Source organism: Glycine soja, chromosome 18 (assembly GCF_004193775.1).
Source record: "Glycine soja cultivar W05 chromosome 18, ASM419377v2, whole genome shotgun sequence".
In the NCBI taxonomy this organism is placed as follows: domain Eukaryota; kingdom Viridiplantae; phylum Streptophyta; class Magnoliopsida; order Fabales; family Fabaceae; genus Glycine; species Glycine soja.
The window spans coordinates 46,023,024-46,167,202 of NC_041019.1; the positions used below are offsets into that span (position 1 = coordinate 46,023,024).

General features: G+C 32.2%; 3 protein-coding genes, 2 long non-coding RNA genes and 2 pseudogenes across 8 annotated transcripts; 2 read left to right on the forward strand and 5 right to left on the reverse strand.

Moving 5' to 3' along the window:
• Positions 1–5,934: 5,934 nt before the first annotated feature.
• LOC114394907 (18.1 kDa class I heat shock protein-like) lies at positions 5,935–6,874 on the reverse strand. The gene has a single exon (XM_028356591.1). The coding sequence runs from the start codon at positions 6,779–6,781 to the stop codon at positions 6,266–6,268; it is 516 nt and encodes a 171-aa protein (XP_028212392.1). The 5' UTR covers positions 6,782–6,874; the 3' UTR covers positions 5,935–6,265.
• Positions 6,875–22,632: 15,758 nt separating this feature from the next.
• On the reverse strand, positions 22,633–25,475 carry LOC114397313. Its single transcript, XM_028359383.1, has 2 exons — positions 25,388–25,475; positions 22,633–23,162 (listed from the first exon to the last, which is right to left on the reverse strand). Exons 1-2 carry the CDS (start codon positions 25,473–25,475, stop codon positions 22,633–22,635), a joined length of 618 nt encoding a protein of 205 aa, XP_028215184.1.
• A 5,706-nt stretch (positions 25,476–31,181) lies between these two features.
• On the reverse strand, positions 31,182–34,330 carry LOC114394934. Its single transcript, XR_003662882.1, has 2 exons — positions 34,190–34,330; positions 31,182–31,701 (listed from the first exon to the last, which is right to left on the reverse strand). It is a non-coding gene; the product is annotated as an uncharacterized LOC114394934 (long non-coding RNA).
• A 3,206-nt stretch (positions 34,331–37,536) lies between these two features.
• On the forward strand, positions 37,537–58,734 carry LOC114395980. 4 transcript variants are annotated; one of them, XR_003663173.1, is made up of 11 exons: positions 37,537–37,779; positions 37,869–38,035; positions 38,807–38,856; positions 39,513–39,802; positions 39,890–40,012; positions 40,219–40,328; positions 40,853–40,930; positions 41,807–41,987; positions 42,651–42,751; positions 42,873–43,111; positions 58,359–58,730. It is a non-coding gene; the product is annotated as an uncharacterized LOC114395980 (long non-coding RNA). The 4 variants fall into 4 exon arrangements; XR_003663172.1 differs by having other exon boundaries at positions 40,219–40,930; positions 58,349–58,734; XR_003663171.1 differs by having other exon boundaries at positions 40,219–40,930; positions 58,359–58,734.
• A 37,848-nt stretch (positions 58,735–96,582) lies between these two features.
• Positions 96,583–101,751, forward strand: LOC114394601. Its single transcript, XM_028356234.1, has 3 exons — positions 96,583–97,018; positions 98,166–100,859; positions 100,951–101,751. The coding sequence occupies exons 2-3, from the start codon at positions 98,304–98,306 to the stop codon at positions 101,224–101,226; spliced, it is 2,832 nt and encodes a 943-aa protein (XP_028212035.1). The 5' UTR covers positions 96,583–97,018; positions 98,166–98,303; the 3' UTR covers positions 101,227–101,751.
• A 17,863-nt stretch (positions 101,752–119,614) lies between these two features.
• Positions 119,615–124,161, reverse strand: LOC114397314 (annotated as a pseudogene).
• Positions 124,162–138,412: 14,251 nt separating this feature from the next.
• Positions 138,413–144,179, reverse strand: part of LOC114394826 — a 6,089-nt pseudogene continuing 322 nt past the window's right edge.

Consider the following 144,179-nt stretch of genomic DNA (forward strand, 5'->3'; position numbering starts at 1 on the left):
CTTTCTTCAGCTGTCTCTGGAGCTTGAATAACAGATAGCTTTGTATGATGGCCAAGTGGTGTGCTGACAGGTTTACTTTGATGCATCCTAAACCTTTCCACCACTTTCTTGAGGTAATTGCTTTAAGACAAGAATAGTTCACCCTTTGCTCTATCCCTATGAATATCAATCTCGAGTATCCTTCTAGCTGATCCTGGATTTTTCATCTCAAATTCTGTGTTCAAACTTTCCTTGAGTTGTCTAATCTCTTCCTTGTTAGCACTTGCTATGAGGATGTCATCCACATACAAGAGAAGGTAGAGAACACACACTTTCTTCCTTTTCAGGATATATACACAGTTGTCATACCTATTTTTGATGAAACTATACCAGCTGATCAAGAACTCATCAAACTTCAGATACCACATTCAAGGGCTTTGCTTCAGTCCATACAAAGATTTTTTTAACAAACACACCTTGTTCTCTCCTTCTTCAAAACCTCCAGGTTGGTTCGTGTAAATGTTTTCCTTCAGATTTCCATGAAGAAATGAAGTTTTAACATCAAGCTATTCAAGTTCCAAGTCATACTGATTGACTAGGCTTAGTATGATTCTTATTGAACAATGCTTCACAACTGGTGAAAAAATTTCATTGTAATCAATTCCTTCAACCTGTGTAAAGCCTTTTGCTACAAGTCTTTCCTTGTATCTAGGCCTTTCTATTCCTAGAATACCTTCTTTCTTCTAGAAAATCCACTTATATCCAACATCCTTCTGCTTCTTAAGTTGATCCACAAGTATCCAGGTCTTGTTCTTTCTTAAGGATTCCATTTCTTCATTCATTGCCTGAAGCCACAGCTGATGTCTTCACTTTCAATTGCTTCCCTCACGGTCTTTGGTTCTGAATTTTGAATCTCCTCAACATCATTCAATGCATAGCAGATAATGTTAGCATGACCATACCTTTTTGTAGGCTTTATAACCCTTTTAGCTCTATCTCTAACCATTTGATAATTGGTCAAGTCATGCTGAGTAGCCAAATCTTCATTATCACCAATTATTGCTTGATCAATGTGATCAACAGTATCTTCACTGCCATGATCTGATGTCTCTACAGGCTCCACCTCAAATTGAGTACTCTCAATACTTGATTTGTTGTCCTTCTGATCCTTACTTAGCATTGTCATTCTGCTCTCATCAAAGGTAACATCCCTGCTGATAATGCACTTTGACTCACCGGGTTCTAATTTTCACAGCTTGTATCCTTTAACTCCTTCAGGATAGCCAATGAACACACACTTTACAGCCCTTGCATCAAGCTTTCCTTGTTTAACATGAGCATAGGCCAGTGATCCAAACACCTTCAATTGTGAGTAATCAGGGGGTTCACCACTCCAAGCTTCCATTGGTGACTTGAAGTTTAAAGCTTATGATGGACATCTGTTGATCACATAGGCTGTTGTGTTTGTAGCTTTTCCCTAAAAGGTCTTTGGCAATCCTGCACTCAACAACATGCACCTCACTATTTCCAAAATGGTCTTATTCATTCTTTCTGCTAGTCATTCTGCTATGGTGTGTGAAGGACTATTTTGTGTCTTTTGATACCTATTTTCTTGCAAATTAAACTCATTGAATTGCTCTAAAACAAACTCTAGGCCATTGTCAGTCCTTAACACTTTTAGTTTTGTACCAAGTTGATTTCCAATAAGAGTATGCCGCTCTCTGAATTTTTGAAAAACTTCTGACTTATTTTTCAAAACATACAACCATACTCTTCTTGATAAATCATCTATGATGGTGAGAAAGTATAAGCTTCCACCATGAGTTTTCACTCTAGATGGTCCCCATAAATCATCATGCACATACTTAAAAGGCCTAGATGAAACATGAATACCAATGCCAAAACTTATTCTATGTGATTTACCAAGTACACAATGATCACAAAATTCAAGTTTATCTAGTTTATCACCACCTAACAGATTTTGTTTCTCAAGTTCATGTAATCCATTTTCACTAACATGACTAAACCTTAGATGCCAAAGTTTAGTTTTGTTAATCAAAGTATTACTAGCTACAGATGCATGTCCAATAATAGTGGAACCTTCATTACTTTTATTCTTGTTACCCTTAGCTATGACTAAAGATCCATTTGAAATCTTAAGAACACCATTCAAAGTTCTAGTAGAATATCCTAGATCATCAAACATGTTTATGGAAATAAGGTTTCTTTTGAGTTCAGGAATGTACCTTATATCTTTTAGTAGGTAATCTCTGTTATTAAACATTTCAGTCTCACAGTTCCAATGCCTTGTACCTTGCAAGGATAGTTGTCTCCTAGTAATTATAGTTCCTGCTGTCTTTAATTCCAGAGTTTCAAAATAGTCCTTCCTCGGGCAGTTGTGATATGAGCATCCAGAATCTATAATCCATTCTGTTTGTGTTTTGGTATTTGATACTACTAAAACACTTGCACTCTCATAACCATCAGAGGCTTCAACTATGTCAGCAGAGTCCATGGATCCTTTCTTAATCCTGTCTAGGCGGTCTTTCTTGAAATGACCAGTCTTGTGACAATTAAAGCATTTGAACTTTGTTTTCTTGCCATTCTTTGAATCCCTTGACTTTGATATGGATTTCTTTCCTTTTGGTCCCTTCTTTTCACTCCTTCCCCTTGAAACATTCAGGCTTTCACCATTATCCTTAGATTTGGAGTCTTGCTGTTTTTGCATCTCCTTGGTCCTTATTGAGGTCTGAACTTCTTCTAGGGTAATGTCTTGATCTTTGCCATAAAGAATTGCATCCTTGAAATGTTCGAAGGATTTTGGTAAGGAATTCAGAAGCAAAAAAGCTTTACCCTCCTCTTTAAGCTTTACTTCAATATTTTCCAAATCATCAAGGATCTTGTTAAAATCAGCCAATTGATCAGTGACTGTTCTTGATTCTGTCATCTTGAAGGTGTACAGTTGTTGTTTTAGGCATAGCTGATTTGCAAGGGACTTTGTCATATACAAGGACTCCAGTTTCAACCACATTGAGGCTACTGTTTTCTCCCTTGCAACTTCTCTTAAAGCTTTATCTCCGAGACATAGAATGATTGCACTTATGGCTCTATCAATCATTTCTGATTTCTCCTTTGAGCTTAGAGATTTAGACATCCTTTCTTCTCCTTTAAGAGCTTCTGCACAGCCATGTTGAATCAAGATTGCTTCCATCTTGATTCCCCATAACCCGAAATCGTTTTCCCCTGAGAACTTCTCAATGCCATACTTTGTTGTTCCCATCTTTCTTGATCTTGATGCCCCACGGTGGGTGCCACTTGTTGGTTCTTCTAGTCTATTAGACTTGCATTAGATCAAAAAAGAAAAACAAGAACAAGCACAACAAAAAGAAACAAGGATCTATACCAGATTTTATGTGGTTCAACAGTGTGCCTACATCCATGAGAAATGACAACTCATCATCATCACATTGATCATGAAATTCAAGTTCAATACAAGCAGTAACTAACTTTGATCTCTCTCGATTTCTTTCTAACAAAATCTCTCTTAATCTCCTAGCTCTCTATCTCTTTTGAACTTTCTGAATTTTTCTTGCAAAAACTTTGTTTCTCTATAACATGATCAAGAATATATAAACACTAGTTGTTAGCTCTAGGAACAAAGATTTTCCTTTGGCACCAAGACACCCATTCAGTTATGACAACTGAATTCAATTATAATAACTGAATTCAGTTATGTCATCAACAAATGAATCCTTCACTTTTGTGGCTTTGGTGATTTTTGAGTCACATACCACATACTAACTTAAGGATTCAATTCTTTACCTAAACTTTTGGCTCAATCAATTACCTTTCTCATTATAATAACCATTAAGGATTCAATTCTTTACCTAAACTTTTGGCTCAATCAATTACCTTTCTCATTATAATAACCATTGCATGCAAAATTGGGATTTTAGGAGAAAAAAACCGTCTGATTGATTGTAAGAGAGAAGAGAGCTTATAACTCTTCAAGTCTCAAAGCTAATTGCGTACAGTTTAGAAATAATTTTATAAGCACTTAGTATGAAGTGATGGAGTGGGATGATATGCAATTTAGTATTCGGGAATTGGTTACTTAATTTCGAGATAAGCACCAGGTATTAAGTAAAACGTCGAAAGTTTAGCATAACATAATATTCCTTCACCATTCTGCCTTTCATCTTTTAAAAGTTTAGAGAATCGTTTGATAAAATTAAACAATCCCCTAATGTGTTTAAGATGATGTTAGTGAGTAAAAGTGAGTGCTTACATTCAAACAACTCAAATAATGAACGAGTATAAACGCAAGGTTATGTTAAATATATTACTATTATAAACTTAATTATTAATTTAGTCATCAAATTATATTAAAAAATTTAATTTGATCCTCAAATTTTAAAAATTTTCAATTTAGTTTTCAAACTATTTTAAAACGAACTAAGTTGATTTTTTTGTGTAATTAAGTTAACACCGATAGGATAATAAATTCCAGAAACTTTTATTTACGAACAACAGGGACAGTTTTTAACCATCACTGTATTTATTATTATTTACAAAATAAAATGATTCTCATTTTTTGTTCTCCTCCACTTTCAGCTACCTTTGGCAATGAAGTAGCCATTGTTCTTCTTATCAACCTTCAAGGGACTCCATAATTGGAATCATTCAACCTTCTTCACATCTCCTCCAACCAAAGCAACACAATCAAATAAGTGGAACCCAAGTGAAATCCATGCAAGTCCAACTTCACCTCCGAAGAGTCCCAAAACTTCACCTCCTGCGCAACCACCACGCCGCCGCGTCACCACCCAGGCCCCATCGCTAGCGCCCGAGCCCCACACCTCACCTACCACACCAACTCCATCACCAACACCTTAACCCACCCAAACAGCACCCTGCGCCAACACTGCACTGCTGCACCACCATCGTTCTGTCATGCCACCATCGCACTCTGCAAAACCCTTCCGAGGCAAAGTGGAGTGCCGAACGGAAAGTAAAGAAGAAAAAATGACAATCGTTTTATTTTTTAAAACTAATAATAAATATAGTGACAATTAAAAACTGCTATTATTTGTAAACGAAAACTAGGCATCAGCTTAATTTGATGGAAAGAACCAAATTGGTCCATTTTAAAGTAATTTAGAAATTTAATTGAATCTTTTAAAAACTTAAAAATCAAATTAAATCTTTTAATATAATTTGAGACTAAATTGATAATTAAGTCACTATTTTATATATATATATATATATATATATATATATATATATATATATATATATATATATATACGTAGTAGTAATTAATATGGGATTGTATTAGTAGTAATTAATACACAATTACTTATATTAGCAGGTTAATTTGTTTATGTCATGATTTTTTATATTTTACACTCAGTGTTTCTTTTTAGTAATTGATGTCATTTTATTCATCCCAAGCTGGAGTGCGAACTAGACACATCCTACAGCTTGAGAGCGTATTAGTATTACCACATTACATATTAATACATGTTAATTAGCGGATATTGGCTATATATATATGGTTTCTTTACCAACTACTTTGGATACAAAATTAACCATATCGTACCATTTCTATAAAAGCTCTTGTAACAACCTGTAAATTAACAGTGAACACACCTTTACTCCTTCAATCAATTTTAAACTTTCACTTTTCTCAATTTTCTCTCCGCTCGATCATGTTTTCCAACAAGTGGTACTAAAAATATTGATTGTTTTTAGTTACTAAAATCAACCATTTTCCGAATCATATTTATTTATTGAAAACTTCGTCAGCACTTTAGCCTAATTAAGCTTATTCTCTAGACAGTAGACACCAATCTTAATTTTGACCTTTGAAACCGAAGTTGAAGGAAAAAAAAAAATGGATCTGTGACCATGCATGCAGTAGATTTTCTTTCGATGATTCCCACGAGAAAGAAATCCATTTAAGACAGAATTTCCATTATATATAATACTACATATATATGTATATTAATTCCCTCAATACACCAAAGCAGTGTCAATTAATTAGTTTGCCTCTGCAAATTTCATATTGGGAACTGTTTGTTATAAGGGTAATCCCTCAAACTAATTATTGATCTAATACATGGAATATATATAGTTGAAACTTGAAAGGAGGCAAAAGTCTAGACTTGGACGCATAACTTTTGTTACTATTATTTATTTATCTAGACAACCGTGTTTCTTATGCAAAGATAGCGGTTAGCTAGGTTTCAATTCTTTCATTTCATGAGACACACAACAACAACACTCACGGACGAGAAGAGATGTTAATGTTTCTAACACGGTTATTGACCCCTCTGTGGTGTTTAGGAACCGTGATAGTGAGCACCCCGTTATCCATATAGGCCTTAACATGATCCACCATGGAATTCTCAGGCAAAGTGAGGCGCTGAACGAACTGTCCACTGGAGAGCTCGACGCGGTGCCAGCCTCCCCTCTGCTCCTCCTTCTCGACGCTCTTCCCGCACACGATGCAGAGCACCCGGTCGTCGTCGACCTCCACGCGCACGTCGTTGCGCTTGTAGCCCGGGAGGTGCGCATTGTAAACGTGCGCCTCCGGGGTCTCCTTCCACTCTATGAGGGCGGTGTTGAGCACCGGCGAGGAGTCACTGGGGAAGGACATGAAGGGGGGTGGGTGGTGGGGCTGGGAAACTCCCAGAGGGTGGTGATGGTCCTGGGCCTGGTAGTGGTCCCACGTGGGTTGGTGGGGTGGCGGGTCGTTTCTTCTGCGGCCGAAGAAGCCACCGGAGGAAAGGAGGGACATTTTTTTTTGTGTGGGTGTGTGTCGGGTTGAGTTAGTGTTGGTGAAGTTGTTGTGATGGTGGTGAAGAATTAGATGCTATTTGTGGGCTAGGTGCATGAAGAAGCACTTATTTATAGGTAGGGATTGTTTTTGGGTGATCCCATGCATGTATCTTTTGGCAAAGTGTAATAGTATTAGGAAGGATCTAGTTTAGTGGTTGATCAAGATGCCTGCTTGTTATAAATTCTATATTGTTTTGTCTTTAATTTCATTAAATAAAAATGTCGATTATTTCTCATAATCTTTTGGTAAAGTGAAAAATAAATTTTCATTATTAATATTTATTTAAAAGGTTTATTTTCTAATAGATATTATTTTGTATATAAATTTGTAATTGGATCCTTGGTTAGGAAGAAATTAATAGGTAGTGTCGGATTGTAAGCTGCTTATGATTTCGATCAATCTTTTAAGTAACATGTATTTAAGATTTTAAATTTTAAGAGAAAAAATTTAATAATACTTGATTATTTAAGTGTTATGGAGATATTGATCGGTATCATGGACCAGGTATAATTTAGGACCACCTAACAATTTCTTTAAGTCAATGTTGAAGTTAAAGTTTAATTTTGAAGATCCAAGATTATAAATGTCAATAATCAATTTTACATACCACAAAAAAATCAGGAATAATAAAAATTGATATTTACATAATTTGATATTTTTAGGCACAAGTACAATTAATTATGTTTCAATCTCATTGAGTCTCTGTATCTATACTATCATTACATGTGTGTGTTGATTTAAATAATTTGTGGCTTGATTATTTTTTTCTTAGGTTAGAGATCAACAGATGTCCTCCAACTCATCGAATCAAAGACTAATCATGCTTGTGATGTGTGATTCTACTTGTCTAAGAAAATTTTGCATAATAAAAAAATCAAACATGAGTTCTCTCATTAAATATATTGATCATCCACGTATGAATCCAATTTGATCTTAAACCTTTGTGTTAATCTTATGAGTCATTAGTGGGTTGATTTGGTTTAGAAGGTTATCTTAAATCAATAAATAAATTCCAATATAGCTGACAAAAATATTGTTTTTTCTGTAAAAAAAAATCCAATAATAATAATAACATTAAAAAATACATATAAAATCTTTATAAAATTTCTTGTTTATTTAGTTTGTTACATATTTTATTTTATTTATAACATAACAAGAGAAATTAAAAATTTTATTATATAAAATATAATTATAAAATATTTGTTTAATTAGAAGGAATGACATTAATTCTAGTATAAGTAAGGATGAGGGGTTAGGTTTGAGCCCGTCCAAGAACATCTCTAGGAAAATATTACATTTATGCAAGACTATGAATATTCTTGTACAGAATTCAGATCATTATTAAAGTTATGTTTCATAAAACTAGATGAAAATTTATTATTTTAAAAAAAAAAACTAGCTAAAAAGTTAGTTGAAAATTAAAAAAATAGAAAGCTAACACAAAATCTAGAAATTTATCTTATTAAATCATAAATATTTCGTAAAATTATATGTTAAATGAGCTAAAAAATATAAAATTATAAAAATAGACATATTTATGTAATGATTTTATATTAATTTTAATTTAATTTTATTGATAAAAAATATATTTTGTGGTATTTATAATTTAGTATTAAATTAGTCTTTAAAAATTATAGCCTTCTTACGTATAAGATATCCAAAAAAAATGAAACTACATAAACTTATTATATATCACTGTACTAAAAGGTAAAATTGAAAAAATAATATCAAATGTAAAAAAATAAGGTTAAAAATAATAAAATTTTACCTTAAATTGAAAAGGAAATCTAATAAATGTTCAAGAATAAAAAGGAAATAAATATAAAAAAACTAAAAGCTAGAAAGTAATATTTAAAAAAAAATCTAAAAGTTACTAAAAAAACTCGTTTATCAAACAAGTTTTTTAACTAACAAAAATAAATTAAAAGCTATATGAATTATCTTGCCAAGATCACTCTTTGAAGATGAAAATTGATAGCTAAAACGTTTTATTTTAGTTTATTAAGTTATAAGTATTTGGCAAAATTATCTTTTAAGATAACTGAAAAATGTAACATTTTAAAAAAGGAAATAAAAAAAATTAGAAGTTAAAAAATAACATTTCAAAAAATTCTAGAAGTTACTAAAAAATACTCGTTTATTAAACAATCAAACAAACTTTTTTAACTAAAAAAAATAAATTAGAAACTAACTAAAATATCTTGTCAAAATCACTCTTGGAAGACAAAAACTGATAACTAAAACATTTTAAGTTAATATATTAAGTCATAAGTATTCAACAAAACTATCTTTTGAAATAACTGAAAAATGTAATTTTAAATTATTTTATGAATAAAAATATATTTTGAGATGTTATAATTAGTTTTTTTATTTAATTTTAAACTCTTGTAATTTCTTTTATTTATAGATAAATTATTTTCATTATGTTTCAAAAATCTATTAAATTTTGTATATTATATTACTCACAAAACAATAGTGGCTAATAATAATCATTGAAGAACATTTTTTTTTTCATGATTGGTGCAAAGTATTTCTAATCTCTTAGCTTAAGACATATGATTATTTGTCAACTATACTATATATTAGTGTTAACATATATAGTTGATAACACTGCTATTAGGTGAATTTTATGGAACTTTTGTTATATGATTTGAATTTTATTTATTATTTAGTGAAATTTGTATGAATTCTACTTTAAATGTGATGCTAGCTAGCATTCTTGCTAGGATAAGAACGGGGTTTATATGATTTATTATGAATACATTGTGTATGGTTGTTATGGTGCACGTCTTGAATTTCGTCAATATCATTGAGAATCTACTTTGCGCTATGATGGAACTATGGAACAATCACAAAGGCACATAAAATTTGAAATGCTGCAGAATATATGATCATATATGGTTGGTAGCAAGATGGAGGTTCCTTTTTAAGGTCCACCGATCAAGTTGTTTCATTTTAATATTCCAGCATTTAGCTATTTAGTAATGTTTTTATATGGTTTAAGCAACGGGAAAATTGCAGGTGTGCATGCGTTAATTCTTATCAGAATATGAAGCTGATTCTGTTGTAATCTGGAAGCTAATCAAGCATATATCCCATTCTGACCCTATCTGATTAAAAAATATCTATTTGTTAAGATGAATGAATAGTACAAGAGAAATTCTATTCAAGTGAATAGGTAATTTAGTCATTGAGATTGTACTCATTTTGCATATTAGTCCCTAACTTAATGTTAAATTCAAAATAGTTCCTATCTTTGTATAAGTGCTGCAAAATAATCCTTCCGTTAAATTTTAAAGTAACGCCGTTAATGAGGTCAATTTTAGTGTCACATAGACTATCCAATGTGGCACTAAAAGATGACGTGGCATGACACGTGAACGTGCCTCCTAAAAGATGTCACGACATTTGATGATAACAAAACGAGTAAATAGGTGATTTAGTCCCTGACTTTGTATCCTTGTTGCATATTAGTCCCTAACTTAATGAAAAATTCAAAATAGTCCTCATCTTTTACATAAGTGTTGCAAAATAGTCTCTAACTTAAAAGATGTCAGAAATCGTGCTTAAAGTGTCCATGCATTGTGAAGGTTGTGTCTTGCACAATTTCTTGCGGCGTAGATTCCTCTTTGGATTCCTTGTCATCTTTTGATTCCTTTGGTTTTTTCTCTTCTTCTTTATTTTCTTCTTCCTTTGCTTTTTTTCTCCTCCACTTTGTTTTTCTCTTCCTATTCAGAACACAAAATAAAATCAAAACCCGAAATGATACACTGAGGGTAATTGAAGAAAAAAAAAGAGGAAAAGAGAATGGTTATGCAGACATCGTCCATTGGTGTTGACAACTACAGAGGTTGTTGCTGTGAATTTTTGGTTTTTTTTATTTGTGCAAGTGTGTATGAGTTCTTTTTCGTATATATGCCTCAATTGGTTCAGAACCATCAAATTTGAAGAAGCCACTCATTATATCATCATCAAATGGCGTGGCACTAAAATTGACCTCACTAACAACATTACTTTAAAATTTAACGGAAAGACTATTTTGCAATATTTATGCAAAAGATAGGTATTAATTTGATTTTTTTAATAAGTTAGGCACTAATATGCAATAGGGGTACAATGTCAGGGACTAAATTGTCTATTTACTCGTTTTGTTATCATCAAATGATGTGGCATCTTTTAAGAGACACGTTCACGTGTCATACCACGTCATCCTTTAGTGCCATGTTGGATAGTCCACGTGACACTAAAATTGACCTCACTAACGTCATTACTTTAAAATTTAACGGAATGACTATTTTGCAACACTTATGTAAAGATAGAGACTATTTTGAATTTAACATTAAGTTAGAGACTAATATGCAAAATGAGTATAATCTCAGGGACTAAATTGCTTATTCACTCAATTCTATTCTTAGAATTCTTTGTTTTTCTATATCTATAAAAAAAAACTGACAGAATTCTATATCTATAATTAGGAGGAAGAAAAATATTGTGATAAACTAACTCATGTGACAAAGAGAAATACAAGACAACAAAAGCTATAAAATAATGTTATAAAATATATTAAGAATAATGTAATTTATTAAATAATTACTTGGCGGGTCTAGTGATAATGTGATAATTTGTTGTCTAAAATATCTAATTAAATACATTTGAATTAATTAATAATTATATATAAGGTTGGTAGATATTTTATAATTAATTAAGTAATGAATGTAAATTATTATAAATCTTATGGTACTAAGTTTGACTCCTTTCTTTGAAAAAAGAAAGATTATGATCCAAAAAATTAAAAGAAATTCTTTTCATTCCTCTTGTTAGAAATCTTGAATCTTTAACCCTTATATTAGTATTTTTTATTCTTTATACGAAAGTCAAAATTGACAGGTTTATATTCCATAACAATAATCCAAAAGTCCTAAGATCACAATATGTTTAATTATTAAAGATTAGATAAAATATTAATTGGAATTTGTAGTTAGTTTTTTATCTAAGTATTCTTGAACAATTGCTGTAAGATCTATGCAGCTATTCATCACGAACTACCAACAAACAATGTAGTTGGTGGCCTTATAGTTCTTCCTCAATCAAAGTCTTCTTATACCTCAATCAAACCTGGGTAACTTTCAGATAGGTAGAAGAGAAACTATTATGTGACAACTCGGTATATTGGGGATCATAACTTTCTTATAACATGTTAACATAATATGATTCTCTTATCTCTTAATGGATCAACATTGACATGCATTTGGTCATTTAAGCCCATATCACTTTATTTAGTAGTCTAATAGATTCACTTAATTGACCACATAAAATAAAGCTCACTAAGGATAAATAGCCAATATAATTGTTTTACAATACTAACTCACATTAATTATTAAAATATAAAATTCCAACAATCTCTCACTCGGGTTACATATTGTAGCAATTATATCACAATTCATTTGTCGCACATTCATACATTATTTATCTTTAAACTTTTACTTTAACAAATGGTTCATTTCATGTATCAATTATGGAATCACTGTGGCTTTCGTCTCTACAACAAATGTGACTAGACCATAATGATCATCACATTAATACATTCAATGACATAGATCAATATGAATGAGCATCATGGAAATTACATGAAATTTGATTTGAATCATTTATATTTTCAACCGGTCCAACTTAAGTCTTTAACAAGATCAATCTAAAGTCCTTAAGTGCAAGTTAAATATTGCATATAAATAAACAAATTTAATAATAAACTTGTCACCCTTAATCTTTATTTTAGCAGAAAATAAAATACATGAAATATACATGAATCCAAACATAGAATAGAAAGACTCTCACTAAACCAAGGCAACAATTGAAATAACACCACACAAACAATATGCTCATGCTTAAAGTATCAACCATTAGTTAGCATATTGTCTTTTCCTATATGTTCTATAAATGTATTTATTTTCTAAATTCTTTCTTTAACAACCAAATATTTTATATTAACAATCTTTGACTTGGTGGAACTTGTTGTTGGAGTATAACACTGTTGAATCATTACCACAATAAATACTTAATGGTCTCTTAAATTTGGTGACAACAGGCAAGCTAGTGACAAAATTTAGCAATCATATCTTTTGGTTTGATGCCTCATAAGAAGATATTAACTCCACCACCATGGTTAAAGATGTATCTTAGCATGGAATGAATGTAATTTGGGCATCCCACAAAATTGGAATCAAAATACCTAATGATCTTTAAACTTTCAGACTTCTGATAAGTAAACATGTTATTTTTTGTTCTTTTCAAATAGCGCATTATATGTTTTACTACTTTCTAGTGTTGTATACTTAGATTACTCATACATCTATCTAGGACTCCCACTAAAATGCTATGTTAGAACGAAAACAAACTTAAGCATACATAAAACTCCCCACAACTAAAGCATTAGAAATTTTTTGCTTTTATTCTTTTATAAGATTACTAATAGGACATTGTTTGAGACTAACTTATCTCTTTTGCAATAAGTATATCTTCTGGTTTACTATCTTTCATATTGAATTTATTAAAAACTGTATATGTATAACTATTTTGTGATAGTAAAACTATATATCATGGCTAGCAAGATGTCATCAACATATAATACCAAAAATAAAAATGTACTCCCACTGAACTTTTGGTATATGCAATCATCAATCAAATTTGCCTCAAAACTGCAAGAGGTAATCTCAATGAGCTTTGTAACACCATTGACAGGAAACATATTTAAGGCCATAAATAGATTTTCTTAGTTTCTATATCATAAATTGTGGATCACCTTAAACAAAGTTTTCTAGTTGCACCATATAAATTGTTTCATCAATGTTTCCATTTAGAAACACAGTCTTTAAATCCATCTAATGTAACTCTAAATCAAAATGAGCTATTAGTATCATTATAATCCTAAAAGAGTCTTTCTAAGAAACCAAAGAGAAGGTCTCTTCATAATCGATGTCTTCATTTTAAGTAAAGTATTTGGTAACAAGACATGTTTTATATATCTCAATTTACCCTTTGAATCCCTTTCGTTATAGATGTCCATTTACAACCTCTGGGCTTCACACCTTCAGGAAATTTGATTATATTTTGAATGTCATTATCAACCATCAATTTTATCCCATCATTCATCAATCCACTTTTGAGTGTCAGGACATCACACAACTTGACTAAAGTTAATCATATCTTCTCCAATCAACCCATTGTCATATTTATGTTCTTAAAAAAATACAACATGATCATTCTAAAGTGCATTTCTCCTTTCTTTAGTAGATCTTCTTTATGGCGTTTCTTGAGGTTGTTGATTTTGAATTATAAGTGGGGCTTGAAGAGGAATCTCAGTGTTGTCTTATCCTTGAATGCTGTCAGGAAGAACATCATTATTAGTCACCGGATCTGTTTCTTGAACAATAGTAAGTACAAAGAGTTATCTATTATCAATAACATGTTATTCTTTAAAGTCAACATTCATGTTTCCTTCCCCTCCAAACTCAACTTTCTCAAGGGATCTTGCATTCTCATCTCAAAGAAGGATCTTATAGTGGGATTGTAAAACTTATACCTACAAGAGCATTCAATGTAACCAAAAAGGTAGAAATTAATTATCGTTAAGTCGGGCTTACCTTCTTGCAACCAATGAGGCCTTGCTTTAGTTAGACATCCCCAAATGTGCATGTGCCTAACGTTTGGATTTTCCCAATCTATAACTATAAGGGGTCATTAGTGTCTACTTTACTCGGTACTCTATTGAGGATATGAACTACAATCTTTAATGCTTTTCTCCAAAAGGACTCTGGTCGAGAATTATCACTAATTATACTTCTTACCATATCCTTAAGAGTTTAATTTTTTCATTATGTACAACTCCGTTCATGCTAGGTTTGTCTAACATTGTATATCATAGAACAATTCCACACTCATTGAGGAAAATCATGAAGAGCTCTAGACGTTGTTTACCTTATCCATCATATCTACCCTAGTATTTACCACCATGGAAAAATTTTACATCCTTAATTTTCTTTCATAGTTGAAGTTCAACTTCATCTTTGAAAAACTTAAAATGTCTAAAGACTTAAGACTTTTCATTAAACAAAGAGTAATCAATCGTCTATGAACTTAACATACCTTTGCCCATTCCATGAATTCATAAGAAAGAGACCAAAAATATCCTTATGTATTTGTTCAAAGACATCCTTAGCTCTTTTGGCACCAAAATCCATTTTGTTTGTTTATTTACTCTTACACCTAAAGCAAACTTGAAATCTAACAAATTTAAGGGTTCAAGAATTTCCTCCAACAGAAGCCTCTCGATTTTCTAGTTAGACATATGGCCTAAGCTCTTGTGTCATAGAGTGGTGAAATTCTCATTTAGTTTACATGTCATACCGTGACAATCCTTTTGCAATGTTTCATTATAGCAACACTCGATGTCAATTAAAAATCCGTAACCAACAACATTTGAATCATAATAGAGACTAACCCTATTATTTCCAAATGGATAAGAATAACTAGCTTTGTCCAAAATAGAAATTAAGTTTCCTCTAAATGACAGTGCAACATATGTCCCAAACAAATTTACATGAAAAGTTGTTAAGAACAACCTAAAAGTTCCTATACCTTCAACTATAACTTTACTTTCATTCCCTATGTAAATAAATTTTTTAGCATCACTTGGCAAATGACTCCATAGGCAACCGTACAAAAATATACTTATGTGAGTAATAACACCAGAATCTATCCACCAAATATCTTTGGGTACAAAAATTAAATTAACTTTAAAACAAAAAAAAATGAGAAGTTTACCTTTCTTCGCACACCAAACAATGTACTTAGAACACTTTTACTTCATATGTCTCACCTTCTTACAAAAGTAACAAGTAAACTGCTTATCTTGTTCTCCTGTCTCTATTCTAATTGAGAAAAATTTATGTAGTATCCTCGACTCTCTTCTTTTTCTTATTTAAAAAAAACTTAGTTTGATCCAGCATCATGATAAATAAAGTCTCATTAGAGTTTTTTGTAGTTAAAAAAAAAACACTCGAACAATTCCATGCAATTGAGAAAATTTTCAATTGACTCCTTTTAAATTGTAGGTTTGGGATTCCAAAAACATGAGTAGTGAAAATAAGAGTGGTAGCAGCAATTACTAAAGAGAGAACAATAAACTTTCGATGCACAATTAATCTTTATGGTAAATTTAAAGATTCAAACAAGATACCTAATACACCATTAATCATCAATCTTTGGATTGCAAAAACTATTTGCAAGTGATACTCTCAATACAATGATCAAACATTGACGATAAGTCCTATCAAACGATGATTGTCTTTAGACAGTTCATTACAAGTGTCTTTATAACATCAATTTTAGACCAACTAATATTATTTTTTGTAATTTTTTTAATACTTTGTTTGGTTTTACAATGAGCCAACCTGCAAATCAAAAGCAGAACTAGCATAGACAACATGTATAAGAATGGTATTGATTGATTGATATATATATATATATATATATATATATATATATATATATATATATATATATTCAAAATATTTTTGTTGAGTAAGAAGAGAGATGAGTCGAATTTGCTTAGTTAACTATTGTCTAGACTGCTCTATTAATTTCGTATGTCCTCTTTTATGAGCATATCTTATCCCTATGCTTGTAGTTTGTTTTCTTCTATTGTTAATAAATTCTATAAGTTTATAATAAAAGCTACAATATTGCAATATTTATATTGAAGTTATATAAACAGTGTATATAGTTAAGTAGTTATACCTGCCAGCTGCAAGCACGGTCATAAACCTGTTTTAATTCCTCAACAGTACTCATACTCACCAAAACTTTCCAAGCATCGAGCTTAAGAAAGTCCTCCAGAGTATCAACGTATTTAAGAAAGTCCTCACCTTCATTCATTAACTGCTCGTATTTCTTCTTGGATTTACATGGTTCAGTACGAAACACAATATAAGGCAAGGACAACCATGATCAGTTTTCTTTATTCTATTGGAAAGGATGATAGCAGCAGATAGAGATAAAATGTAAATTACTTTCTAGTATGTGATATACAATTGAAAATGATAATAATAATGAAATGCAGGAAAAAATACCAGCATACATGAAACTTCTACAAGGCTTATCAGAGTGATGCCCTTAGAAAAGGGGATCAGTCAAAAACAATTAACCAAATCTTCCACTTTAATTGTTTAAGGCGTAATATAAATATATATATATATATATATATATATATATATATATATATATATATATATATCAATGAATGATCAAGTTTTGTAGTACCGCGATCAGAGTTCAACTATTAATTAAACAAAACAAATTGCTGCCTTAAACTGCAAATAATAATAGTTTGTCCTAACTGACAACATTTTGTCCTTTGACAAAAGAAGAAATTTGATAAGAAAAAAGGGCTCTCCATTTGAGAGAACCATATGCATGCCTAAAATAGACAATTTGAAATCACCAATATCCATTTCATTTTGCTATTGCATCACCTATTACTACAGTTTCTTTCTTAGAAGAATTGAATGAATAAAGTATTAAACTTGTTAAAAACTCAATGCACTACAGACAAAAACAAAAACTAACAAGTATTTAAAAAATAATGACTTGGTACTACACGATTGACATCATTCTGTAACAAATTTCGCACCCACAGCCAATAAATGGCAACCATGAAAGCCAATAGTTACATATGAAACATGCAAAAATTATAAACAAGAAAAAAAGAATGGAAACATAAGAATCAAGAAACCTTTCTTTGCAGCTTTCGACACTCTGCCTGAATTGGTCAGCCTCTTGTGTCAAATACTGCCCAGAAAAATAACCACACTCCCTCCGTACCTAGAAAGAATTTAGTAAATAGAAAACGATTCACCCTCAATATTCATAACCGTTCCATTTAGGAACTATAATTGATAATAGATGATCATACTAGTAGTTGAAGTAATAAAATGTTATGCAAAAAGTTAAATACATGACAAAACAATGAAAGTATCAATTGAATTAAAGATCTTTATAGAATACCTGAATTTCAAATTTCCACGAGCTGAGAGTACTTGCAATAGTACTTCATGGCCGGATCAATGTCATTACAGCTAAGCAAGAAATGCATGTGTAATGCTCTAATGTGTGCCCATGCACAACCAACAGTATAATTGAAATCTAAGAAAGGAAAAATGAAAAATAAAATATACAGATACCTATAGTATTTAATGCTGTCAGGTCACAACTGTAATAAAAAATTAATAATGCAAAAGAATTATGTGTTATGAAGATTTTTATACTTTTACTCAACTTTTATGGCCATATAAAATTACAAACAACCAGTAGTTATACATGTATATTAAAGGGGCAAATAAGAAGCAAATAGTTACCAGCAAATATACAGCTCTCTAAGCAGTGGAACTATGAACTTCTGTTATGAGTTTTTCAACCTGTGGTGCCTTGATGAAGCAACAAGAGAGCTCAGCAAATCCATTCTTTCTTCCTAGATTCACTTGACAGGGGAATGAGAATAAGAAAGAAAAAAAGTTTGGGGATCATAGCCATCCATACACAAAGCTTATCCATTGTTAATTGTTTATGAAGTTTTTCTTTTTTTCTTCAGCCTAAGATTTTGAGAGAGATTATTTTGCAATCATAAAATACACACAGATAGGGAAACTTTTTACAATAATTTATTATGCATTTATTTTTAAACTATAATTTGTGTTCCCAATTTTTGGAGTTTATAGTACATTATACTTATCAGAAGTCTATCGTTGAACATTTCAGAATAAAGCCTAAAAAAGGTATTCTAAAGTTATTTCAAGGAAAACATCTCAGATTAGTGTCTTAACAGTGTTCGCTATTCCATCTCAAAAGCAAATAAAACTCTTAAAAACAATAACAAGCGCAAAAAATTAAACACAAAAAAAAGACATACCTTAAGTACTTTCTGCATCAAAGCAGCTTTCATTGATTACATCCGCACGTAGAACCAAAGCAGTTTTCATTGTATCAATCACAACTAAACCCATCAATGATCACTGACATAAACTCATCATGAAATGTGTAGCATGAAAATTACGTGAAGGTGGACTGTACACGTCTATTTTCAACTGGTCCTACTTTACCTCAATGAGATCATTTAATAACCTTAATGTAAAAAGTGTAATAACTGAATAATAAATCATATATATATATATATATATATATATATATATAAAACCAAATATATCCAAAAGTCAATGTATGCATACATAAAATCTAACATAGAACATAAAATACATAAAAGTGACTAATTCCCACTAAACCAAAGATTCCTGAAACTGTAAAACACCCATGTGAGCAACATGCTCATGAAAGACCTTGGGTGGAAGTCCCTTAGTAAGAGGATCTGCTATCATGGAGTTTGTCCCTAAGTATTCTATGGAAATTTGTCCACTCTGTACCTTTTCCTTAACAACTAGAAACTTGATGTCAATATGCTTCGACTTGGTCGAGCTCCTATTGTTGTTAGAATACAATACAACTGATTTATTGTCACAAACTTAAGAGGTCTTTCAATTCCTTCCACAATTTGCAGCCCTGTGATAAAAAATTTTAGCCATATTCCATGATTTGATGCCTCATAGCATGTCACAAATTCTGCCACCATAATGGATGAAGTAGTAAGGGTTTGCTTGGCACTGCGCCAAGAAACCGCACCACCTGCTAACATGAAAATGTAACCTGAAGTGGATCTCAAACTATCTAGGCATCCTACAAAATCTGAGTTAGAATACCCAGTGATCTCCAACTTATCTGACCTCTTATATGTGAGCATATAATACTTTGTTCTCTTCAAATACCTCATAACTCTTTTGGCTGCTTTCCATTGATTCATTCATGGATTGCTTAAATATCTGCCTAATACCCCAACTATGTATGCTATATCCAGATGCGTACATACTTGGGCATACATCAAACTCCCTACAGCTAATGCATAGGGAGTCTTCTGCATTTCCTGAATTTCCAAATTTCCTTTTGGGCACTGTTTGAGACTAAACTTGTATCCCTTAGCAATTAGAGTATCACCATATTTACATCCCTGCATACCAAACCTTTTAAGTACCTTTTCGATATAGGTCCTTTATGATAATCCTAGAATACCCCAAGATCGATCTCGATGTATCTGAATTCCTAATACAAAGGAGGCGTCACCAAGATCTTTCATTTCGAAATTTCTTGATAGAAATCTCTTGGTTTCGTGCAACATGCCTATATCATTAGTGACAAGCAGTATGTCATCAACATATAAGACCAGGAAAATGTACTTGCTCCCACTGAATTTGTGATACACACAATCATCAACAAGATTCATCTCAAAACCAAATGAGAGAATTACTTGATGAAATTTGTGGTACCATTGACGAGATGCCTATTTTAGCCCATAAATGGATTTTGTCAGTTTGCAAATCATATTCTTTGGGTCTCCTGACACAAAGTTTTCTGGTTGCACCATACAAATTGTCTAATCAATGTTGCCATTGAGAAATGTCGTCTTGACATCCATTTGATGAAGCTCCAAATCATAATGTGCAACAAGAGTCATGATTGTCCTAAAAGAGTCTTTCGATGAAACTGGAGAGAAAGTCTTTTTAAAGTCAATCCCTTCCTTTTGGGTATTACCCTTCGCCACAAGACGAGCCTTATACCTCTCCATATTACCTTTGAAACCCCGCTTGGTCTTAAATATCCATTTGCAACCAATGGGTTTCACACCTTCTGGTAATGGGACAAGTTCCCAAACCTTGTTGTCTTGCATGGACTTATACTCCTCATTCATTGCTTGAATCCACTTTTCTGAGTTGGAATCTTGCATGGCTTGATGGAAATTGACTAAGTCATCTTCCATCATACCATTATTTTCTTCATGTTCCTGGAGAAATACCACATAATCATCTAGAATAGCACTTCTCCTTTCTCTTGTAGATCTCCGCAAAGGTATTGGCTCATGAAGCATAGGTTCTTGAGGATCTTAAGTTTGTTCTTCATGAACGATCAAATTATCTTGAGTGGGGGATTCAATAACAATATCTTGTAAAGGTTCTGAATTTGCTTTATCAAAAGCAACTGTATGAATCGGTTTTGGAATTTTTACTGATTCTTCCTCTAAGACAATGTCTTTAACCTTATTCTCCCCCCAAACTCAATATCCTCAAAGTATGTGGCAGTTCTCGTCTCAAAAATTGTCTTTAATTTGGGATCATAAAATTTATATCCCCTGGATCTTTCAGAATAACTAATAAAGTAGTTGCTCACTGTTCGGGAGTCCAATTTCCTTTCATTTGGCTTATAAGGCCTTGCCTCAGCTGGACATCCCCATACATGAAAATGTTTCAGACTAGGCTTTCGCCCAACCCAAAGCTCATAAGGTGTTTTGGCAGCTGCCTTGGTTGACACTCTATTTAGAATGTAAGCTGCAATCTTTAGTGCCTCTCCCCGGAGTGACTCTGGTAAGTTAGAATGAAAAATCATGCTTCTTACCATATCCTTAAGAGTTTTGTTTCATCTTTCAGCTACGCCATTCAAGCTAGGTGACCCCGGCATGGTGTACTGTGGGACGATTCCACATTCCTCTAGGTACCTGACAAAAGGCTCTGGATGTTGTTCACCTGAACCGTCATATCTGCCATAGTATTCACCACCACGGTTAGATCTGACACACTTTATTCTTTTGTTGAGTTGATTTTCAACTTCAACTTTAAATGTTTCGAACACATCCAGAGATTGTGACTTTTCATGTATAAGAAACAAGTATGCATATCTGGAGTAATCGTTTATGAATGATATAAAATATTGTTGACCATTCCATGAAGGCGTATGAAATGGCCCACAAATGTCCATATGTATCAATTCCAAGACGTCTGTAGCTCTATATGCACCTAATTTCTTGCTTTTGGTATGTTTACCTTTAATGCATTCAACACAAACATCAAAGCTTGTGAAATCAATGGAATCCAAGATTCCGTTTGACACAAGTCGTTCAATTCTGTTCTTAGAAGTGTGACCTAAGCGCTTGTGCCATAATGCTCCTCAGTTTGTATTATCAATTCTACGCTTAGTACCACGCAATTTTGCATTAAATATAGATTATCATTAGCCAATAGTGAACCAGTTTCAACAATATCTGAATTGAAAGACAACCTAAACACATTGTTTCCAAATGATCACAAATAACCCAATTTGTTCAAATAAGAAACTAAAACCAAATTTTGTCTAAATGATGGTACAACAAAAGTGTCTTTCAAATCTAAATAAAAATCAGTACATAATAATAATCTAAAATGCCCTATAGCTTCCACCTTTACTGATTTACCATCTCCAATATAGATTCATCTTTCAGAATCAATTGGCTTTCGGTAGCTTAGGCAACCCTTTATTGAAACACTAATGTTAGTAGTGGCACCAGAATCTAACAACCAAGTGTTTCTAGGTACTGAAGCTAAATTGACCTTAGAGCATACTAAAGTAAGAAACATACCCTTCTTTGCACGCCAAACATGATATTTGGTACATTTCTTCTTTACATGTCCAGGCTTATTGCAAAAGAAACAGTTGTCACCTTGATTTTGTTTCTTTTGTGTTGGACCCTTAGCAGCTTCATTCTTGGGCTCTTTAGTTCTTTTTCTTTTGTCCTTGTCTTTAGAGGTACTCACAACATGAGCACTTTCAATCCTTTCTTGCTTCAGCCTCTCATCTTCTTGCACACAGTATGAAATGAGCTCATTAAGAGACCATTTCTCCTTCTAACAGTTATAAGAGATCTTAAACTGACTAAACTGTGAAGGTAGAAAAATTAGCACTAAATGAATAAGCAAGTCTTCTGATAGCTCAAGCTTTAGTGCCCTTAATTTTGAAGCAATATTTGACATTTCCATCATGTATTCCCTGACATTTCCTTTTCCTTGATACTTCATGGAAATCAAGTTTTGAAGGAGACTACTTGTTTCCGCCTTATCGCTTGCAAAGCGTTTTTCAATTTCAACAAGGAATTCCTTGGCACTAGTTATATCATTTGAAACAGTGCCCCAAAAAACCTCAGGAATGCCATGCTTAATGATCATAGGACTCATGCGATTTGAGTGATCCCACTTCTCATGAAGTTTCCTTTGTTCAGAGGTACTGGAATCCGTAAGAGAAGGGGGTTTCTCAATCCTTAATGCAAGGTCTAGATCCATGCAACCAAGAACAATTTGCATGTTCTCTTTCCAATCCTTAAAATTTGTACCATTAAGAATCGAAACCGAATTCATATTAGCAAATATAGAAGCAACAACTGAAAATATCAAAACAAATAATATAATAAGCTCACATAATAGTCATCAATGCATTTAAATAATGGTATATCTCATATCAAGATATCAACTCTTTGGACAATGATGTTAATTGCTAGTGATATCCTTATTGTAATGTTCAAACATTGATGATAAAAGCATATCAAATAGCAAACCCATCTTTTGATGTGACTTATTATTCACATGCAAAACCTCATAATTATCACACGTTTAACATCACAGGTGTGTGTGTAACTTAGTTAAATGGTAACTTTCCTTTGGGCCAATCATCATTCATATAAATAATCACACACGTTAACATTTAGCATTTCTCATGAACAATCTACACAAGAGAGGTCACTTACTTTGGTGATATCTTGATTCAATTAGCTCATTTAAATGCTGAATAATTAAAAGGATGTATCATAACTAAACTTTGAACATTGATGCACCAAATCCAAAATTAAAATGTTTCTTAAGTAAATTATTTTTAACTTTATTTATTTTAAATTTTAGAGGTCCCTGATTATTACTTTAATATATTGCAGCGGCCTCTAAAAGTAAGAACAAACACATAAATGATGCATTTAAATTTATACCAAATGCTTTATATCATTGTTCATTCCTCAGTAATGTGATAATCTTATTTGTTTCCTCAAAAACATTGTATCTAATATATGTATGTTGTCCAAACATCATACATGAATCAAGTATGGGTGGCTCTGATACCAAATGTTGGGATTCAATTCTGAATGTTGGGATTCAATTCTAAATGTTGGGATTCAATCAATCAGTCTAATTTGATTCTAACAGACAATCATCAATCCTAATCACATGCTTTCTATTCATGTAGAGAGAAATTATTGTACAAAGATGAATAGAACCCCTTTGTGTTCCCATACTCAAAATCATGATGAAAACTAGATGCGGAAGCGCACCTGGATTAGACATAATGGAATGATGACGAAAGATTGATCAGAAGATTAGTTTTATGATCTTCCAAATGTAGAGAGCCTTTTTCTTTTCTTTCTCTGAATTCTTGTCTACTGACGGGGATAAAGAGAAACATGAAACTGTGTACGCTTGCTCTCTACAAATGGGGACCATAATCTCTTAGATTGGTAACTACCATCGGTTACCCCAAATTTGATCATTATAATTTGGCCCCTCATCAAATTATAATATCACTGATGGTATCTACACAATTAGCCTTTCATGACATATATGTCCTTAGCCAAAATGGTCCTAACTCATTCAATTATATGATATATATATATGTATGTATGTATGTATGTATGTATGTATGTATGTATGTATGTATGTATGTATGTATGTATGTATGTATGTATGTATGTATGTATGTATGTATGTATGTATGTATGACCCAAAATTGCTCATGCATACAAAGTATGTTTTCATCAATTAGAGCTGCCATTGAAACATTCCGTGAACACTTTCCAAAGCCTCACATTGTACCTTCGGTTACACTCCTCATAAAATCCATAGAAGCACATTGAATCAAATGCAAGCATAAATTTATGACCCTGCAATAGGTTTATGTATCATAAAAATCGCCATATTAGTGTGCATCGCTGTAAGATATTCATAAAATGGAGCTTCTTGCTGGTCTACAACTTAAATTGTCTTAACTCTTATGAAGAAGTTTATGAATCCAATAGAATTCTGTGAATATAACTAGCAGCAATTAAGATAACAATTAACATACATGTAAAAAATATACATAAAATGCATATCATGTATATCATACTTGTTTTCCAATTGAAGCTGCATGGGAAACATTCATATCAACACTTAATTGATATAGAATTGGTAAAGCATACTCTGTAATAAATTATATACCAGCTTCCACCAAAAAAAAAATACCAACAGAAATGGCTTGTCAATCATAGTATATTAAGGTACTTGAATTGCAGAGGAAAAAAAATTCATGTTTCAGTATTTACAAATGAAAATTTGTGACACATTTGCTAGTACCATTGAGTAGTTTCAGTTTCATACTGAACAAATCCATCCACAAAACTTTTTCTTCGTAAAGTCCCCATGAAGATAATTAAGTTTCTAGAAAGATTCTTATTCGTGTTATAATCCATCCAGACTAAGATATTGGTTTGGTTCAATTGACAAAATATGAATAATAGGCGATGCTCGAGCTCCTTTCAAAATGGAATTCATACATTCGGCAAGGTTGGTAGTCATATGCCCATACCGTTTTCCTTAATCATAGGCCTGAGAGTCCATTTATTCTTGGGAATTTGATCCAACCAATTTGCTGCTCGTGGAAACTCTGATCGCATTGCGAGCAACTTTGCCTCAAGTCATGGTTTCCTCATCTCATATCCTATGGCAAAGGACAAAATAATGAGCAATAAATATAGTGAAAATGTAATAATGCAAGAATTTGATGCATGAAATGGTTAGAAGCTTACCCATAATGATGACTTATTTTTTTAAGTCAACATTTTTAAATTGTTTGTTAAAATTTGATGCAATGTGGCGAATGCAATACACAGAAGATACATTTAGTCATGTCCACCCAACTCGTTCTGATCACATAGTTGCAAGCAAATTGGTTCCCCTATCTGATATAATACGCAAATTTGGTTGAGGTGTAACATATCTCCTCAAATAATGCAAGAACCACATCCAAGTTTTTTTGCTATGGCTCTCAACAATTGCAAAAGCAAGTGAAAAAATGTTTTTACTATCATCTTGTCCAATGGCAATCAACAAAGTACCATGATATTTTCCAATTAAAAATATCTCATCTACTTGCACAATTGGCTTGCAATATATAAAGCCTGGAATGCATGGCTTAAAAGCCCAAAATACATGATTAAGAATCACCTTAGAAAACTCATCCTCACCATCCTCCATTGAAGTCGATGTTTTCTATCTAACAATTGTACCTGGCACAAAGTGTTGAGCAACTATCATCCATACAGGCAGATAATTATATGATTCTTCCCAACTTCCAAATGCAATATCAAGGGCTTTTTGTTTAACTGTCCAGACTTTTTTGTATGTCACAGTATAACCAAAGTGTTGTAGCAAGTCTGCAATCAATGTTTTGATTTGGATACCAGGATTTGTTTTCACTAAGTGAACAATATTATGAGCAATTACATATCAGTCTAACCTAACATGATCTTGTGATATGAGTGAAGTTTTGCAAGTATGAATTTTATTTATTTTCTTCATCTTCCACCTCCTGCGTATTTTGTTGAAGGATGCTCTCATCCTCCAATGACATACCTTACCATATTGATTACACTTAACAACATACTTGTCACTCTTGTTCTCTTGAACATCAAAATTAAATGAATGTAGAAAATGAAATTGCTTAATGGCATACACAGCTACTTGTTTTGATTCAAATATCATGCCTTCATAAAGGTCATTCATACTGTCATTTCCTCTGTTATGATAAGGATTTGAGTATTGTAGATCTTTTAAAAGTTGGCTATTAATAGTTTCAAAATATGAAGATGACTCACATTGACTTTAATTGCTTAGTTCTCCACTTTCGTGAACATGGTGCTCTTGATCCTTGTCATTAAAGTCACTAATATTATCTCTTATTATGGGTTCTTTACTAGCCATCTCTGAACAAATAAAAATGTAACTTATTAGTCAAAATGTAAATAATTTATGTATCTAACGTTAAATAAAAAACATATCGGGAAGATCGTAAGGAAAATGTGAAAATGAAAGATAAATAGTATTTTGTGAAATATGAAAGATCATGACGTTAAAGGAAAAGATTACGAGTGACATTGAGTGCCAGTCATCGTCCCTTTTATAATGAAGATGAAAGTCATACATTTTCCATGAATAGTGAATAGTATTTTAGCCTCCAGGACTTTCATTTGATGTATAGTACTTTTGCATTTAATTGAGTATAACTTATAACATTTTTGTATAAATAATAATAATAATTAAAACCTAACAAAATATTTACTTATAACATAAAAAATTTAATTAACTAAAACCCTAACAAAATATTAACTTATAATAAAAAATTTAAATAACTAAAACCCTAAAATAATATTAATTTATAACATTTAACATTTTTAATTAACTAAAACCCTAAGAAAATATTTACTTATAACAAAAAATTTAACTAAGTAAAACCCTAACAAAATATTAACTTATAACATATAACATTTTTAAATAACTAAAACCCTAAAATAATATTAATTTATAACATTTAACATTTTTAATTAACTAAAACCCTAACAAAATATTTACCTATAACATATAAAATTTTTAATTAAGTAAAACCCTAACAAAATATAAACTTATAACATATAACATTTTTAAATAACTAAAACCCCAAAATAATATTAATTTATAAAATTCAACATTTTTAATTAACTAAAACCCTAACAAAATATTTACTTGTAACATAAAATTTTTAATTAAGTAAAACCCTAAAAAATATTAACTTATAACAGATAACATTTTTAAATAACTAAAACCCTAAAATAATATTAATTTATAACATTTAACATTTTAATTAACTAAAACCCTAACAAAATATTTACTTATAACATATAAAACTTTTAATTAACTAAAACCCTAAAGTAATAATTACATATAACATATATTATTTTTTTTTAAAAAACTAAACATGATTTTAAAGTCAAGCCCTACCCAACGACTTATGAACTACAAAACCACCCACACCCTCCATCAAACGCTGAAGTCGTGACCATTATTACGACTTTGAAGTCGAGGCATATGCTACAACTTCTGAGTCATCTTACACGTCCCTACATGAAGAAAATATGCAACAAGCTTGTGAATGAATAATGGAAATAAGGAAATGTAGCAGGCTAGTGCACAGGGAAATAGGATTTAATAGCCATTTGGGGGGTGCAAACAGTAATCCCAATAATAAAATAGGATTTGAACCCAGGTGTACTGAGTGCTAATGAGTTTTTGTAACATTGGACTTTATTGTGGGAACAAGTTGTTTTTATAGGCCTGTGTAGATTTGTATCTTGAATTCTGGTTATGCTTCTAGAGCGATGGTGAAAACGGTGAAACAACACATAAAAATTAACATGTAATTTTATAATAATAATAATAATAATAAAATAATATTATATATTATAAGCTTAAATATATTTAAGACCCCCGATAAATGATCAAATTTTGTTATAGGTTCCTAATAATTTTTTTTTTGTTATTTTGAGTCTCTGATATATTAAAATTTTTATTTTAAGTTTTTGTCATCATCGTTAAGTGATGACATATCATCTTACAAAATAATCTTCTCAATTTTATCAATGATTGTTATGATATCACGCATCACATAGCTGACAACAAAGACTCAACAGAAGTTTTAATATATTAGAATCTCAACACAGCAAAAAAAAATATTAAAAACTCAAAATAAAATTCAATCATTTATTAATGACCTTAAATACATTTAAGTTTATATTATATTAGTATTAATTTATGTGGTTATGTACCACAAAGAACATGAATATATAATTAATGGTTATATCTTACATCATAATTATTGGTATATTCTAAAACAAAATAAATCATTAGCCAGTATCTGATCTATTAGGTGAAAATTTCATTCCTATAACCATTCACATTTTTACACCTCATGGTTAAGTTTGATTAAAACATTATTATTATTATTATTAAAGTGACAATCAAAATTGAACTTAGGTAAAATATGTAAAATTTTGTGCGTTTACCCAAATTCCACCATCAGCCCAACTTTAATAGGTAAACAAACACTATCAGCTTGTTTGTTTCGGGTGAAAGTTGAGGAGTGAAATTCTTTCATGGATGAAACAAAACGAAAGTGTTTCAGCTTTTCTGTTTGTTTCACCAATAAATGTGACGAAAGTTATAGAAAATTTGTGGATCATATCGTTAAATTTTTCACCTAAAAAATAAGGTAAACTTAAGTTGAAAGTGTTCCTCTAATTTGTTGAATTGTGTCTTCTAAAACAGTCCCTCAATTTTTTTATTGGAACATTGTGAGTATATTGTCTCGTCTGCATGTGTTTTTTTAGGAGGCTGTAATCAATTATGTTAATAGCATAATTGATTATGGGCAATTAAAAAACAAAAAAAAAAAGGTTTCCCAAGGACATATAATCGATTATGCCTTTGGTAATATTGGTATATAACAGATTATATGCCTATTAAATTAAAAAAATAAAAAATCTTTTCGTACAATAAAAATGATCAATTTTTTTCATGCTGGGGAAAAAATTGGAAGTGTATAAATGCTTAATTTTTGTTTTTTTCTTTTATTATTTATCTAATAACTTTAATTTAAATATTTTTTTCTTTTATTATTTATCTAATAACAATTTTATAAACAAAAATCATAAATATTTATGACTTCTACCTCCTAGGCTACATCTTCTAAAATTGAAGTGGTATAAAAATTTATGACTTATGATTATAGAGCCCAACTACTTTTATGACTTATTCTTAAATGAAAATTAATTAAAAAAATACTAAATTTAATAATTTTTTTAAAAAAAATTACCTCCTAATGATAAAAAAATCCTCATCTCTCTTTCATTCCTTTTCATTTATCACTATTAAACACAATGTCTTAAATTGAATTATAAAGTTATACTATGTGACATGACTTTTGTTAAATTATAAATTAATCCATGATCTCACTTTTTGCTTATTAAAATAAAATTAAAAGGTGGCAGCTCTATGGGACAACAAACTTTGCGGCTATCAAGTGTCATTTTATCGTTATACACGCATTAAAGTGAAACCTTTTTTTAAGTTGATTTTTTTTTTTGTTAAGAAAAAGTGAAACTTAAGGTCCCGTTTGGGATGATTGCTTTTTATTTTCAAATGTAATTTTTAAAATAAAATGCATTGAAAAAAGATGGAACTAAGTTAGTTTTTAACTTAATTTCAAAACAGTTTTATATTTATAACCAAAATCAAGAAAAAAATTTATGAATTTGATTTTTAGTATTATAAAACACATTCTAACCATCATCGCGCTTGCTATTGTCATTGTCATTGCCACACTGTCGCTACCACTACCATTGTTGATAACTGTTGATTATGAGTTGTTTTTTATAATAAAAATTAATGAAAATATCCTTAAAAATAATTATTTAGTAGTTATTCAAGTTTAATAGCTAAGAACTGATGTTTTTCCTATTCATGGCTTACAAAAGGAGGGATTAAAAGCCTAAAAGGTGAAGAAAATAAGCAAAAAAATTGAACAAGGCCTAGCCCATTGCGCGCTTAGCACGCAAGACATGCTCAACGCGAAAACAAGCGTTGGTGCTAAGCGAGGGAGAGGCGCGCTAAGCGAGAACACGCAGACCCAAGTCCACTCCAACAACTATAAAAAGAGAGTCGGGCCAAGGAGAAAAGACACACTGAGTCTAAGAGCACTCTAATATACACCCAAAGCCTGAGAACTCTCCCTTAGGGAATTCTTTCTTCTCTCTCATCATTTTCTATTCCCTTTTTCCATCCCTTCTCTTCCATCAGTTTCTAAACCCATTTTCAAGTGTAAAGCCCCTTATGGTTATGAGAGGCTAAACCTTTAGTTAGAGTTTGGCAGGCCTAAAAAGCCAAAAGATGTATTGTACACTTCATATTTATCAATCCAAACAGGTGTTTTCTTTCTTATTATCCTTCCTTACTTTTAATTTCATGCATTATTCATCCTTACATCATCTTTGGGGGTTAGGTGCTCGATAGAGGGTAATCCTTAATAGAAATACAAGGAAGATCTTGCATGCATCTGTTTTAGGAATTAGTCGCTCAATAGAGGGTAATTTCTAATAGAACTAAAAGGAAATGATATATTAATAAAATCTTTACTAGACATAGAGTGATTTCATTATACCCATGCATCAAAGCAAACATCTAGAATTAGAACTTCATGCATTTTATCTATTGAATCTTTGCAAATACATTTGGGAGATAGATAGGTAAAATAGGCTTGTCATCGTGAGACATCAGGGGCAAGTAATCTAATAGATGTGGGTAGGATAAATTCACCTGATTGATAAAGAAAAATAAAAAATAACAAATAAGGCATGTTAGATCCTAACATTCTCATCTCATTGAAGTCTCTATTATTTCTTTTGTCTATTAATATTTATTATTTTATATTCTGTTCTTTTAAATTCATATTTTTTTACCTCATTTTATCTTTTCCTCTTATAAATTGAAAATTATCCAACACAAATACAAAACAAAGTCCCTATGGAAATCGACACTCGGACTTCCGAGTCTTTACTACTTGGACATTTGGTACACTTGCTAAATGGTTAGTAATTGTCGTTGTCATAGCTACCACCATCACCACCATTCCACCACCACTGCCACTGCCCCCGCAGCTTGCCTTTGTCATCACCACCACCATCACACCATCACTATTATACTTACCAAAACTTGAAGCTGAGACACATCAAGGTGGACATGGCCAAAGTGGGCTCCTGGACTTTGCACGTCGACTTTAAGAGTGATCTTTGTTAAAAGGACAAGAGAGGAGACCTGCAAAACAAATGACATTGACGCTCAAGTAAGTATATGAGTTAGGAGAGTAAACATGTATATGCGTATATGAGCATGTATGCATAAGAGTAAACTCAAGTAAGTGCTATAAGAGATGATGTAAGTGCACAAGCGTGTTTGCTCGTGTGCTTGAGTGTGTTGAGGGTTCAAAGGAACATGGTATTTATAAGAGTGGAATGGAGCTGCGAGTCCTTGTTTGTATTATAGCCTTTGCAGATAATTAACTATCTGCCAAGAGATAAAGAGGTTGCAATATATTCAAATAATAAGAAGTTAGAGATAACTTGTCAGTTAGGAAGCCCAACTACTAAGGGCTAGGTGTTTGTGCTCCTATTCCAAGGTTGACATGAAGGGTGAACACATGGCTTGGAATGCCACGTGTATTTTGTGGACCCTGGACAGTTCAACTACCCCCATTCCACCAATTCCACCAATGCCACCATTGTCACCATTGTCGTTGCCTCCATCATTGTTGTTGCCACCACCACCACTATTTCATCCTACCACCATTGTCGTTGTCACCACCACCATTCCACCATTGTTATCACCACTACCATTGCTAGTGCCAACGCTGCTACCACCACCACACTACTGGCGCCATCACCACTATTTCACCGCTACTACCGCCACCATTTTGTCGCCTCCATGATCGTTGTTGTTGTCATTGTCATTATTCCACCTCACCACCCATAATTTTAAAAACCTAATTGGTGATTGACCCAGTCAAGGCATTAAGTCATTGGGTTAACGATCGAACTAGTGGGTCACTAATTAATTCTCATGACTCAGTCTTTGTTTAAAAAAATAAAATTTTATTTCCAACCTTAATTTCCCACATGCCCTGCGTGTTTCTTCCCTTGGGCATGACCCAACTTAGGTCAGTGAGTCATTGGTTTATCCACAAGCTCAGTTGGATCATACTGGGTTGCACAAGGTTCAATGCGTGGTCGACCTGATAGGTAACTACACCTAGTTAGACCTCTGGGTCTCAGTCAAACCATTTTGACCGCCCTGATCGATCCGAGTTTAAAACACAATCGTCACCATTCCATTGCTAATACCATCACCATCGTCGCTATCATTATTTCACCTTCACTATTGTCCTCATCACTACTGACACCACTACTATCGCTACCACCGTCACTCTCACCCCACTAACTCTTTCATCACCATTATTTTATAATAGAGCGAGATAAGATAAAATAATTGACTCATTTTATTTAGGCTTAAATGCAATTTCAGTCCCTCTATTTTACTCAATCCATAATTTTGATCATTCTATTTTAAAATTTAGACATTTGGTCATCCTATTTTAAAAAATCTATAATTTTGGTCTCTCTATTTCAAAATACAAACATTTGGTCCCGATATTTTATAAAATTCATAATTTTGGTCCTCGTATTTTAGAAAATCTATAATTATGATTTAATATTTAATTTTGCTTGTTTTATTTCTTACTTTCTAATTAATTAAATCATTTATTGATGATAAGTTAAATGAATATGTTAGGTTTTGGAGTTCAATTGGATCAAATGTAATTATAAGTTTGTAATAATTGAGAAAAAAATTAATATTTTGACCAATTGTAAATTTTCTAAGATAGAAGGACTAACTGTTTTTATTTTAAAATGAAAGGATTAAAATCGCATATATTTTAAAATAGAAGGATCAAATGTCTTAATTTTAAAATGAAAGGACTAAAATCACATATTTTTTAAAATAGGAAAACCAAATATATTGATGTTAAAATAAAAGAACTAAAATTAGAGATTCAACAAAATAAGGGGATCATTTAAGATTTTTATTTATCTTCAAATGTAACATCTTTTTAAAAATTAAACTAAAATTTAAAACTAAAACTGATTTTGATATTTAAAAATTTCAAAACTAAAAATAAAAAATCTCCAAAACTAAATTAAAAAAGTACTACCACGACGTTGCAGCAGCCAAATTTTCAAAACGTGGAATTTCACCAACGGGGTACGAATGGGCAATAAGTCACTGTAATTGGACAAATAGAGAACGACTTAAGAATCCGGATCCCCTGCGGTTGGAAAAATAAATGCGGGTGCAGTCAAATCTTAAAACATCCATTATTTTTAAGATTTCTTTATCAATATTTTACTTTAAAAATATACTTATCTTTTATCCATTTGTAGGAGTTATATGTCAAATGTTCAAACTTTTAAGGCAGGTATATAAACTACATGCTACCATGGAATTAAACATACCTAATCGAAGGGCATATATATATATATATATATATATATATATATATATATATATATATAGCTTGATGCTGAAATCTCATAGAAACAAAAATTTTGAGGGGTTCATTCCTTTAAAACTATGGATTGGACAAGTGGCAACTGAACTCTTCTGTGTTATCAAGCTCTGCACGATTTTGGACTAAAAGCTGAAAACAATAAAAGTTATGAGAACATAACCAAAATCAACAGACATATACCTCGCCATAGGTAGAAAATCTTATTCCCCTTTTGCGGTGCACACAAATCAATTAGCATGTTCTCTGCTGAGTAGTGACTCGTCCAAACCATAGTCCTAAAGAAATATCCCACCCCAAAGTTTAGATCTGTTGCAGACACAGCACAAATGAAGCACACTTGTCGCACGGTAGTGCTTTATGCAGGTTTGTTTGTACTGCACATTAGTAGTTTGTACTGCACCCAAAGAAACGTGTGTACTTCTGAAATAATGTAATCTGTACTAATGTACTGTTCCTTGAAACCTATTATCAAATTTATTAAACAGACATCCAAACATGTTGATAAATTGTGTAGGTGTTTGGATTTTGGATGACAAAATTTATTATAAGGTAATGTGATTTTTGTTTGGATAATAGATATTAGAAAATTGATTTTTTAAGATAATATTGTTTGGCATGGATACTTTAAATCAAAATTGATTTTGAGTATGTAATTACTAAGATGAGTTTTTGTTATTTGTACATGTTTTATGTATTTTTATTTATTATTATATTGATATGTTGCTTATTAATTTAAAATAAATAGATAGGTTTATAAGAATTTTTTTTATAATAAAAATAATAATTAAAATATTAACTTGTGAAATAAAATGCATCTCCTAAATAAAAACTTGCAATCTAAATTTTTTTTTAAAAAAAATTGAGATAGTATGGAGCTTGCAAAGGGTTGTCTACTACCAAGCCCCCCCCCCCCCCCCCTTTTGAGTTTTGATTCTTAAATTAGAAGCTCTTCGCAAGACTTCTCAAGTCCTTCGTAGTTGGTTGTTCGTACTCTTTCTGTTACATTTGTGAGTGTTTTTTTTACACCCTCTATCTTGACAAACATATAAATAAAAAAAACAAATTAAAATGTGAAATTTAATTAAATCAATTTTATTCAAATCACGTAAACAAATTCACTTGGATAAAATGGTCATATTCGTTTCACTATTACCAAATAAACTTATTAAAAATATATATAGCTCAAAACAAGGTCGTCCAAATTTACAAAAAAAACTCAAGTTAAGTAGTGTAATAAAATAAAGTAAAATAACATGTTCAGAACATCATGCAATTGAAATAAAAACTCATGTTCCAATGTCACATCCTACCAGAGTATTGTGTTTTAACATCCTCTAGCACGAGGTTCTTTAAAGTCATCCACCCAACCATCTGCTCCCATGAATGCATAGTTCGAGATCATCACAGGATCCAAACACAAACAACACAAGGGAAGTGAGTTATCACATCTCTAAATAAAATACGAATAAACAAAGACATAAGCAAAATACATTATAGAAATATTTATCACATAGCTCAACTTAATACAATTCACGTTACTTCACCACTTTATCATTTAAATTTATTTTTCCATCACCAATCACATTACACATGAATTACACACTCCACTCAAGACGTAACAACGCTCACCAATTGCATAATAAACAATTCACAGGTGTTATGCGACAATTATACTAAGAATCAGTCTATATGCAATGTGGTACCATGTCGGTGAAAAACAACACTAGAGCGCTTAGGAGTACATAATAAGACACGCCATACAATCGGTATGTCAGGTCACTCTCACTAAGTAAAATCATAAGGTAACTAGTCAAGGTTACTTTATTTTGCGAGAATGCTCCAACCATATAGGATCAACATAGGTTTAAATAAGCACTCAAACTGAGTGTATTTATCCCCCAAGGTCTAGACTCCAAAGAATCTATTAGGGCCTTATCTTCCTGATTCAGGTCTAACTCTTAAAATAACTTTTGCACATAGACACTACTCATGAATTATACAATACCCATGACCTCACACTTGTTTTGAAACACGTTTAACATATTGCACTATAATTTAACACCTTGGGTTCCTAACTTAGAACCCTACACTTTCTTTCTAACACCTCGCACATAAATACTTTTTTTAAGGTAAACACCCACGAGATGGTGAAGCTCATCAATAACCCTCAGACTGTCATCGATAACCGCAACAAGGCCCCATGATGATCGAAGCCTAGGTTGAGTCCACTAGCGAGTTGCACTATCTCCCTGTCTATAAGGAAACTTACAAGGTTCTCTTTCCAACTCTTTCTTCTTCTTTTTAATTAGTTTCAAATAATACTACCTAGTGCTCTCAAATTCAAGTCCATCCATAGTGGTCTTGGTGCATTTTAGTTGCATGTTGGGTTATTTAAAAATCACATTAAAATACTACTATTTGACGTGATTTTAGTAGGTAAATGTTTACATATTTGGTTCTAAACTGTGAAATTGATGATTTTGGATTTATTTTGAGTTGAAGCACACTCTTCTCTGTCAAGAACTAGTGTTCACTTTGCAAATCCATCAAGGGGACTCTTTGGAAGAACCCATGTGTTGAACAACTAAAGAGAGGTCAACTAAACAATATTGTCCCAAAGCATGACTGATTAGCAAAGGACATCTTCCTTTATAAATCCAAATATTCTCTTTTAACCGAATGCAATAGGGAAGCTTGATTAGTGCATGAGTGCAATGTATGACTTTGAAATTCTATATTAAATGCCTTAGTGCACTTTGATATATTAATTAATATGTTTGTGATAAGTTTTTATTTTTGATATGATTAACTCTGCTCTTAAGTTTTCAAATGACTATGATTGGCATAAATTAAGAACATGGAGGAGGCAGTGTTGCTGAATTTTGTTTTTACTTCTATTTTTTACTTTTCCATTTTGATCTTCTTTGATTTGTACACTCAATATGAATGAATAGTCAATGTCAAGATAGATAACAGAAGTAAGTGCTCTTGAGATAAGCAATAAATTTGCAGGTGCCCTTAAATTTGACTTGAAATTTCTTTTTGTAATTTTGGTTTCCAAATCACATTCAACCTTTACATGACTATTTGTATGTATCCAAATGCAAATGTACTTTTTTTTTCTCTTCTTTTCAACTGTAGACTGACATTTAGTTCACATGAATTGCAAGTTGCAATGTTCGTTGTTTTAGCAATGGTATTGCGTCGGAAGCCTAATGCTTTTATATTTGTATTGCCCACATTGAGGGAGAGTACAAAGTAGCTTCCAGTCACTACTAAAAAAATTACTTTTTATGATGTTGCTTTTACATCGGTTGTTCAAAAACCGACTTAGAAAGAACACGGTGACATTTTTGAAAATAAATGTAACATGTTTACGTTGGTTTTGCAAAAACCGTCTTAGAAAACTGTCATTCTAAGATGGTTTTTGATAACCGTCTTAGAAGACTATCATTCCAAAACGGTTTTGTTACAAAACCGTCTTAGAATATTTTGCATTATTTTTAATAATTGGTCCCTCCACTCTCTCGACTTTCCCTCTTCCACTCTCCCTCTAGGGTTCTCAAGCCACCACCTCAGTGCCGCTCTAGGCTTTGCCTCTGCTCTCGGCTGTAATGCACTATCCTTTCCTTTATGTTTTGGTTTGGTTCCACGTCATTGACCTCATTGTTGTTGCCGCCAAAGTTGCCCTCTCTCGGAACAAGGGCGCTGATTGGGCCTCTACTTCTGGCTTCGTTCGGGCTTGCTACATCCACGCCATCGCTACCAAGGTTCTTGCCATTTCAATTTTATTTTATTTTCGCTCTTTTCTTTTTTCCGTTTTCCTTATTTCCATTATTCTCCCTACCTCACATATTAGAAAAAGCTTGAACTAGCGAAACTCAAAGTTATTGACTGTGGAAAACCGGTTGATGAAGCCGCCTGGGACATTGTAACCTCTCACATCCCTAAATTGCTGACTAAGCCTTAAGCCTCAATCCTCAAGCCATGGATCACGAGCACTCCAACTTTTGAATACATACTCAGGTACTGTTTGAGATATGATGGCACTTTGATATTTTCAATTGAAATGATTGTGTTGTAGTGTTAACCCAAAGCTTATGTTACCATTTTGCCCATAACATTGTCACAGTAAAATGGGAATGGGCTAGGACTCACTGGTTTCTCACATCTGGATGTTAGACATTGCTTCTATACTTCCAATCATGCATCACAATATCATTAATTTTGAAAGTCCTTGAGCCTTGCACATAGCATCTATTTACACCTACTTCTCTGACCATTATTGTATCTTATTCACTAATCATTTTTAAGGTTATATATATTAATGAGAAATAAGCAATGCTTCATTACAAATTCATGGTAGCATATTTAGGCCAGATCAAATTTTGATTTTTGAAGAGTTTCCTATGTGTCACATCTTTATTGTATCAAGTATTTAGGCTTTATAGGTGTGGTCGTGTGGATGCCTTTTCACTTTACTGATTTGAAGAAACAACATTTAATCATTCAAATTGTGGTTTTCTGCTTTGAGGTTTACATATTTGTATTGCTAATTGATCATATAAATATTTGTATCTCCTTTTCCGTGCCTACTTATTATTGGTACTTATTTGATCGAAGTTAATACTTGAATTGAGTTAAGGCTATTTCCAATTTATATAGAGGTGCTAGTGCGATGTAAAGATATAATGTCTTCACATCTAATGTTCCAAATTGGTCATTGTATTGACACATTATAATATAATGAATAGAGATGGAATGTACTCTGGTGACATTTTAGCTTCCGTCATGCAGGAAATGCAGTTGTGTTTGGATGCTTGTGCAAAGCTTGTGCAAATTATGAGGTCATGTTTAAAAGAAGTTGTTTTGGATTCCCGGGAATAGAATGGCAATTCTAAATTAACATTGATCGTGTTATGTGCTGTTAATTTTTTTTCTTATATTAAGATAATTTTGTGTTGAAGGTAGGTGTTTTGCATGCCCTGAAAATTTTGTGCTCATGATCTTGTCAAAGATAAAGTTGATTATTCTTATAGCAACTGCTATATACATGTCACATAGTTTGGCAAGTCAATTCAATATTATGAATTAGGAAATTGATAACTTAAACCACCAATTTGAGTAAGATGAATTGGGTGGGCCCTCGTTTTAATGATTTGACACATTTGTTCACAATTTTAATTACTTCATATATTGATCTTGAATATAAACTAGGGCAATGGCATTTGCTGTCTTTTGTAGACTAGTGGAACATTGTATGGTGCCTTAATTGGCCCCAAGGAACAGTGGGTTCAACCCAAAGGGACCAGAGGTAGAAGGAGGAGGGCCAGGGGTTTGTTATTAAAAATCTCTTGTAGTGTTCTCAATTAATTAAGACTGATATATCCACACGAAAGGAAATTGAAAAGAAAAAAATGAGTTATTTTGCATGTAAAAGGATTACCAAAAGGCCAAAATCTCTTATAGTGTTCTCAATTAAATAATGTTTTGTTGATAGCAGTCCAGTCCACAACTCTTAACCCAAGAGGATTACCAAAAGGCCTATCGCTCTTAACAAGAGCTCAAAGATACTAACAAATCAACAAATTCAGAAGGAAACACAGATTCTGCAGATAAAACATATAGCTAGCATCAAGAAGTCTTGCTAGCCATGGCTGAGGAGTTTCAAGGTGCTATTTGTGGTGAAAGTTGGTGGAATATTATTAATCCAACAAGAAGTGTGTTTCCTCTTATGCCATCAACTTGTTCTGTGGCAGCAGCTGATGCAGGAAACTACAACACTTGGCAAAGGTATCTTGTTTTCGTGGATTTGAAGGGAACAAGGTCTTGTGCTGAGGAGACTAATATTAGCTTGGTTTCTTCTGATACTTCTCTTAGTTTTCTTGATGCCGGGAAGCCACACCAGAGTGGAACTAGTAGCATCTTCATCGATTTCACCTTACAAATGATGGGTTTTGGCATGTCATCTTCAACTTCACCGAATTGGAGTCAATCTTTATTGTAAGTTTTCATAAAAGGATAATTCTATATCTATATCAAAACAAATATATGGTGTTGTTATTTGTACGGTTCAAAGCTTCCTTCCACCAAGGAAGAAAAAGTTGATTTTTCTTTAGCTTTTTCTCATTATATTGTTTCTTTTGAAAAAGGAACTTCATAATCTTATCAAGTATATCCTTATCTTTTGTGAATTTCTTTCTTTGTAGAGGGAGCAGTTTTGATTTTGTGCTTCAAGAAGAAGCGGGCATAGGTGGTGGTGGTTCTTCCAATGATTCACAAATCCAAAAGGATTGGAGTCCAAAGAATTTCTCATCAGGTGGTGGCAGCCAGCAAGTTTCCACCGTTGATGCTTTCAAGCCAATGAACCAAGAATTTTCCTTGGATCAGCAGAGTCTAAATTCTGTTGTTACAAGCCAATGAACCAAGAACTTCTAGTTTTTGTTTTGCCATTGCACACCAAATTTAAAGGCTTAATTTGCTACATAAATTACATGCATAAGAGAATGGCTAATGCATTAAATAAGATAGTAGTTATTTTTTTACCAAACATAGTTAAGAATAAAATATTTTTAGACGTAATTATTTAATCTCATTTTTACTTAGTTAGTCAAATCCAAATATTGAATTTCAAGATAGCTAATGCACCAAAATTACACAATTAAAAATAGTGGAATGATTAAATTCCTGAAATAAAACGTAGAGACCAAATTCAAGAAATAACAAAATAGAGAATCAAAAGTTGAATTAAGCTAAATTTTAATTATTGAAGATTGTTGATTTATTTATAAAATAATTAATTTGTTAATATTGAGAATTGATTGATTGATTTGTTATGTGCAGGAATTTGTCATAATTGGGGAAATGAATAGTGCATAAAAATCTTGAAGAACGGTAAGGAAGTCATTCCAAAAGAAGGATGTAAGTTTGATTCTGGCAGTCCATGATTATTGCTTTCTATTAAAGTTATGAAAAGAAGAAAAAAAAGAATAATTAAAAATCAACATGTCTTGGCTATTGTCATCAATTAAACTAAATATGGTGGTAAAGAAAAAGTAAAACTTGATCCATCTTGTATGGATCGGTAGTCTTGATCTTGAATGATGTTAAATCTAGTATAGGTAAAAGGTAAAATGTAGTAGTGTGAAAAATATTATGAAATTATGTTGGACTTATTGTTTTAACCATTTTGCTATTAATTTTAATATTTGTCACTAGTTTTTATATTTTTACAATAAACTTATATTAATTATTTATACTCTATACTAATTATCTATATTTATGCTATTGACAATTACTAATTATTTATATTTTTCTCTTACTGTTTATTATTCCATGACTAAATTATTTACATTTCCATCACTATCTATTTATTTTTTTTCAGTTAACTATCATTAACCATTTCCTATTCTTAATATTTTATTTTTTGGTTTCTAACTATTTCCAACTATTTATACTCTCACCACTAACTTTCATTATTAATTAATTACATTTTGTCCATGTTTCATTGTCACTAATTTAATTTTTAAAAACTATTTACTACTAACTACCTAATATTCATTTTGTCCATGTATTACATTTATAATGATATTTTATTATGAGTGCCCCTTGCTTGATATTTTTAGACATATTTCATGTTATATCAAATGTTAATGTTTTGTGCATGTTTTGTTGAATATATGCACCGGATCATATTCTTATAGCAATTAGTTGTCCTTTGAAATGGATTTTGCTTGTTGATGTCTTTTGGGTATACAACATTTCATATGCATGCTAAGGTTCAATTGCTTTCGCCAGTACTCCCCGTTCGTCAAGTAAGATTCATCAGGTTCTGTAAGCAGCATGCAGAAGGTGTATGGGTTGAGTTGATGTTTCCATTGAGATAAGTCATGCTGCTGCTAATGCACAACCATTCATGATTTGTAGGAGGCTTCCTTCGGGCTGTATTGTGCAGGATATGCCAAATGGTTACTCAAAGGTAAGTGTTGATCTAAGTTCTTTTTAAGACTTCTTTATTTTCTTTTTAATTAATCTTTGTGTGACACTGTTTATTGCTTTTTGTAGTTTTTAGATTTTTTTTATTTTTTTAAATTGAGGGTATCTTCTTGATTTTGATTAGAAATGGGGTGCGTTTTGTTATAGCTAGTACTATAGTTTTGCTAGAAGTTGCACTTGACTTCTAAGTGAACTTTGTTTTGATTGTTGCAATAAATAGAATAAGGTTGAACTTTGCATGAGAAATCAATCTTTCTATTTGAGGAGATGCTTGCTTAGTTAAATTGTTTTATAATCTTCCAACTTTAGAGAAAGGGTCGCTTGTTGTCTGTATTTAATTTGTCCAGTGCTACTCCTAGAGAATAGTGAATCAAGGCCTATATAGTTTAGCAATAGTTTTAAACTTCATTTCTGTTTAGCATCTTTTAATTTAGAATTTAAAAGTGGATGAAAATTTTAAATATGGGATTCTTTAGTCCTCGTTGTATAAATAATACACTTGATGCTTCTGTTCTTATCTTTTTATATAAAATCTAGCATTTTTTTATTGCATACGAGACCATAATGACCTATATCCTGTCATTTGCTTCTATAATATAATGCTGACATGTGTTGTGCTAATTTGTGCCCTTTAATATTAATATAGGTTAGGTAGGGATGATGACATGGTGGCTGTATTATCTCCATCACACAAAGTGGGTCCACAACATATTATGAAGTGGTTGTTGGGTTTGGACATGTTGGTAGGTGAGGACTAGTGCCTTGATCAATTAGCTCTTTGCAGCTTCATTGGCCCTTTGGGTAATGGTATAAAACTTACCATAAATAATATGTTGTAATTGGATACTGGGGGATTGTGCTTTGTTAGCTCGCAAGGGGGACAACCTTCACATTGTGACTCTTGGTGATGACATGAAAGTGATGACAAGGAAAAATATGGATGACCCTAGTGAGCCTCCTGGATTGTGCTCAATGCTGCAACGTCTGTTTTGATGTCAATGTCATGGCAAAGGCTGTTCGACTTTCTACATGATGAACGACTGAGAAGCGAGTGGGACATATTGTCCAATGGTGGACCAATGCAGGAGATGGTACATATTGCCAAAGGTACTTGTTTTTCGAAGCTCTCTTAAGAAACTAACAAAAATAAGGGATTATTTCTTTAAAACAAGTTGAGCCAAACACATATTTAGTCATTATCTTATTCTTCTCTTAAAGACAAGTCAATCACTTCATGACAGACTTGTTTTTCTTTTATAATTATTGATTTATATATATTTTATCTTCACTTTTTTGTTGTTAGCCTATGTTTATAAAAAAGTTAAGTATATAAGTTGATTTTAGCTTATATGAAAAGTTTAGTTCAATTTAACTTATTATTTCTTCTCCAATAAGTATATATAGAGAATTTTATTCAAACAAGACCTTAATAGAAAGTGTTTTTCATATACATGTGTTGCAGTGTGTATTTCTTCATGACCTATTATTTTATGATTAATCAGGGCTAGGAGATGTTGCATTTATACATAATGCTGCATGTGCTTTGAACCACTATAGGTGAAATTTGTAATTTATTTCTAATCAGGTCCTTGCCGGTGTAAGATGTTCAATTTTTTAATGATAATATTTTTATTATTTTAATTTTTTTATAAAAAAAATACATTCTAAGATGGTTCTTAAAAAAAACCGTCTTAGAATGGTACCCTTCTAATACTGTCTTAAAATCCTCAAACTTTTTAGATTTTTTTTTTCTTTTTTAAAAAATACATTCTAAGACGATTTTTTAAAAAACCATCTTAGAAAATCTGCTTTGTAAGACGATTTTTCAGAGAATCGTCTTAGAATCCTCACTAATTTTTAATTTTTTTAAAAACAAATTATTCTAAGACGGTTCTTTTAAAAACTGTCTTAGAAAGTATATCTAAGATGATTTTTAGCTAAATACCATCTTAAAAGAATACTCTTTTCTTTTAAGAAGGTCTTACATAAACACCGTCTTAGAAATATATCATTTTCTAAGACGATTTTTTATGGAACCGTAGTCGAAAGTCTTCGACTTTGAACGTCTTTGGCTTCAAAGACAGTTCTTAACCATCTTTGAATATACATTACAACTGTCGTAGAAGGGATATTTTCCAGTAGCGAGTGATTGTATGGATGATAGTTGTTGGATTTCCCTTGCAGTTACTTTTTGGTCCACTTTTTCTTTATACAAATATGTTCAAGAGAAATTTGGTTTGCCGGAAAGCACACCAGATCGTCAAGTATTTAAAATTAAAACAGATCAATCCGAGTATCGAACACAGGGAACTAATGTTAGACAGGGTTAAGTTCAAAAATAAGGCATTGTTGAAAGAAACATAAATGATTGATGGTTGCAAACAAAATTTAAACTAAAATCTAGGCTAAAAACAATAAAAATGCAAGTAAAATTGACAACAGTAGGTAGAGATTTTGAGTCTTTCTAATAGACCAACTGATGCATATAAAGATGTTTCTCTAATCAAACATGCTTTTGTGTTCTATGTTGTAGCCTAAATTACTAAACCTTGATCCCTAGTTAGACTGAATCAATCCAAACTTCGTCCTCAGATTCCTCTTGTTGGACTAGGCTCAATTTAGATAGCCCTCCTAGGTTTAGACTAACTTAAATTGAGCTTCATCCTCAGATCCCTCTTATTGGACTAGGCTCGGATTAAATAGCTTACGAAAGTTTAAACTAATTTAGCCTAAGCTTTGTCCTCAGATCCCTCTTGTTGGACTAGACTTAGATCAAACAATATTATTGTAACAACATATTTAAAACCAAAACTTAATTCGCAAATCCCTCTTGTAAGACTAAGTTTCAATCCTGCTTCAATCAAATTCAAAGGCAACAGTACATTTCCCAATGCTAAAGTCACCTAACTATGCATACAAATGGATGATCAGACCAAGAGCATACATAAATTAAGCATTGAAAGAAGCATCGAACACAGAAAACATAATCAATTAGATATTAAGTATTTACATCAGTTGTTCATTAGAAATCCCTAACTAGGGTGTTTAGCCAGCCATTACAGAAGAAACCCTAACAAATATGAGATTACAAAACCTAAGTATCTCTGCAAAAACTGCTCCTCTTGCTGCCTCCAGAGCTCTTTTCTCGAAATAAGCACTATGGTGTGCTCTGGAATCTCTGCAAAAATGTTTCTCAAAAGTTGTTGCCCTAATTCTGCACAAAACAGACTTTAAATAGGCTCTGAATTCGCGACGCTGCGCTTAGTGTCACCCTCGCGCTTTGAGCGACTAAGTGGATTTGAGCTTAGCGCTAGTCGTGTGCTGAGCCTGGTTGAAGACAACGGTTGTGCTTAGCACACTGATCTTGCGCTTAGCGCGCGACCCTGATATTGATGTTCTACCAGATTCTTCTATTGCGCTAAGCGCGCTAAAGCTCTGCTTAGCGGTGGATGTGCGCTTAGCCCACTGATGAGCTAAGCTCAACTGTCACTTTTGGCACTTCATGAATTAGCCTCTTTTTCACCTGAAATTACACATATTTCATCATTAAATCCAATGGAAATATTCTAGAGACAACTTTAACCATAAAACAAGATTTATTTACAAAATCACTACAAAATAACCATAAATTTGGGGAACTATACAAGTTTGGGAAAAAAATTTCTATACAAAAGTTAGTCATATAAGACGACTAACAAACTCCCCCAAATTTACAGTTTTGCTTGTCCTCAAGCAAAGAAATAACAGTTCACTTGTCCTCAAGTGACAAGCTACAGTGATCACTCAAAAATGGTGTTTGCTTCACAGAGAAATTCAACCATATGAACTGAATATCATGGACTGCTTCAATCAATTGATTTTCACAAACATATAGCTTGTCAAAGATAGGAAGATACACATTAGAGTCACAACTGAAATAAGCTAGTAAGGATGGCAGAAATCAAGGAAGGATCATCAACCACAACCTCACAACCATTGTTTCACTCAAGCTCAAGTGTTTCAGCTCATTCCATCATAAACAACTAACACAAGTCCCAACCTTTGCATTTCATCTCATATCATACAACAATGAACACACAAAATAAATCCGAAGGACTTTCTAGGCTTGTAATGGGGTTAGGCTGCCAACAAAATCATGGTTTTTCTGGGATTCAAAAGCTTAGGTTCTAGGAGAGCATTCATCCAAAGATAAACCTTCACTTTTTCATTCATTCACACCTCATACTTGCCTTTTATTTAGGCACTCAGCTTCATTTCATTATTTTGCAGCATACACACTTATTAATTTCATATGTATTTACAATTTTTTTTAACACTATATACAGAGACATTATGTGTATATACAGAAATAGTGTGTGTATGCTATTTACATTGACCATTTCAATTCTTACCCAGTGCCTCCCCCAAATTTGGAACAAATTTACCTTGATAATTACTCCCCCAAATTTGGGACAAATTTGCTTTGAACCACACTTCCTGTAGATGATGCTCTCCTACAACCTAAGTCAAGGTAGCAGGAGATAACACTGAATAGGCTCGGGGTTCAATCAATCAATAATTCATTCAGCTCAAACTGGGTACAAGGGATAATTCATTCAAGCACATGGTCAACTTTTTGGCTAAGTGGCTATCACAATCAAACATGGCCTTCATCATCCTCAATTCCATGCATTCAGTCCATACTTCAGAGATTCATGCAAAAATCAGTACTAGATGATAGTCATTTCTCTCAAAATTTAAGGATCACACTCTCACTAGGATACGATTAATGCATTCCTTCACAATCAATCTGACAAACTGACTAACATTTTCAGTCATACTTCCAATCACATGCTCATTCTCTTCTAATGGCTACAAGCTTGATCAAAACAATTATCTAATCATTCCAATCCACTCAATTCATACAATTGCTCATTCAAATCATTCTCAAACACTCATTTCATGCAAAACAATCCACTGCATATCATTTTCAATCAATTCACTGTTCAAACACGCTTTTGGTACAAGCAAACAACTCAAAGTTCTGAAATTTAAATAACTAAAATTTAAAAGAACTGAAATATAAAAACTGAAATTAAAATGACTGAGCATAAATCATAAAATAACTAAAAATAAACTAAAATGTTCAAGATGCACAAATTTAAATGTCCTGCTCTTGTGGTTGATCTTCATTAAGATCCAGTGCTGGAGCTGCTGATGAATCCTGGATAGGCTGCTCTGGCTCCATGACTGGTGTGGCATCATCAGGAATAAGTGCAGGGGCTAGAGATGGCTCTGGTATGATCTCTAGAGAGGCCTCCTCCTCCTAAGCCATAGGTACACCTGCATCAAAATCAAAGGGCTCAGGAGGAGTGAGCTCATCCTCACCCTCTGCTGTTACTGGTAATGGCTTTTCTGGAACAGGCTCCTGGGCTACAGAGGCCCCACCCCCTCCAGAAGAAGAAGGCTAGTCTCCTGGCTAGGCCACCTGTGCATCGAACTCATCCATGCTCATAATGGATGGAAAGCCCAAGTCCTGAAGGCTCTGCATGATAATGGACTGCCCCCTGTAGATGCTCTAGAGCATGGAGTGCAACATCTGTGGTGTAAATATAAAGTCTGAAGGTCCTACAGATAGAGGAACTGGAAGTGGTATCTGTATAGATGAAGAAGGAATAGCTGGAGTAGGTGCTGGAGCTGAGGAAGGGGGAACCTCAGAAGGTGGGGGAGCCTCAGACCTCTTCCCATTGGCCTTGCACGACCCTCTAAAGGTAACTGAGAGGTCATCTAGGTTCAAGCAGTTTTTCTTTACATAAGCCACATTAATAGCTGGATCGAGGCTCTCCAATGTCAATGAATCAGAAATGACTCCCCTGGCCTGGCACAAAACAATGATTAAGGCTGGAAACCCAAGCCTAGAAGAGTCATGTTGGGCGATCATAGAAATTTGAGCTGAAATAATATAGCCTAGGTTCATATCCATCTTCTGAATGATTCCATAAATCAACCTGGCCCTGTCTAATGTGATATTCGAGGTGTGAGAGGTAGGGACCAGGTTAGAGAAAGATAGAATGCTCCATGTCTGAGCAAGCATGATCAGATTCTTCCGTAAGATCTTTAATGGCAGTCCATCAGCGTTTAACTCGAATCCCCTTCTAGGGATGCATAATCGAGCTGCCATTTCCTGTGGTTCTGGCTTCGAACGACAAAACCTGGAGTATACTGGAAAGTTCTCCCCCTCCTCAAGTATTACTAGGGTCTTTAGGAATGAGTTCAAGGTGTCTGCATCGAATTTCACCAAACGACCTCTCACCCTCACCTGCTTAGGTTTATCCTCGGGGTCATAGAGGTTCCCATAAAACTCCTTTACGATGGCCACATCAATACTACCATCCGCAAAGTTTTTCAACTCCTTGTGCCAATTTCTATGCTCGAGTTCTTCAGTAAATTCATCAAACTCAATGTAATGGAGAATGACATTCCTTTCAGGAAAAATCTTCCTAGGTACCACAATGTCGGTATACCTCTCCCAAGCCTCTTGGGATGTGAACCTAGATCTATCAAATATGGCTTGGGCAGATGTAGAAGGTGTTTTCCTTTTCTTGGATGCCGTTTGCAAAATATAAGACAAAACAAAAGAGATTAACACATGTTATTTTCACAAAAATAGAAAAATAAAACTGAAATTTTGACTGGGCGCTTAGCACAGCAGGCTGAGCTTAGCGCGCCTTATGAAATTTTACTCAATCGCTAAGCACAACAAGCTGGTGCTTAGCTCGAAGACACATAAAACATTTTTTTCTACAAAATAGGCTTAGCGCACAGCTAAGCTTAGCCTAAGTCTATAATTTTCAAAACCGAAGAGGGTTGGAGCTTAACGCAGCATGGCGCGCTTAGCTCAGCCTCAACAGAATAACACTCAGGCTTAGCACACAGGGCACGCTTAGCCTGACTACAAAAACTTAAAAGACGGTGAGGGAGTTGAGCTTAGCACAACAAGACACTTAGCTCAACACACAACAAGGGCTTAGCGCACAGACACGCTTAGCCTTATTCAAATGAAAACTTACAGAAGCAAAGTGGCGCTTAGCCTGACAGGTCAAGCTTAGCGCTGAACAAAAATTCTCAAAACCTAAATGTCTGAACACTTGTCCCGCTTAGCACACAGACACGCTTAGCAGGCTCATCACTTACGTTCATCAACAGGGATGAACGCGCTTAGCGCGACATGGTCCGCTTAGCGCGTTCATCTGGAAATCCAAAATTTTGACAATTGCGATGAATAGGCTAAGTGCACAGGCGCGCTTAGCGCGTTCATCGCGATTTCTAGACAGAACCACAGGGGTCTTCACCCCTTTCATCTACATTGCCCCTAATGGGTGTCTAAGTTACCTAAAATCCTACATTGACTAACACTAAAACTAATAACCTTAACCTAACAGCATACAACTAAGAAAACAAGAAGTCATATATCCTAAGGTTTGAGGAATGGAAAATAAAAATAGAAATGGACTAACTTACTTGGATTGTTCTTGAGATGAAGCAATGAAGATGCAGAGAAACAGTACACAAGAAGAAGAAAATACGCAAGTGCTCAAGGTTTGGAAGGTGCAGAGGTTTGGGTGCAAAGGTAACACCCAAAGTGCCTCTGCCTTTGATTTTTAAAAATTGAAATTCGTATGGCACACTTAGCGCATCACTGCATTTAGCGTGCCAACGTGATGTTTGAGTTTAAAACCTAAGCGCTTAGCCTAGCCTCACGCTAAGCCCAACTTGAAGTTGTAAAGTCCCGTAAGCATCTGAGGCTTAGCACGGCAGGTTGCGCTTAGCGCTTTCTGCAATATGAGCTTAGCTTGAGATGTGAGGCTTAACGTACCATCAAGCTTCAACTTACAGAGAGTAGTTCAGGCTTAGCGCAACAGGCGCGCTAAGCACACTTCCAAGAATTCAAAACTCGTAAGAGATTGGCGCTTAGCGCCTCCTGGCCCGCTAAGCCCATCTTAAAAACTCAAGTTACATAATGGATCTGGGGCTTAGCGCAGGATAGTGCACTTAACGTTGCTACAATAAAATTTTTCCAGAGAAGAAGTGGCGCTTAGCGCATCATCCATGCTAAGCCCACTGATTAAAGTTCAATTACCGTAAAGATGTGAGGCTTAACGCAGTGATGTGCGCTTAGCTGAACTATTCAGCCAACCAATCAGAGGTCTCTGCGCTTAGCGTGAGCAAGCTCGGCTTAGTGTGTGAAGACTGAGCCCTTAGCGCAAGGTCTGCGCTTAGCGGATAGACAATTGCAAAAAAAAAATTTTAGTCTTTTTCTGTCTATGTCTTCACACAAGCTCAAAACTCCTTGTTCATTACTAAACAAGCAGAAATTAATCACAATCACAAGCAAGATATCCTAACTACATGCAAGAGATAAGAATGAAAAATAGAAAAGGGAAAGAAAAGCTGGGTTACCTCCCAGTAAGCGCTCTTTTAACGTCACTAGCTTGATGCATCGTCCTATTATCTAGGATCCAAGAGAGTTCCTACTTCAAGGACGTTCTACTCAGGTCTGTTTTCCTCCATCACATGCACTTTAAGACAAGAATTTTGGCTAGGTGGATCTTTGTCCTCTTGGAACAAATCAAAGCTGATCTTCTGATCTTCTATGCCCATCTGCAGTATCTTCTTTCCCATGTCCACCATGCAGCTTGCAGTAGACATGAATGGGCGGCTAAGAATGAGAGGAATGTTAGCATCCTCTTCTATGTCTATGACAACGAAATCAACTGGAAATATAAGGTGTTTAACCTTCACCAAAACATCTTCAATCACTCCATATGGCTTGTGATGGAGCGATCAGCTAACTGGAGGGTCATGCGTGTAGGCATTATCTCAAGCTCTCCAAGTCGCCGACACATGGAGAAAGACATTAAATTGATACTAGCTCCCAAGTCTATGAGAGTGTTGCCTACAACAACCTCACCAATAGAACATGGTATCGGGACAACTCCAAGATCTTTGTGCTTGGGTGGAAGAATACGTTGAATCCCAGCACTACAATTACCTTCCACAACAATTCTGTCACTATGAATGTACCGGTTCTCCTTAGTCAGCATATCTTTCAAAAATTTGGCATAGAGGGCATTTGCTGAAGTGTTTCTCCAAAAGCAAAGTAATTTCCAGTTTCTTGAAGATATCAAGAAATATGGCCAAGTGTCTCTCTTTGTCTTTCTGGGAAGGTGCCAATGGATAGGGTACCTCCCTGCCTTCAATAGGAGTAGTTTCCTTCTTCTTTTCTGTGTTGGCCTCACTCTTGCCTTTCTTCATCTCAATCTCAATAACTTTCTCTTTTTGTTTTTCATTTTTTGACTTTTTTTCTTTTTCTTTTTCTTCTTTTTTTATTGGTGTCTCTTCTTCCTTCTCACCTTCAGCTTCCTCATTAACTTCTTCAAGTTCAACAAAATCATCCATTGGTTCAAGTGTCGGCTCAGCTGCCAATTGTTGTTTATGTTCCTCCACCTTTTTCTCAGTTTTTCCTTCATCCATATGGGTTGCCATTCTGCTCCTTGTCATGACAACTTTACATTCCTCCTTTGGATTTTTCTCAGTGTTAGCACTAAAGCTGTTTGATGAACTATTCGCCAACTATTTTGCGAGCTGTCCCACTTGGACCTCCAGATTCTTTATGGTAGACTCTGTGCTCTTCGGGTTAGACATAAAAACCTACATAAATTGAGCTAGAGTCTCTTCCAACTTCGTTGTATGATCGTAGAGACTTGGCATCTGTTGTTGTGGTCTTGTAGATGAACCACCCTGGTCTCTGTTAAATTGGTTACCAGGGTGATTTTTGCCACTGTCTCTACTGTTGATACTGCTGATTGTTCTGAAATCCTGGAAATCCACTTGTATTGAAATTGTCTCTGGGCTCATTCCCCATATAATTGACTTCATGTGCAATTTGCTCTTCATTAGGGATACAACTTCCAGATTCATGAGCTCCACCACAAATTGTACATCCTGCAACCTGCAAAATAGAAGAATGTGAAGTTTGTGCAGAATGAAGCTGAGTTGGCAACTTACTGAGTGTTTCTGTTAGTGTCTCGAGTTGCTTGGATAGTAACTTGTTTTGTGCCAACAGAGCGTCCTGTGAGGTTAGCTCCAATAAGCTCTTTTTAGTGGGAATATGGGCTCTATCTCTCTGAATAGCAATGTCACTTGCAGCCATATTTTCAATGAGATCCATGGCTTCTTCAGGGGTCTTCAACTTGATTTTCCCCCTTACAGAAGCGTTCAACAACTACTTGGACTGCGGTCTTAACCCATCTATAAAAATGTTGAGTTGTATCGGTTTTGAGAATCCATGAGTGGGAGTCTTTCTCAATAAACCACGGAATCTTTCTAAGGCCTCACTTAGAGATTCATTTGGAAATTGGTGAAAAAAAGAGATGGTAGCTTTGCCTTCCGCAGTCTTAGACTCAGGAAAATATTTCTTTAGAAATTTCTCAACAACTTCATCCCATGTCTTAAGATTGTTGCCTTTGAATGAATGAAGCCACCTCTTAGCTTCTCCAGATAGTGAGAATGAAAACAAGCTCAATCGGATTGCATCTTCAGGCACACCAGCTAGCCTAATAGTATTGCATATTTCAATGTAAGTGGCTAGGTGTGCATATGGGTCTTCATTTGGTAAACCATGAAACAGATTATTCTGAATTAGCTTAATCAATGACGGTGGATATATAATTGTCTGAGCTTGAACTTCTGGCTGTGCAATACTGTTGAAAAATTGTGGCACAATAGAACTTGAATAATCCTCCAGGGTTACTCTTCTTGGCTCTTCAGCCATGATTGGGTCTTCAACAGGTTCTATATGAGAATGCTCTACAATAGGAAAACTAGAAGATGCCTCAGAATATTGAGGTTCTTCTTCTGGATTTGCTGCTGCTTCTAAATCCTGCAAAAAAAATTTTGATTCTCTCTTGATTACGCCTTCTACAAGTGGCGTTAATCTCCAAATCAATGGGGATCAAATCACCTGCAGTAGATCTTCTTTGTATATAAGAAAATAGAACTGCAATTATCCAGTTCAAAAGAACAATGAATGTATTATACCAAAATGTTAGTCAAAAGATTCAATGAATCAAAGAAAACAAAATAAAGCAATGCCGCAAAACTGAACTAAACTTTGCTAACAAATTTAGTTCCCCAGCAACGGCACCATAAATACTTTTGTTGGATTTCCCCTACAGTTACTTTTTGGTCCACTTTTTCTTTATACAAATATGTTCAAGGGAAATCCGGTTTGCTAGAAAGCGCATCGGATCATCAAGTATTTAAAATTAAAACAGATGAATCTGAGTATCGAACACAGCGAACTAATGTTAGACAGGGTTAAGTTCAAAAATAAGGCATTGTTGAAAGAAACATAAATGATTAATGGTTGCAAACAAAATTTAAACTAAAATCTAGGCTAAAAACAATAAAAATGCAAGTAAAATTGACAACAGTAGGTAGAGATTTTGAGTCTTTCTAATAGACCAGCTGATGCATATAAAGATGTTTCTCTAATCAAACATGCTTTTGTGTTCTATGTTGTAGCCTAAATTACTAAACCTTGATCCCTAGTTAGACTGAATCAATCCAAACTTCGTCCTCAGATTCCTCTTGTTGGACTAGGCTCAATTTAGATAGCCCTCCTAGGTTTAGACTAACTTAAATTGAGCTTCATCCTCAGATCCCTCTTGTTGGACTAGGCTCGGCTTAAATAGCTTACGAAAGTTTAAACTAATTTAGCCTAAGCTTTGTCCTCAGATCCCTCTTGTTGGACTAGACTTAGACCAAACAACATTATTGTAACAACATATTTAAAACCAAAACTTAATCTGTAGATCCCTCTTGTAAGACTAAGTTTCAATCCTGCTTCAATCAAATTCTAAGGCAACATTACATTTCCCAATGCTAAAGTCACCTAACTATGCATACAAATGGATGATCAAACCAAGAGCATATAGAAATTAAGAATTGAAAGAAGCATCGAACACTGAAAACATAATCAATTAGATATTAAGTATTTACATCAATTGTTCATTAGAAATCCTTAACTAGGGTTTTTAGCCAGCCATTACAGAAGAAACCCTAACAAATATGAGAGTACAAAACCTAAGTATCTCTACAAAAGCAGCTCCTCTTGCTGCCTCCAAAGCTCTTTTCCCGAAATAAGCACTGTGGTGTGCTCTGGAATCTCTGCAAAAATGTGTCTCAAAAGTTGTTGCCCTAATTCTGCACAAAACAGGCTTTAAATAGGCTCTGAATTCACGACGCTGCGCTTAGCGCGAGTAAGTGGATTTGAGCTTAGCGCTAGTTGTTCGCTGAGCCTGGTTGAAGACAATTGTTACGCTTAGTGCGCGACCCTGATATTGATGCTCTGCCAGATTCTTCTGTTGCGCTAAGCGTGCTGAAGCTGCACTTAGCGATGGATGCCCGCTTAGCCCATTGATGAGCTAAGCTCAACTGTCACTTTTGACACTTTATGACTTAGCCTTTTTTTTCACCTGAAATTGCACATATTTCATCATTAAATCCAATGGAAATATTTTAGAAACGGCTTTAACCATAAAACAAGATTTATTTACAAAATCACTACAAAATAACCATAAATTGGGGAAACTATACAAGTTTTGGAAAATGTTTTCTATACAAAAGTTATTCGTTTAAGACGACTAGCAATAGCTCTGGTGAGGGTAAAAGCCAAAATAACTAAGAGATCTTATAAGAAATCCCAAAAAATAAGTTAATTTATTCATGGACTATGAACTGTTATTGTGTTTGTGGCTTCTTCTTATGGAATGGTTATCTTTTATGATTGATTATGTGATTGAAATGAAATCCTGGTTAAACTCCATGCATATACCTATCTATAATCTATTCATATTATGGTTGCCGATGGGTTTGGCTTATTGGTCAACCTCTTGCTCTTGATAATTGCATGGCTTGAGATTGAATGTACAAGTCTCTTATTGATAAGTATTATTTAATCCGATTATGTGATTACAAAATATTGCACGAGATTAAAAATGTCAGCATAATATATATATATATATATAGCTAGTGAATAATTCATGACCTGTATGAATTTAACATATTAGGTAAAGTGTATACCAGTTGTTTGATGAATTGTATGAATGATCAAAATTTTGGTTTTTTTAATAAGTTTGTGTCTGCTGCCTTGCACTTAAAATTGGTCTTAACATCATAAAATTAACATGCTAAGTAGTGTGACTTGTGTTTGAAAGGTTATCACATTATTGCTTGGGTTATTGGTGACTTGTGTTTCAAACCTTGAATCCATGGAAATTTATTCTCATGTAAATCTTGTTCCAAGTTAGTTTATATGTTGTATGTGATACCCTAGTTGATGGTTGTATGAAATCCTAACTTATTGGTGATGGAATCTAAAGTTTTGAGTTAACGAATTGGGGTTTAAACTTTGATTTTCCTAACAGAGTTACAATTTTTTCCCTGCACTTTAAATTGCCCTTAAAGTAATGAAATTAAGGTGCTAAGAGGTATGGTTAGTGTTACAAAGGTTATCAGATGATTCCTTAGTCTATTGGTGATTAAATAATGTATAAAAAGCCATGTTGGAGACCTTGAAAGGTTAAAATTTGCTGCATAATTTACTCTGCTGCCACATTGCATCTTTTTAGTGAAAAAAAAAACATTTCTTAAAGTGCGTTTAAGGATGTAAATAAGTGCTAGGTGGTTAGTACATGAAATCCCTAATGTTTGGTGAGCGAATGAAGATAAAATGACTTCTTACAAATCTTGTTGTAGCATCATGATTGAATTTTTTTTTCTTCTCTGTTTGTTTTTCAAATACAAAAAATCAAGTTTTTACTTACTTTGTGATAGGATATATATATATATATGTGTGTGTGTGTGTGTGTGTGTGTGTGTGTGTGTGTGTGTGTGTGAGAGAGAGAGAGAGAGAGAGAGAGAAAGTTAAAAATGAGTAATATTTATATCTTACAATTTGATAACTATCATTTAATTTGTGTTTAGATTAATATTAAGAGATTGTAAGTAATGTGATATTGTAATGAAAAAAATATTTTTAAATATTTTAATTTAAAATTAATATATTTTTGATAAATTAATTTTGGTTGGTTCATTGTAAAAACAAAAAAAATATTATAAAAATTTGCAAAAAATAACATCGGTTAGTCTAAAACTGATGTAAAAAGTGTCATTATAACATTGATTTTGACAAAATAGATGTTGTAAAGGCACTTTCTATATCGGTTTTGGTCAAAATCGATGTCATAAACACATTCAACATCGGTTTGTAACAATATTTTCTACATTGGTCTTTTCAGAACCGATGTAAAAAGTATTTTGGAATACATAATTCAACATCGATTTTGATCAAAATCGATATTTTTTTGCAATTTTGGCTTTTTTATATTTCTTACTATACGATATCAGTTTTCATAAAAATTGATGTTGTGTAATGTATGTTAACATCAATTTTTTAAAAACCAATGTTAACATTGATACTATTAATGTCGGTGTTTTCAACATTGGTTGTTAAAAGTTGAAAGCAACTGATGTTAAAAACCTATTTTTTAGTAGTGTCGTTGTTGTCATTATTGCATAAATGTTTCTACATCGGTTATCAACCGTCATCGTAGTAGACGTTGTAAAAAAAATGTGTATATGATGGCGGTTTTTAACGATTGTCTTAGAATGTGCAAACATTCTAAGATAGTTGTCTCCACGACCGTCTTAGTATGTAACATATTCTAAGACGGTCGCGTGAATAAGACTGATGTAAAATGTGTTACATTCTAAGATGGTCGTGGAGACAACCGTCTTAGAATGTATTATTTTTTAAGAAAATATTTTTTGTACTTGGGTAAGCTTTGCAAAAAATCTCCTGAACAATATATGAAGGAAATGGTAAACCTTATAATTAAACAAAGATACTACTAATATTGCTTAAATTAAGACATATTGTTTATATTGCTTAAATTAAGACATTTTGTCATAAGAGAAAACCATACACTAAGACTAAAATGTTGTAGCAGTCGAGTCTTCCAAAACATGTAAATGAAATCTTACTTGGATTCCTTCAGCTAAAACGTCAAGGCCATACATATTTGCTGCCCTTGAACCTGCAATAGCTCCAATGTCTTTTCTCCCCTTTAAGAGCACTGCTTGTTCACAATATCCCAATTAATCATTATTAGGAAATGCTGCTACTCTACAACCTAATCAAAGCTTGCTTCAAGTGGAGTTAAAGAAATTTATATTTTTCATATACCTTAGCAGTTGCAGCAGTATCATCTACACTAATCTTGGCAATACCTAAATCAGTAAGCATCTTCTTATGACAAAATGTCTTGATTTAAGCAATATAAACAAGAATAATATATATATATATATATATATATATATATATATATATATATATAAAATAGCTAACCTGAGTATATGCTCCTGGAAGGCCCTGGATCAAGTAATTCACTAGTTATGAGAGACAATGATGTTATGTGAATCTTTTTTTTAAAGAAACTATCATGCATCATACCTTGTAAGCAACGTGAAATTTATTTCTTGAGTGGGCACAAGCTAGGATCAATCAACTGAATATATGTTGCTGTGACAAAATTCATATACTATCGAAAAGTTAGGATTATATAATCCTTGCCATCATTCTAAGTCAACATTTTTATCAGATACGCAAGATTGTTATAAGTATAAACTCAATAATCACATAGCAATAAAAAAATAAAAAATTATCCAAATACCAAAAACCATGGAAATGTTAAATCCATCTGAACTAAGACCACACCACCAACATATATGAGGATCCAATGTGGTGAGAACCACACCACCAACATATATAAGGATCATCATTTGGAAAGAAGCCATAAGATATCCTGTTGCAAATGCAATCACAGCAAATGCAACAATTATTAGTTGCATTAACTGCTCTGTTATCTTTTGCCCTTGCCAATCCATCTAATGAAGCAAAAACATAAGGAAAAATACTCATTAATACTTATTTTTTTAATTATTTATTAGTATATGTTCTCTCTTTTTTAAATCAGGAGTACTTTTAGTATAAATGATTAATGATCCTGAAGCATTTTTTAATCAAGTATAAGTAGTCACCATTTATTAGCATTTTTTATTTTGAAGTACCTTCCAATTGTAATGATCCTGAAGCTTGTGCAAAGTTTTGGTGCAGCATATTCTGACATCATCGCTGCAATCATCAAACCACTAATTGATGGAAGTAGTGGTTAAACAACATAATGATGTTAGAACAATCTATTTTTTCAATATTGAGTTTCACAATTAATATATTTATAGCTTGCAGCAGGTATCTAACCTTAAGCTCAGCTTGAGTGGCAATCACATGATTTTGAACAATTAGCAAGAGAGTACCTCTGGTTCCCTTGGAAAGAACATCTACACCTCCTCCACTTGTTTAAGCTAGATGTATCAGAAGTTTCATCTGCAAAGAATAATGGCAAGCATAAGAACAGACCAGGATTTTTGGCTTATTTGGATTTTATTTATCACTGACATGAAACATGTAAAACATGGAACAGGAAAACTCAAAAAACCTCAATATTAGAACATAAAACTGAAATTAAATATGAATTATCTCATATTGCAGGAATAAAGTGGCCATGCAATGCCCAATGTATCAAATTCAACTATTTCCTTCCTTTTTACTATTTAACCAGGAAGCACCTAAATATCAGTATTCAAGAATGGTACTAATGACAAGAATTAGAGAGTCAAATAAAAAAAATTGGTAATTTGTGATACTAACTACAAAATGAGTTAAGTGCTAAATGCAAAGCGAAACTGAAATTAAATACTCCTTGAAGTGTTCATGGGATGCCTATCAAAAGCTGCTATATTATTCAATTTTTATTTAAGCAATCAAGCACCAAAATTTAAGTGCATAAGCTATGCTACTAAAAACAATTGGAGAGCCAATTACTTAGTGTGTTCCAAAATGCTATTCTAACCACAAAATGATTGCTAAATCCAAAGCAAGCTAATAACTAAAGCAAGAGCAATTTTGAGTTGCGACTTCATTTATTCCAACCCATACACTCAAGTAAAAGAAAGGAAACCATTTAGTACCATGCATTCCTTGTGAATTGTTCTAAGTTGTGTGTATGTAGGACTATGGTTTTCTATATAAAGATTTTGATAAGGCAATAAAATTCTAACAAAAAAAATTAGAAAGTGAAGAAACCAGAATATATATTGATGCCACGGTAGCAAGAATTGCAACAATAAGAACTTGCCCTATGACTAATCCCCTGAAAAATGAACTATAATCCCAAAAGGCCTTTCACCCAACATCACCAATCTCTTTTTCTTATAACTATTTTCATTTTGAATAGAGTTAATTAATTTTGACCTTTATTTTTTCTTATTTTAATTTGATGTATAATGTTATTTAATTTTGCAATCAAAATTGATTTTAAGTATATAATTACTAAAATGGGTTTTACAAAATAGAAGTATTATATTTTCTATTTTATTTGCATACATATGCTTGCATGAAAGATATATGAATTTATTACTTATAACAATCATGATTGGAAAGTCCTCTGTTAATAAGCTCTTTATTCATTGATGCCTTGACCTATACGATTATACTGTGAAGAATGAAAGTTATATCATTGTTCACACCAGGGTTGGAGCCAACGTGACATAACCCTACAAGACCTGAATAAATTTTAGTTAAATCTGGTATAAAATTCTATCTTAACTTGATTAAAAACATGGAAAAGCAAAATTACAAGGGAGATTGTAATATTATCTGCTTCATGATCTGCAAAATGTAAGAAAACTCAGTATATACAAAATACAAGGGAAACTTTTATAATTGTAAGAAAACTATAATATTATCTGCTTTTATAAGAACACATTTATCAGTCATCACAAAAGCAAAATTATCTATTCTGAAATCAAATTTAATAACATGATCCATGTGAGGAAGAAACATGGACACAAAGGCAAGACACACATTTTACTTATGTGACACTAGCTTTCTTTCTTGTAAAATGCAAACTTAATCTGCAAAGTAACTTGTCATGCACCAATAATAATGCCAAATAAATCTTTTGCACAATTATATAGCTACTGTATTAGGTACATAAATGAATTCAATGAAACACTAATAGCTTACTAATTATAGTTCAGTAGTTGGTAAAAAATAAAAAACAAAAACAAAAACAAAACTAATTTGTACATACGTCTAGCATATATCATATGACATAGATAATAATATAATAGAACTAACTTTGACGCACCGCACAAGCAACTACCTGAGCCTACTGCCTCAGCCTCGTCTTCACCGTTTGAGGGTTATCACCTTCATAATAGTTCACACCAACAAACCAATCAAATCAACAACAACAAAAATAAACCAAATCTTAATCCAATTTAATCATAATTAACACATAAATTAAATAACTCAAAAATAAATTGAAGAAAAAAATTTAAATGTTCACTTGTTAGAATTAGAGTCACGTCTCGATAATATTAATGTATGATAATTTTACTACAAAACTTGATAAAGGTCATCGAAGTAAAACTTTAATTTTGATCATAACTATTTATATTGTCGAGCTGAAATTTGAATAATGATTAGCTAACTATTTAAAGTTATTGATATGAAACTCTAATTCTGATAAGAGATTATTATCTAAGTAAATGTTAATTAATTACCCGTGGTGAAGATGGCGGAGTAGGGACTGTCGTGGGGGCAAGGAGTGTTGTCACAATCGGAGACTGAGGAGGACGAGGAGGACGATGGGAATAATCTGAGTGTGCATATCTCTTGAATGTTTACATGTATGCATAAACAAGTGACAACAATTGTGAAAAACTAACTCCTAGAATCAAGGGAAATTTAAAATATATAGATAAGCAGTGATAAGATGATCCTATCTTAGGTGATTTGATAACTATATTATCAAGTACAAATGTACTATTTGTTTGGATATCAGAACAGAGTATCAGCTTCATAATAGAAGCTTGTATGCTCACTCATTAAATTGTCAACATGCACAATTGCATACAAGACACAACTTGTTGGTGACTATGCTAGGAATAGAAAATAGAAAATTTTATGCAAATGGGTTGAAAGGGGCTGGCTGCTCAAACTAGATTAGAGGCACAAGAAGGGTTGATGGATTGAGGGGGATCCGTAGGTCCTTAATCCTAGGCACTCAAACCATACATAAAACCATCCATATACATTGACACTTGAAGAAATACCAGAACAGAACTAATGTAACCTTAAAGTTTTCACAAGTTATTTACTGAATCATATTCTGACTAGACAACCCTAACAATTCCTATACATGTGCTTATATGAAATCATGATTGCTGGCTGTGAAAAAATATTTTCAAGAATCGTGGTTGTTTATTCCATATGTGCAGAAACAATAAACAAAAGACCATCACAAAAGTACCATCCTGCGCTAGAAGAATGTTTCAATCATCCAAATCCTAATTATGCATATGAGAGTGTAAAACCAATGCAATTTTTCTTCCCTCCCCCATCCTCACAAAAAAAATAGTTAAACGATACAAATTACGTGCACTTCCTGGGGTAGACTAAGGTTCACGCCACAAGACGATTGAGGGACCACAAATATAACTTTGTCATCATTGATTTGACTATTTACTCTTCACGGAAGCAAACCCTAATATGATGATACATATGAATGTATTTTTTATTCAAAAAAAGGGGAAATGAAAACAACCTACCGGCCAGAGTATAAGAGGATTGGTTGTCTTAGTAGCGGGAGAGTGGTCAACATCAGGTTCAGCTTGCAGAGGTGAAGAAGCAACCACCGCCACTTGGGTTTTCAGAAACTGTACACGGCTAGCCTTTGGACCCTCTTGCTGAGCCTAAGCCTCAGGGTTGGGTGGGAGGAAAATGAGTAGAAAATTGATTTTAGGAAACAAAGAGAAGAGGTTTGGTAGGGACTCTTTGGGTGGTGCTTCTTCAGCCATCGTAGTTTCATCGCTGCTTCTGCTCATTGTTCAAGGGGCGATGACAGACGATGACATGCATAACCCCTTGGTGCTGGGGTTGGGCAGAGGTCGAGGGACCTCGCACGATGGGTTAGAGAATGCTATGGCGTTGTTAGGTTTCTTTCACGCTTTTGAATGCCAAGAGACACCACAGTGTGTGGATAAGAGCGTGAGATACCGTCGGTGTTTTAATAAAACCCGTTGTAATTTTTATGACCAACACACATTTTAAGACAGTTTTCAATAACCGTTTTAGAATGTGTGTCGTATAAGATTTTTTTTAGTACGATAATTACAAAAATACCACTGGTTTATTTTCTAAGACGGTTCTAAAAGAATCTTCGTAGAATGACTGTCGTAAAAATCCACATTTCTAGTAGTGGTGTCATCACAGGAGGCAAGCTGAAGGAGGTGACACAATATGGAGAACGAGATCATTGCAATCACAGCTAAAAGAGGTGTGGTCGTGCAGGGAAGTGTTAGGATGTTTTAATCTTTTCAAACATTTTTTAGTGATAGAGGATTCAATTAAGGGAGTGCACAACAATATAGTATTTGGGCATAGCTCAACATAAAAGAAGGGTTAAGATGTCATCTTCACTATATATATATATATATATATATATATATAAAGTCAATATTTTATGAAGTTGTAAACCACAAAAAATATTACACTGAATATTTTATTTAGATTAATAAATTGCAGATTTTAATTAAGGTTTAGATGGGGGAATTGAGGTTAGAAATAAGACTAACTTAATTGCATTTTGTTACAATACATTTTATCTTTTTAAAGGACTTGCCTTTGTAAGCATATGTCTGAAAGCAATATATACCACATATAATTGATTTGAGTGAAATTTAACTTGAATCCCTTAAATAAAATCTCCCGTTAAGTGTATATTATGAAAATAAACAATAAATATATATATATATATATATATATATAATATTTTTTCAAGGGAAAAATTTCTCATTTTGATTTGATGAAGATATTGCACGCTCCAAATTTCCTGGTTAGGGTTACATGAGTTTCATTTTCCTATAAACATGGTTATCATACACGTTTTAATGTAATATGTTCTCTATTACAAATATGCTAACGCTTTTCCATTTTTCAATTTACTCTAAATTACCAAGCTTTCTTTTAGAGATATTGTCAGCCATAGAGTTGAAAAGTGAGCAAATGACCAAATCATAATGAAAGAAAATCCATGAGGGCAATGTGACGGTGGCAGACAATATAATTTCATGAAGTGGTAGGGCAGCATTCAGAAACAGTTAAAATTGTACACATGCTTTCGGACCCCCACCACCACAGCATGTGAATGTTCCTACAATTCAAACGTCACTCTCACGAGTGATCTGTTCTAATATTTGTTCTGCACCCTCTGCTTGATTGGGAACACCCCGGCCTGGTTATTAACATTTGTTGAATGCAAGAAAGAAAACCATTGACACACCAAAGAATCCACCACACTCTCTTGTTCTTTCCACATTTTCATCACTTTTTTTAATTTAATTTTGTTATTTTGGGTTTATTTGTTCTATTCTAGTGATAAACAAAGGTAAGAAAGATATAAGGTTAATTTAGTGGTTAAATAATAGTGAAAGGAGAAGGAGAGGTGCAAATTCACCTAAAAATGAATAGAGACAAGCATCACGACCTGCAAATGGATTGGAGTGTTCGATGGGGTTTGGATCCGATTATGAAAACGGTGCTTCAAGATGAACTTGAAGAACACGCTATGAAGCTTCAGAGCCACAGCCCACACTTGATATTTCTCTCGCACTGCTGCTTCCTCCACTATAACACTCTTCCTTTCATAGAAAATTTTATTTGTTTATTTTTAATTTCTTAGATTTGAGGATGATAATTGTTTTTGTTAATCGTGATATGAGGGAAATGAGTAAAGAGTGAAGGATGATTCATTTTGGGATAAAGGATTATGGGTTTATAACTTTTAAAAATTTAATAAAAGAAATATTGTAGCGATTAAAAATCGTCATTACCTTAAAATAATTAAATTAAACACTGCAATAGTTTCTAAATGTCACAAAATTAAAATTAATTATTTTAAAATTTAAACACTAAGTGTGTTTGTGTTAGTAGTAAACGGACGAAAGGAAAAGAAGGAAATGCTTCGGTGGCCTGGGATGAAGAGAGCGGCAACAAAATATGTGGCTGCATGTTTGGTTTGTCAAAGTAGAACATCAAAGACCACCTCAAGAGATGCAACCTTTTAAGCACATCGGACCGCAAATGGGAGAGCGTATCGATGGATTTCATCACTATCTTGCCAAGGACTCCGGGTAATTATGATGCAATATGGGTCATTGTGGATCATCTTACGAAGTTTGTGCATTTCATACATCAAAAAGAGATTACTCAATTGCATGGAGTGTCGTCAAGCATCATGTCAGATAGAGATCTCCATTTCATATTCAGGTTTTGGAAAAGCTTATTACAAGGAGCTCTATCATAAAATTGGGTAATTAACGTTGCAAACTTAAATGATAAAAATGAGAATTTTAAAATATAAAAAATTAATGAGTAATTAATCTTAATTATTAAATTTCAACAAAATACTTATAATCCTTACGAGAAAAGTGACATGAGCAAACCTCTAACCTCCAAGAGATGCGCATAAGTTTTAGTGGTAAATGACAACGTATTCTAAAATCTCATGTTGTTGATGATGTCCAATACAAGCATACGTGTTAGGATCCAATTTACCCGTTTTTTTTTTTTGTAAATGAGTTTACCCTTTTTAATTTAGTGGCGTTTGGATATCAAACCAAACAACTAATTTAACCCAAATTCTAATTTGGGCTTAGTCTAGAACAATAGTTGAGAAAAAGAAGAAAAAAATTAAATCCTATTGCAAGGTGATGTCCATTCCCGTGTGAAAAGCGTCAAAAGAAAATTTCCATAATATATTCATTGGCCGCTAAATCTGTGTTACACCACCCCTAGCTAGCACTTTGATGATTGTTACCCGTGCAAGTCATGGCCTCTTTTTATTTCTTAGGTATGATACTTTTGATTTCTAATGCCGTGTGCATGTGGCGAAGATGATGAGATTCAAATTATACAAGAAAAAGGAATGGAAGACAATGAGAGCATTTTAGAGAAATCAAAACAATTGAAGACCTACTACGAAATATCTCTTAGCATGGATATGATATCCCTAGCTAGTAAGTCATTCAATTCATAATAGCTAGCCGGTATGGAAAGTTCGTGAAAAGCAAAATTAAATATTTGTAGGACTCTCTGTGTTCGAAAATGGTTAACCAATTTGCGCAGAAATTAAAGTAATTGCCTTCTCCATCAGTACGTAGGACTTCATTTCCTCTTGTTGAGGTTGTAACCAATTGTTAATATCCCAAATATATACCCCAAATATGAGTAAAAACAACTAGTGTCCGAAGATTAATTACTAACATATAATTTTTTTTAAAAATGTTAGCAACGAATATATTTACTTGGGAAACTTTTATCAATTCCTAATTAATCTAATGATTCACTTTTCTGTAATAAAAAAAAAACCTTAAGGGAGCCTCTCGGGAAAAGTTTTTGTATATCTGCAAAATATAATTCCTGAAAAAATCAATTCCTAATAATTATGATTTTTGAAAATTTGTAAAATGCATTTGATTAGTCTTAATATGTTTTCTAGAGATTAAAGATTAATGTAGAATACGTAATTAAAAATTTTTCGCCAATGGAAAAGTTAGATTCTTGTCCCCCTTCCTTGAAAATGTTTTTGCGAAAAACTGAGCTAAAATTGATTCTCTCAAAAATTATAGTGCAATCTTCTTTTTATTAATTACATATTAAACATGAGAATCATAGTTTCTGACTTTCAAATTCATGAGAAAATGAAAATTTTCCATCTACCAAATGCCCCTTGAGTGAAATAAATTAATTTGAGCTCTAATTTTTTTAGAATAAATTATATTTTATACAAAATCTTCATTTTTAGAATAAAATAACTTTCTGGAATTCTGAGTATAAAAACTTAAGAATGAAATAATTAATACCAATAAAAATAACAAAAGTATAATAAAATACTGTTTGTTAACCATTATTAAAATATTATTAATTAGATTGAGTATAAAAAAATTAGAATGAAATAATTCGTACCAGTAAACATAACTAAATTCTTCATTTTTATGTATTATTTAATTTATATATTTCACTATCAATAAAATTATTTTCTATAAAGTGAATTAATTTTGAAATACTACTTAGGTTTTTTAATATTTTTTTCTATTGGCTAAAATATATGAATAACCTCTTCACATATTCTTTTTCTTTCTAAATTGTTCTCCTAATTCTTGAAAGTTCTAAAATATTTTACATGCTTATTTGATTAATGACACGCCAGTAGTTTCATAAATTTTATTATCATTTTCAATTTCCAGACATGATGTCGAATCATTTTTTTTTATTAATTCAAGATGAAGATGTGAAATGTATCTCATTAGATTCACTTATATAAACATTATGAGAATCAATTAATATTCAAAACAAAAATAGTGATAAATATGGTGAAAATTGAGGCTCATCAGCAATATAGAAAAAAAAAGTGAGTCTCATTTTTAAGTTTTCAATTGATCGTGAGACTCACTCTTTAAAAGTCCGAAAATTAGTTGGTTGGCATAACTTTTATGTAGGTGAATTTATTGAAAAAAGTTTTACCTCTTAAATCAATAAAAAAAAGGTTTTAAAATTATGTCTAAAAATCAAAAAATGATAAATTTTATAAAAGGACTAACATGCCATTAATTAAATAAATTAAATAAACTAGGAGGGAGCATTTTAGAACTTTTGAAAATTATGGACCAATTTAGAAAAAAAAAATTTAAAAACCTTGTGTATATTTTTGTTTTGTATTTACAAATATTCATGAAATTAAGATGCTTCCTATAGATCTTATTATACTATTTTCCTTCTTCTTTTTCTTTTTCATATATATAATCTTATCCTTCTTAAAATGTATGACTTCACCTATTGCATATTTATCTTGTTATTCAACTTTTTTAAAATTATAGATTATTTATTATCTTTTAATTAATCCATAGGTTAAGATTGGGGTATAAGATTTCACTATATTCACATGTGAAAAAAATCTATTTAATAAAAAAAATTAGTTTTGATTTTCTCTATGTACGAAATTCTAAGTGGCAATCCTGCATTATGAGCTATATTAGGTCCTGACTCAATAAATTAGGAGATATCTATGGTATCTAACAAAGAAAAAAAAATATTACTTATTGCTATTACTTTCAAATAACTCCGTTTATATTAAATTTTTCTTCTGTTGGATGATCTCTAATTTATTATTACTAGTCAGACTAGAACAACTTTATGTTGCATGTTGGGTAGCTAATTTATCAACATAATAGCTTTCAAATTTTATTTTTTCATTAAATGTTATGTTTTCACCAAGTTTTAGTTTTTCTATCCGTCAAAATCAAAGATAATCAAAGATAAGTAATGAGAATTTTCAACAATCCACCAAATGTTAGCTACCTATACTTCTAATATTATAAAGGATTAATTTATTTCTTATTAATTTTTAGCTACTTTTACTACTAAGAGATTAACCAAGCTAGATTCCCTCAATTCACCAAATTTTCCCTACTTATACTTCTAAAAATAATTTCTTTCTTTACAAATCTTAAAAGAGATTAATTATATTTTATCTTAAATAATATACATAATTTAAAAATACGCAGTCACTGCAACATTATTGATTTTCGTAACAATTAAAAAATATTTTTAAAATTCAAAAAAAAAAAAGTTCACATTTCACTGGCAACATCTTAGCAAATGCGATATAAATCTCCAATCACTAAATGGTTTTACAATATTTTTACGATATCATTTGTAACATTTAGAAATATTTGTTAGTTTTAACAGCATCTTAAGATAATATTAACAATATTTAAAAAATTTATTAATTTATTTATTTAGTTAAAATTTTAAAATGTTAGTTGACAATTGCATATAACATTTAAAAATTGTTATTTTGTAATAATTAAAAGACTTAAATATGTCTTTAGTCATTTAAATTTGGATAATTATTTTCTTTAGTCCCTCAAAAATGAATTTGTATTTATTAATCCCTCAAATTTTCAAAATGTTACTTTTAGTCCCTTTCATTCTTTTCCTTAATACTGTTACAATTTGTGGTGATGTGTCATGTTCAAAAATACTTTTTTTAAAAATTTAATCTTTAAAAATAATTTGTGGCAATTTTAAACAATTAGAATATGTAAAAAAATTACAACAATTCTATATCTATCTTTTTATTTTTCTTCTTTAGAACCAACAAAATATGTAAAAAAAAAAAAAAACACCAAATCATCCAAGTCAAATATTTTGGCAATTAAAAATTGGCAGAAATTTGTTTAAAAAAAAGTTAAAAATAAATTTTAGCGGTTAAAAATCCTTATAAATTGTGAAATCATGAATACATTAAACAAAGAGGGACTAAAAGTAATTTTTCAAGAATTTATGGAAGTAATAAAAATAAATTATTTTTTAAGGACTAAAAAAATAATTATCCAAATTTATAGAACTAAAAACATATTTAAACCTATTTAAAAAATATAAATCTAAATAGCCTTTTTAAGATATAAAAACATTAATTTAAATATTCATTTAATAAAAGAATATACAATAGATTTATCATTTGTTAGTATCAGTTTATCTCATTCATTAGGTTATGTCTCATCAAACTCAAGATTGATAAAAAAAAAAAAAAAACCTCCTTACACAACTAAGGTGGGCTATAAACAACATGTTAGATTTGAATTTAAAACTAATGAACACTAAGTGAAGTTGTCCAACATATATATAAATTGCATCCCAAAAATTAAGGCAGACGACCTAGGACTTCCTAATAACAGATTATTACATATAAGGCAACAAGCTCACATGCATCAACAAATTTAAATTTAAGTAAAATTCATAAATAAAAATAAATTGAAAATAGATAGATTTAGCACTTCTTTTAGGGTGAAGACTCGATTATAACTAATTTTTATACATATGCATAGCACAATTTGATTAAATTATAAATTTTAAAATTTGTAATAATACTATATGTATTTAGTATTATTTATAAAATATATAAATAAATAAATTTATCATTTTTAAAAATATTTAGTATGATATTAAATATAATTACATTAAAATTGAGTAAAAAAATAATTGCATTTTTAATTTAATAGATATTATCTTCAAAAATATTAATCTTATTAAAATTTATCTAGATTTTTTTAAAAGTAATAATAGTAAAAGTAAATTTATAATTATTCAAATTAAAATTTATTAAACTCGCGTGTTATAAAAAGTCTAAAGAATAAATTTGTTATTAGTTTATAATTTATTATAAACAATTCATTGTAAATGAAATTTCTAAGTATTGTGAGTATTTTTAAAATTAACATATTGATTATTAATTTTTTACAAGATTATCATTATAAACTAAAATATATCAAATATTATAGTTTATAAAGTAATTTATCAAATATTTCATTATAAACTTTATATCAGAATCAATAGTTCATTATCTAATGAATTTTTTTATTCTAATACTCTATATGAGAGTTATCAATGTTTATCAAATCTATTATCATATTTTCAATAAAAGAAAAAATATAAAATAATTATCTCAACTCTAAAATAATTTTGTGAGTCTAATTTTATAGCACATAATCATATTAATGGTTCTGAAGCAAAATCATAATAATGGTGTGAGTAAATTTCACACTTATATAATTTTTCACTCATATAATCAATATAAAGTAAGAAATAAAAAACATGACTAAATATTTATTTTATATTTTCAATTCTATTTTTCTTATATGAAAAGTATAAATTAAAAAAGAATCTAAAATAAATAAATATGAATATATAATTATTAAAATTTGTCTATTTATTTAACAAAAATAATAAATCAAAAGACCTTCAACCACACACACACACACATATATATATATATATATTACGTTTTAAAAATTAATAATCATCTGTTAATGTTAGATCACATTAAATCGTATCAACGGGTACTCAAAAGTTAAAGATTCATTCTAATGACTCAAAAAATGCTGAAATGAATACAAGGTGGATCAATTAATAATACAACTCAAACTATCCAATAAAATATTTCACTATATATATACCCCTAATTATGCAATTTTCAAAACCAACTAAGATGTTATGAACTAACTATTGTATTGCCCCAAATTATAAAAACGAAAAGATTAATATAGAGGATACTATGATTACAATATACAACATTCAAAAAACAAAATTAACTATCCAAAATCAGACAATTCTAAAATCATTTCCCTCTTTAACCTATTAGGTAGTTTATGAATTTAGATCATGTTAACTCTTATATATATTATTATCCAATATAAAGAAAATCAAATTCAAATTTAAAAACATGAAATATAAAATATTGTAGAGATAAATTAAATTCTAAGAATTAGCTCACAAAAAGAAATTCAAAATTTACTGCACTATGTACCTCCAACAAAAGGATAAATCAAATAGTCTACAAACCTTCAATTTATTTTTTAATAAGGCATAAAATACTCCAATCTAAATGATAAATATTATGCTTGAATATGTATGCATTGTACACTGCAAACATTTAACATGTTAGTCACAAGGAGAAAAACATTCTATAAAGTGATGCTATTGTAGTGTGGCATATATACCTCTTACCCAAAATAATGCTCAAGAACCTACTAACACCACAAAAATGAAAGCGGAACAAAGGCTACGGATATTACATTTTTATATAGTAAAATATAACATATATAAAGAGCAAGAATATGTAAAAATGGATGACATCAATTAAGGTTTCTTGAACATTAGAATTTCCATTACACGTTAGAGCACTACTAGAAAAGAGCATTTTTACGATAGGCATTCTACGACGGTTCTTTTGGAATCGCTTTAGAATACGAACCGTTGGTATTTTTATAATTATTTAACTAAAAATGCCTTGTACGACACACATTATAAGACGGTTATTGAAAACCGAAAACCGCATTAAAATGTGTGTTGGTTATAAAAATTAAAACACCGTCGTTATCTCAATGGAATTTAAAAGCCATATATATATATATATATATATATAAGTCCACGTGCAGCCAGCAAAGGAACCCTAAGCAGAACCCTCCAACGACGTCTTTCTTCGGAACACAACTTCACTCCTTCGCGAGCCAGCAGATGGTACAACATCTTCACGACATTCACTCCTTCACAATGGTTCAAATGGTGCGCAACTAGCAGAACTAGCTTCACTCCTTCGTGAGCCGCCACAGGTTTGTTGAAGATCGCCTTTGAATGCAGTACGAAGGGTGGGTCTCTGATGTTCGATGTCACAAGGATCAAATTTCTCAGGTAATTGTTCTTTTTCTCTCTTTTAGGGTTTCCCTAAAATTTAAAATAAAAAAGTGGTTTTTTGTACTTATTTTATTAATGCTTTCATTGCCACGGTTTGTGTAGATGAATGGGATGTTGACGTCTGAGGAGAAGAACAGAGAGGCTACTATGTTAAAATGGATTTTGGGTTAGTCATTTTTCTTTGATTTCTTGTAAAAAGTTTTAATTGTGTCCTAATTTTACGGGGGAAGGGGGGGAAATGTTTGGTTTTGGTTTTGGTTCTTGGTGTTAGATTCTTAAAAGTCTTACTTTTCTATAATGTGAGTATCATGTAAGTCTTTAATCCTTTTTAGGGTACCTATACGGTAAATACTGATAGCCACGACAAACTTGTTTTGTAAATTTCATCCTTTTGTACACAAATATATGGAAATAGTTTTAATTTTTTAATTTATACCTATAATCACTATAACTATTGTTTTGTGTATTCTGAAAATGAGATCCGCAAAGCATGTATCTGAATCTTGACATCACTAGACCAATATAGCCTTTTTTTTAGAGCTTATTGCACTGTGCTACTATCTGGAATTTACTACTATGTCTATGTGCGTTCTTGAATTTTTAGACAAGTCGTGGTATGATTTAAGTTTGCAGCTAAAAGTTAAAAAGCCTTAGTATATGGCAATGTATAATTCGATGTTCAAATTTTAATTTTTCCCTATTTGTGTTTGTTTTTTATATAATTTTCATGTATATAATAGTATTATTGTTGCTGTTATTATTATTATATTTATTTATTGTGCTTGCTATTATTTACAGGTCTCTAAGGAAGGCACTTCACCATTTACATATATCATTGTGGACAACCAAACGTAATGATTATTGACTTATTCTTCCTTTTATTTGTATAGCTCCCCCTTCCAAAACGAAATTGTAATTAAATACAATAAGCATTGAGATTCTTGTCACTGTTGCCTCCTCAAAGTTGAACATAAAATAGGACATACTGCAACATAATTTAAAGAAAAAATAAATGAATTGAGGTTGCAAATTTTTTCTAATATTTCTCAATTCTTTTTCTCCTTTTTCTATTTCATATCAACTTTAGATACCTGAGATTGTGTTGTTTTACCCAGCAATCAGTGCATGCATGAGAAGGAAAAATAAAGCATTTTTAGTAAGAATAAAACAACAGTGTTTTATCATGATTCACAATAGTTAGATCTTCAAGCATTTTCAGTTAATGAGGTTGTTGCAAATTATATTTGTAACTTGACTAATCTTTATTCTAATTTTTAAGTAAGTCCCGTACTTGTATACATACCTCGAGATTTCCTCAAATGAAGGCTGATGATCTTCTAGAGTCAAATTTGCTAACTCCATTGAGCGGAGCAAGAATTGTTTATTTGGATGGGAGATTGCATGAAACTGCTCTAATTGTTGCACATGAGGTTATTACTTTTATAACTTATTACTTTCATAAACTGATTTGACCTTTTGTTGTTTATTTAGAGCCTCCTGATATTCATGTTTTGTCTTCTAATTGTATTGTATTCTTAAATCCACTTAGTGTCTTTCACTTTATTATCTTCTTCTGGTAAAAAAGGTTGAGAATGAGAGAATAGAGCATCATCTTATGGGAAGTACACAAAATCTCATATTTTCCAGTACAGGCAGTTAAGAAGAATATACATGGGTTGAATGATCTCATAAAGTTAGCTGATTATGTCGAGTGTGCTGCACGGTTTCCACGGGCATGTACATTGTTTTCTCTAGAGTGATATATTGTAACAATGTGTAATATAGAGGTCTCCACAAACCTTCTTTTTTATATTTAGAAATTAATTGATTTTAAGCCTTTTTATTATACCCGTCTATCAGTAAATGTGTTTTTTGTTGTGTAAAATATTAACTCAATTTGAGCATCAGAAGAAAAGATTCACTCTCATTTAAGTGGCCTTCTAAAATTGAATTGTTTATACCTGTATATATGTTCTTGCATGAGCTGTGTTTTCTTTAATTGTATGTTTTCCTTTATAGTAACCTATATACCTCATCATTTATTTATTTATGACTCTAAAAAAGAAAATTCAAGTCTTTCTTGGTTAAGACTTAAGATGCATAGGCTAGATGATCTAGCAAAATTGGGAAGACATTCAAGTGATGACACTAAACCTTTGCATGGTCTCTTTAGTAGTCTTGCATTCATTTGCCATAAATTGGCATGTACTCTGAAATTTTTGAACAGCTAAGGAAATCATTTTGGAAAAATGAAAACATCATATTTTGAGGATATCAGGTGAAGCTGAGTACCTTGACATATTTCTAATTGTGTAGTTATATGTGATATCAGGTGAAGCTGAGTACCTTGACATGCTTCACATTTATCTTGAGTTGATAAATATTCATTATTCAAAACTAAAAAAAATGGAAGGAAGAAAAGGAAATAAGATAAAAGAAAACAAAGGAAAAGAAACAAATTTTCACTTGCCTTTCATATGTTGCTCCAACCTAATCACTTCGAAGTCTGAATATTTGTGGCTTGCGGTGCCAATTAGTTACTAGCATTCATCTGTCTTGTCAATGTCATACATTAGAAACAATTCTGTTAGATGCATTCATTTTTGTTTCAAAATGAAATTTGTATTATGCATTTGGAAACTATTGAATTTTGACACTAATGAGTAAAGTATGAACTAATATGAACACAAGCTCTTACAAATAATTTTAACTTTTTGTCTTTTAGGTACTGGTACACATGCACCATTCACTTTTAAGAATCCCATCTCCCTCAGGGTAGGGAAAAATGAAATTGCTTTGCTATGCTTGATCGTTGGCTTACAGGTGAATTCCTGTTTAGAATTAGAGCATGCATTTTCTTGATTTCTTTTTATTTTTTATTTTTTATTTTTTAGCTGAATGAGGCTTACACCCAAAAAGAATAAGATTAGACCCCCATCCTGGAAAGAAATACATATTTCTCAATAAGTGGCATGAGTTCAAATATGGGATCACATGATTAGACCCCATGGATTCTTGAATACTATACATCGTCACAATTAATCCATAAAACCATTGATCACATGATTGTGTTTTGCATAAACCCATTGGTATTATTGCTTTGTTAGATGAAGCTTGGTACAATTTAAGTTACTTAACCTGAATTAGTGTATATTTATTCATACATTACCCTCTTCCAAATTATCTTTAATCCTGATTTTGTTTCCTTTCAGCATGTTTCCAAAATCAACGCATGAAAAATTTGAAGTTCTTAAATAATTATATAGGACATGTAAATTTTTTAGCATTGTTTCTTTTTAGCATTGTAAAATAAGTTCTTAAATAATTATATAGGACATGTAAAAATTTTAAATCCTCATTTAATATATAAGACATACTTTCTTTGTTTGTAGTAAATAATATATATGACTACTTGCGGTGGTTGGGTTAAGTCCACGTTAAAGGAAACACTAACTAGTAAAACAAAATAAAATATATTTATCAATTAAGAGCATAATGATATATAAAAATATATGATAAAAAATAATTAAAGATCATTAGTTGAGTTAAGAATAAAAAAATCTACACTTGTCTTTTGTGACTTTTGTGAGGTAAATTTAATTAACAAGAAAATCATTATATAAACATGCTAAAATTCTAAATATCGTTGTATCCAAATATATCAATAACTAGAAGCACTAGAGACATAATATTACCTTGTAAACAGGTCCAAAATATCCCTGCGGCTATTTGTTGTTCATTATTGGCTTTGAGTCTCCTTGGCATTCTAAATATCATGTGTCTTGGTCTAAATGCTTATTGTTGCACTGTTCAAAATTTAAATCAACTTGTCCTTTTTATTTATATATTTCTATTTTAATGAATGGAATTATTTCTATGCAAATTTTTAAAGTTTCTTACTGTTATATTTACTGTTAGTGGTTCATGAGGGATATATGGGCATTGATAGTGGTATATATGGGTTTCTTATATTTATGAAAATATTCTTTAATAATTGAATAATAAAAGTAGCTTTAACTAAAAAAACGCATTCTACATCGGTTCTGAGACGACCGATGTAGAATGATAATCATTCTAAGACGGTCACGTGTCAAAGACTGTCTTAGAATGTTGAACATTCTACATTCGGTTCTCAGATGACTGATGTAGAATGCTAAGCATTCTAAGACGATTTTTTATACGTGACCGTCTTAGAATGGTTATCATTCTACATCGATCCTCTTAGAATCGATGTAGAATGTTCAACATTCTAAGACGGTTGTTCACAACCGTCGTGAAAAGTTTCTCCTTTTTACGACGTCTCCTACGACAACGGTTAAAAACCGATGTAGAATGACTCGAATAACCGATGTAGAAAGTCTTATTTGTAGTAGTGGAGGGGTCACTTCTTTTCCACATAAAAGGTTCAAAGTGACATGGATATTTAAATTTAAAGAGTTAAATGGGCAAGGTTTCCTTTTAAATTTGGATGGATGAATAGGTTTAATTAGCTAAATTTAGAAGAGGTTATAAATACCTACTAACAAAATTTAAGGGATGAAATGAGAGATTATGCAACCTTGTGTCACCCAAGGATGTTTCTTTAGGATGTAATGAAGTGAGCATTGACACTATTAAGACTATTTTATCCACTTGTGGGAAACTTGAAAACTTGAGTATGAAAAAGTGTGGAATCTAACACACTTTGATATGTGTATTGAGGAACTTGGGTTGAGAAGGTTATTCATAAACAAGTGTCACTTTGTTAATGTTGATTATGTGGATTTCAAGACACCATATCTTATGTTCTTCAAGTTTTCTAGGATAATAAAGGATTTTTTAAGTAAATGTACTCCTATATGTCATGCAAGAACCAAAAGTTGACTGTACCCCTATGCCCAATTTTGATCAATATATGGAAATGAACCTTGCAAACTACCAAATTGTCTCATTTTTGTTTATGTTCTCACAATTTGTAGTTTATTACTTAAGGTTCTCACAATATAAATATATATACATCTTTAAATGGGATAGAGGAAAGAAAAAGATATGAAGATAAAGAGTGAAAACAATAGATGTGATGCATTATGTGATAGAAAATGAAGAGAAAAAAATGAGATGTAAGAATTAGTAAATGTATCAATATAATTACTCTTTTATTATAGTTCCTAACCAAACAACTTGATTGTTTTATTTTGGGAAATAATCAAGTTATTTATAACCAAAGTAAAGAAGAAAAGAGTAATTGTATTCATACATTTACTATTTCTTTTATTTCACTATTTTTTTCTTTGTCTCTTTTTTCATACATTTACTATTACATCACTCATATCTATTATTTTCTCTCTTTATCTTCCTATCTTTTTTTTTTTCTCCATCCTTAAATTGGGTGAATGTTCATATTTTCTCATTTAAAAAGAGTATGTACCCAAAGTAAGAAAGAAACTACAAAGTGTAAAAACATAAACACAATCAAGATCATGTAGTATGTTTACTTAAAAAAAATCCTTCATTATCCTGGAATATTTGAGGAATGTAATTTTGATACCCTAAATTTCACATGATATGCATTAACAAAGTGTCACATGTTCATGTCCTACGTTCTTAACCTAAGTTATTCAATACCCATGTTAAAGTATGTTAGACACCGACATTTCTTCATACTAAAGTTTTCCCTAAGTGGATAAAAGAGCCTTGATAGTGCCAATTCTCACTCCAATCCATCCCTACGAAACATCCTTAAGTGCCACAAGGTTTCATAAATTTCTTATGACATCATACAAAAATAATTCCTAAAAGTAGTTACAAAGATAATGAAATACACTACTAGAAGAGTGTCTTTCCACCTCGATTAAAATCAACTTTCTAAGTCGGTTTTGAACCGTCTTTGAAACGCCCATCGTAGAAAGACCAACAATGTACGACGATGGTTTTGCAACTGTCTTAGAAAGTGGAACATTCTAAGACAGTTTTGTCTCCAAACTCGTCTTAGAAAGCTCAGCATTCTACGATGGTTTTTGGGTCCTAACTGCCTTAGTAAAAATGGAAATAATATAGTATGGAACATCAACGGGTATGGTACTTCTAAATTCAATACTCATAAGAAATTTGGACAACAAATGTACTAAGAAACGTGGTTCATAACCAAGTTTCATATTAAAGGAATGGTCATAACTATAAGAATCTTCTAAAATAAATTGGCATCGCACTTATGGCCTACTTGGGAAAGTCAGAAAGGACAGAACTTTGGCTTTCCTCTACGACCACACTTAAGTATATATGCACCTTTCTTGTTAGATACAATTGCCTGAACAAAGAGACAGACCAAATTTTCAGTGTTGAAAAAAAAAAGAAAATCAATTGTGTAGGAGATAAGGTCAACAAACCATACAAAAGATTGGACAAATATAGAAACTAAATCAAAACATCAATTACATTAGCTATGTCAAGACAAACCACATTAATGTGTACACATAATTTGCACCCTTCACATACATGGTACAAAACACTATGCAGGGGCATCAAATAAGAAGCAACTTTAAAAGGATTCAAGAAATATGAAAACCCTCAAGAATGCATTTAAGTATGTACCTCAAAGACTGACAAGTGATCTTTTGATTGCAATCATCACCTGAAAGCATATAAGAAATGAATTATTAGGTAACACCCAATGTTCTTGTCAAGTTCCTAGTCTATATGAGAAGTGGGTCACATCCTGTTAATTAATTAATACTTACTGCAATGACCTTACTAGAAATCATATGATTTGTTCCATTTAAACTTCTCAAGCTAAATTGAAAACCACTGATAATTAAAAGGGCATTGCAGTGAGAAACAAAACCTGTAAGGGAGTTGATGCCATTCACTCACCGTATTAAAACTGCAACTGGTCGTGAACCATGCCTATGCTCAAACTAAAGATAAAACCAGATAACATGGGTCTCCTACAATTTTCAAAGAATCTGGTTAAACAAAACTTCATCGCAAGAAAATACAAGTTACCCTAATGGCACTAGGGTGTGTAGTAATGCGAACAACTCAAAGTCCACGAAATAGTGTATGCTGACATTGCTCACAGAATCTCAATGTCAAATAAACCATTCGTGGTACGTTCCCAAATACTAAGTGTTCTAAAACCTAATCAGGGTACCCAAACATGCCCTTATATCATCTTACCTATAAGGGAGCAGCAAATATACACGGTGATGGACGGCGTGACTCACGGAGGGGGCGAGAGCTTCATGTCGTGACAACATCGAAGGAGCTACAGTGGAGCGGTGAGGGAAGGAGCTGTGGTAGTGCAGGCGCAATGTGCAGGGAGTTAATTAATTAATGATTCCAATAATGACGACGGTCTTCAACAAAAAACCATTGTTGTCAATTATTATTTTATTTACAATTTTTCCACTAATGTACATTCTAAGACGGTTACAACCGATGTAAAATACAAATTTAACCCTCTTAATTACTAAAACGCCACCGCCTCACATTCTAAGACGATTCCGGATAACCATCTTAGAATGTGCGTCATAAAATCATAATTTTTTAGTAGTGATAGGATATTAAATCTTCTTGTAGCCTAACAACAAAGATGACAAAGGTTGTAAACAATATTGCAATCATATCAATACTTAATCCAAACATGACTCTCGCAAAAACCTAGAGAAATGAGGTTAATTACTTATAAGGAATGGCCAACCAACAATCTTTAGAAAGAAATCTCATACAATATATCCCGTTAAAAGACATTTGAAAATCACTTGAATTCAAAATAACTTTTCAAAAAAATAACTAAAATAAACATTCTACAACATTTAAGGCTAATGAATAAACTAGGAAAATAATAAAACATAATTCATTATTCTATAAAATATGATGTAACTATGTAATATGACTCATTGAGTGTAAAAAAATATAAGTTATCATACAACAAATTGATTTGACTTTTTGAAATTAGGCATGAGAAGAGATAAAGGAACAATTGGGTACAAAAGTGGAAATGCAAGTCTCTGGAAATTTACCTACAATGTAAGTTTGAAGTTTAAGAGAAATATAAATACCTTTATTATATTATTAGCATATTCATTAAATAGGAAAACGAAAAGACTAGTTGGCTCAAGATTTAATACCACCATTATGGTGGGAAGGTTATATCTGCTAAAAAATACATAATCCCCAAGGTCCATTTTTTAAAACTTCATGAAAATTTTCAAGATGGTTTAAATCATCCAAAAAAAGTTGTGACATACTAAAAATTGTACTAATTTTGGACGGAGAAATTAATTTAGTGTTTATTCTTATAGATAACTAGAATATTTTACGAAGGCAATTAATAAAAGAAACAGTGAAGATGGCGCTGAAGAAAAACTTCTCAAATGTTGAGTTGTCTCATTGTTAGATCCATCACATGACTTTTGTGTCTATATAGTTGCTAGCATGAAGGAATATAGCAAAGTATAATCGAGTTATATTATTAACTCAATATGTCATAAATTGTGCTTAGCAAATAAAACTGGTACAATGCAATGTTCTACATGGTACACAATAGCACAATGAGTGATTTAGAAGATGTGGAATTCTTCAAATCAAGACAAACTCAAACATAATTATGCAACTTGTACAAAGACAAAATCATAACATTATAATTAAGTCAAATAATTTTTTAATATATTTTTTGCAGTGTAATTCGTGCCCAAGGAAAACAAATAATAGTATATATCAAATAATAACTATGATGCCTTTTAAAAACTTAAGCACATGATAACCAAAATAGTGAAAAAAATTAAGTTGTTGAAATTAAACGAGTAACACATGGCGAAAGTGCACCAACACTCTATGTGAAAGTTGATTGAACAAAAAGAATCTCATTACTAATTGTTATTATATAGGTTTGAATAGGTATATGCAAATAAAAAAAGGTTAACGTAACATAATTGTGGTTCAAATTAAATATTACAACTTGCCTTTTTCCGTTGAATTAAACTTACTAGCCTTATTTTATGTAAAATTTAATCTACCATCTCACTAAAATACAAAAAAAAAAAAAAACTAAAAACATTTAACTCAAAAGAGGGAAACTTGAACGTGAAATTATTTAAGATATTATTCGACTGAAATATAGTATGAAACCTTTACATGTAGAAGATTTGATTTCTTGGTTTCTCTTTTGCCAACTACAATAAAGAACAAATGGTGAAAATCTAATTAATATGAAAGAACAAATAAAATGCCAAGAAATAAGAAATTAAACAAAAATCAAGAAAATATCAACCTCTCAACCGCATATGGAAATCTACCATATGAAAAATCAAACATTCATGTAGAAAATCATTTAAATCTACATCATTTACCTTAAAAATTCAAACAACCAAGAGATTTGAATAAATAAAAACTAGGTTTCTAGATGGAAGATGGAAGATACTTCGATTCAATTTTTATAAAATCAAAGAAATCGAAGACAAAAGTAAAAAGAAATGAGAAATGGAAGACAAAAGAAATCTTAGAGATTATTATAATAAGAAAATGAAGAAATCTAAAATGATACCAAACCAGATTTAACTTCAAATGAAAAAAAACAAAGAAATCATGGACAAAAATGAAAAGGAATGAGATATGGAAGACAAATTCAATGGATTATTGTAATAAGAGAAATGAAAAAAATAAAGAAATGAAAACTTATTGTGAAACACAAACCAAAAACTTCCCCAATGAAAAAATTTCCCATCAATGGATCCTTGCAAAATAGCGTAACACTATGAATAGGGATTTACCTATAGTGTGACAAAAATTTCAATGAAAAAGGGTTTACCTTGTAGTGTGACAAACAAAAATTTCAGTAAACCACATACCCTAACAATGAGAACTTAATCTCTACAAAGTCCACATAAATAGACTCTTCATCACTCGACGACCAGGAAAGAAAAAGGCAATGCTAGTTGCCGCACCAAGAAAGGTCTTAATGACTAGGGTTTTCCAATCACATTGAGTACATTGTGCGGCTAAAGAATTGTGTGTCATAAGGCTTTAGGAGCTTTGTTTATATAGAACTCCTTAGTGGTTTAACTTAGCGATGTTAAGCCATCACATTAAGGTTTGGGCCATGAGAAATGAATCTTTTCCTCACTATTAAGTCTTGCCTTTTAAATGGGTTTCTTACATTAGGATCCCAGTCCATAAGAAACATTATAATCATACTTAATTTTTATTTTCTCTTCTAATAAATTTCACGTGTGTGACCCTATAGGTTCTCACTACGTTAGCAATACACTACTAAAAAAGTAATTTTTTACGATCCACTTTTTAAGACGATTCCCAAAAATTGTCTTAATATATAAGGTGGTGGCAATTTTGTAACATAATATATACGAAGACGGTTTTATAAAAAACGTCTTAGGAAATGTGTGTTCAAAGATGGTTTTAACAAAACCGTCTTAAAAATTAAGTATTCAAAGACAATTTTTCTTTAAAATTAGTGTCATTCTCACGCACCCTAGCCTTATCCTCATTCTGACACACATTCTTCTTTTGTGTAGTACCAATGTTCATGCTCACTTCTCCTTCCAGGGCCTTACCTATTTCCCACCATGTTATCCTCTTCCTTTTCCTTCTGTTCTTTACGCCACCTCACTTTCCCTCTTCCTCTTTGCCGTTTAGGTTACACTCCATCAGAGCTTCCTCCCAAAATAACCCCTATGTTTTGCACCCCAAGAAACACCCCCTCCCTCCCCTCCTTTCCTCCAAACCCTAACCTTGTTCATCTCCGCTGTTGCCTTCTTCTTCATGCACTTCCACCACAACCCCCACCCCTTTCTTCACCACCCTACTCATTCCCCTCACCGCCGAGTCCGACACTGCCTTCACTGAGGAGGAAGTCAAGAGACTTCTCAAAGAGCGTCTCAATACCAACCCGCACAACATTGATGCGCTCCACGTCCTGATAGAGGTCAAAATCAGAGTGCATAAAATGGACGAAGTGTTTGGGGTTTTAGACCATTTGATTGAGCTTGACCCGGAGGAGCTAGAATGACCGCTCCTAAAGGTGATCATGCACATCTACAATGATGACCACATGAGCGTGCATGAACTATTCGAGGAAATCCTCAAGAAAGACCCACTTCGCGTGGAAGCGTTCCACGACCTCATCATGGAGACTTCTAAGACAAACAATCCCTTGAAAGGGCTATTGAAGAGAGTGGAAGAAGCAAATAAGGTGTGCAAGAAGCAAAAAAGGGATTCCGATGTTAGAGAAGTTTACTTGAGGAGATTGAATTGCAAAAACAATGGGTGTGTCTTCAAATTCGAAGGAATCGATGGAATTATTCTCTTCTTCTTCCCCGATGATTTGCATTTTTCAAAGAAACTCTTTGTCATTGGCCTCAGCGAAGGACTCATCACTTTCACTAGGTTTTTTTGTTAGGTTACCCTACTTATCTCTCAAATTATTTTATTTTATTTTATTAATTGATTTATTCTACCATTGTAGAATCTTCTCTCTAGAAGTTGCTTGTGACGTCATCAGAGTTGAAAGGCATTCTTATGTTTTCTACAAGGCCAAACTCGATATCTGGATAGTCACAGTTTGATCTCCCGTTTCTCCTCTCTTTCTTTTCATTCTCAAATCACAATGGTTGGAATTATGTATTCATTTGATATGAGGTTGTTTCCTTGTAGGTGGCCGACAAAAGCAATGATTTATAACCTATATGGAGAGTTGATGCATTAAGAAATGTTCTCAAGGAAATTCACTCATTTTTTGTCATGTTTCATGGATCTATTAGAGCAATGCTAGAGAAACAACACGATGGAGGACTAACAAGACGACATTTGTATACCTTTATCATGGATTATCTGAGGGGTAAGTCATCACACAATAGCCACCATGCCTATCACAGTCTTCCTTCATTATCAAGTTATGTTTCAAAATATTTCATTCTAAGTCATAATTGTCAGCATGTAAAAAGCGGTCTCCGTCGGATACTTGCTATTGTGGTATTGGTGGAGTTGTTGTATCAAATGGTTTCCTTTCGCTTTGGCTCTGTCCTACTTGACTGATGCTTAAGTAGTTGTTGTTTCTCATACCTTAATTATGATTTTTTTCTCTTTGAGACAAATTTTCTTATGGGGAAAAAACTCTTTTTACCATCATTCAGTTATTGCTTAAAAGAACGTGGAACTGTTTAGATGCTGATGATAGGTCGCAAGGCTGCAATTGAGGTTCAGGTTAGATAAGTTTTAAATTGTGGTTTGAAAAACTACAAAACTCATCCAAAACTAGGGCGTTGGAGATAATGCTTCAGTGTTTTTTATGCTGTAATTTTTCTTTATAGTTATTTCACATGTTTCCATTGCCTTGGGTATGGTGTTGATTTATGTATCATCTATAATATCTCTATCTCTCTGCTTCACTCATCTTATTTTCCTGGTTGCTCTTGCTCATAGAGTCTTGTTTGCATACATATCGCTATGATTTTATTTTGGGGATAACAGACATTTTATTTTAGTATTACAAGCTTCTTTAAAAATTGGTTTTCAGATGGAAGAGGGAGAAAATATGGTATTCTAATTTTATATTGAACCCAACTATATAGGAACATATGGAGGAGGTTGATGTGTCTTATTAATTAACTTAGCAATGCTGTCTCAGAATCACAACAATTCTAAAATTATAGGATTATGAGTTGTCACAAAGAACAAAATTGGTAGTGCACAAGTTTTGGTGGTGTAATTCCAAATGAATATGGAATTAATCCGAAGCAGAAGCTAAAGATTGGCTCAACGGTAAAAGTCTTTGTGTGAGGAATCTTGCAAATTGATACTAATAATTTTAAAACAGATTCCTTATCATGTATCTGTAATGAATAAGAATATTTTCTTTGATTACAGGTGAGATAATTTGACTTATAACAAATATGAAATTTACTAGATGCCATGAAATGTGAATTGAATTTGAATAGCATAAAATAGATTGGTCTGCAATAACTTTTGAAGGGAATGGATTGTTTGATACTTGAAATATTAATTGAATCAAAGTTGTTCTAATTAAATGATATAATATTGATCATGGGGAAAAATAAGACCAACTTTTCTCATGTGTATTGTTTTGTAATTTGTTTCTCCTCATCGTCTTCAAAAGACGACCTTGGTCAGATCCAAAGTGCTTAATAGCTCTTTACTCTTTAGCCATACCCTTGAATCCAAAAATTTATGGTAGAAAAAAATTCATTATGAACCAAAGAGGGCAAATTCTCATATACAACTCCAATTAAGGCTTTAGCCATTTTCAGAAATTAACACACAACACAAAGATCTTATTTGTTAATTATAATATAATATAGTAGGTTAATTTAGTCCTTTAGATGTTTCTTGCAGGTTAGTCCACATGGATTGATAATTGCAACTAACATATAATGTCATGACTCTTGCGGCTAATCCACTGATATTGTAAGTGTAACATTTTTTTTAGCTTGGAAATGTTTGCAAAGGTGTGTTAAATGGATCTCAATTGTTTTTAACTTAATTATTTTTTTATTATGCAACACATCCTGCCATAATAATGGGATGCGCAAGAAGCTAGGCCACAAAGGTTGTCGTAATAATGGATCAATTGTATGCACGCTGTTGGAGGTAAGGAACATAAAAATGCTAAATATAGGAAAACAAATAGTCGTAACGGTTTACTACTGCTATTTTTAAGAGCATAAATGCTAGACCATTTAATCTTTTAGTTTTGTCTCCTATTTATCAAGTCAAACCCCTTATCATGTTTATTTTTTACTGTTATCTTCTTATTGAGTGCGGTAACTAAATTATGTGTTATTATAGTTAATTATATATAATCCCCATTATAATACTTGAAGTTGTTGCAAGAATATTTTTATAGTTATTGTTAATAATAAAAGGCTGGGATGTTGCTGCAGGGGTAGCATGGCAACAGAGAAGCCAAACTCAGCAATATGTTAATAGTTAAAATTTATTAGTACTCAAGTCTACATCATATTATTATTATTTTAGAACTTGTGACCTTTTTTAGTTAATATACACTTTGCACATTTTCATAATTGGCAGTCACTTTTTACATGTTAATATACACTTTGAGTAAATAGACATTTTGGTCCTTAACTTTTGGTCCCTTTTGCAATTTAGTCTCTATCTTTTTGAAATGTAAAAAATAGTCTCTATCTTTACATCCGTTATGCAAATAAGTCTCTACCGTTAAAATTCAATTTCCACTGTTAGTCATATGTCTATGTGACAAGTCTTTGTCTATATAAGCAAACCCTTGTGGCAAGTCTTTGGACTGAATTGAAAAATTATGATAAGTTAGGATAAAAACCATTCAAAAATTAAGTAGCTGATGAATGATGAAGTTTTATGTAGTTCTCTCCAATGACAACAATTGCCAAAACAAAATAAATAGTAAATGGTATTCCCTATTCATCTCCATCTATAACAACATGCTCATTCTTCTTACCTTCTGGGGTGCTTCAACTCAATTAAATTCCATTTTGGGAATTATGAGACCTCCTAGGTTTAGCTTCTTCGTCACACACTGCCTAAACCCCTAATTAGTGGGTTCCATTTGTGCGTAGAGCAAAACCAAAAACATGGCATGGCGCTGTGGATCTCTCTCTCGGTCGGTTCTCTCGGCCGCGAGATTCATTCCAACTTGTTCCTCCATTTCTCGCCTTCACCGCTCTTCTTCGCCTTCCCTTCACTCTCATCTTCTCCACTCTCGCTACCCCCTCAATACACTCCCTAGGGAAGGTAACTTGTGTTTATTTATTCCCTTTCTTACCTATTTTTCATAATCATTCATTTTTTTATTATCTAAATCTATTTTTTTTCTCTTACAACTAGTGTGCATGCATTCATTGATGCCTCTGCACAATGTTGACACCTCCGCTCGTCTTACTTCTCACATTTCCGTCGAATCGTGCGCTTGCTGCGAATTGTCTCAGGGTACCCAAATTCCTATTTCTTACACTCAATGTGGCATGCTTTCTATCATTATTATGATGTGTTTTCATTGTTCTATTTATTTATTTAAATGTTTTTGTGTGTTCAATAGGTACTTGAATAGACTTTAGAATCAGCATCAGTTGTGATTACATTTGGTTGGATGTGAAAATTGTGGCTAATGCTTTGTAGCAAGAGGCTTGTGGAGGTTCGGTAGTGCATTTGAGAAAGATAAATATTATAAGCAGATGTGATTATAAGTGTTTTTATCTTTTTTATAAAAGATAAAGAAGTATATCTATTATTCTTCTGTTAGAAACTTTTCAAGCTAATTGAACGTCATCAACATTGTTTTTCTTTGTATCAGATAATAGTAGCAGTGGTTGGGACCAAAGGGAAGGTACTTTCGCTTTACTTTGGTGGTTGCTTGGAATTTGGAAATGAGAACATCATTGGAAGTGCAATTGAGAGGAGAGAAGCTTTAGAAACCCTAATTTGAAGAAGAAGCAAGTGAAGAAAAAATATTTGACAACTTTTTAAATTTTGCATCAAAGTCCAATCTACGTGTCACAATCTGGGACAATTTGCCACGTTGGATAGTCTATGTGGCACTAAAATTGCCAACAATGCACCTCACTAATGACGTTGCTTTTAAATTTAAGGCAATGACTATTTTGCAAAACTTATGTAGAGATAGGGACTATTTTTTGCATTTCAAAAAGATAAAGACTAATTTGCAAAAAGGGTCAAAAGTTAGGGACCAAAATGCTTATTTACTCATACACTTTCCAAATAAGAGCATGTGAATATAATTTAGAACAAAAATGTTTCTTCCAATAGAAATCAGAAAAATCTACCAGTGCAAAGGTTTGCTTGGTTAAAGTTTTCAGATAAAAGTCCGTAAAACATTACGATAGACCTTGGAAAATTTATGTGAAAAGGGATAAGAAGCAAATTGAGATTTAGTAGGCTTGAATTATTAGTGTTTGCATAGTAATTGTGAATTACCTCTTGCTAAATTATTAGTGCTTTGTGTAGTAATTGTGAAAAGGGATAAGAAGCAAACTGAGATTTAGTTTCTTGCTGACTCAGCAATTGGTCACTTAGCCTAGGTATATAATCATCTTACTATTCACTACTAGAAAATAGGCTTTTAATATCAGTTATTAAAGACTTCCAACATCAGTTATTAGTTGATGTTGAAACTACTAACGTTAATTTATCAACATTAACATCGGTTGTTTAAAAACCGATGCTAAACAACTGATGTTATTGTAGATAAAACAACATCAGTTTTTTGAAAAACTGATGTTGTTTAATTCTTACCAACATCTATTTTTTTGAAAAACTGATGTTGTTAGTAAACAATAACATCGATGTTGGTAAGAAGAAAACAACATTGGTTATTCAAAAAATCGATGTTATTTTTTACTAACAACATCGAATTTTAGAAAACCGATGTTGTCTTATGATTTATTTTTAAATATCGTATTTGTTTTTTTAATTAGTAACTTGTAGTAATTAATTCATATCACAACCTATCATTCAAAGTTGTATAAAAACACATAAAATCAGTCATGCACCAAAAGTTATAAACAAAGTATATAAATATATCATGTACCAAGGGTAATTATAAACATTTCTAAACAAAATAACATATTATAAACAAAAATTTACAAATTGATAATATATGAAAGTAGTAATGTACTTTAATTGCAAACAAAGCCAGAATAAAACAAAGTTAGAAGTTGCATCTGGGAACTCAAATATAATTCAAGTTCCAGGAAGCAAATTCTATGTTTGTGCAAAAGTCCTCCATCCATTTCCAATTTTTGCAGTCTTCCTATGATGATTATAAACTATTTTACACTCTGTCCCTTCCAAGTTCAGATAAGTGAATCTTGCAGCTTTCATAAATGAGTACATGGTACTTGACACATCCTGAAATACAAAAGAAATTCATATTAGATAACTATATGATATCAAAATTTGGCATACAAAAAGGTGTTTAATTACTCACCAAACTGTTGCAAGTCACTTTGTATTCAGTGAGGATGACTTTAAAAGTGACTGAGTTAGAAACTTGGTGGTACAATGAGTGTCATTTAGGGGAAGCTTTTGGTTTAGAGCTGCTTCTGAAGATGGTGAAGAGGAAAACACTTTGTCCATAATGGGTCGAGGTGACCTGATGATTTCCAGTAAGCCCATAGAACTCTCTAAGTTTCGTCCATCCAACAAGTAGAGTTGGGCTCACCAAATCTTGGTTATATATGATAGAGTGCATGTTGCAACTAGAGTGTAGCAGATGCCACGTAGGCTCTAGTTTATCCTTCCATCTTATAGAAAATTACCTACTCACTTCACCGTAAGGCTACATTTAACAAACAAATTAATATAAGCAAAAGTACTGTTATATATCAAGTCATGTTTATTTTAGAGTATTCTTGAAATAATTTCTAATCTAATCAATAACATGAAAAGTATTAAAAATTTCATCTGATTCTTTGTTAATCTTCATCATTATGTTAATCATTTCCTTCCAGTTTTATTGATGTTCATCCATGGGTTCTAAACTCCATTTACAATATAAACATGACATTAATATACATGATACATTTGACATACCAATATGATATTCCTATTTTGGGGGCCCAAGGCTATGACACAATTATCACACCAGCACAAAGTCCTATTAACAAGCACATACACATAGAACCATTCAAACCAGAAACAAAACTGTGCAACCAAAGCCTATTTTCTAGCGGTGTGTACATGAAGCTACTATCATATACATGACCCAGAAGGCCACGACTATATACAATAGGAGCACTACCATTGCTTAAAAACACATGTATAATTTAACTTCCATGGTAATAACCGCAAACCAAGCAAAAATAAAAAAAAAACAACAACACTACCATAGCTTACGAACACAAGCTTAATTATAGAATCACAATAACAACAACACTAGCGTTTACACCATTATCAATTTCAGAGAGCACATTTTCATACATAGAGGAAACACGTTGCGATGTCGTCACCACCTCACCCGCGTTTCGTCTTCTCGAAACTAAATATGACTTATTTTTTGTGAGGTATGGAGAAGATGAAACGTGACTAAGGTGGTGATGACAGAATGTTGGAATGTGAGGAAGAGGAGGCGTGAGGAGTTACCTGCTCACAGACTTACCCGTTGACGGAGCAAACGCGACGGTGAGGCGAAGAGGCGCGAGGAGGCGAACAAGCAAGAGGATGAGAACATACAAGAATGCGATGAAGAGTGCACACAAGAGAAAATAGGACTCGTAGAGGTAATTCATATATTTTTAAATGTCGGTTTTAACATCGGTTTTTACTAAAAATCGATGTTAACTAAGTGATGTTAACGTATTGTTTATTAACATCGATTTTTCAAAAAATCGATGTTATTACTTTGTTAACATTGGGTTTTCAACAAAATAATGTTAACTCGGTCATGTTAACATCGGTTTTTTGAAAAATTGATGTTAACGAATTCACATTATTTACAATTGTGCCACCATGTTTTTGTTAGCAATGGTTTTATCGAAAATTGATGTTAAGATAACGATATTAAATCTATATTTTGTAGTAGTGATTTTTCAATCTAATAATCAGATTACATTTTTCTATTAGTTTTATGCTATTTTTAATAATTGATAACAATTCATGATATTTTTTTATTCAAATTTCGTAAACAAGCCTTTGTCATTTGATTCATAATTTAGTTATATGGAGATAACTATCCTCAATGGATCGTGGCAATGGAGGTTTGGCACTTAAGCACTCACTTTCCTATCCATTTTGTTCTTCGAGTTTTCAACTTTTGTTATTTGTTCTTGATGTGATCCTATCATAATTCACAAACACGTTTATATTGATGTAGGCTTGCTGCGTGCATAGCTTGGTTTGTGTTCCTCTATATGACACTTTTGGTAATTTTATGTTCCAATAAATTTAGTTTATTATCCTCCATTTCCTCTATTTTTTCAGCAATTAAGAGCTATGACTATAAATGATCAAGTCGGAGTTTTTTTTTTTGGATTTTCCTCTTTTTTTTTTGGATTTTGTGTTTGGCCAAGATAGGAAGGTTATCATGTAAGGGTCATTTTCTTGAGATAAATCATTTTCAGTTTCGGGTGAATTTATGCAGGCAACACTAGCACGTGCAAAAAGGTTTAATTGTTGTTGTTGATGTTGTTTATATCTTTGGGATAAATTACACTAGCTTGGATTTGACAAACCTAGCAAAGTTACACCAGCTTTGCCCATTGGCACCGTAGTTTAGTACCTAGAATAAAGATTTACAGTAAACATGCAGAACGAAATACTGGGAAGTTTCCTGATGTTGTTGTTGTTTCAAGGTAAAAAAAACTATATTAGTACTATTTATATTTGAGGTCTTTCTTCTATATATTGAGAAGTTGAGTATCAATTTACTGGTTGGGTTTTCTATTTAATTGAGAGGTTTCAGTCGGCAATCCCTTTGTTAAATGTAAAAAAGACTAGCCTTGAATTTTTCTTTTTTTTTCCCTTGTCTAAATCCTGCTAAAAGAGATCAACTTCTTTCTAGAAGATTGTTTGAATGGACTCAAGAATGGATTCTAGAATTTGTGTTGTTTACTTACCTATTTCTTTGTTCTTAGTATGCAATTGTTGGAGCATGGACCAAATGGGAAATGATGACTGCTCATCTTCTTCCAAATGAAGAGAATTAAAAAAAGGGGATGATGATTACTTTTCGCTGGTAAGTTCATAAGTGAAGAATAACCTGGATTTTGGCTGGAAAAAGTTTGCTAATCATTTTCCAAATTCTATCCCAACATGTTGTGCAAGTTCCATAATTTGTAACGCTTACATCCCCTAAACCTATGAATTTCACTGTATGTATGTATGGTTGAAACTAATATGGCATTGTTTGTGTAAAATTTTGTAGTTCAAATGTAATTCTTATAAAATAATATATAATTATATGGTAGCAGTCACTGCTTACTTTTTCTATCTATCAACCGCCACTGCTTAAAATATCAAATTCTATTATGATATATTTTCAAAATTCAAATTTACAGGTTTGTTTCTGTATTTAATTTATTATAACTAGAATTTTTCATGTAGATTTTTTTCTAATTATTGTGTAGAATCTCTAAAGTTATTGTTATTTTTCAACAGGACATAATTACCATATTCTTTTATACTCAAATTCATTATTTTAATTTTTTTTAAAAAAATAATTTTTTTTTATAAAAGACATTAATCATTTTAGAATTCTCAATTTTTAATTTTTTTTTTAAAATATTCTAAGACTGTTATTTGAAAAATTATCTTAGATTTTAGATATTTTAAGACGGTTTTAGAATTCTTAATTTTTTTTATAAAAAAATACATTCTAAGAAGGTTTTCAACAATGTCACCATTCTAAGGCGATTATTTTTCTGAAAACCGTCTTAAAATTATAATTTTTCTAAGATTATTTTTTAAGAACCGTTGTAAAAAGTCAAAATTTCCACGATGTTGGTTTCAAAGACAATTTAAAATCATCTTTGTATGATCTCCTTAAAATCATCGTTGAATCCATTTTTTTAGTAGTGATAATATCAAATCCTATTCAATATTATAAACAATAAGTAGTATCTATTAACACATCATTGTGATTTGTCCAAATATCATAATTGAACACAACATAGATCGAGTCATCCTTGTATAGTTCAATTTATCTATTTCTTAATACTTTTGAAAAGACATTAAAATAAATGAGATCAATATCCCATATTGATTCATTGAGCACAACTATGCCTAGCTTCTTACTTTATTAAGATGGTTGATAGATATTACTCTAATTATGAAGGAGGAATAAATTTCATCTAGATCATTCATATCCCTCTTCATAATTTGTTATGTCCAATGACTAACTTTATAATCACTTTGTCCATAATCCATGATTTTGGTCAAAAATTGACAATAATACTTGACTAGGAATATTTAATAATAGTATAAAGTATTCTATGGAATTTATTATGTTTCAATATAGACACAATTAGGGATACAAGTAGGTTGACTCACCCATCTCAGAGGCCTATTTTCTAACTCATTTAAGGACTGACTTGACTCAACTTATTTAATAAAAAAGGTCAGACTCAAGCTTTAAAAAAAGTTTATTAAACTTAACAGACTAGCCTATTTAGTAATAATATTTTTATTATTAATATAATATATAATATTATAATTATTTTAATTAAATTATAAAATTATTTTAGTGGTTTAACGATTTGAATAATTTTAATGTTTAGAATAAATTAATTTCTATAATCATAGATGAGCAAGAGGAATAAAGACTCTTTTCTTTTGATGAGACTTAAAAGACTTTGATAATGGATCATTTGTAATGGTTGTAAACAAGCTTTAATCTCATCTTATGATTTAAAATTATCTTATTATTTTTAATGAAAATCTTACATAATTATGTTAAAAATTCAATCTCTCTTTTGATGTATTCATAGATCCGTACTTGGGTACAAGTATAAATGTTATATTACTCAACTTGCACTAATATAAATATAATAAGTATATTTATAGTATATATATTATAAATGTATGTATTGTGTATAACACGTCTAATTTGTACTATACGTACAGGACATATATTCAGTCAGAAATATTTATAAATTTTTATGGAAAAAAATTGTTTAAATAATTTTAAAATATTTAAATTATGTTAAATTAAATTTTTTATAATTTTTTAAATGTAAAATGATAAAATAATTTAAACTTATATTGTAAATAAAATAATGTTTTATTTTATAAATTTAAAGTTAATAAATAAGATTTTTAAAATTAAAAATTAATTAAATTGGATGCAATATTGAAATCAAATACTACTTAAATAAATTAATTATTATTTCAATTTTTAAAAATAATTTATATTTCATTATCACTTATATAAGATGAGTTGTTAAAGTGCTTAGTATTATCATCTACTTGGAAAAGAAAATACACTAACTGTTAAATTCTATAATGTAGCTATATTTTTTCACCTTAACATATTCATGCAATATTAGATAATTGTAAAAAATATTTATATATTTTATATTATATTGTGAAAATTATTATACACCTAAATTTTATATTAATTATGAAAATATAAATATTCATATAATTTTAAATGAGTTTACCATCTCAAGATTATATAAATATTAAAACCATATAGTGTAAATCATAGTGTTAACAACAATAACTTATATTTAATGGTAAATTAATTATAAAATATATGTATTTTCAAAATATCCGGAGAGAATATAAAAAAGAAAAATATGTATAAGAAGGGGGTATAAAAAGAATTTCACTATATAATGAATTCTAAAATCTTTTGGAATTTGGCATGTTCTTGAAGGAAATGCACACTTAATTTTTGTGTTACTTTTTAATTGATATTTTTATTTTATCTTTTTTATATAACTAATATTATATCAAATCATATTATTAGTTTATTAAGAAAATCCTAAATTATTTTATTTAACTAAAATACAAATGAAATTTTCCATAAAAAATTGCGTTAATTTTTAGAAATTATCTCATATAACTTTTCTAAGAGATTATTTAATTTTAAAATTAATTTTAATTTATAAAAAATTATTTATTTATTTATTTTCTTAGAATTGTTTCAGAATAAGTTTATTCTAACAAACCCATGTAGTACATCATTTAATATTTTAATTTCTTGTTTTGCATTAAAGATATTACTGTAGCTATAGGCGTATCGTTATTTTCTTTATTTACAAGTTCAAAACTTTAATTCCGAGATGTTCAGTTGAATTTGTTTCTTGATCTTGAAAGTTAAGTTGTCACACGATCATCGAGGAATTTAAAATTGATGATTACAAAAGTAATCATCATCTTTAAATTTTCTTTAGCATTTTATGAGCTGTGTAATTGCCACTTGGACTTTCATATGACATTATAAAAGGAAACTAATACTTTAATTTTAGAAAAATGAGTTTTTTTCAGAGAAGTATAATGAGGTAAAAAAAAAAAACTTGGATATATATATCAGCTAACTTAGAGTATCAAATTATTTGATCATTTTTTCAAAATGAACAGATGGAAAATTCCACATGTAGCAACAAAATCATCATAATAATTAATAAGAACTCACTAGAAAGTATTAAAATGATGAGTTTGAGTTGCAAAACACCAAAAGAAGATATTTCTAGATGGCTATTTACATTCGTGGTATTTCGTCACTCTGACACTCTCCGTCATAATCTTTTATGCATTCGGTACTGAAGCAGATAATCCTAATTTAGCTTTAGCTTACGTCTTCTTGCAACCTGGTAATTAAACAGCATAATCAAAGTATTTGATCTTTTATTTTAAACTAGCATATTGCCTATGTGATAAGCAAGGATATATATTATTAAAATGAAAATTACACAATATGGTATAAGAAATTATATTAATTATAAGAATATATTTTCTTATAAATACTAACTATAATTATATTATAAGATAGTAGCAATGTAATTGTTATCGTATATTTTTAACTAATCATTTCAGCTGTACATAACTTATATTTTAAATTTACAATAAATCATTTATTTTATGATAGAATATTAATTTTAACTATTAATTTCTTAAAAAAATATTAAAATTCAATTTAGAGATACAAAAATATAATAAAATAGTTCAAAATGGTTAAGATAAAAATTCATGGCTAGTTGCAGACAAATACTGTGTTAATTATACTTTTGAAAAAGAACAATAAAAATATTAAAAACGTCTAATTGAAAGAATAAAAATACATTCTCTAAATCATGTATTCTAAATTATATTATCAGAATAGACATAAAAAATCATATTATAAGAATAGATCACTCATTTGTATATCTATAGTTTAATATTATAATGAAATCTTAACTCTTCAACATATTTGTTTCATGAACTATTAAATTATTCTCAGACATATAGAACCAGAAAAAGATTATCACACATTTATTATAAGATAATAAAAAAATTAATCTTAAATATATTTTATTTCTGAAAAAAATATAATCTCATGTTTTATCAATATTTAGTTTCAAATGAAAAGATAAGAAAAAATTATTCCCATAATATAGAAATATTTTTTTATGAGTAAAAATCTATCTATATCTTGTTAGATCACTATTCCACTACTTTCTTTCTCTCCCCCAAGTTCTTGATCAACACATAAAATAGTGTGATCGTGGTATGCTGTGCCTTTCAGTGAAAAATTAGAAGTTTGACCAACACAAAAAAAAGAAGCTATTGTTGACCACTGGTTTAAAAAAGAGCTCTTTCTTACAACAAAAGTTTGACACAAGGTGTGAGAAATGGGGAGGGGACGAGAGTATAACGGGAATTTTTGCAATAATAATATTTTAGTAATTATAATGTATATTTTTAGGAAGAAATAATTCAACAAAATACATGTTTTAATTATTACTTGGAAATATAAAAAGAAATTACAATCAATTTTAATAGTTAATCAAACATATTTTAATTATATCCGAGAATAAAATTTTCATATTATATTCCTAGAAATAATATTTCAGTAACTAAAAAAATTATCTAGGAAACAAATGACTCCTTATAATAATTATCAAAAAATTAAATCTTCTAATGTAATACTATTTAATTGTATGACAACATTTCATGCTTTCATAATTTTATTTTAGGGGCTATATTATACTTTATTCGTTTTAAAATAAGTATTATTTTAGATTATTTTATACAAATAAATAAAAGAGAATGATAATTTTATAAAATTAAGCTTATTAAATAAATGAAAAAAATATTAATATTAGGTTAAAATTAAAATAACATTTATTAATTATATTTTAAAAGGAGTGATTAATGTTATGTGTCAAATGAATAATGTTGTGAAACATTTATTTTGGAAGGAAGGTAGTAATATTATTTAATTGTTTAACAACATTACTCGTTTTCCATGGTAGACGTGTTTACTATATTCATTAAAATAAACAAAAATTAGTTGGAGTTGCGTGGGCCCAGTTATCGAACGTAGGCAACCGTGAAAGCGAAACAAGTTCCCCTCATGGGACCCACACAGCGACCCAACACACTCTTTCATTCATTTCACTCTCAAACACACATACCCTCGTTATCTCTCTCTTGTGTTATTATGTAACACAAGAATTGGAATCTACGATTTTCTCTCTCTTTGTTTCTTTTGTTTCACACTGAAGAAAACACATACATATACGTGTATTTAATACCACTAATGTAGTAGAAGAAGCAGGAGATGATTTTGATGTTAATATTGATATGCTTGTGAGTTGTGTGTGATAATGAACAACAACGTTGAACAATGATCCCACACCTTGAACAGTGATGCCACCATTGATTTTTCTACTTCTCAGCTTTGGTTCCTTCCTGCATTGAATTCCTCGCCCAATCACCTTTCGGATCTTCCTCGGGATCTCCGAAGCCTGTTTGTTTCTCTCTCACTTTGCCGCCATAACATAATTACCCACGTGGAATTGCCACTCCCCTTTAGCCAAGTTTTCTTCTTTTTCACTTTTGGTTTTCTGGGTTGGTACTTGGTAAGTTCTTCACAAAATTTTTTAGATTCTGTAGGATGCTGCATCTTTGTATAACCTTCTTCTTCTTCTTCTGGGTATTTTCTTTATTGTTTGCTTTTTCAAGAAAAAATGAATCTTGGGTTGAAAGGGAACTTTTTTATCATTGTGTCTGGTTCCTTTGTTTCATAGTTTCATTGAAAATAAAAATGTGGGTTTCGTTGGTCTTGATTTTCCAGGAAGAGGGTGTTTGAATTTTGTTTTATTTTATTTTTTGGTTATGGCATCTTTTTTCTCTGCAGACAAACATGAATAAATTTTGTGATGCCATTCATAAATTTGGGTTCTGTTTCCAATTGTTCACTAATGTTGGGTATTAATTAGTTAATTGGCTACCCCATCGTTTTACGCATTAATTGCTTTCTGATGTCATAGTCCAATAAGTATATTAGCCTAAGCCTTTGCTTACTTCTATGGTTCTGTGTTTTGAGTTTGTGTTCTGTTTTGAGTTCAGAGCAGAAGTTATGTCATGATATTGACATGTGTATGTGCAATTAATTCGCATTAAATTCAGAAGCCACATATTCATAGGTTAATGAATGGTGTAAATGAGTTCATTGTTGTTTTCTGGAGTAAGGGGCGGAGGATATCCATCATTTTTGTTCACTGAATTAGGACGTGGATGTTTACAATAAATTCAATCACTTCCCTTTCACGTAGCTTTCTGTCACAATTCATTCTTCTGAGTGACAAAAACAAATTTCTTAAGCTTCTAGGAACCATTAACTATTTGCGTTTTGTACCAAAAAAAAAAAAAAGCAATAGCCCCTTTTACACGACGATTCTTTCCTCCCCTAATAGTATCATTTTCATGTCTTCATATTTTCTACACGGACAATGCCTTGACTCTCATATCTTTTTAATATATATGTACGTCTATGACATCAATATGTGAGACATGTTCTTCTCTTTATGCATACATACCATTGTTTGTGTTGTGAATTGTAATTTGATAGCATAGTTGCCTTGCTTTGGATACCATCAAAACTCCTTCAAAATGGGAATTTAATATTTGCACCATGTTGTTTTGGAATTCTTTTCTTTTTCTTTTTTCTTTTTTCTTTTTAATTTTTACAAATTGATTAACTGATCTAAATGCAAATATTTCTAGATCAAGTGGAGTAACTCCTCTGCGAATTTACTGGAGAAACTTCAGAGTGAAATCTTTGCATATATTATGACATATCATTGATAATTCAATATACAGCCAAGTAATGAGCTGTTGAAAGTTGAAACCCTCTCTGTTGACATGGGATTTGGTTTAAGCCTTCGAAAGAAAAGCTCAAAGCAGCAAAGCAGGTCAAAGACAGACAAGGAGAGTTCTGATTTGCCTCAACCCAATCCATGTTCAAAGGATTCACTTAAGCTTAAATCAAAGTCTAATGTTGGTCAAGCAAGCAGTGATTCTTGTCATAAAGCAAAGCATGATGTAAAAGGAAAGGTTCAGCACTTGGATAGTGCAAAGGGAAGTTCAACTCAACCTGATGAACTTGTCAAGTACATGTCTAATTTGCCCAGTTTTCTCAAGCGTTCTGATGGAGGAGAAAGCATTCAAGGGAAGGCTTTAAATGTTGGAGTTCTTGATTGGTCACATCTTGAAAAATGGAAGAACAAACAAACACATACAAAGGCAGAAGCTAGCAATTTCACATCATCCAATAGCAGTAAAGAAATATCCTCAAGGGCAGCCACTACATCATCGTCTGCCACTTCGGGTGGCCATAATAAAAAGCTTGATGGTAGAAAAGTTTCGAGTTCTTCACGAAGCAAGGGACCTTATAAAGAAGGCCTTCCTAGAAGATCTAAAATGTCTTCTCAGAATGTCAAGCACTATCAACATTCTGAAACTGAAACAAAGACCCTTGGAGATGAGCTTGGGATGTCACCCTCGGAATTTGGCAAAACTCAGTCAGATACATCACTTCGAAGGGTGAAAGTTAATGACTATGATGAAATAACTTCAGTAGTTGAAAGCTCTGCATCCAAGTCCAGGCATAATGTGGTCTCACTAGTTCCGAATGAAAATTCAAGTGGTAGGGATGTTGAAGAAAAGAAGAGGATGGAGGGTTTACAGCAGCATAGCCTCAAGAAAAAGGAGAGGAGTCTAAAGTCCAGTTCTGATAAGAGATTTCCATCATTAGAATCAAAAACTAAAGGAGTCTCATTTGATTCTCAGAAGAAAATGATTTCCAGCAGCAGTGAAGCCAAGAAAAAGATGGATCAGTGGCAGGAGTCAGATATTGATGCTGGTTATGAACAAAATCATAGGATGCCTAATAATATTGTGTTGCTTCGTCCCCCAAGAGTTCTGCAATTGAAATCAGAAGACTATTTTCAGCATTCTCAATCAAGAACTTCATCTGAAGAAGATTTTTTGGAATCAAGCTGGAGTAGTTTGTCATATATGTCCATTCCTGAGGAGGTTTACACTGAAGATGTACATTCTAAAATTCCTCATTCAAGTGTACTGCCTTCTGTGACTGAGCTTGCTTCTTCAGAAACATTGCAACATAGTATCAATACTGATCTAGATATGGATCGTTCTTCTGTTTTATCTAAGAAACCAGCATGCTCAAATAGCATATCTAGTCTCCAATCTGAAAATACTTGCATTGAAAAGGATGTGTTAGATATCAAGCCAAAAAATCAGTGTGCTTTCAGTAATGTGCTGGAATCACTGGACCATGAAACTGCTGAGCTGACACCTCAGAATCCCTCATCTAATTGTCGGCTTAGCTTAAGCTTAAGCTTAAGCCGGATTGGAAGAAGTTTTAGTTTCAAGGAAGGGTCTATTTCAAAACTTAGCTCCACGTATGTTGGTGCAAAGTCTGGTCCAGTGACACCTGAATCTTATGCTTATTTGAATAATCATAGCGAAGATATGGTAAAAGGTCATAACAGAACTATGTCCAGCCCCTTCCTAAGGTTATTAGATCCCATATTGAAGCGTAAGGCATCAAACATACAGTTTTCAGATGAACAAAGTGTGACATCAAAAGGAAGCATGGATTCCATCAGCTTGAGGACAATCAATCTGTCTGATGAAAAGAGCAAGGAATCACCAACCCAAGCCCTTTTGCAGTTAACAATAAGAAATGGAGTACCTTTGTTTAAATTTGTGCTCAACAGTGAAAGAAAGGTTCTTGCTGCGACCATGAAGAGCTTAGCATTGCCGGAGAAGGATGATGTAGACTGCTATTTCACATTCTACCTTGTTAATGAAATTAAGAAAAAGAGTGGCAAATGGATGAATCATAGGAGTAAAGAAAAAAATTGTGGATATGTCTACAATATTGTTGGTCAGATGAAAGTTTCTAGCTCTAAAACCACTGAATCAAGCAACGAGAACTCCAAGAGAGAGAGTGTGGTGAAAGAATATGTGCTAATGGGAGTTGAAGTTGACCAGCTAGATCAAGAACCACCAGAATTCTTCATGAGCAAGGAGCTTGCAGCTGTTGTTATTGAGATCCCTTGTGAAAACGTAAATCATGAAGGACTATCATATAGTCATAACTTACTGAGAAAAAGATGCTTAAAGTGCTTGGCAGATGAAAAATGCTTTTGCAGCTCACAAGAAAATGAAATCTATGGCAACATTACAGTTATACTTCCTGGTGGTGTACATAGTTCACCAAACACAGGACAACCTTCACCATTAATCCATAGATGGAAGTTGGGGGGAACATGTGATTGTGGAGGTTGGGATGTTGGTTGCAAATTGCTTGTTCTCTCTAACCAAAACCTTAGTTCAAATATTCCAAGGAGTTCAAAATCTTACCTTGAGAGATTTCATCTTTTTGTTCAGGTATGCTTTTACTTTTCTCCCTGAAGCCATGAGTATATACGATTATAAATATAATGATAGCAAGTTAAGATCATCTATGACATAACTTCAGGAAGGAGCTGATCAAAACACACCCCTATTCACGTTGGTTCCATTGAAGGATGGATTCTACTCAGTCGAATTCAGTTCAGAAATTAATCATTTACAAGCATTCTTCATGTCTGTGGCAGTTTTAAGCAGCCATAACTTGCCAAGTTCCTTGGAAATCAATAACATGCAAGAAGCAATCAATAAAGAATTCAGTCCCAAGAGCAACAATGAACTTCAGGGGAAAGCACCTTTATATTATAATCCAATTCCTCCATACTCCCCTGCTGACAGAGTTTAATATCAGAAAGGGAAGGCTTTTTCACCATCAATCCATCATAGATATCTGTTATATATTACCATGAAGCTAAGGAATTTCAAGTTATTGCACTGCCAATAATTCTCCATTTACTCCTTTATTGTTTGATACTATAGCAATACCACAGTCCTTCCCGCCAGAATACCTGTTGTTGCAGAAAATGGTATTCTCACTGTATTTTTGTATTCATTGTACAAAAGCACCCCTGCACCAATACTATCCTTTTACAAAATACAACATAAGACTAGTATCCATTGTATATCTTGAGCACTGTGAACTTGAAGAGCTGAAACTGTAATTTGATCAACAATAGTATAAGGCCGTGCCTCCAGAAATCCTTTTAACTGTTCTATACACTGGAGATTCTTAATGATGTGTAAATCAGTTAAGCATTATTACATGACTCAGTTTTGACATCATTTCAATATCTCTTATTGGAGATGTTTACTTTCCAGTTTGTCCTCGAGCATTATAATAATAATTTTGTATATATGGTTTAATGTTTCATGGTGATGATTCTTATACAATTTTGTAAACCAAATACTGTTATTTGATATTAATTGGAATAGAGAATACTTAGTTGTTCTAGTAGTTCTAAAAGAAAAAACAATTTATTTTCAGGCAAGAGGAAATCAATTTTTCCTAGTGTGTAAATATTATTTGTACATCTAGATAACAGTAGTTTATTCCATTACATGTTACTCATGAACCAATTGTCCCAAATGCTTAGTTGGGTGAAAATACATAAATGGTTTTATGTTTGTATCAGGTTCATTTATACATCTGCATAGAAGAATTAACAAGTCCTTGTTTATTTAGTTATGCTGAGAATCTGAGGTTTATAGGTATAGAATTATGTATTGTTTTTCTATCAATCAAATTTTTAGCTCAAACAAAATGGTCCTGTATTTCCTCTAGCATGAACCTCTAGTGTTTTCTAGTTGACTTTCAATCAGAAATTCTTTCATACCTCATTCCTTTTTGCTCACAGGCCTTGCATGTCTTCAACTCCAAGCTTACAATTCCTGAATGAAACATAAAACTGACCGTGCATCCCAAACACTGTTGACTTGCCATACTTCTGAAGATTTTTTGGAGTGTCCCTTATTTCTGCTTCTTTTGCATTAGTTCTCTTAATATGGAAATTTGTGGCCCCTCTTCCAAACCCTGTTCATCCAAATCAGTGTTCTCACTACTCTCAAGATGAAACAGTAAATATAGTTAACTAATGAGAGTGCTTGAAGTTTGGTTTTGTGGATGAGGGAAAAGAAAATGATAAAAGCAATATCCATAATTCACGATGAGAAAGACAGAAATTACCCAACAATTGACAATTCCAAATTTCACTGACAGAATACTAATTATTATGCGAAAAGTAAGTCCAAAGATGAATTAAATGGTTTAAGGAAAACACTGAATAATCCCATTCGCAAATTGAGATACTAACTAGACACTGATGGAGATTCTTACAAGCTATTGATGAACAAACCTGGCAAGAAATTAAAATCCTTGATAGGAAGAGAAAGTCCCTTCATAAAATATTTAAAACCAATGGCTATGTACCAAGGAAACAAATTTTAAAAAAAATCATATTTTAAGCTACGGAATAATTGAAAGAGTAATTATAAATTTGTCCTCAGAAATTTGTAAAGTCAATCTTCACAGAAATTCATAAAGGAGAATCTGAGCATATGCGTTATAATGTTACTATTACTAATATATTTATTTACACAAGATAGGCGATATGTAGCCTGTGGCTCTGAATAAAGAAAATGTTTATTTGAATCACACAAAACTACAAAAGTCACTATTTTGAACAGAATTCCTCCTAAACGCGAAAATTTATGTAATTTTTATTCAACAGACAATAAGGAAACGATGAAGCACATAGAAAATTTTCCAGTTTTTTAGATTTTAATACAATTCAAATGAAAATAACAATATTTTAATCAATTGGGATTATGAAATGCCACATTTAACAAAGAGAATTGCTCTGGGCTTGTGTTGTGTCATATATATATATTGAATTTTTGGCAGAGATAGTTCTGCTTGAATATTACACTTTCAACTCTTACTCTTGTTTTTCCTTGAATCTATTTTATTGCATGTGCAAACATTAATGTCTAGGTAATATTGCTTTTTCAGCCTGTAGTTCATTCATCTCTTGATCATGGGGTTATGGATAATGAGCCACCAATAATCAATTCCTTTACAAGCTTTAGAATAGTTAAAACTTTAGGAGTAAATTACTAATGCAGGTGTACAGAGGAAAAACAAACATCAAACGAGATTATTATGCCAGTAGCAAAACCTTCACAGCTCCAAGAAATAATAATGTAAATGTAACCAACATTATTCTAATGCATTATAAGATTGTTGTCTAACATTCATTCCATGCATGCTTAAGCTAGAAACAAGCTGGAAACCGAAAAGCCCGTTGCAGTGCAAAATTGTATAGGAAATGATAAACCCAAATGCAGTGGTTAACATTCATTAGAAAAGAAGACCTAGATTTTTGTTATAGGAAAAGGTATTATTGATTGGGATAGGAAAGAAAAATTTGAATAGTTGATATTTTCGATTTTGTGATCCCCAATTAGTCAACATAGAGTGACTTACTAATTAGAACTAAATAACGTGAGAGGGATGTGTTGGAAAATTTGATGTCAATCTATAACCTGAGAAACAAGGTGGGTGAAGGATGATTAAGCAGGAATTTTATTGAAAGAACACAAGGTTAAAGTAAAAATAACATTTTCGTTCCTACACGAATAAAGAAATTACAGATTCTATAAGAAAATTTGAACTATTTAAAAGCTTGAACACCAAAATGCCAAACTTAAACTTGAATAGCTAGCAAAATCCATAAAAAGCATAAATAAATGTCATTAATTAGTTTACTCATATACTCCACCAAGAAAGGAAAAGTTCAAGCACCGAGTTTTGGCGGTTTTTAGGTTTGAGTTTCAAAATTTTTAAAAATAAAAATCAGTTTTTAATTTTAGTTTAAAAAAAGTTTGAATCAATTTTTAAAATATGATTAGTTTCAAAATAAAATCATTTTGAAAGTTTTATAATATAATAAAATATTTAAGAGTGTTTTTGTGTGAGAGTAACAATAATAGTGATAATGGTGGTTTCAGCCGCGGCCGGTAGAGATATCAATGGTGGTTGCATCGATAATGAAGGTAAAGGTGACAGCAACAGTGATAGCAATGTCAATGGTGGTGATGGTAGTGGTGATAAACAATGGTAGCAATGGTGGTGCGATGAAAGAGGTGGTATTGATGGTAGCGGTGGTGGTGGCAATGGTTGCGGTGACAGTGGTGGTGGTAATGGTTGTGGTGGTAGTGGTGGTTGCAATAGCATTGGTGGTGGTGGTAGTAATGATGGTGATGATGATAGTGATGGTGATGGCGACATTGGTGGTGACGATGATAGGGTTGGTATTGGTGGTGATAGTAGTGACGATGACATTAATGGTGGTGGTAGTAGTAATGTCGGTGATGTCACTGGTGATGGTTGTAACAGTGACAATGGTGGTAGCAGTGTTGGTGTCGACAGTCAATAGTGGTGGTGATTGCAATGATATTGGTGGTGATTGTGGTGATGATGACGGAGGTGGTATTAGTGGTGATGAAGGTAGTATTTGTGGTGTTGGTGGTGGTGACAGCTATGACAAAGGTAATGGTGCTATGGTAGTAATAGTGACGATGATAGGTGACAAAGGTGATATTTGTGATTGTGATGATGATGATAGTGATAGTGTCATTAGTGACAGAGATGGTGATGGTGACATCAAAAATGTTATTATCAAATGTTAGAAATATGTATTTTTTTAAAACTAAACCAAATTCACATATTCTTTTTTCTTGATTTTGGGAATAAGTGTAAAAGTGCTTCAAAATTAATGATTTAAAAACCAAAAATTAAAATCTCACAACCATTTCAAACACCCTAAAAGTATAAAGTTAAGTGTTAAGTGAGGGCAAAAATGGATCTTTACATTGTGATTCAATTACACTTCCATTCGAAATAGAAAGGATGAGTACTTAGTTAATTAGGGAGCAAGCAGTTACATAAGAGATTTAATAACATGTAATGAGTGTGGTAGAATTGAGTATTATTGAGAAGAGAATATATATAATCGGTCAGAAGTAACATATATATACGTTATTGAAGTTGCATTCTTGAGCTAGAATGAAGGAAAGAAAATACTATTTTACAAAACTTTTTTTTTAAAAAAAAATTATATGAATAATTCCAATATTAACCTCCTCACATAATTCATTTTCAAGTAATAAGGATTATTAGCATGAGCACCAACTATACATAATGCTCAATATCATATTTGAGCAAAAACTCATAATATATCGATCAAGAATACTAATTTCAAAATATCATTTTTTAAACGTACAATCACTTATTTCTTAGAAATAATGTTAACAAATTATAATTATAACTAATATTAAAATACATTTAAGTGAGGCTAATTTTAAAAAACCAAGTGGATGCACATTAACAAATGGTAGCTTGGTTCACGCACGTAATTAAACGTATTAGTTAAGCATATTGTTCAAAAACCCATAACAAGTTACCTTCTTCGATAATCCAATTCGAGGTTACTTCACATTTATTCTCCTAACGCCTTGATTAGACCGTTTACCCTCGCGATCTTGTCCTCTTGTTCTAAGGTTAATATGTATGCTTACCTTCTTTTCCTTCATGGAATGGCGGGGCACTTGCACGTCATCCCTTAAATCATGATCTATTGAGCTAGTAGCTTTTGGTTTTTGGAGAATTTGAAATCCAAGCAATGATGTGACTTCACCAAGGATATGATGTTGAAAATAATCATCCTATTTCGAATGAATTTCAACCAGATTGTGCAAAGTTTAATTTACTGAGAAAACTTAAATATAAATATTAGGTATTTTCAGTAGAGTGAAATGAAAAAAAAAATTATGAAAAATGAAAAGAGATAATAGATAGTGAAAAGTGAGATTGTTTGACTTGGGTGAAAGAGAGTGAAAAAAAATATTTAAATTAAAATTATTATATACATAATAAAAGAAAAAATAAAAAAATAAGCAATTACAAAATTTCATTTTACCCTAATCCTAAAAAAACTTTTTTTAAAATAATAGCATTGGCATTATTGATTATAGACCCGTTATAACCTCTCGTTTTTTTATAAAAAAAAAAAAATGAAGGCACTTAATTGAGGGAATAAAGAGGTACTGTTTTGAAATGACAAAAAAAATCACATATATACATTGTGAATTCTGTTAATTTTTACTATCTTTTATCTTATTTTTTTTTTATAGGAAAAAATGAAATTTCGTGGGTCACATTATATTTTTACAACTTTCAATTGCATTTCACCCCAATCGAAAAACATGGTAAAACTACTTCCAGCCTTCTTTCAACACTTTCACTTTCATCCCTTCTTTTTTTCTTGAACCAAACACTGCTAGTATTGTTTTTCAATTAGAATTAATGTTTTACTTTGATAAATTATATTAATATTTTATTTGTGCAAACTTCTATTATGCAAATTATCGAGATAAAATTTTGATTCTAATTGAAGAATAATACTAAAAATACTTATTCTTATGCATACAATACAATGCGTTAACGTTCTGGTTTTTTTTTTTTATATTTCTTTAATTACTTGTTTGGTTTTTGTGATTAATTCAATTTGTTAGGCCTTATCTTTCGGTATACTCAATTTTCTTTTTTTATTTCTTTTGACTGAGTCATCCAACAAAGTCTTTTTGCCTTTATTGGAAAGAATTAATTTTTCTTTAAAAACAATAGAAAATGTATCATATTACTCTTCTCCCTTTAGATTTATCTTTCTGTTCATTTTACTACTAAAAAAAAGGATTTTTTATGACGGTTAATAAGTGTATGTAATAATGTTTTCAAGTGTCGTTGTTTAAAATGTCACTAAAACAAAATTGATTTTTACAACGGTTATTATAGTAATCTTTGAATGTACGAACCTTTTAAAGACGGTTATTAACTAATAACCGTCTTTGTATGTTGTGTCAGCATTTATATTCAAAGACAGTTATTTCGTAATAACCGTCTTTAAATGTGAAAATCAGAAACCTTTCAAAGACGGTTATTTCATAATAACTGTCTTTAAATGTCAAAAAGAAGAAACTTTTAAAGATAATTATTTCATAATAACCGTCTTTAAATGTTAAAAGTATATAACTGTCTTTGAATGTCAAAGTAAAAACCTTTCAAAGACGGTTATTTTGTAATAATTATCTTAGAAAAGACATAAAAAGTGACAAATTATCAGACATTAAAATTGATATTCAGGTACTAAAATTGATATCCAACTTAGTAGTACTAAAATTATCAGACATTAAAATACAATTATGGGTTTGATGACAAGTCATAATTTAAAAACTCCATGCATGAAATAATACAAGAAAGAACATGAATATTTAAGATGCTACTTCGGTAAATGCTAGCAGCCTACAAGTTTTCTTTTTTGTTTCCCCTACGGATTTCTCATGCTAATTGGTATTTCAGTCACTATGACAAGAAGTTTCCTTAATATTAATAATCAATAAAGAGTATACACTATTCATTTCAATAAAAGAACAACATAACATTGATTGGTAAAAAAGTATAGAAAGAACATACATATCAATACCAATTAAAACAAGAGTTTAATAGATACAAACAGTTAGTGTAAAAAAATTTGCATTGTTAATCAGAAATCATCCTTTTGTATGACTTTTAAGGTAGCTATTTTGAAAATCAAACAAACTTATATTGGCTGGCGGTTTGAAATTAAGTGACACTGTGACAGTATAACAATTCTTTACACCATCAGTGTTTATTATATTCTTAAAACAAAATCCTACTTGAACACACACACATATACACACCTAAAAAAGAGAACTGCATCTCCAGAAACAAGATTCTTTTGGCTAACAAAAATACTCCAGCCAGTAGTGAGCAGATGCCACCTTGGCTGACCTGACAAAAATTACCACAAGGACTTTCTATATCATTTATATCAATATAAGATTATGAAGTCAGCCACACAATTTTTTAATTAATTTTTTTCCAATTACCTCTGTAAATATGTCGAAATTTCCGCTCCATACCATGCAAATCTTTGGCAACAAGCTCTTGAGAAGGTATTTGCTGCTTATAATCTTGTAGTGGCCACAAAAAGAAATTTATCACCCCTAGGGAAACAATGAATTCAAAACTCCTAAACAATTTCATGTTATTAGAAATTCAAAACTAGAACATGTGAGGTGTCACACCAAACAAGGAAAACAATCTTCAGAAACTCTATGAGGGACAGAGAACCCCCCATGATGGGAGCAACTACCCAACTTACGTGTCAATGACATTATTAAAGCAGAACTAGAATAGTGTGGTTATTCAGTAACCAGAACTAGAACCCAAAGTTAACTCCCATAAGTAAAGCAAACTTCAGTTGGCAATTTTTGACTCAAAGTTAACTCCCTATAAAATGTCATTATTTCATGATTTGTTTTATTTATATTGTAACTAAGAACTCTTATCTTAGATTGATTGAAATATTATTTTTCAACAATTATTTAAATATTATTACCTTACCTAACTAAAATGTTTTTTATTTCTCCCATTTATTGTATTTTAAAAACTATATTTTACCATATACTTTAATAAATTATATATCTATAATTGACAACAATAATTAATAATTAAAAATATTATACTTTACAATTAATAATTAAAAAATTAATTATAAATAATTCCTACTATAAACTTAAAAAATATTTATATATTTAAAATATTCATGAATAATATTTACTTGTGTATGACACGAATCAATTACAGTTGTTAACTAGTGATATAAAATTATTATCATTAGTTGTGAAAAATAATTAACTCATTTGAATCTATCTAATATATATATCTATGTAAAGGAAGTTTGAATTTGTATGAATCGTTAGATCAAAATTTTTAAATTAATAATAACCTTTAATCTCTAAAGGAGACTTGAAACTTTGATAGCCATTGATCAAAATTTAATTTAATAACAATCCTTGATTTGATTTAGGTATTAAAAATGTATATAAAAAAGAAAAAAATGCTGAAAGAGAAAGAAGAAATAAAAAATAGAAAACGAAATATAAAAAGCAAAAGAAAAGATAAAAGGTAAAAAATTGAAGAAAGCATAAAAAAGAATAAGAAGAAAAAAGATTAAAAGAAACAATACTTACAAGAAATAGAAAGATAAAAGAAAATTTTTAAAAAATTAGTTTTCTAAAATATTGATGTGTGACACATAAAATGTTGACATGTGACTAAAGAGAACATACTTTTATAAGATTTGTTATATAATTTGGTATACAAATAATGTTTGTCTTCACTAAATGAGCTCTAGACATTAAGTCCAAAATTGCTATGCTTCCAAAAAAACACTAAAAGAGAAACAGGGGCGCTATAGACAATATAGTCAATAGTGATTGGAAAGAGGAAATACGGATCTAAGAATCTTGAAACAAGACAACAAACAGCTGCAGCATTTTTCACAAGCGATAAAAAAAAGGTGTCTACAAATAATATACTAACCCAATGGTGGTGATAAAACTGTTGTGAATGAGCCATCAAAAAACCTCAAAAGTAGACAACTCTTCCCTACACCTACAATGATTTTGGGTCACAAATAAAATAAACCAGAGACCAGCAAAGCCAATAATGCCATATATAATCATAAATTAAACACTAATCCCTATTCTCAACGACAACTAGTAATAATAATTAATGATCAGAGAAGAATAAAGAAAGCATTGAATTGAATCGAGGAAAAACTCACTGTTGTCGCCGATAAGAAGCTTGATGAGGTAATCGTAATCAGCATACTCACACAGTCCACCCAACTTAAAACCTATGACACATGTATAGGATTTAAAACTCAATTTTTTCCTCCCACACACAAAAAGCCACAAAACTGGGTCTTCCTCCCCAAAACCCATGTACTGCTGCTCCCAGTTTTCCATTTCCCCTTCACCTGTTTTGCATGTTATCTACTCTAATTTCTATCCATCATAAAAACCATCACGACACATCCAAAACCGCTTCTTATCCTAACAAGTTAAAGAAACAAAACATTCCCATGTTCCTTTCTCTTCTTACCAAACTAACTACGACAACACATCAGCAGATACACTTATTTAAACACAGCAAAAACCACTCTCACACAAAATATCATTAAAACCTAACAAGGGAATCAAATATTAGTTGCCAATACAATGCCATTTTCTAACCGTAGTGAGATATTCTTTTAAGCAGAGGTGGTACTGGGTTCAGTGGGTTAACCTTTACTAATGATTCAAAAAGGAATTTAAGTATAAAAAAAAAGAGATGTTTCTTGTTTTCTATGTAATTTTTCGTGGGTTCAGTGGCCAAAGAAGAATCAATACCAATAAAAGTTCCTTTGACTCACTTTATCAAAGAAAAAGAATATGAAGATGCAGAAAACTTTAAATCTTTATGCTCAATCTTTTTCTGGAATAAAGATAATTATACGTAGGATTTCTGTTTTCTATGTAATTTTTCATTAAAAACAAACATGAATTCATGTTCTAAAATACTTCCACTCTGTCCCTCACAACTAAAATACAAGCATAAAGAGTTCTTATGAAATGATATTTAAAATGAATACCAACTAGAGTAGGAACTAACACTGATCCTCTCTTAATACTCTCGGCTGTACAAATGTCCTACTAGTATACACTTATCTCTTTTTTGTTAATCTGTAGCATCTTAGAATGAATATCTAAAAGTCATGAGGTAAATTCGTTTGCATTCTTAGTTCTGCATTGAGATGAAGAGAGAAATATTATATCTAATTAAAGGCATAAACTAAAATGAGTTGAATAAGAAAAAAATCTAGGAGATTATAAGTAATTACAAAATTATATGACAGAACAAAAGATTCCAACCAAGAGTACGCACTCATGGCATCAAATGCAAGCAATTGTTGAAAGGTGAAGTTGAAAAATGGATTCAAGAACCAATGGTAGAAGAAAAGACATTTTTCATAGAAAATTAGTAACCAGATAACAATTAATATTCTTCTATCCATGAATTCTTCTGATAATGAATAATTATTAAAAAGAAAAACAGCCACAAGAGTTAGTTGAACCCCCTTATTGTACTGGAAACACTGAAAGAGACGATCTCAAACTCTCAATTACATTAACATATTTTAGATCACCAATATTCATAGCGGAAATTCTTGTTTTCTTTGTATATTTCCCACAAAACCCAATTTTGTTATTTTTTTTTCCTTCTTTTATTTATCTTCATCACCTCACAAAGAAGGTTCTACTACTTCTATCAGAGTGCAAAGATTGCAAAAAAGCTAACTTGTTGTATAAAACATAAAGAGAAAGAGAAAACAATTAGCTAAATGTAAACCAACCCACCACCACCGTCTTTTCAAAGCAACCAAAAAAAGTTGCACGCTCGTTTTCGTTTTACCTCATGTCAAGTTAGCTTCCTCACCAATGTACTCCAAATCTCCAATGACTAAACACTACAAACTCATCAACCTCCATTTCTCTCTCTAAAACTAAAAAATGCAAACTCTCTCTCTCTTTCATTGAAGGCATTCAATGTAAACGAACCCACTGGTAGCGACCCTCTAACAACAAATTTCTAACAATATCAAAGTTGTACCTGCACGCAAAAGAAATTAAACACAGGAGGCAGAGGAGGGAGAAGAGCGCGACGTCGGCGGCAAAGAGCGCGACGTCGGCGGGGAACAACCAGGGGAGCGCGACGAGAAGGAGGTAGAGGAGGGCGAAGAGTTGGGAGAGCGAGGTGGAGACAGAGAGGCATTTGGCCTCGATGGCGGAGGTTTGGAGCGAGGCGCGGGTGGAGCCTCTAGAGGGATTGGGGGTTAGGGTTCCTAATTTGCTGGCTGCACTACGCCACTCACACATATAATATATGAAGGACTTTTATTTTAATTGAGATAACGACAGTCTTTTCTTAAAACACGTCGTTATTGTTATCACCAACACACATTCTAAGGCGGTTTTTTAATAACCATCTTAGAATGTGTCTTTTTTAGTAAAATAATTACAAAAATGTCACCGGTTCATTTTTTAAGGCGGTTCCAAAAGAACCGTCGTAGATTCGCTGTTGTAAAAACTCATATTTTTAGTAGTGTTTATTCATGATAAATAAATTAAAAAAAATATTTATATGCGTCTACGATATATAAACACCAGATTTAAACATAATATTTATATTTGCTAAAAAAATATTAAGTAATATTTATATAAGCATTGTACACTGATGACCAAGTTATTTGAAAACAGTTGGTTGAAAGTGATTTGTGATTTTAGTGGCTACCACAAATTCAATTTGACTTAATATGGAAAAGAAAATTAGCCTCATGTAAACTAACAGTTAATTTATAATGTAGGAGCCGCACATATTTTGTTGCATGACATTTTTTTTCTTGCTTCACAACAAAATTTAGGTCGTTACTTTGGTGTGTTATATATTGTCCAATTATATAATCTCATATGACTTATTTTGTCACATAAGATAATTAAGTTTTGATAACTGCTAAATAATTGTGAATTAATAATAGAAAATCAGGCAAATTTTGACTTAAAATTAATTATTTAACAGTTATTTGTAATTGAAAGTTAAAGAATTGATAAAGTTTAGATTTTGGTTGTAGAATTGAAGGTTGAAGTTGTAACAAGCAAATAGCAAGAGAAAAACTAAAGAAAAGAAGAAAATTGGAAGTAGGCCCAGTCCAGTACGCGCATGCGCTAAACGCTAAGCAGGCAACGAAGCACAAGTGCTAAGCAAGGCATTAAGCATGAAGACGCAGGATCCGTTACTCACACTAAGCGCGAAGCACACGCCAAGCGCGCGATCCAACAGAAGTACACACTAAGCCTGCAACATGAGCTAAGCGCACGATCTGAACGCGCTAAGCGCGGGGTGTCGTGCTAAGCGTGCTTACGAAAGCCCGAAGCTCATTTCAGCAGCTATAAATAGAGAGTCAATCTAGGGGGAATGACACACCTTGCCTTAGAGCACTTCTCTCAGCATTCCAAGCCTGAGCTCTCCCTTCCTCTCTATATTCTTTGTTTTCCTATTCATTCTTTCTTTTACCCCTCAGTTGTAAAGCCCCTTAATGGCCATGAGTGGCTAATCCCCTAGTTAGGGCCTGGCAGGCCTAAAAAGGCAATGATGTGTGGTGTACTTTAAGAGTTATCAATGCAAAGAGAATTCCTTCCAGGTTTTATGTTCTAATTTCTTTTCTTTTTATCTTGCATTTACGTCTTAAATTTCTTTTGGGTTTTATTCGCTCGGGAGAGGGTATTTCCTAATAAGAGTTTAAGAGGCAATGCATGCATCAGTTTTAGGGGTTATACGCTTGGGAAAGGGTAACACCTAATAGAACAAATAAAGAAAAGAATCATCGGGTCAGCATTGCTAGGCATAGAATGATGGCCCAATGCCCACGCATTTAGCAAACATCTAGAATTCAACCTTAATGCATTTTAATTATTGAGTCTTCACAAAGGCATTTGGGAGATAGGTAGTTAAAATAGGCTTGTCATCGTGAAGCATCAGGGACAAGTAAAACTGACAGATGTAGGTAGAACAAGTTCAATTGCATTGGTAATGAAACATCATAATTTCATGCGTCGTAGGCCAATTAGGTTTGTCCGGTCTTAGCATCTTCATCTCAATTAATTATCTTTTTAAATTGTTTGATCTAGTAGTAGCAATTTACTCTCGCATTTATTCCTACTTTTTACTATTTATTTCTCACTTACAAATTGAAGAGTATTCAATAAAGTGCAATAAAATTCCTGTGAAAACGATACTCAGACTTCCGAGAATTACTACTTAGAGCGATTTGGTATACTTGCCAAACACCTCAACAAGTTTAATTTTTTATTTTTTACAATTAAAGCCTAAGGATTTTTTACAAATTTAATATTTTTATTTTTAATTTGATGTATTTTAAAAGGACACTTTAGTCCCTAATTAATTCTTAATCTTCCTAATTTTAAACTTAATCTTCCTTGCATTCTATCAATCTATGTTTTTAATTATGTAACGGGGAATGGTATACTACCTCCAGGCTGATGCAGGAGTCTTACAGTTCCAGAATCAACAACTTGTTCAACAAATAGACATCCAAAAATATGTTTTGCATGATCTTCAAGAAAAAAAATTAGAGAATCAAAAGGAATGCAAAGTTCCTATCACGACTTGTTAACTACATTGAACTAACTTTGGACTTCGATTATTCTTCGTCATCATGCTTTGGTTTATGTACCGGTTACTGTAATACCTCGATTGAATCATATCAGAATGAAAGAAATCTAAATGCTATGTAGGTATAAGACTATGGAGTTGAGGATGGTTTAAAGAAATTAATTGATATTACCTATACCAACAAGATGCATCTACTTTTCAGTAGTCCATCACTTAAAAGCTTCATAATTAAGTGTACTTGGTTTGAAGTAGTTATGAGATGGGTGACCTTCTGGAAAGTTTCTCGGAAAGCATGAATGAGGACAAAACACGTTGAAAAGTCTTGTGTTGGTTTGTGGGATTAATCATTGATTCTAGAAGCAAGTAGAGATGATTTTTGAGGTCTCAGGAAGGGCTACTGACAGAGGATTTTGACTAACAAGAAGTTGAGTGAAGTGTCACCATGTGAAGTGTCATAGTGTGTGAGCTACTGAGAAGTTGAAAATCAGTTATGCTACAAATGGTATCAGAGCAAACCTCTCTTCCGATACGATGTGGTTCGAGGATGAATCTAACAGAAGCTGGTGGGGTGCAGTTGAGGATGACTTAAAGAAATTAATTGGTACTATCTATACCAACAAGATGCATCTACTTTTCAGTAGTTCGTCACTTAAGAACTTCATAATTTAGTGTGCTTAACTTGGAGTAGTTATGAGATGGATGACCTTTTGGAAATTTTTCTCGAAAAGCATGTGAGTGAGAACAAAACATGTTGAAAAATCTTGTGTTGATTTGTGGGGTCAATCATTATTCTGGAAGCAAGCAGAGTTGATTTTCAAGGTCTCAGAAAGAGTTACCTATGGACGATTCTGACCAACAAGAAGTTGACAATCAAGGATGTTACAGCTACACTCTGTTGGGTTTAGTATTTTCCTCTCTCTTGAAAGTAACACTATTGTATGTAGTGCATGCTTCGATGGTCCTGTGAGGTGTTGGCATGTGGGAGGCAATGCACTTTCATATTCTTGTAGGATAATATGCTAGCTAGCTAGGGATTAAGATTAGGAATAATAGATTGGAGAGTGCTCTTCTCCTTGTTGGTCTTGTGGAGTCAGTGCTCATATAGGTGATAATGGTGGAAAAGATTGATAGAACACATGAAAGTTTAGGTTGAGAATTAGAAAGATTAAGAATTAATTAGAAATTAAAGTATCTTTTAAAATAAATAAAAAATAAAATTTACAAAAAGATCCATAGGCTTTATTTGCAAAAAATGAAAAATTAAATTTAATCATATTATGGAGCAAAATAAGTCATATGATATTATATGATTGAACAATACATAACATATACTTGTATGATTTATTTTAAAGTCAAACTAAAGTAACGGTCCAAAATTAAATATCGACTATTTTTAATCTCTCTCTTTATACATAGTTTAATTTTCAAGCATTAGTGGAAAAAAAAGTGTTGATCTCGAATAAATTTTATCTCTAATTTCGTCATTAATTATTTAATTAATTTAGAATAAAAATGTCAAATGCATCTTACAAATAAAATTTATATATGGATAAAAGTTATTTCAAAATATTTCATTTATAACTCCATCTCTAGTAAACATAGAATTATAAATTGTTAGAGAATTTAATTAAATCAAATTCAATGATTGTGTGTAAAGATATTTTACACTATAAGTTCTTCATCTAAATACAAATTACAATGTATAATAAATCTATTGACTTGTAAAATAATTATCTTAAAAATTATCCTTGAGAGTTCTAATTAATAATTATTGTAAAAATCTTTATATTGAGAGTGCATAAAAAACATATATAGAAATACAACAATACAAAAATCTTAAAAAATACCTTGGACAAAAACAAGAACCTATCAACATTGATTAGTATAAGTTGTAACAGTTTGTGTCATCTTTTAACAAAATAGTTTAAGGTTTCTAATTTTGATTATCAAATAAATTATGTTAAAAAAATATACATCTTATTTATCTTCATGCTCCCTAACAAAAATTAATTAATGTTTACAGGGTGACTACTTCATTCTAATACTATGGATCGAAAAAAAAAAAAAAACCGTGAGATGTCGCGCACCCTAAGCAATCAATCCTAATTAATGTGTTTTTCAAAGAGTATTTATATGTTTTAATCAAACTTAAAATGAATGAGATGTATCCGTAACAAATGGGGATAGACAACACTTCTACTCCTATTTTAAGGTTGGATTTAACCACTTAAAAACCCAAATTTAACTACCGGATATTTTCCATAACTAAATCTATTTTTCAACTTAATTTTCTATCATAATTAACCTCAAAATTAGAAATCTATAACAAGTTATAAAACAATATCAATATGTAATAAATGCCAAAAAAAATATTATCAAGCTCAATTCGATCAAATAATTAAAAATACTGCAAAACATCACTTAATTAAAATCCATAACATGATTAATAGGGCGATTTAACGTGTTAAAATAGTAATTGTCATAGTTGCGAGGTCATAAGAAGCCAAGAAGGAGGGAGAATTAATATGAGTTTGCATAATTGCATTCCATTATTTTTATTATTTCATCTTTTAATTACTTTTCTTTCTTCTGTTATTTCTTTTTTCCTTTTCTTTTCTTGTCCTTTGTTCTAATCATTTTGCTTGATAATGATGATAATGATCTCAAAAAAGGAGCAAGCAAGTGATTTGATGGTTTCTAAGGGAACTGAACTCATGAGATGATGAAAGAAATGGACCAAGAGGGTCTCATGACCGTAGCTATGGTGATGTGTTTTTGTGACAGAGCTTGTGACTTAGGCGAAAAGGCAAGTTGTCGTGTTGTTGTGTTTCAACGATGTTGTGGTGTTGGTCGTCAATGCCTTGCGGTCATAATATGGTGATAGATTAAAGGGCATGCAGCTGATATGCCTTGCGGTCATAATATGGTGATAGATTAAAAGGCATGCAGCTGAACAAAGTGCATGGTGATTTTGAGTGTGGGGTTTTGTGTATGGATGTGAGTTACGCAGGCCTTGGTTTCAATGTGGGGTTGAAGATAATGGCTACGTACCTCACTTCAATTGGTTCTATATATATTATATGTGAATTTAATTTGGCCCTCATTAACTAATCAGTCGCTAGCTAGGATACAAGTCATGGGAAGATTTGAAGAGCTTATTAGGTAGATCTGGATGGTCCCTACTAATTTTTGTGTGATATATAATTAAATGTTTTTAATTTTTCTCATAAATTATAAAATTTGAATGTTATATAAATATTAGTTGGAATTACATGTGATTTTTTTTTTCACAGCAGAAAGAGTTATAGTATTAATAAAAGTTGGATTTGTTACAAGGAGTAACAAGAGTTATAAGGTTGATTTTGTGATAAAAAAAAAAGAATTTGATTTCTCTCATTAACAAAAAAATAACAATAAACTACACTACTAGAAAAAGTCTGTTCTATGATGCAGTTTCTACAGGTCGTTAGAAAACCGTTTTAATAAATAAGGCGATGGTATTTTTGTAAATTTAAATTGTTATACGAAGACGGTGTCACACTAACCCGTCTTTGAATGAAAAGTGCGACAACGGGTATTGCGACGGGTATTGCAAGGCGTGACTTTAACCATTGCATGTGGATAAAACTACCCTTGTGATGTCTAACACTACTCGATAATGTTAGCTAATGACATACATATCCGTTGGACCAAAGCATAAAGGGTAGAACACACACTCAAATGCATAATTATAGGTTATTTTTTGTTCTCTATGAAGGTATCTCGTGACTGAAACATTTTGGTAGCTACCATGTATCATAATGAAACATTTGCTAATGTCTGATCATAGTCAAATGAGCATCTCTTTAGGATAACTAGGACCCACAATAATAGTAATTTTAATTTAGGACTTTATCTGATATTTTAAAAGTTGTGCATTTTAATTTCAGGAATATATTTCATGTTTTCTAATTATAGAGACTATTATGACAATGCTCACAAATTTAAGACTTTAGGAGGATTTGCTCTATTGATAGTATTTGTCCCTCTCAAATCCATAACCTCATTTATTACATGTTACACTTTTATGTCCTTGTCTTTTAATTGTAAAATTTGTTATACAAATAAGTATTTATCTATTTGTCCCTCTCAAATCCATAACCTCAGTTGTATAGAGTTGTGAAGGATGAATCTCTTGTGTGACATATAATTCTACTTTCATTTATTTTGACATTATGATGCAATAGTATCATGTAAAAGGTAGATTAATCTATGTCAAATTGTCAATTAGTTAACTAGTTTTATAACAATATGTTGTGTTTATATAGTAGGGAGCTTGAATGAAATTAGGCATTTGAGAGGTGTTCACCAGTTGTAGCTAATGCATGTAATTTATTGATTCCTATTAGTTAACATACAATGATGGCAATTGGTGTTTATTTATTATCTTTGTTTTACTTGAATATTAGTTTATTTTCATATAACTTTTATATGAAATTAATAGGTGAACTTAGTGATGATTCAATGGAATGAGGGGAAGAATCACTACTACAAAAAAACGGTTTTTACATTGGTCGAAAACATCATTCTACATTGGTGGTCAACCGATGTAGAACATGACGACGTTGATAGTTCAACATTTCGACTTCTGTCCCCAATCAATAGATGTAGAAAACACATTGTTTTCTATATCGGTCCTAAACAAGCCACCGTCTTAGAAAATGTATAATCTACATCCTTGCTACCTTGACCATCTATGTAACAAACCTGTGTTTTCACATCGGTGCTGAGGTAATCACCGATGTAGAAATATATAATTTCTACAACATTGCTGACGTCAGCACTGTCTTAGAAATTACATATTTCTACATTGGTGCTTACGTCTGCACCGATGTTAAATGTTGAATTACCTGCAATTAAATTTTAGGTTAATTAAATCAGTATTACAATATTATCAATATTGTTAATAATCAATAAATATTATTATATAATAAGAAAATCAATATTTATAATTATAATATTATATATGTTACTAATAATCAATAAATATAATTACATAATATGAAAAGTTGTATTTATAATTACAATATTATCTATATTAGTAATAATCAACAAATATAATTATAAAATATGCAATAATAGTTTCTATATGCACAGAAAGTGTAGATAATTAAGCATTCAAGAAAATGATTATGTAGACACCAAATAAGATAGTTTCTACTTGTGCAGCCATGAGACGGCATCTGCAATGAACTTTCACTTATCATCTTCATCGTTATCGGCAACATCTAGAGTTGAGAGCCGCCACACGTGAAATGAACTTAGCCTTCCTGTCCTCATAGGTCAGCTTCTTCAAGTTGTACTTGCAGAAAGAGGCAGATACTCTCAAGAACATTCTCCTATTAGTAGATATACCAAAAGCTTATGTTACCAATCCAAAACTTCTAAAATGCAAACAAAACCATAAGGGTCACACCCAATATAGCACATAAACAGCTAAAAAGAAAGCCATGCCAGCAACAGGTCCAAATCATTGCTGGAAATCAAATGAAAAAATAGATACATTTCTAGAATCTAGTATTATTCTAGTTCAAGTCAAAACTCATTTTTACCTCTTGTGCTCCTTTGGGGGCTGCTTATCAGATTTCTTGAGAGTAGGATCAACCCGGATGGCAGCATGAACCTTCTTATACAGTGCCTCAATACCATTCTATCCCACGCTTGATGTATTCACTGAAGTGTGACTGGTATTTCTCTGGTTCATCTTCTGCCAAGATCTATAGAAAATAAAAAATAAGGTTGTCAACAACAAGCTGAAAAATCGCATCAAACAACACAGAAGACTGATACAAAATAAAATCTTCTCTCGTGCCTTCATATAGGCAGCAACATGTCCACCAAAAACATATTTGCGATGAACCTCTACATCAAGCTCCTTATCAAACCCAGCAAACCTCTTGTCATTGTGAGGAATATCCAAACCCCCATCCAGAGCTCCCTGTAAACAATCATAGATTATTCAATTTGATCAACCAATAAAATAAAATCACACTGATTAACATTACAGTATAATAGATTACCTTAAGGGCACCAAACACGCGGTTACCGATTGTAGTCTTAATAAGACCAACGTCAAGGAGAGCACGGAATGGCCTCCTGCTCTCAGCAGGTTCCACGAAATAATCCTCTCCAGTAGCCTGAAAAAATAAGAAACTACCAGTTGGCTTACACAGCAGAGAGAAAGGCACTTGCTCGCACACAAACAACATAGCGTTTGTTTTTATGGAGATATTTCCATTTCACTAGACAGCAAAGCCTGGAAAAAAAAAAAAGACCTTCGTGCTTTTTTGTGGAGATAAATTCTAAAAAGCTTCTGAGTCTCTAAAAACTTCTACATCAATGATAAATTCTACACCCAAACCAAGTTAGATGTAATGAAAGGTTAGCCTCTATGAGTCTCTAAAAAGCTTCTACATCAATGATAAATCTTCGAATACCCATTCTTGAAAGCTGTAATCTACAAGCATCTAAAAATATCTTTTTATATAAAAATTTAAAAATATTGAAGATTTTAAAATAATTTTTTCAAAAACTGTCTTAAGATGTAGTCATCAATATATCAAGAAGTGAAAAAGAAAATTTTTAATAAAATAATAAAAAAAGGAAATTCTAATAAAAAATAATAGAACAAAATTGTGGGCAATTGTCAAAGGAAATTCTATATCTGTAACTCAAGAACAAAAACATATATATATATATATATATATATATATATATATATATATATATATATATATATATCAGTTATGGAAAATACTTTCCTAAGTCCTAACCTGATTTTAGATAAGGTGTTCCATAAATAAGTCAAATAATCATACCATATTTTACAAAGTCCTCATGTAATAGTAATTTCAATAACAAGTTGCTTTGTGCGGGTACTTAAAATTTCAAGCACTTCTGGCAAGGGGATAAAACAAGATATAAAAAATAAGACACGTCCGAAGATGCAACAACCTATTACTGGATAGAAATCTCAAACCTTAAAAGAAAAAAAAAAGAAAGAAAAAAGGACAAGTACAGTTTAAAACAACCTGTTGTGGGGTTCCTTCAAAGAGCTTGCCACATGATAAGCTGAAAAAAGTGTCTCAAGTAAAAAATTGCCCCAGATCCAAGAAAAATAGAAGCTTATATGGCCTGCATACAATATAAATAAAAAGAACACTAGAAAAATGAGCCACATAAAAGAAACCAGATTTTTTTTAATACTTTACAATATTAAGAAGAATTACTAATGCAAATAGGGCATGAATGTGACCTTGGGTGTGACCAGGAGCGTCCATTACACGCACCTCATGGCCAGCAAACATCCACTTATCACCATCGTTCAAGTGGATATCAATGGCAGGAATATAAAAAATACATCAAAAACTGCTTTTAGAAAATTGCAACATGAAAGTGTTAAGTGGCATAACATAAAAACACACAAAGTAGCACTCTAAGAGCAATCACTCTTATTCTTTTAATCCATAATCTGAAGTTTAATTTTTAATCCACTAAATATTTAGAAGAAAAATTGTATAATAAAGATGCACATAGTCTTATTCTTTTTCTACCATACGTGTTTGTTTTAGATATAGTTTTTGACGTTACATGTGGTCTTACTTAACAATAATTAATATTTATTCACTTTAAAAAATTCTAGACAAAGTATATGTTAACAAAAATGTATTTTAATAAATTGAGTTTAATAAAATTGAATGTTTTGTAATAAGCTAAGTATCTGAGATAAATTTATTTGAAAAAAGAAAAAAAGTCAATGAAAGTTAACATGAAGCAGTATGTTCAGCCCCTGAATAGAGTGTGAAGCTCACTTTGGTAAAGGAACATCGTATTATCAGATAAAATATTTCAATCACAAAAAATTCAGAGAATTACTGAAATTCTTCAATATATGGAGATACATCTTGGAACTACTGCACTATTGCACTTAAACCTATTCATCACAAAAGTCATAACTGGTTACAAAAGCGATTTTTTCATGATTTGCTTAATTCCCTAATTTCCAATTAAGTTTTCTTGTGATTTTGATGTCTTCACTGAAGTTGAGATCAATGCATGAAGATCCAGATTACAATCATTATAACTTTCATTGCAACTAAATGAATTGAAGAAATTAAAATAGGTGATTATAATAAACATCTAGTTTGCTTATCCCATTCCATAAAAAAAAAATTAAAGAAAGTAAATATCCCCTGCCAATATGCAGATAGTGATGGAAAGAGTATGGATGCAGATACCTTCACCCATTAGAAACAAAGGATAAACTTGAAAAGGCAAATTGTAGATTAGAGTATTCGATACTGATGAAGCATTTGCATAAGATATTTATACTTCAAAGCCAAATATCAGATGTCTAACAGCTTCAAAATTCAGAAATAAATTATTTTAAAACACCAAATGGGAGGTGATGTAAATCTGTTTACATCATTTCAGATTAGGGGCATCTATCAAGTTCTAAAGCTGCTAGGCTGATATTAAAATTGAGATTGATGTAAATCAGTTTACATCATTTCAGATTAGGGACAAATCTCAGTTGAGAATATTACTTAGTTAGCTAAAGTTTGGCCCAGTAACAATGATGTATGTAATAGAAGGACAAGATAATGTCCACACAAACAGACCATCAAAAAAGGAATTAAGGGACAAAGTAGAGAAACTAATGCAAAAAGTCCTGCAAATAAAGAGGAAAGACACAAAGATGCTCAAATCAATTTCATTTCCAAGAATACAATATGATTAAGGTCAGAATTCTTTTTTAGGGTTCTACAAATTTGATACCAAAACCATTTCTCTGTGACTACACGCAAATCCTAGCAACATGTATTATTTACCATCTGTAGATCACGACTCCCAGATGTACTCTCAACTAGATGGGGTCGTGCACGGATATCATAGATAACCGGCCTCTCAAACCACGAAATTATGAAGTGAGTTCCTTCAGGATAGACCTGCACATTAACCAACATATCAATTTTACTCCCAACACCATAACAGAACTTAAACAATGGCCAGACACTTATAAGTGATAACAAATCGACTAAGAAGGTAAATAGCTCTTCTGACATATGTTATATAGAACAGTCACAAAAATTGGATAACTCAAGGCACTGCATGCAATCCTGCCATTAAGTAATATGAACAGACAAAATTAGGATTACTATAAGACAAGCCCAACCAACCTCTGAGCCAATTTTGAAAAGAAATGTGGGATCAACTAGCATTCGATTGCGAAGCATAGAGCATAATCACAACTTTGAAAGAATGGGGGAAAATGTATGAAAATATACAAACAGTACCTGCAAATCCAAATAGCAATAGGGTTTCTGATTTCAAGAAAAATTCCATTGATGAGCTGAAGAAGCTCCTGAAAGAGGAATTAGAGGACGAGGAGGTTTCCATCTAGGGCATCCCTCTCTTGAAGGATGACAGGACTGATGTCAGTCTCCTCAAGTTTGTTAGAGTGCGGGAGCTAAAAACACTCTCCGATGGAGGAAGGACTTCAACATCAACGCCCTTTTGGATGAAGATCTGGGTGACGACTTGGAGAAGGTGGTGTTCATGCACGGACACGGCAGAGAGGGCCATCCTGTCTGTTACAACGTCTACAGTGAGTTCCAAAACAAGGCCCTCTACCACAAGGCCTTGTCCTCTCAGGATAATTGAAAAAAGTTTCTATGATGGCATATTCAGTTGTTGGAGCGCAGTATTCGGCACCTCGAGGATAATGAAGAAGAAGCTACAGTGTTTCACGAAACGCACACTAAGGTTCAAGTGATTCACGAAATGAGACATTAGGGTTCACGTTTTGGACGATGAAGAAGTGAGGGTTTGAGAAGAAGAAGGGGAATGAGGAAGGCGCACTACCTAGCTAGGTATGTAAACTCCAGAGAAGAGGAAGGGGCGTGATGAGAAGAGGAAGGGGCACCGGAAAAAAAAAAGTTTACGACGGTCACTTTGTAAAGAACGACTTTGAATATCATATTTTAAAGACGGGTTTGAAAAAGCCGCCTTTGAAATATATTTTAAATACGATTTTACAATGACCGTCCCTGAAAGATTGTGATTATTTACAAAAATACCACGTGTTTTGGAAGACGATGGTTTTTCTTGGACCGCTCTTGATGTAGTGTCGTAATAACGTTGTTTCTTAGTAGTGATGTCATGTGTGAATGACTAACATTTTGAGATCTATAAGGAATGCAATTTTCTGTTATGCTTATGTCCAATTTTAAGAAATGCCCATGAAAAGGCCTTTGTGCTTATTTAATGCAAAAATTCCTAATATTTTTATAGAGGCATTTGGGGAAGGTTTCCTTGAAGATAAGCACTCTTGAAGGGAGTCAAAATTGACAAAGTTTTTGCTTTGGGTGTGGCTAGAAGCTCCTTGGGCTCTGTTCTTTGCTTTTGTGACAGCTATATATATATATATATTGGAGCACTATCACTGGCCATATTTGCTATTTCCACTCTTACTTTTTGGGCTGGTGTGGCAATTATCATTAGTGCAGGTAAGAATTTGTTCGGACTCCTAATTTTCCTCTATCTGCTTGCCACATTTTGTGTTTGAGGTTTTTGCTATGTATCATTTATTATTATTTATTGTTGCAAGGAAGGGGGCAGGTGCAGAATGTAGTGTTCTTCTTTTAATTATGTAATTTGAGAATACTAACATAAACTTTTGGAATAAAAGTTATAATTATATTTCGATTTTGAGCGTGGTTGCAAGAGATGGAAGGTGGAAACCAATGTTAGTGTGTATAGTAAAAGGGGAACTTATTCAATGTATCACATTCATCATTATATTTCTTCTTTGTGGCTTTAGTTTTTGTATCTGACTTCAGGACATTATTTCTAAGCACTTCCATTTCCTTCTTCAAAAGCTGTAAATGCTGAAAATAGTGAAATATTGATTAATGCATTGTCAAAGATATTACAAATCCCCTAAAAATAAGTACCCATACTTGATATCAATAGTGCCTGGGAAATGCAATCAAGTATTTAATTCAGGAAATCTAGCAAAGAGAAGCTTTCATATGGTACCTTAAAGTGCTCTTCAATATTGTCATCCTTGTTGTCTACAGATTGTTGTGATTGATCCTGCTTTTTCATATTAGAAGACAATTCCTCACAGTTCTGCTTCAATTGTTTGATCTCGCGTATCAATTGCTTTTCTTTATTTAGAGGCAAAGTTTCATGCTCGATCATGTGTTCCATGCTTCTTATCTGCCAATAAGTCATATATCTAGACAAGTAAACACAACAAAACATGCAGAAGATTCAAATCCTTATAAATATCTCCAGGATCAAAATTGAAGGCATACCTTGCCATCTATATCCCCAACAAAAATTACATTGTTTAATATGTTTATTATGGATTGGACTGAATCTATTTCCTGGCATTTGGATTTGAGCAAGTCATGAGCAGCTCTATGGGTTGCTATTGTAGCCCTAAACTTTTGGTCGAAATCCTTACAAATGGCCTACCCATAGTAGAATTCAAAATAATTACAAAAATTAGTCTCAAACTTTTGTTTTACAAAAAAAACATCTTTTGTTGCCTTCAAAATAATATTACCTTTATAGTTTGGCTTTCAATTTGAATAGCATTTCGAATTTTACTTCTCCTCTACTTGGTGAAGAGCGTTTTTTATGTTCTTTTTTATGTTTTCATCATCATCATATCTGGGAACCCTGATCAAATAGTAGAATGGGTTTTTCACTACCTTTGTACCCACATTATGTCCATCCAAAGCATCTGAGGCAGGTCTTGAATCTTCATCTCCTTGATTACTACCTTCACTTTCAATAGAAAGCCCACCTTTAACTAAAAGTTCAGTTTCGCTGTCAACTGCATTAGTTTTCTTGTGATTTACATCGACAGAAGGTTGAGCTTCACTCTCCACTGCATTGTTTTTCATCTCAGACACAACACAAGACTCTTTTTCACTCTGCAGGGCACCACTTGAAGTTTCAGCTTCACTATTCACTACATCATTTTTCGTCTCACACACATCAACAAAAAGTTCACTTTTAGTGTCAGTTACACCATTTGAAGGTTAGCTTCACTCTCAACTACACCATGTGAAGGTTTAACTTCAGTCTTCACTGCACCACTTGAAGTTTTAGCTTCACTCTCCACTGCACCACTTGTTATTTCAGCTTCACGGTTCACTGCACCATTTGAAAGTTCACCTTCACTCTCCACTACATCTTGTGAAGGCTCAACTTCACTCTCCACTGCACCTTGTGAAGGTTTAGCTTTACTCTCCACTGCACCATTTGAAGGTTCAGCTTCACTATCTACTGCACCTTGTGAAGGTTCAGCTTCACTCTCCACTGCATCATTTGAAGGTTCAGCTTCTCTCTCCACTACATCATTTGAAGGTTTAGCTTCACTCTCCACTGCACCATTAAAGGGTCAGTTTTATTATATTTAAGCTAACAAATTCTCTCCAATGCAAAAAAATGTTGAGAACCACCATGATAATGATTTTATCATATTTAAGCTCACAAATTCTCACAAATTACAGGTTTATAAGAGGGTTGATGTTCCATCTGATGCCTCCTCAACTACAGGTTGCTCTCCACCTTGCCTTAGCTTACAATTCATGCTCTTTTCCAATAACTACCATTTTTTTCATTTACTTATTCTTTTGCTCAACTTGAATTCCAGTTTCAGCACTACAGGTTATCAACAATCCACTAGATTGGATCTTGGATGGCAGGATGATCCATGCCTTCCTTCCCCATGGGAGAAAATTGAATGTGAAGGAAGCCTTATTACATCATTGTATATGCAGTCAATACATTTTTTTTCTTTGCCTTTTCTCAATATACTAGTTTTTTATTTCATTGGAGATCTAATATCAATGACATTTTTCAGGGATCTTTCAGACATAAATTTGAGATCGATTAGTCCTACATTTGGTGAGTTGTTAGATCTTAAAACATTGTAATTTTCTTTCAACTAATTGGAAATCATCCATGTGCCTATTTGACTCAGCTTATTTAGGAGAAATAGTCTATTTTTCTTTCTCATCTTCTGGGTAGAGCTTTCCCAAAAAAATGATTATTTCTTTGAATACAAGTGTTTTTAAACATGTACTATATTGTATATGTTTCTGGTATTCAATTTCTTATGTTCATCTTTATCTGTATATGTTTCTGGTATTCAATTTCTTATGTCCATCTTTAACCTCATAATTTATCAGGGATTTGCATAACACATTTCAGAATTTGGATGGCTTGCAACATCTTGAGAAACTGTAATGCCTCCAAAGAGCATGAACTTGAATGTTGGTTTTTGTATAAAGTGTAGGCTAATAACTGCTCAACTTTTCAGGAACCTGAGTTTCAATCAACTAACATCCATTGGTGCAAATCTACAGAACTTGATTAACCTTCAAATATTTTGAGTTAGTTACAATTACCACATGCTTTTGAAATTCAGGGAGTTTAGGGCTCTATATGAACTTGGAAGTTTTAACACATACAAAATAAAACTTGAACCTTTATCTATCTTTTATCTTTTGAATTTATAGCATTGTCTCACAAAGGTGATATTAATCTTACATTACATTTTCCTTTTCTTCCCCTTCATGTATTTCTTTCCCTTTATATGTGAAGAGACTTGCAGAACAATAATCTAATAGGAGTAGTGCTTGATAGCTTGGGAGAGTTAGAGGACCTCCACTTACTATAAGCAAGCATAAAAAAAAGTAGCTTAGAAATTAATGAGAACCTTTTCTTCTTTATAATTTATACTTTTTTTTGTATTGTATCCTTGACAATTGACATTAAAAATGTTGTTTTGAATATGTAGGAATCTGGAAAACAACAAACTACAAGGTCCACTACCACAGTCTTTGAACAAAGAAACGCTAGAGATCAGGTATACAAATAATGTACTAATCTGTAATCTCCTTAGTATACAACATACATGCTAATTAATTCCTTGATCATTTTGCAGGACATCTGGTAATTTGTGTCTTACCTTTTTCTGATCATACATGCTAATGTAATCTCCACAATATCATGTGATGATGCATCATTCAGTCCTCCAATTGAGGCACCACAAGTCACTGTAGTTCATCAGAAAAAGCACAATGTACATAACCATCTAGCAATCATATTAGGCATAGTTGGAGGAGCCACACTGGCCTTTCTCTTGATGCATATTTCGGTATTGATATACAAGACTAAACAGCAATATGAAGCCTCCCACACATCAAGTATGTATATTCTTTGACATGCATAATTATCTTGTCATGTCATGTGTTACATTGATATCTTAGTGTCTTTTAGGGGCAGAAATGGATATGCGGAACTGGGGTGCTGCAAAAGTCTTTTCCTACAAAGAAATCAAAGTAGCTACAAGAAACTTAAAGAAGTCATAGGAAGGGGCAGTTTTGGATCTGTTTATCTTGGAAAAATTCCAGATGAAAAATCTGTGGTTGTCAAAGTTCGGTTTGACAAATCTCAATTAGTTGTTGATTCTTTCATCAATGAGGTTCACTAACTGAATTTCTCACACATGCAGTACTGCATGCTTCATAAGTATAACTAAGCTGAGTAATACCAAAAATGTGCATGATGAAAATTGAGACCAAGGGTCATGTCCTAGCCTCCTAGGAGTTACCCCTAACTCCTAGGACCAAAAATATAGAGTTTTTCATGCATAGACTAAAATGAAAAATAATGTCTAGTGTAAGGACGGATTTTTAAATTTAATCATTTTGAAATAAATAATTTTTGTCTTTCTCTTGGTGTGTGGCAGACTTAACAACCACACATGTAGTTTTTATACGATATAGATTATTGATTTGTTTCAGACATTAAAAGTGGTTTGCCCACCATGGCCTCTATTGGCAGCTTAAAATACGCTCTCAATCTATAAGTAATATTGAAATCATTCACATTTTTCTATATTGAATTAAAGAAGTTAAATAATTAAAAGTACTTGCTTAAATTAAGTTCAACTAATATGCTTCAACTTTTCCAAAAGCTCGGCCTTCATCAAAATTCTCTATTAGCACCGATAAATATATGCTTGCTTCTCTAAACTTTTGAAAGATGTGTGTCATGTTTATCTAAATCTGGAAACAATGATTCTACTATAAAATTCTCTTTATCCTTTCTTGTTTTCACATACTGATTCTTTCTCCAACATCTACTATTGTGCTTAGGTTAATCTTTTGTCAAAAATATGGCATCAAAATCTTGTGTCTTTGGAAGGATTTTGTCATGAAAGAAAGCATCAAATATTGGTTTATGAGTACTTACCAGGTGGATCCCTGGCTGATCACCTCTATGGTACTAATTGGTTAGACACAAATTTATTTATGTCTATTATAAACCTTTTGTATCATCATATGATGTCTTCCAACAATGCAATCAACATGTGAGTTCTCTTTTTTTTTGGTGTAAAACATGTGAGTTCTCTTCCATTAGGTACAAACGATAAAAAAACTTCCTTAAGCTGGGTTCGAAGGTTGAAAATTGTTGTTGATGCAGCAAAAGGTACAACATTAATTGAGTTCTTAAACAATAGTAGTATTATATCATATTAAAACAAAATTTTGTCCCTATTTTATTTTTTTTAATATTCTCTAATTTTAGTCTATGATGTAATATGTCTCCATTACTTTAATTCCTAACATTTTTTTAAAAGGAAAAAAATAGTCCAGAAATTAAAATAACAGAGACCTATATAATACTTGATAGACTAAAATAACGGAGACCTATAACAGAGACCTATATATTACTTGAACCCTTAAGAGCCAACAAGGTGGCTCATGGTGACCAACAGCTTTGACAAATATTATGCACATGTTATTAACTATTCTAACGGGATTCCTAGCATTACCATTCCCTTGAATTTAACTTTCATCCAATTGTTTAAGGCTTTTGTTGGATCGAGTGGCCTCAGAATAATTAAGAAGGGGGGTTGAATTAATTATGAACGTGTCTTGACTAATTAAAATTTATCCTTCTTAATATTACTAGATTCAATTAGGCTTTACTACTAAGTTATGAGAAAGTAAAGAACAGAAACAATAACTTAGACAAAAGTAAAGCGGAAATAAAAAGTACACATCGGAAAGTAAAGAGTGTAAGGAAGAAGAAAACAAACACAAGTTTTTATACTGGTTCGGCAACAACCCGTGCCTACATCCAGTCCCCAAGCAACCACCGTTTCTAGAAATTTCCAATAACCTTGTAAAATCCTTTACAAGCAAAGATCCACAAGGAATGTACCCTCCCTTGTTCTCTTTGAACAATCAAGTGGATGTAACCTCCACTTGAACTGATCCACAAGAGATGTACCCTCTCTTGTTCTCAGTATTACAACCCAAGTAGATGTACACTCTACTTGTACCACAAAGGATGTACCCTCCAATTTGTTAAGACAAAGAATTCTTAAGCGGTTAGTCCCTTGAATCTTTGTAAGGGGAAATAAAAGATATCTCAGGCGGTTAGTCCTTTGAAATCTTTTGTTTAAAGGGAGAAGGAAGAATCAAAAGAATTCTCAGGCGATTAGTCCTTTGAATCTTTTGGCAAGAAGGAGAAGGAAAAATCAAAAGAATTCTTAAGCGGTTAGTCCTTTGAAATCTTTTAGCAAGAGGAAGAGGGAATGAAGAAAAAAAATAGCACAAGTTTTTGACCAATGAACTTTTCTTGAATAAAGAAAGTATTGAACAAAAACTCTTAGAAGAAAGCTTTGAATGAATGAAAGAAATCTGAAAGTTCTCACTATAAAATTCGTGTCATGGTCATATATTTATAGCCATTTGATGGCTCTTGAAAAAACAAGCTAAAAGTTGTGACTCTTGGTAATTTCTTCAAAACTAGTCACTTTTCAAAAGTTGTGACTCTTTTGAAAACTAGTCACTTTAAAAGTTGTGACTTTTTGAAAAATCTTCAAAAACAAATCACTTTAAGAATTATGACTTTTGGTAATTTATTTTACAAAATAAGTCACTGGTAATCGATTACCATCATAGTGTAATCGATAATATATCAACAGATGTGACTCTTCATGTTTAAATATGAAAATCAAAGTGTTTAGAAACACTGGTAACCAATTACAAGTATTGTGTAATTGATTACACAAGTTTGAAATGATTTGAAAATGTTTTATCACAAGTTTTGACTCTTAAAATTTAAAATCTAACGTTTTAAAACATTGGTAATCGATTACATGATTATGGTAATTGCTTACAGCTTTGTAAATCAGTTTGAAAAGAATGTTGGCTACTGGTAATCGATTACTGTCTTATGATAATCGATTACCAGAGAGTAAAACTCATCGGTAAAAGATTTTTCTTTTTGAAAAATTCTCTTGATCAAAATTGTGCTATTCAATATTTTGAAAAAATCTTTTTATACTTATCTTAATGGTTCTTGAAGTTCTTGCATATCTTGAGTCTTCTCTTAAAACTTCACTTGAATCTTGATTCTTGATTGAACGACTCTTTGATTCTTGAAACTTAAGTCTTTGGCATCATCAAAATAAACTTGGAAAGTTTTGCTTCCACGACTTTGTGATAAATTTTGTTGGCTTATCATGTCCAAAATTCTAGCAAATTTATGCTGGAGGTTCAAACGACTACTCAGAATTTTACTTTAAAAAGTTTTTGCTGAATATTAATTTCTGCCAAGTTGTTGACAAAATATACCTTCTAATGGAGTTTTTGTCTCAGGGCAAGAAGATCTTTGAATCAGTCAAACAAGTTCGAAGGTCAAATATAAATAGACGTAGATGGGAACTGTCTCAGTATAAAATAAAATTTAACTTTCGTTTGCTATAATTTTTTTAAAATATAGGCAGCAACTGATTGTGAATGGAAAAGCGGACTATGACTTGCATTCAGGTTGTCTTGTTGGTAATTAATTCTCAATTAATTTAGTCTTATTTTCTGAATTGTTACCTACAACTACAATATCATGTGCAGTGAGATTTTCATCCCCACCTACATCGGTTGAACCATCAAGTGGTCTTGATCCAAATGCATATGTGGAGGTAGTAATTGTATTGGTTTTTTAATTGTTTTTTTTTGCATCCCCTGTCTTGCCTTTTATGTATGGATCATATAGAAATGCTTATCAATTATTAATTTCAATTGTGTGTTGAAGGTCACTCAAATTTTATAATAATCAAAATATAACGTTTAGGCATTAAATACTTTGGGATTTGACTATAACTTTTCTATTTTTGCCACCAAAAGTACCCAAATCAGCACAGCTAATTGTGATTTAAGTCTATTGTGCAGATTATTTGGTTGGTATTGGTTACTACATTCTTGTATGTCTGCATCAAATAGTTGTGCAGTTGTGCCTAATTTACTGTATTTACTTTGCATATTAGTTGATTCAAGTATTTAAGAGTATCTACTTCCAATGAGATTCTCCATTTTGTTTATTTTAATTAAGGTATAGTTTCAGTTAAACAACCCTTCATGTGAATTGCTTCCTTCAATTCATTATTTTCATGTATACTAACAACTTAGGTCTGGTGCTAAATTTACTAAGTCCTCAGAGTGTAAATATGTTATGTGGATTTCATTTAGTGGATTAAGGAATAGGATTTTGACCCTAGCTTCTTCATTTTTGAATGCATTACTCACAAACCGTGTTGTAGTGGTTGACCCTGGAACGGATATGGCTGATCTCTTTTGTGAGCCATTTCTAGATTCTTCCTGGTTTCTCCCTAGTCATTTTCCTCTTAATGCAAGAAAATTTCTGATGTAGTAGCATGACCTTTTGCACTGCTCATTTGTTGAACGATATAGGTTGCAATGTAGAAAGTTGGTTCAATACTTCTAGTTTGTTATTATTTTGTTCTACTAAGCTTCATTTTATGGCTAAAAGTTAAGAATTGTGATGTCTACCTGGATGCTCACAATTCACTTGTTTGTGCTCGTGTTGCCTTGAAGTATATTATGCTAGTTTTATCTGGGCATATACAATCCATTAAAGCCAAAATATTTGATAAATATCCAAAACATTATCATGCTGCCTTGAAGTATATTGTGCTATTAAGAATCTGGGCATATGGATGACATACTTGGAAAATATAAGGTATGAGAGTAGGAATTATTGCCTTTTCCTCTCCTTTCTTCTCTTGTCATATTGATACATTGTGCTTTACCTAAGAGATGCAAAATTTTAGTGACTAGTTAAAGTACTATGTATATTAAAGCCATTACATGACATGTTCCCCCACTTTTACATTTTTAGCACTATTCATTTCTTTTTTCAATTACATTCAAATATATAACCTGCTTTCTTTTTTAACAATGAAAATTTGTTGATATGTCCTTCTCTTTTGTTAACTTACTTTATCTTCTTTTTTTCTTGAAAATCACTACCCCTATCAAATATTAATACTATAAATAACAAATAATCCTAAGTAAAAGAGAAAACGAGTAACAATAATTATAGGTAAATCAATAAATAAGTTGCAAAATATTAGGAATAAAAGAAAAATCAGAAATAATCTCAAGCAAGTAAGGAATATATTATCCTTTTATTCATAATATTTTTCAAACTTATTTATTCAAAAACAATGAGGTTTAAACTGTAAGTATATCTAAAAGGCAAACAATGAGTTTTAAAGCTAACATATAATGCACACTGTCTAAAGTCTAAACCTTTTAAATTAGGAAGTATGGGTTACTCTATTAAGCAAGTTTTAATTAATGTAGTCCATCTCAGTTTTTAAAAAATAAGGTATACTCCATCTATTTGAAATATACTCGATATATGGAAAATTGTGTTTTTCCTGTATGGGTTAATCTATAAATCAAGTTTTAATTATTGTAAACTATAAATAAAATTGTGTTTTATTTGAATCAATAATACAGTTAATATCCAAACAACATGATATTCTTATATATTTCTTAATTTGTTTACATCCATGGATGAGACTACATACATAGTATATATCCCCCTTTCCCCAGGTAATAATAAAGTCTCTTCATATAAGTGTAAGTTTTTTGCTTAATGTTGTTTATATGGTTAGTACTATCGGTATGCATCCCTACATAAATTTACTACCTCCTTCTTTTCTATTTGTTAGACTTTGAATATTAAGCTTGCTTTTAGAGTAATGGGATATGCCGTATTTATTTGTTTACTTTTATTTATCTACTTTTTAGGTGATATGAAGAACCTTGTTCATGTCATGCCAAACGCCACAAATTAAAGGAAGCTGACCATATTGTTTAAACACAAAGTAAATAAAGTTGAAAAATATTAGAAAATATGAAAATAAGAAATAATCTCAAGTAAATGTGGATATGAGAAAAAAATATAAAATATTTTTTGTGCAAAGCATATAACGTTGATTTGTTATTTATTATTAAGCTTTCGAAGATGGTGTTTGCGTAAGCACCGTCCTAGAAAGCAAGCTTTCAAAGACAGTACTTGCGTAAGCACCGTCCTAGAAAGCAAGCTATCGAAGATAATGCTTTCATCAGCACTGTCCTAGAAAGCGAGCTTTCGAAGATGGTGCTTACGCAAGCACCGCCTTAGAAGGTAGGTTTTTCTAAGACAGTGTTTCTTGAACCGTCGTTAAAAGTGTTTAACTTTCAATGATGTTAACTTCAAAGACAATCATGCACCGTCGTTGTATGTTGTTTTCGACCGTCGTAGTTTATATTTTTTGTGGTAGTGCTACTAATATTTGCCAATAAAAAAACACAAAAAATAGTAAACCACAACCACAATTGTATATGATGACATAATAACAATTGCATAATAACATGCAGAGTTCTACCTAATACACCTATTGCCTATCGGAGATAATCGAGGATTTATCTAATAATTTCTCACAGAAATAGGAGACCAAATTTGTTAGAAAATGGTGTATACTTGTTGAGTGTACATGTTAATTATAGCATGGCTTGTAGGTAATTTATCTCCTAGATTTATGATTAATAGATAGATTTATAGGTATCTATGTATATATGAAAGAATATTTATTGATAGAGATTAATCTCTTAAACAATTTTTTGTGTTTCAAAAGACACTATTAAAAAAATAACATTCTAGGACAGTTTTAAGGCCTTTTAACAATGGTTTTTAATTGTCATTGTAGTCATCGTCATGAAAAGTCAAAACTTTTTACGATAGTTCTCAAACAGTCCTAGAAGGTAGACTTTCTAAGACGGTTTTTTTTATAGAAATGTCTTTTTTTAAAAAAATAAAATAGAGGATTCTAAGAAGATTTTTCCAAAAACTATCTTAGAATCCAAAAAATCATTTTAGAATATTTTTTTTTTAAAAAAAAATTGAGAATATTAAGACGATTTTTCAAAAACCATCTTAGAATGTAAACTTTCTAAGACGGTTTTTTAAAGAACCGTCTTAAAATGTCTTTTTTTTAAAAAAATTGAGGATTCTAAGACGATTTTTCCAAAAATCATCTTAGAATGTAGACTTTCTAAGATGGGTTTTGAAAGAATTGTCTTAGAATATATTTTTAAAAAAAAATAAAAAATCAACTAGAAATTGACTACAACTACCGCTTGCATGTACCTATAAGTAGTACAGACAAATCTAAGAAAGAAAGAAGGAAAGAGCAATAAAAGAGAAAATATAACTATATAATAAGAAACCTAAGCTAAATGAGGAATATGCATTCATGTCATAGTGAAATTAAATGAATAAGTACAAGTAGATGTCATTTAAGGTAAAAACTGTAATCTTAATAGGACATGATTTAGAAGACTGTATCCACTAAAAACATTAAAATGTTGTTTTGGAGTTATATGTCCAAGTATAACACCCATATGCAATAGTTCTTAAGCATGGGGTTTCACTTCATTACTTGGCAAGTTCCCGCCATGCTTGGCCTTAACAAAAGCTGGTTGTATGATTGGTCTATAAATGATAGGATGTTGTAACTGAAAAAGACCAAGAAGAGAAAAGCCCCATAAGAATTTAAAATCTTCACACTTCAATTCAACCATGCTATATTGATATGTAGTGGCACTATGTTTTTGGGTGTTTTCAACCAAGGCTTCATTTCCTTCAGAATTCACAGGAATTGCATCAAGTGCAAGTGCTTGCAAAATTACAGGCCATTCATCTAAGCATGGACACAATTTTGAAGATACAATAGGTGATTGCAATCCATCAAGGAACACATTCCCCTACTAGAAAGGAGCAACTAGAATGAGAAGGCAACCATAAAGATATTAATAGTTTCATGTTGATCCAAGTTTCATCTCCTAGATGAAATTATGCAGTCATTAATATTTGGTAAGTTCAAATTCAGGCATACCTTTCGCTTTGGGGTTTTTAAATATGTACAACCTGTGCTTTAAAATAGCCAAACAAAAAATATGCAAACTTTACCATGCTTTCAACAATATATGGGATTCATGTTTCAAACAGCAAAGCAATGCTACAAGAATAAACAGGCGACTTGCTAGCATGACATTGAGCCACAATTAAATTATTCAACATATCAGAAAAGCTAACCTCATCCTGATGTTTAATACAATGAAAGAAATTAAACCTACTTGAAATATGAACAAGTAGATGTTCAATTTAACTTATTTTTATTTATTGCTAAATTTAAAACAAAAAAAAATATAATATTTATTTCTCAATAACACCAAAACTTATATTACAAAAGAAAAGTCCAGTCATTTCATGTTATAAATAAGTTCTTAAATTTAGTAATGGTGTTAAAACAAAGGTAAAATAAATAAATCAAATTTAGACATAAAGTAATAAGTTCTGGAAGTCATTAAGATTTGAAACAATTAAACTCTTTTATTCCTTGAATTTACCTAAACCGAAATGAAACATATAGGCTTAAGTGGATGTCAAATGAGTGACTTATTGACAAACTAGGAACCAAAGATAGTAGTATGTAAATGTTTAGGCTTAGTTAGTTTTCTATTACTACTTTTGTCAAGGGAAAATTACATTTGGATTATAGTGTGGTTGCTTTATCTTTCATGTAACAATGCGTTGCGGTCAAAACTCTAATATCTTATAGATGTTAATTAGCACCATCTTTTAAAAAATCATCCACTAGTAAAACTTATAATAGTTTACGTAATTAGAGATCAGAGAGTTTGGCAGCCAAAACCACAAAATAAGAAGCAAAAAGAAGTTTTATTCCTGACAAATAACTTTTGAGCTTATAGGCTATCACGTAATTCACTTTACAGAACACAAGGACTCTAAAAATTGAAAGTCATTATCAAAGGAAATGTGACACAAGCATAATTATTGCTAGAGATAAAATAAAAATTCATAGAAAAAGAAATTGCAATGTGTTTATTACTCACCAAGAGGGGAACATAGGATAACCAAAGATACACATGTCAACCCAATATAGTCTTAATTGAATATCATAAGACTTATTTATACTATTCAAAAATTCTAATTGAATGCCATTAAATTTTGTTGTCCTCATTAAAAAAATCTAAAAAATTTTAATTGAATACCATAAGACTTATTTATACCATTTAAAAATTATAATTGAATGTCATTAAATTTTGTTGTCCACATAAAAAAAAATCTAAAAAAATTTAATTGAATACCATAAGACTTATTTATACTATTTAAAAATTCTAATTGAATACCATAAGACTTATTTATACCATTTAAAAATTATAATTGAATGTCATTAAATTTTGTTGTCCTCATTAAAAAAATTTAATTCAATACCATAAGACTTATTTATACCATTTAAAAATTCTAATTGAATACCACATAAAAAAATTAAAGAAACAACAGGCTTGAACAAACCGATATAGAGGCTTGCAAAAGTATATTTGCTTAAATAGAAACAACAAGGTGCCAGCACAAAAAGCTAGTTCTTAGGCCCAATATCCTTCAGAGCGCAAGTTTGTTCCTCACCAATAGCAGACATGACAGACACAACAAGATCCTTGCCCTCAACAAACCCATCCTTTATCTACAAAGAGAAATCAATGATACAAACCCAATCAAATGAAATATACACAAAAAACAACTTATGTTTGTCAATCCAAAAGGGGAAAAAATCATTAGAACTCTGTCAACCTGAGTGAGCAGACTCTCATCAGTGGGAAGCTTAAGGTCATCCTTGGTGTTCCCATTTTTAGTAAGCAGACTCAACTACAATAGTAGCAAACCCTTGTTCAGATTTCAGAACATAAAAGCAAGGGCTAATTACTAATGTATAATAATAAAAGAAAACGGGGAACAGAAACATCAACTCACAAATCCATCCTCAGCAATATCAATGAGCTGGTAATTGTGGTGTGTGACTCAAAATCACAATTGGCATAAGTGAGAAGGCTTTAAAGTGGTGTTGTCATAACTGTTTTCAGTTACTATAACTGAATTAGTTTTGGCACCAATGTATAGCCTTTTTTCCTAGGACTAGCTTTTAGAGTGTATATATACTCTTGATCATGTAATGCAGTGAGTGGGGGTTTTGAGAGTGGCTGAAAACAGAGAGGCAAAAATCAAAGTTGCTGCAGAAAAACAGAGAGTTCAATAGAGAGAGAGCTAGGTGATTGAGAGAGGTTTTGAAACAAGAGAAACCAAGAGAGATCAAAGCTAGTTGTTGCTTGTATTGAACTTGTAATTTCATGATCAATGTGATGATGAGGAGCTGCACTTTCCTGTGGATGTAGGCACATTGCCGAACCACGTAAATCTTTGGGTTCTTGCTCTGTTGTGTTTGCTTGCTGTGTTTTTCTTGTTTTTGATCTTGTGCAGGTTTAAGAGTAGCAAAAATTTTGCATAGAACCAACAAGTGGCGTTGTCTGTGGGGACAAGACCAAGATCAAGAAAGATGGGAACAACAAAGTACGATATTGAGAAGTTTTCAGGGGAAAATGACTTCGGGTTATGGAGAATCAAGATGGAAGCAATCTTAATTCAACATGGTTGTGCAGAAGCTCTTAAAGGAGAAGAAAGGATGTCTGAATCTCTAAGCTCAAAGGAGAAATCAGAGATGATTGCTAAAGCCAGAAGTGCAATCATTCTATGCCTTGGAGATAAAACTTTAAGAGAAGTTGCAAGAGAAAAGACAGTAGCCTCAATGTGGTTGAAATTGGAGTCATTGTATATGACAAAGTCCCTTGAAAATCGACTATGCTTGAAGCAACAACTGTACACCTTCAAGATGACAGAGTCAAGAACAACCACTGAACAATTGGCTGATTTTAACAAGATTCTTGATGATTTGGAAAATATTGAAGTAAAGCTTGAAGAGGAGGATAAAGCTCTCTTGCTTCTGAATTCCTTACCAAAATCCTTTGAACATTTCAAGGATGCAATTATTTATGGCAAAGATCAAGACATTACCCTAGAAGAAGTCCAGACCTCAATAAGGACCAAGGAGATGCAAAAACAGCAAGACTACAAATCTGAGGATAATGGTGAAAGCCTGAATATTTCAAGGGGAAGGAGTGAAAAGAAGGGAACAAGAGGAAAGAAGTCCAGATCAAGGTCAAGGGATTCAAAGAATGTCCAAAAAAAACAAAGTTCAAATGCTTTAATTGTCACAAAACTGGTCATTTCAAGAAAGACTGCCCAGACAAGATCAAGAAAGGATCTTTGGACTCTGCTGACATTGTTGAAGCCTCTGAAGGTTATGAGAGTGTAGGTGTTTTAGTAGCTTCTAATACCAAAACACAAACAGAATGGATTATGGATTCTGGATGCTCATATCACAGCAGCCCGAGAAAGGACTATTTTGAAACCTTGGAACTGAAACCAGCTGGAGTTGTACTGCTAGGAGACAACTACCCCTGCAAGGTACAAGGCATTAGAACTGTGAGATTGAGGATGTTTGATAATAGAGAGTATCTACTGAAAAATGTAAGGTACATTCCATAACTCAAAAGAAATCTTATTTCCATAAACATGTTTGATGATCTAGGATATTCAACTAGAATTTTAAATGGTGTTCTTAAGATTTCAAATGGATCTTTAATCATAACTAAGGGTAACAAGAATAAAAGTAATGGCTTGTTTATTATTGAAGGTTCCACTATTGTTGGACATGCATCGGTAGCTAGTAATACTTTGATTGATAAAACAAAACTTTGGCATTTGAGATTAGGTCATGTTAGTGAAAGAGGATTACATGAACTTGAGAAACAAAATCTGCTAGGTGGTGATAATCTAGATAAACTTGAATTGTGTGATCATTGCATTGTGTGCTTGGTAAATCATATAGAATAAGCTTTGGCACATGTATTCATGTTTCATCTAGGCCTTTTGAGTATGTGCATTTAGATTTATAGGGAACATCTAGAGTGAAAACTCATGGTGGAAGCTCATACTTTCTCACCATCATAGATGATTTCTCAAGAAGAGTATGGTTATATGTTTTGAAAAATAAGTCAGAAGCTTTACAAAAATTCAGAGAATGGCATACTCTTGTTGGAAATCAACTTGGTACAAAATTAAAAGTTTTAAGAACTAACAATGGCCTGGAGTTTGTTTCAGAGCAGTTCAATGAGTTTTGCAGGAAAATAGGCATCAAAAGGCATAAAACAGTCCCTCACACTCCACAGCATAATGGTTTGGCAGAAAGAATGAATATGACCATTTTGGAAAGAGTGAGGTGCATGCTTCTAAGTGCAGGACTGCCAAAGACCTTTTGGGGAGAAGTTGCAAATACAACAGCATATTTGATTAATAGATGTCCATCATCAGCCTTAGATTTCAAGACACCAATGGAAGCTTGGAGTGGTGAACCACCTGATTACTCAGGATTAAAGGTGTTTGGATCACTGGCCTTTGCTCATGTTAAACAAGGAAAGTTGGATGCAAGGGCTATAAAGTGTGTGTTCATTGGCTATCCTGAAGGAGTTAAAGGGTACAAGTTGTGGAAATCGGAACCGGGTGAGACAAGATGCATCATCAGCAGGGATGTAACCTTTGATGAGAGCATAATGGCAATGCTAAGTAAGGAGCAGAAGGATAACAACTCAAGTAGTGAGAATACCAATTTTGAGGTGGAGCATTCTGAAATTTTAGATCATGGCAGTGGAAATGCTATTGATCACACTGATCAAGGAGAAGTTGGAGATAATCAAGAGTTGGTTACTCAGCATGACTTGTCCAATTATCAATTGACTAGAGATAGAGAAAAAAAGGGTGATAAAGCCTCCAAAGAGGTATGGTCATGCTGATATTATTTGCTATGCCTTGAGTGTTGCTGAGGAGATTCAAAACTCAGAACCAAAGGCCTGGAGGGAAGCAATTGAAAGTGAAGACAGCCAGCTGTGGCTTCAGGCAATGAGTGAAGAAATGGAATCTTTGAGAAAGAACAAGACCTGGATACTTGTAGATCAACCTAAGAAGCAGAAGGCTATTGGATGTAAGTGGATTTTCAAGAAGAAAGAAGGCATTCCAGGAGTAGAAAGGCCTAGATTTAAGGCAAGATTGGTAGCAAAAGGCTTTACACAGGTTGAAGGAATTGATTACAATGAGATTTTTTCACCAGTTGTGAAGCATTGCTCAATTAGAATCATACTTGGTCTGGTAAATCAATATGATTTGGAACTTGAACAGCTGGATGTTAAAACAGCTTTTCTCCATGGAATTATGAAGGAAACCATTTACATGAATCAGCCTGAAGGTTTTGAAGAAGAGGAAAACAAGGTGTGCTTGCTGAAAAAATCTTTGTATGGACTAAAGCAAAGTCCTTGAATGTGGTACCTGAAATTTGATGAGTTCTTGATCAGATATGGCTTCATTAGAAACAAATATGACAGCTGTGTATATATCCTGAAAAATGGGAAAGTGTGTGTTATTTACCTTCTCTTGTATGTGGATGATATCCTCATAGCAAGTGCTAATAAGGAAGAGATTAGGAAACTCAAAGAAAGCTTGAACACAGAATTTGAGATGAAAGATCTAGGATCAGCTAGAAGAATACTCGGGATTGATATTCATAGGGATAGAGCAAAGGATGAATTAATCCTGTCCCAAAGCAATTACCTCAAGAAAGTGGTTGAAAGGTTTAGGATGCATCTAAGCAAACTTGTTAGCACACCACTTGGCCATCATACAAAGCTATCTGTTATTCAAGCACCGGAAACAGCTGAAGAAAGGTCTAAAATGGATCAAACACCCTATGCCAGTGGTGTTGGAAGCATAATGTATGGAATGGTTTGCAGTAGACCTGACTTGGCTCATGTTGTAAGTATTATAAGCAGATTCATGGGAGATCCTGGCAGTGCACACTGGGAAGCTGTGAAGTGGACACTAAGGTATCTAAATGGATCTTTGAAAGCTGGTTTAAGGTACAAGAAGACAGCACACGAGGCAGCAGTCACAGGCTATGTAGATGCAGATTTTGCAAGAAATGTAGACACAAGGAAGTCCTTAATAGGATATGTGTTTACTTTGTTTGGTACAACAATCAGTTGGAAAGCAAATCAACAATCAGTTGTTGCTCTTTCAACAACTAAAGCAGAGTACATGGCCCTAGTTGAAGGAGTGAAGGAAGCAATCTGGCTTAAAGGCATGATTAATGAACTTGGAATAGCACAAGCTTGTGTCACAATTCACTGTGTCAGTCAAAGTGTCATTCACTTAGCAAATCACCAAATGTACCATGAGAGGACAAAGCACATAGATGTGAAACTACACTTCATCAGAGATGTGATTGAATCTGAAAAGGTGAAGGTGGAGAAAGTTTCAACAGAAGAAAACTCGGCTGATATGTTCACAAAGTCCCTCTCTAGTGTCAAGTTCAAGCACTGCCTGGACTTGATCAATTTCGAAGATGCCTAAAGCACTTTGGTAGAAGTGCAGCCCTGAATCACAAGGAAGACATTTGCTGATTTGGAGTCAAGGTGGAGATTTGTGGTGTGTGACTCAAAATCACAATTGGCATAAGTGAGAAGGCTTTAAAGTGGTGTTGTCATAACTGTTTTCAGTTATTATAACTGAATTGGTTTTGGCACCAATGTATAGCCTTTGTTCCTAAGACTACCTTTTAGAGTGTATATATACTCTTGATCATGTAATGTAATGAATGATGGTTTTGAGAGTGGCTGAAAACAGAGAGGCAAAAATCAAAGTTGTTGCAGAAAAATAGAGAGTTCAATAGAGAGAGAGAGAGAGAAAGCTAGGTGATTGAGAGAGGTTTTGAAACAAGAGAAACCAAGAGAGATCAAAGCTAGCTGCTACTTGTATTGAACTTGTAATTTCATGATCAATGTGAGGATGAGGAGCTGCACTTTCCCGTGGACGTAGGCACATTGCCGAACCACGTAAATCTTTGGGTTCTTGCTCTGCTGTGTTTACTTGCTGTGTTTTTCTTGTTTTTGATCTTGTGCAGGTTTAAGAGTAGCAGAAATTTTGCATAGAACCAACATTAATCAATAGGATTCACATGAGGGACCTGAAAAGACAAATAGCAACAACATAGAAAAAACATGGTGTAGATTAAGCTACAATTAAGAAAACAATGAGAGAAAAATTATAAAAAATAATAATAATTAAGTGGCATGCATACATCACAGTTGTGAGAAGAGGGCACAATATCCTCAAGTTTCTTGGTAGTGAAAATATCAATTCCAACAAAATGGCACTTAGCGTGATCGTGCTTTCCAATTTTGGAA

Excerpts from the sequence above, each read along its gene's own strand:
- LOC114394907 (XM_028356591.1), bottom strand. The coding sequence starts at position 6,781 with ATGTCCCTCCTTTCCTCCGGTGGCTTCTTCGGCCGCAGAAGAAACGAC.
- LOC114397313 (XM_028359383.1), bottom strand. The coding sequence starts at position 25,475 with ATGCGATCAGAGTTTCCACGAGCAGCAAATTGGTTGGATCAAATTCCC. Across the intron at positions 23,163-25,387 it reads GCCTATGATTAAGGAAAACG|TTGTTGCTTCTATATTTGCT; the intron begins GTATGGGCATAT and ends TGATATTTTCAG.
- LOC114394601 (XM_028356234.1), top strand. The coding sequence starts at position 98,304 with ATGGGATTTGGTTTAAGCCTTCGAAAGAAAAGCTCAAAGCAGCAAAGC. Across the intron at positions 100,860-100,950 it reads GATTTCATCTTTTTGTTCAG|GAAGGAGCTGATCAAAACAC; the intron begins GTATGCTTTTAC and ends ACATAACTTCAG.